This window comes from Lathamus discolor, chromosome Z, assembly GCF_037157495.1.
Source record: "Lathamus discolor isolate bLatDis1 chromosome Z, bLatDis1.hap1, whole genome shotgun sequence".
NCBI classification, from domain to species: Eukaryota; Metazoa; Chordata; class Aves; order Psittaciformes; family Psittacidae; genus Lathamus; species Lathamus discolor.
Window position 1 is genome coordinate 100,386,928 of NC_088909.1, and position 110,665 is coordinate 100,497,592.

A 110,665-nucleotide genomic window follows, 5' to 3' on the forward strand; every position below is an offset into this window, starting at 1 on the left:
CACAATATAGTGATCACTGCCAACCAAGATACTACAAAGCAGGTTTGCTGGGTTTGTGAGTAGAAGCAAGTCCAGCAGTGCCTCATTCCTGGTTGGAACATGTAACATTTCTATGAGGAAGCAGTCCTCTATACAGAATCACAGAATCCCAAGGGTTGAAAGGGACCTCGAAAGATCATCTAGTCCAACCCCCCTGCAAGAGCAGGGTAACCTACAGTACATCACACAGGAACTTGTCCAGGCGGGCCTTGAATATCTCCAGTGTAGGAGACTCCACAACCCCCCTGGGCAACCTGTTCCAGTGCTCTGTCACTCTTACAGTAAAGAAGTTCTTCCTGATGTTAACGTGGAACTTCCTATGTTCCAGTTTACACCCATTGCCCCTTGTCCTATCACTGGATATCACTGGAAAAAGCCTAGCTCCATCATCCTGACACCCACCCTTTACATATTTGTAAACATTGATGAGGTCACCCCTCAGTCTCCTCTTCTCCAAGCTAAAGAGACCCAGCTCCCTCAGCCTCTCCTCATAAGGGAGATGTTCCACTCCCTTAATCATCTTTGTGGCTCTGCGCTGGACTCCTTCAAGCAATTCCCTGTCCTTCTTGAACAGAGGGGCCCAGAACTGGACGCAATATTCCAGATGCGGCCTCACCAAGGCTGAGTAGAGGGGGAGGAGAACCTCTCTTGACCTACTAACCACTCCCTTTCTAATGCACCCTAAGATGCCATTTGCCTTCTTGGCCACAAGAGCACATTGCTGGCTCATGGTCATCCTCCTATCCACCAGGACCCCCAGGTCCCTTTCCCCTTCGCTACTTTCCAGCAGGTCACCCCCCAACCTGTACTGGTACATGGGGTTGTTCTTCCCCAGATGCAAGACTCTACACTTGCCCTTGTTAAATTTCATCAAGTTTCTCCCCGCCCAACTCTCCAGCCTGTCCAGGTCTCGCTGAATGGCAGCACAGTCCTCTGGTGTGTCAGCCACTCCTCCCAGTTTTGTGTCATCAGCAAACTTGCTGAGGGTGCACTCAGTTCCCTCATCCAGGTCATTGATGAAAATATTAAACAGCACCGGTCCCAGCACCGACCCCTGAGGAACTCCACTAGTCACAGACCTCCAGCTAGATTCTGCGCCATTGACCACAACTCTCTGCCTTCTTCCTTTCAACCAGTTCCTGATCCACCTCACTACTTGATCGTCAAGCCCACACTTCCTTAGCTTATCTATGAGGATGCTGTGGGAGACAGTATCAAATGCCTTACTGAAATCAAGAAAAAACACATCTACCGCTCTACCATCATCCCTCCACCTAGTCACTTCCTCATAGAAGGCTATAAGGTTGGTCATACATGACTTCCCCCTCATAAAACCATGTTGGCTGCTCTTAATGACCCCCTCATCCTTGATATGCCTAGTGATGGAGTCAAGAATAAGTTGTTCCATCACCTTTCCAGGGATGGAGGTAAGGCTGACCGGTCTATAATTACCCGGGTCCTCCTTTTTGCCCTTCTTATAGACTGGGGTGACATTTGCCATCCGCCAATCCTCAGGCACCTCTCCTGTCTCCCGCAACTTAGCAAAGATGATGGAGAGTGGCCTAGCAATGACCTCCGCCAGCTCCCTCAGCACCCGTGGGTGCATTCCATCCGGACCCATCGATTTACAGATGTCCAGTTTGCATAGCTGATCCCTAACCCAATCCTCATCTACCAAAGCAAACTCCTCCTTTGTCCTGACTCCTTCTGGGGCTATAGGAATCCGGGGCCCCCAGGGAGAGTCTGCAGGAGTAAAGACAGAGGCAAAGAAGGCATTCAGCACCTCTGCCTTCTTTATATCCTCTGTCTCCAGGGCACCCACCTCGTTCAGCAGCGGGCCTATATTGCCTCTTGTGTTAGTTTTATTTGCTATGTATTTGAAGAAGCCCTTTCTATTGTCCTTAACCCAACTAGCAAGATTAAGCTCCAAGGAGGCCTTAGCTGTCCTAATTGCCTCCCTACATCCTCTAACAACTGTCTTATATTCCTTCCAAGTGGCCAGCCCGTCCTTCCATAATCCATGGATTCTCCTTTTCCATTTGAGCAGCTCCTTGTTTAACCACGCCGGTCTCCTAGATCCCTTACTTGACTTCCTACTCATTGGGACGCTCCGATCCTGAGCTTGGAAGAAGCGGTCCTTGAATGCTGACCAACTATCTTGAGCCCCTTTACCGCCTAGTACCCTTTCCCATGAGACTTCCCTTAGCAGTTGATTGAAGAGGCCAAAGTTGGCCCTTCGGAAATCCAGAACTGTGGCTTTGCTAGGTAAACCGTCCAGGAATGTGATGGATGGCATGTTGGCTTCTCTGTTGTTCTTCCATCAGTTGTCTGGGTAGTTGAAATCACCCATCAGAACCAGGTTCTGTTGACCTGAAGCTTGCTTCAGTGACTCAAATGTTTCTCTGTTTGCCTTAGTGCCTCGGTCTGAACGTCAGTAGCAGATGCCTACTGTAAGATCAGCCTTGGAGATGACCCCTCTGATCTTGACAAAGAGGCATTCGATAGGGCTTCCACAGTCCCCATCATTGAATTCTATGCATTCAAGGTTCTCCTCAACAGGACTTAGGTTTTCCTGAACAGGGTGGGACTCCTCCTCTTCTTTTAACCCACATGTCTTTATGAATCAGCCTATAACTATCAGCCATGGTCCTCCTGCCATGTGAGTTGTGTCACCTTGTCTCAGTTATTCCCATGATATCATAACTTTCTGACTGGGCACAGAGCTCCAATTCCTCCTGTTTGTTCCCCACATTGCATGCATTGCTGTACATACATCTGAAGTAGTCGGTGTCCCACTTTCCATCTTGGAAGGCAGATAAGGAGCATTTGTCACTGCTCTGCTTGGCCTGACTTACTCCCCAGTTGGCTGCAACAGTGTGAGTGTTGGTGCTTTGGACCCTGCTCCAAAGTCCTTCAGTTTAAAGCCCATCTTACTGGGTTGGCCAGCCTGCTGCCAAAGGTTCTGTACAGGTGAATCCCATCCCTCCCTAACAGGCTCTAATTGTTGAATCATTCTGTTGTCATGAAGGCAATAACAAAGTCAGAAGGACTCATGCAGTAAGGCTACATGCTTTGCGGTGAGAGCAGAGTCCTGCAGTCCCTTTTCCACCCTCTTTCCTAATTCTCAGGTTCTTCTAAAGCAGGTGAAAGACTGCACAGACCAGAGGATGTTGCAGAGGGACCGGGCATAAAGGCATTCTGCTTACAAAGGCTGTAAGGGAACTGAAAAAGCTGGAGGAGTTCCAGGCAAGCACCAAGAAGGAAACACGAGCATCACTCCAGAAGAGGAAAATGGACCCAAGGGGGCAAAATGTGACAATCAAACCACATGCAAGTCTGCAGTGAGGCAAGCTGAAACGCAAAGCAGGTGGAAAGCATGCTAAATCCACAGATGCTGTTGGCAATGCTCTCCCTCAACATTCCTGGCAGGAAAACAAGGGAAGCAGCAGGAGGGGGCAGTCCCACCAACCCACTCCTATCCTTGGCCTGCTCACATCCCAGGCAGGGTGCCAGCACAGGGTGTTCAGCTCATCTGGGGTTATTTTGGGACTGTAGAGCTAAAGGACCAAGCTGCAAGCTGAGATTCCTGCAAATCCTTTGTCTGTCCAGGATGTGTGACTCACACGATCCCAGCACATTCCGTAAGTCACAAAATCCAATGGGCAGAGATTTGGGGCTGCAGCTGATGGATGTCCGTGTTCCTGTAAATCACACACTTTTCCCTAAGAGGAGTTTTGGATGTGCTGCTGCTCCCAGTGCTGAGCTGCAGGCACAGAGCAGCACTTCCTGCTTGCAGGAGCATGAAGCCAAGAGCCTGAGGGCTGCCTCAGAGCTGGGGAAACTGAGCTCTCATCCACCTTTTGGGAATGCAGAAGGGCCCCCAGCTTGTCCTCCTGTCACACTCACCCAGCATGGAGCAGGAAAGAGCCAGAGCCCTGCCATGCTTGGTGTTAGAGATTCACTTTGAGGATGCAGCATTCTATTTGGGCTGGAAAATGGGCTATTCTCTTCTTGGAATAACAGGGTGAGAGATCACCCTGTACCCACCACAGTGCTTTAGCCCAGCTTCCCCAGGACATACCCACAGACTGCACAAGGTTGGATTTGAAGTCAAAAATAGTTCATTTTATTAGTTTTTGGGGCACATCTTCCTTCAGGGCTGGTAGCAGCCCCCATGCTGGCACACACTGATAGTGCTCAGGGGCCTCAGGCTCTCCAAGTCTGAAGTAAGAAGGTTCCCCGTCCTCCTCTCAGGTCATCCTCTTGAAGGTGTTGCGTCCCACCCTGTGGGGAAGCAGAAGGCCACTAGTGCCCAGCCAGTGGAGGAGCAGGGGTCCCAGTGGGTCTGGGTGTGCTTGGCTCACCTTGTGGCTTTCCAGTCATTGTGTTGGGAGTCAACCTTCTCCCGCAGCATCCAGGAGGTCTGCAGAACCTCCTCGCTGCTGTCCTCACCAAAGCACTGGCCCACAAAGACAGCAGTGGAGTCTGAGGGTAAGCAGGGGCTGTCAGCATCCCAGCAGGACCCCAGCTGCTTATGGGGCTTCATGAGCATCAATGGGTTTCATGCTCAGGGAAAAAGGTGGGTCTCGGTATTTGCAGGGGAATGCTCTGGCAGTGACGCTGTTGAAGCAACTCTTGATGCCACCCAGCCCAAACATTGTTTTAGGAGGTCACCTGCTGCCTGCAGGCATTGTCCAGAGTGGGAACAGCTCAGGAAAGGACAGACTGGGGACAGGTGCAGGGACAAAGGGATAGGGATGGGCACTGGGACCTGCTTAAACTCCCTTCCTCATCCCACCTCCCCATCCAGGCGCAGCCACTGACCAGAAAACTTCCAGTTGACAGTGAATCCGAAGGTGCAAAGCCCATCCTCATCCAGGTGCTGGGAGCCAACAAGGGGGGATGGCTTGATGGGTTTCTGGGTGCTGGACACCGCAGTGTGGTACTCGCCTGAGAAGTTGCCGTGGTTGTCAACCTTGTCCACAAGCATCTTGGAGCCCAGGTCATTCTCCCACCAGCCAGTCAGGTCACATACCTACGGATGAGCAGATGTGTACCTGGGGGCTGCCAGCACACAGCCCCTTCCCCTGCCCACATACCCATGGAGTGCTGGACTCACTTTGCTTTTCCTTGTGGAGTGTTTCTGCCTTTGGTCCAGCCACCATTTGCTGTTGGTTGCCTTTGCCTCCTTCATGCTGGCCTTTTCCCCACCTGGGGTTTCATCTGCCTGGCAGAAGATCTTCAAAAAGAGGTAAAACACAGGGGCAGGCAGGTGAGATTTGCGACCCCAGGACACGCCTGCCTGTGCATGTGAGCATGTGTGCTCTGCACGGCACTGGTGCTTGGTGCGAACCCTCAGATTCATGCAGCCCCTGCAGCATCCCACTTGCAAGGCTCCAGCTCCAAACCCAGCCTGACCTCTCCACACCACACTTCCCCAGGAAGGCGCAAGAAGCCACCCCATCTGTGGACCCTGCCCCGGTTTCCTGCCTGTCAATGCCCATCCCTCCCGGGGACACAGACAGCCCCGGAGCATCCCCCGGCTCCCCTCGGCAGGACCTCCCGCTGGAGCAGGGGGTTCTCCCGCTGCCGGAGGGACCCTCCTGATCCCGGGCAGCCTCCCCGGGCCAGTGTCCCATCGTGTCCCGCAGCAGCTCCACCTGCATCCCTGCCGCGGCCAGCGCTGTCCCGGTGGGCACTGCGAGGGTGCAGAGCAGGCGGCGGCTCATCGTCGGCAGCAGCGAAACCGAATCCCGCCGTGCCGGGGCAGCCCGCCCCTTTTTATAGCACAACCAAGGCGCTGGCTTCCCGGAAAGCCTCGGCAGGAGGGACGGGGACGGGGACGGGGACGGGGATGGGGATGGGGATGGGGATGGGGATGGGGATGGGGATAGGGATAGGGATAGGGGTAGGGGTAGAGGTAGGGGTAGGGGTAGGGATAGGGATGTGGATGTGGATGGAGTTGAGGATGGGGATGGAGATGAGGATGGAGAAAGTGGGGATAGGGATGGGGATAGGGATAGGGGTGGGGATGGGGATGTGGATGGGGATGGGGATGGGGATGGAGATGAGGATGGAGAAAGTGGGGATAGGGAGGGGGATAGGGATAGGGGTGGGGATGGGGATGTGGGTGGAGTTGAGGATGGAGTTGAGGGTGGGGATGGAGATGAGGATGGAGAAAGTGGGGATAGGGATGGGGATAGGGATAGGGGTGGGGATGGGGACAGGGGTAGGGATGGGGATGTGGATGGAGTTGTGGATGGAGTTGAGGATGTAGTTGAGGGTGGGGATGGAGATGAGGATGGAGAAAGTGGGGATAGGGATGGAGATAGGGATAGGGGTGGGGATGGGGACAGGGGTAGGGATGGGGATGTGGATGTGGGTGGAGTTGAGGATGTAGTTGAGGGTGGGGATGGAGATGAGGATGAAGAAAGGGGTACAGGTAGGGATGGGGATAGGGATGGGGTTGGAGATGAGGGTGGGATCATGGATGGGGATAAGGAAAGGGGTGGGGATGGCGACGGGGATGGTGACAGGGATGGGGATGGGGATGGGGATGGGGATGGAGATGGGGATGGGGATGGGGATGGAGATGGAGGCAGAGATGGGGATGGGTAACAGAATGAGGATGGGGATGAAGGTGCAATGGGGACATGTAGGCTGCTATTACATGTCTATGGATAGGCTGTCTATAGACATGTAATAGCAGCCTCATGTTCACAAGCCCTCTTCCCCATGGGGAACTTCAACCACCCCAATAGCTGTTGAAGGGACAGCACAGCGCAACATATGCAATCCAGGAGGTTCCTGCAATGTGTTGCTGTTAACTTCCTTCTCCAAGTGATAAAGGAGACAACAAGGAGAGGTGCTATGATGGTCCTTCTCCTCACCAACAGAGTGGGGAAACAGAGAGGGGCTCATGGTGAATGTGAAGCCCAAGGGCAGCCTTGACTGCAGCGACCATGAACTGGTGGAGTTTAAGATCCTTAGAGCAGTGAGGAGGCTGCACAGCAAGCTTGATACCCTGGAACTCATGAGAGCAGACTTCATCCTGGGCTGCATCAAAGGAGTGTGTCCACCAGGTCGAGGGAGGTGATTCTGCCCCTCTACTCTGGTGAGATTCCACCTGGAGTCCTGCATTCAGCTATGGGGCCCTAGACACTAGAAGGATGTGGAGCTGCTGGAATGAATCCAGAGGAGGCCATAGAGATGCTGTGAGGGCTGGAGAAGCTCTGCCCTGGAGCCAGGCTGAGGGAGCTGGGCTGGGGCAGCCTGAAGAAGAGAAGGCTCCTGAAGGGGAGACCTGAGAGCAGCTCCAGTGCCTAAAGGGGCGACAGGAAACCTGGAGAGGGGCTTTGGACAAGGGCCTGTAGGGACAGGACAAAGGGAATGGCTTTAACCTGACACAGGGGAGATTGAGATGAGACATTAGGCAGAAGTTCTTCCCTGTGAGGGTGCTGAGGCGCTGGCACAGGGTGCCCAGAGAAGCTGTGGCTGCCCCATCCCTGGCAGTGCTCAAGGCCAGGTTGGACACAGGGGCTTGGAGCAACCTGCTCTAGTGGAAGGTGTCCCTGCCCATGGCAGGGGCTGGAACTGGATGAGCTTTAAGGTCCCTTCCAACCCAAACCTGCCTGATTCTATGTAGGACAGGTTGCCTCAGGTTGCCCACTGCTGTGGCCCAGCCTGAGGGTCCCTGGCCCTGTGTCTGATAGAGGTCTGGAGCTGGGCAGCCCTGGTTGCATGCCCCAGATGTGATGGCAGCAAACATCAGGGCAGGATGAGGCCAGGGCAGGCTGTTGCTGCAGGGGAGCAGGGCAGCTGCTGAAACATCAAAGACGGGGCCATATGGGAGGCAGGGCAAAGGTGTGGGACCTATGGGGCTGATGATAAGTGTGGCTTGGGAGCAGTGGTGTTGACACTGACAGTGTTGGCTTCCTGTAAACCTGTGGTTTTGCTTTCTGTTTCTGTTCAGTTTCGCAAGCAGGTTCTTTGCCTCATCCCTGATGCTGTATGCTGCCTTCTTCTGCATGCACAAGTCTGGGTGAGAGCAAGGGGCCCCAGTCCTCACAGCACAACATGGGTTCTTGCAGGGTAACAAAGAAAACACTCAATCAAGCCACAGAATTTTAGTTAGGCTAAAAAATGAAGCTAGACAAGAGGTAAAACCAGAATATTTTTGATCATACCTATTTCTATTCACATTCTTACCGTAAAAGCCTCATTTACAGGAAGGAAAATTTAATAAGCTTTTCTTTGGAATGCCGCATCGTAAACTGCATCTGTGCGCACGGAGTCATGTTATGAGCAGTCAGAAATGTATTTATAGAAAGCCTTTGTTCAGAATGGACAAGATCTTCTGTTCCATGTACTGCCCAGGACGTGACAGGGCTGAGAGCAGCCCCAGAGCTCAGCAGGGAATGAGGGAGAGGAGCAAAAGCTGAGGAAGGCTGGGGAAAGGCAGAAACACTATGAGAGGGAGAGGATGGTGGACAGGGCACCGCACTTCCCCAAGGCACTGTGTGCTTGCTGTCCCTGCGCCATCCATCAGTCTCTTCCCCCCAAGCAGCCCTGCATTCCTTAAGCAGCACCGTCCTTCGAGCCCTTCCTGCCTCTCCCAGCTCATCCCTGGGATGCTCAGGGGCACCCAAGCTGGGAGCCACGTGTTATGTATTGGGTAACTTGTGAGTTGGGAACTTCGTGAGCTAGTGAAGTGATAAATTAGTGAGTTCACGTGTTGGACCGGTCCGTGCAAAGGGCATTGTTTGATGTGTGTGCTTTCATTACCAATGAGCTGATAAAGCTTAACGTGCAGGTGATGTTGTCCTCTGAATCTGAGCTCCCAAAAGGAGCCTTATCGTGTTCCACCCTCTGGCTGGTCAGGCGACAACCAGATAGCGGGAAATGCAAGCATACGTGTATATACCCAGCATGGATCCCTCTAGGATCAGGCCTTAGACACCCAGTCTGCCCAGTAGCTACCCCTGGAGCCATGTGTCCTTCCTGTGGTCCCTCTAGAATCCAGCCTAGACTTTGGATCACTCCAAAACCCCACTATGGTCCCCTCTGTGGGAGCAGGCACCCGGCCCTCCCCTGTTACATGTACCCATGAACCCACACCCACACCAGCGGCTGGAAATGGAGTTCAATGGGGAGAGGAGGCAGACTGTGGTGCAGAGACGCAGGATGATGCCAGGTGAGGTGCTGGCTTTCCTGCGTGCAGCTTTCACCTTGACCCCAGCCATGGGGCATCCTGCTGGGATGGGGCTCCACACCAGGGGTGCTGCCTTGGGACACCCTTTGCAGGGCACCTGTAGATGCCCCACATGGGTGCATGGGCAAGAAGGCACCTGCAGTGGCCTGAGACCATGATCTGGAAGCAGGATGACCCAGCTTCTATCCTCCCCTTGTCCCCCAGTCCCACAAAACCCCTCCCTGCATTCCCCCTGCCACCACCTCACTCTGCTCATGGGCACAGGGTGGCTTCTTGCACCCAGGGACACACAGGGCACAGCTCTTTGCCAGGCACAGAGAGGTTTATTCAGCTCCATGTATGGGGGCAGCAAGCTTTGGGAAGTGATGCTGGGAAGCACTGGGAGGAAGCAGCACAGGGTGAGGGTGTGTTTCCAGCCAGGATACTGGGAGCAAACACGAGCCCAGCCCAGGACCAGGACAGTGGAGAGACTCAGGAATGCAGGTGGGACAGCAGGAAGCAAGCAGCTCCAATCTCCAGCCCCATCACTTGATGCGGGTGAAGATAGAGGTGCCAACCCTGCAGGAAGACATGTCAGCAGAGGGGAAGCAGGGCTGCAGGCTAGGGTTAGGGTTAGGGCTAGGGTTAGGGTTAGGGTTACAGTTAGGGTTAGGGTTAGGGCTAGGGTCAGCGTTAGGGTAAGGCTTAAGGCTAGGGTTAGGGTTAGGTTTAGGGTTAGGTTTAGGGGTAGGGTTAGGGTTACTGCTATGGTTAGGGTTTGGTTTAGGGTTTGGATCTGGGTCAGTGTTAGGGCTAGATTTAGGGCTACAGTTGGGTTTAGGATTAGGGTTAGTTTTAGAGTTAAGGCTAGTTTTAGGGTTATAGCTAGGGTTAGGTTTAGGGTTAGGGTTAAGGCTCAGGTTAGTGTTTGTGTTAGGGCTAGGGCTAGGGTTACGGTCAGTGTTATGTCTAGGGTTATGGTTAGGGGTATGGTCTGGGTTAAGTCTAGGGTTCATGTTAACTTTAGGTTTAGGTTTAGTGGTAGGGTTAGGTTCATTTTTTGGCTTGGTTTGGTTTATTCTAGTGTTAGTTTTAGGGCTAGGGTTAGGTTTAATTTTAGGGTTATTTTTATTGCAGGGACAGTGCTCACCTGGTTGCTCTCCATGAGTCCCTGCGGGATGGAACCTCTTCCCGCACAAGCCACGTTGTCTCCAGTGTCTCCTTCCCACGGCGGTCCACAAAGCACTGGCCCACGAATGCAGTGATAGAGTCTGGTGGGATTCAGTTGGTGTAGCGTGAGTTCAGGGTGTGTGCCCCAGACAGAGGAGCCTGATTCTGGCAGACAGGCAGACATACACCCCCCGCCCCTTGCACTGCACAAGACAGAGGGACCTCCATATTGCCTGGACAGATAGGTGGGCATTGTCCGTGCCATGTCCTTTGGACAGACAGACACCCCTGCCGTTCTCCAGACAGATGGACACCCCTGCCACCCTCCCAGATGACTCTCCTCCCAGCCACCCCAGGCAGACACCTCTCCCTGCACCAAGTCCCACGGCAGCAGTGTGAGCACTTGGCTGGTCCATGGCCACAGCCACGGTTTCTCTGGGTGCATGGGGGGTGTGTGGCGGCACCCCACTCCCAGCATGGGAAGGGGACGGCTGCCTGCCCCAGGACCCTGTGCTGGGTATCATCGTACCTGCGAACTGCCACTGCACGGTGAAGCCGAAGGTGGGCTGCCCCTTGCTACTGGAGTGCTGCAGGACCCCTTGCAGCGGTGACACCAGGATCTGCTTGTTGGTGGCTGCCACAGCAGTGTGGTAGGAGCCCGAGAAGGTTCCAGCTGCGTCCAGGGCCAAAAGGGTCATGTTGGAGCCCAGCTCGTTCCTCCACAAGCCCTGCAGGTTGCACTGGGGACCGAGGGGTGTGTGGCTGCCTTGGGCAGTGCCAAGCCACAGCTCACCCTCCAGCGTGCCTGAGCAGTGGGATGTGTGCCCCACATGCGTGGGGCTGGCACAGCCCGTCCACACTGCAGATGGGAGCAATGCGGACAGCACCTCCCCATCCCTTGGCAGGGCAGTGGGGTGCTGGGTATCCCCATAGGAGGGGTATGTGGCCAGCCAGAGCTGGCAGCCTCCTTGGTCATGTGTGCTGCACCATGACATGGCACGGCATGGCATGGCACAGCACACAGCAAGGGCAGGCAGCCTCTTGGACACAAACGCTCTATGCTCTGTGGCACAGCTTGGTATGGCACCGTGAAAGCATGCAACCCCCTCAAGGCATGCACACTGTGCCCCAGGGGTGGCAGAGCGTGGCACTGCACAGCACAGCACACGGTGGCAAAGTACAGTGTGGCACAGCACTACACAGCACGGCGCAGCACAGCATGGCACAGCACATGGTGGCAAAACACAGTCTGTCGCAGCACTGCATGGCACAGGACACGGTGGCAAAGCACAGCACATGGTGGCAAAGCACAGCGTGGCACTACACAGCACAGCACGGCATGCCATGGCACATCATGGCACAGCACGGCACAGCACCAGACAGCACAGTACAGCGCAGCAAGAGCAGGCAGCCCCTCGGCTGCTCGCGCTGCCCCTCAGGGATGGCACAGCAGGGCACGGCGCAGCAGGGCACGGCGCAGCACACGGTGCCAGAGTGCCACAGCACAGCGCGGCACGGCACGGCATGGCACGGCATCTCCCGCCACGGCACCAGGCAGCACAGCACCGCGCAGCAAGAGCAGGCAGCCCCCGGGCCGCGCACGCAGCAGCGGGGCACTGGGATGGCACAGCAGTGCAGGGCGCAGCAGCGCAGGGCGCAGCACGGCACGGCACAGTACAGCATGGCAGCGCGGAGCGCAGCCGTCCTGCAGGCACCCTGCGCGCTGAGCACGCCCGGCGCGGCGCTGCGCGGCGCGGCCCCCGGCTGCCCTTACCTTCCTGGCAACGGCGGAGCGCGGAGCGAGCAGCGCCAGGGCGAGCAGGAGGCAGCAGCCGCCGGTCCCCATGGCAGCAGCGGTGCTGGGGCTGCGAGCGCTGCCCACGCTGCGGCCCGCGCCCGCCCCGGCTCTTTTATGCCGGAGCGGGCAGCGGCCGCCCATGCCGGGCCCCCGGCCAAGGGCCACCGCGGTGGGACACGGGCCACCGGCCACCGCGGCGCAGCGAGCGGAGCCCCACGGAGCGCGGCGCGGTGGGGGGGCTGCGGCAAAGGCTCGGTACCCCCCGTGGCAGGGGGACACACTGGGCGCTGGTGGCAGAAGAGGTCATTGTCCCTCAGGGATGCCGTGGAGGGGGTGGTGGGATGTGGGTGCTGAGGCACAACACGACAACAGGTGGTGGGTGTTCACAGCAAAGCTTTATTGGGAGAAGCAATGGGGTTCAGGGGACACACAAACACTGCAGCGAGCTCAGGAACCCCCATCACCCTCACTCCTTCTTCGGGCGCAGGCGGATGAAGACATTGGTGCCAACCCTGTAGGACACAGAAGGAGGAGATGTAAGGGTGGGAATTGCAGACTTGCACAAGACAAGCCCACCCAGCCCTGTCTCCCCTAACAGCAGAAGCACTGTGGAGGGACCCTTGGGCACCATCCTCGGTCACCACCAGCAGCTCTGAGGGCACTGAGCACCATGAGGTGCACCGCTGCTGGGGTTGTGCAGGGGACCTGTGCAGGGCATGGTCTCACATGGTGGCTTTCCAGTCGTCCTTGATGCTGTCCACATTCGATCGCAGGAGCCACATCGTCTTCAAGACCTCCTTTCCCTCCTCATCCACGAAGCACTGGCCCGTGAACACAGTGACAGAATCTGCAGGGATGGGGCAGGAGGTGAAGGGAGCATGGACAAGGTGGCAGGTCAGTGCCCCGCACCCTGTCCCAGCACAGGGGGCAGGAGACCCGGGCTGTGCCTGCCCTCTTCAGACAGAGGGAATGGGGAGAGCAGGCAGGAGAGGTCTCGAGTAGAGATGGGCACACAGCAACCCCCCGGAGCATCCTCTGCGCCCTGGGACTGGGAGGTGACACCAGCCAAAGAGCTCCAGAGTCAAGGATGAGAAGAGGACAAGCGCTCTGCAGCCTGATCTCTGGCTGCATCAGTATTGGGGAGCATCAGGGACAGCACAGGGGATGTGAGAGCACAGGGGACACCAAAGGAGAAAGCAGGGCATCATCAGGGACACTGCTGTGAGGGCAGAAGAGCATCGTGGACATCACAGGAAGGGCAGGGGGCTCTGGGGACAGCGCGGTGGAGCTCTGAGGACACAGCAGGGGAGGTGGGGAAGGAGAAGCACCTGAAAAGCTCCAGTTGACGGTGAAGCCAAAGGTGGCCTGGCTGTTCTTGCCCGTGCGGTGCTGGGACCCCTGCAGCGGTGACACTTTGATCTCGTTGCCACTGGCTGTCACAGCCGTGTGGTAGGAGCCGAGGAATTCACCTTTCTCATTCACGGCCATGATGGTCATGTTGGAGCTCAGGTCATTGATCCAGCGCCCGGTCAACGTGCACTGGGGTGGAAGGGACCCATCAGTGGTGCTGCAGTGCAGCCCCTGCCCACCCTGCCCCTGCATCCCAGCCCTGCCATTACCTTTCTTGTGGAGAGGACCGGGGCCACCATGGCCAGGCTGAGCACGAGGAGGAAGGCGGTTGCGTGCACCATCTCTGCAGCAGCGGGCAGCGGGTGTACCTGGGGGTGTCCTCCTCGCAGAGCTCTGCTCAAGTGCCTGCTTCTCGCCTATTTATTGCTGCCGGGGCTGCGGTGGCAGCATCAGCGGCGGCGTTGTGCAATCTGGGTGTTCCCAAATTTGTAGTTCCCGGACAGATGAAAGTGTGTTTGCTGGCAGATATTCCCAGAAATGCCAGCTGAAGCAGTCCCTCCCTGCTCACACTGCCCTGGCACCTCATGGGGAAACCTTGGCTCTTGCAGCTCAGGGATCACCAAGACAGGGGAAACCACACCCGTATCCCTTTTGGACCCCTTCTTCCTCACCATTGCTGTGCCTGGGGTGCATAAAGGGTGCCGAGGAGCCCTACACCGGGGCACCCCAATATCACTGCAGCACACAGCCTCACCCTCCTCTTCCTCACCAGGCATCCTCGTGCAAACCCACCAGAAAGGCTCCTTTAAGGGCTTTGCTTTATCCTCCCCCAATACTGATGCAGCCAGAGATCAGGCTGCAGAGCACTTGTCCTCTTTTCACCCAAGGCTGGTATGTAGGTTTGCTGTTGTTTTTACAAACTGGCTTTTGTTGGAATTGCTTTATTTATGGAAAACAAGCATTCCCCAAATACCTTGGACATCACATTTTAATGATGACAAAGGTTGTATCGACGCAAGGATTCTTAAATAACTTTAAGTACATGTTTGTATATTTTCCCCTTACATTATAGTTGTTGCTGGCTGGAGAGGCTGTAATGGCTCTGTTCACATCAGAACTCTTCACCCCGTTCCTCAGTCATTTTCAAGGCAGCCTCCTGAAACATGTGTGTTTTAATTCCTCCAGGCATCACAGCAAAAGACTGTGGAGGATTCACCAGAAAATTCTCTTTTACCTAAAACGGAGACAGGGCAACTCTTTGCAACATCTCAGACATACTTCCCTAACTTTGCTTTCCCTTAACCTCACATTTGAGCCCCAGTTTGCTTCTGACAGCAATATTCACCACTACCCATGCTAGGGAGCATTGCATTTCTGCTGCTAGCACCTCAATGCTCCCCTCTCCTCTCTGCAGGAGCCACACAGCCCCATGGCACCCTTGCCTATGAGGGGTCCCTGACCAGAGAGCTGGCTGCCTGCGGGAAATTCCTGCCCCTCTGTTTGCTTCCCTCTGTCTCAGAAATGAACTGCTTGGCAAGGTATGTTTTTTCCCCTGTTTGCTTTGGCTGTGTTTTTGGCAACCAGGTGCTGCCTAGAGTGAGGCTGACGTTTGTGACAATGAGCTTGGTCAGTCTGGAAAGGTTGTGTGGGCAGGAGGGGCAGCCATCACCCTCTCACCATCACCCCCTCTCCTTCACACCCTTGCCATCACCCCTCTTCTTCACCCCATTGCAATCACCCCCTACCACCCCCTCTCCTTCACCCCTCTCCATCACCCCCTCTCTATCACCCCCTCTCCTTCACCCCCTTGCCATCACCCCCTCTCCATCACCCCCTCTCTTTCACTCCCTTGCCATACCCCCTCTCCTTCACCCCTCTCCACCACCCCCTCACCATCAACCCCTCTCTTTCACCCCCTTGCAATCATCCCGTATCACCCCCTCTCCTTCACCCCCCTCCAACACACCCTCTCTATCCCCCCCTCTTCATTATCTCCTCTCCTTCAAGCCCTCTCCAGCACTCTCTATCATCCCTTTGCCATTGCCTTGGTACAGGGAGCTCCCTGGGGCTACAGTGGCCATGGGGATGAGCAACACAAGGTCTCTGCACTCGCAACTGCTGCTGATAGCAACCCTCAGCTCATTTACAGGCAGAGGTTTTGTTTTTAGCATCACACAGACAGTACTCCTTCTGCTTTCGCATAAGCTTTATTTTTTCCAGTATTTAACAAACCCTGTCCCAGAAGCGTATCTTGAAAGCGCAGGCATCAGCTCAGAGCTCAAGGACATAGACTTCTTGACCAGCCTTGGAGGAGTCAAAACCAAAACAAGCAGATACCTCGGGTATCTCTGTGAGATTTGCACCCTCCAAAGGGCAGCCAGTGAGGCAGCTAGAGCCTGGAAATCATTGCTCTGGCTAAACCCTGAGATGCCATTCCTGAGCCTTGGCACAGCAGGGGAGTGGGCAAGGGGGAACGGGCAGGCAGGGAACAAGTCCAAAGCAGAAAGTGCTGAAGAAGTCAAAAGTTGGCAGGGCTTTGGTTTAAACCTGTGTGTGTCAGGGGTTTATGAATAATAAAGGTTAATGAATAATAAGAATAAAGGGTTAATGAACAATTAAACTTCCTGCACAAACTGTGATTGAGTCAGCCTTGAAAAATAGCGTTACGGGCAAATGTTAGTGAAAATCATATCTGTAACCAAGGATCTTGGTCACAGCCCATGGCTTTACCCATGCAGTCATTGCTGAAAGCTGAGCCTATTGGTATATTATTGCGTGTTACTGACGCAATACGGTCAAAAACAGGAGGAAAAGGCAGAAATACCCCTTGAACACAGCCTGAATGCCCCAACCTATGAAAGAAAGCCTGCAAGCAGCCTGTCCCTTGGGGTTAAGGAGCATTGCTGGTGGGTCGCACCAATCAAACCCAGCCTGGTCAGAGGCTGTGCTGGCTTTGGTACCTGGTTTTGTACGTTGACAGCTGGATTGGGACATCACCATGTGCCAACACAACACAGAAGGAAGTGGGCAGCTCAAGTGAGCTGCACCAAGTCCCGGGCCCCCTGTGTGTCCATCCATCCGTCCGTTCCTCCCCCCCCCCCCCCAGCCCAGTGACCCTAAGGGAGTGCTGCCATGGAAGGAGGACGTTGCCTGGTCCAGGGGGGCCGTATCCAGGAGAACCTGCCCTTTCCCGGATAACATTACTCCTGTGCCGAGGCGGATGCGGGAACACTCCCCTGCGGAGTGAAGAAAAGGACATTTATCACCTGATGGCAGCATGGGCCACCACAGTGGTGCCCTGCCTGTACCAGGGCCCAGGCAGGGCAAGAACAGGCACAGGGGTGAAGGACAGGCTGCCTCTCACCCCAACCGTCATGGCACTTATGATTCAGAGGGTGTTAGAGCAAACGGCTCTCCAGTGAGCAGAAACAGCTTGTAGCTAAACCTGGGTGCAGCGTGCCCTCCCCGCACCCACAAAACCAGGGAGGTGCAGCCTTCACAGGCTGACCTGGCACAGAAGTGAGGAAAACAAAGCAAGGTGCCCAGCCCGGGCAGGAGAGGAACATGACTTGGCCAAGGGCAGGCACACAGAGCCATTTCCACACAGCACGCTAAGCTCCTTGCCTTCCTCTGACAAGCAGGTAACACAGAAAAGGGCAAGGGGCAGGTCCTATGTCCCCTGCACTTCTTGCTCCTGTGAGCAGTCCCCAACAAGAGGCAGCCTGCTAACTGTTTGCCCTCTCCAACTGAGTGTTGGCTCTCCCTCTATCCCCAGCCCAGTAAGAAGAGAGGGAACAATGCAGGGTCTCCCTCCTCAGGCTGTCCCCTCGCCCTACCACAGAAGACACACACAAAAGAGACACAGCTGGACAAATTTATTAAGAACTTAAATGATTCATCCCCTAAAGTATGCTCCGCTGCCTGCCCTAGCGCTAGCAGGGAGGGCGGCCATGGTACCAGACCAGGTCCTACTGCTGCTGCTTGGGCTCGATTGTCACAGACTGTCACCACCCAGGAAGCCGAGGCTCCCCTGGGGACTGCATCTGCCCTGGGGCAGAGCCAGTCTTTATTTGTAGTGTCAGTAAAGTGATGAACAGCTACAGCATCCATGTGCCAGCATGCACCAGTCCCATCTCCTCACACACACACACGCGCTCACACATCCACACTCTTTGTTTTTCACTGGTTTTGCCCTACAGACCACCTTACCCAGCCCACTGACCGCAGGAGAGAGGGCTCCTTTGCAATGAGGCAAGGTACCAGCTCTGCTTGAGGATGGCTGGGGTGGGGGGGCCTGCAGGTTGTCAGAGCCCTGAGCAATGGGGAAAGGGAGGCACAGGCTCCAGCAGCGCCTCCTTATCCCACTCCTCTCCTTGCTGAGGAGTTGTTACCTGCACCTCTTGTCCCCACCTCAAGCTCAGAGTTGGTGGTTGGAAGACCCCTGAGGTGAAGGACATGTAGTGGAGGTAGGGAAGGAAGACAGCGATGTGAGTATTATCAGAGAGGAGGGAAGGGCCTCCCCCAGCCTTCCTGGTGAACCTGCTGCTCTGCCCAGTGCCACGGGGCTCAGGGGTGATTGGGGACCTGGGTGGGCTGTGTGGGTCCTGGTGCCTGGCTGGCTCTGCGCTCCAGCGCCAGCTGCATGCTCCAGATGCTAAGGGGACGCATGTAAGCCAGCGAGCGGTAGACTTTCTTCTCCCGATAGGCCTCTGGTGTCTGGAAAGCCATCCCCAACTGCTCCCAGACTGTTCGGTAGCAGCCTTCTGCTGTACGAAAGCCTTCTTCCACCAGCCCCTGCGGCAGAAGGAATATGAACACAGAGCACATCCACAGAGCACAAAGGAGATAGCATGTGCTAAGGAGCACAGCATCACCACTCACCTCCTGGATCATGGTGGCAGCCAAGGCATAGACCACACCGACCCACACCTCGTTGGACTGCACACTGGAGGTGTCGGGCTCCCCGCTGGGTTTCATGCCATTCACTGCTCCCATGGTGCCACCAGCAAAGCTCATGACGTTCTTCTCAAAGATGGTCCTGAGGGCACTGACAATGTGACTCTTGGGGAAGACCTGGGTGAACAGAGAGGGGGCTCTGGGCACAGTGTGCACACAGACCCCTCAGGCTGGGTCTGCAGGGAGCAGGGTGAAGCTTTCCATGATAAAGGGGTCAGCACTGCTCGCTGGGTGAACAGCCACCTCAGGAAAACAACAGGAGGAAATGAAAAGCCCTCTTTCCCCGAAAAGAGGGGAACAAGAGAAAAGACAGGAAAAGTACAGTTGCTCAATAGAAGAGATGTTGAACTTCATTCCACCTTCCTCCTGGGGAGGCTGACAGCTCGAACTAGTGTGCCTCAATCTACAGCCTCTCCACCTTCAGGCACTGGCCAAACTCCCCACATCTCTCAGGAGCTTGCTGTGGGGACCAGGCCAATCACACCATTCCCACCTTGGGGACTAAGCCCATCAGTTTAGGGTTACCACTACTCATTTCCCAGGCAATGACTGAGGTCCAGACTTTCTCCTGTTCTCTCAGCACACCTGCACCAGATACAAAAGGCACTGCAACACCTACAAGAGATGGGACACCAGCCAGAAGTGGTCAAAGAATAGTCAGGGATCATTGAGGCTGAAGGCACCTTCCTGCCAAAGGGAAAGACTAGGGTAAAGCCAGTCTGATGAGACCAGAATACATCCTGCAGCTGCAAAGTGAATGCTGTGGATACTGGTAGTTTTGTTTGAGTAAATGCTGGGAATTTTGGGGAAATAATGAAGAAAATTAAGAAATAAGCTTCAATTCAAGAAACAGAAAATTCCCCAACCAAACAGGGCTTAGGTTTGAATGATTTCAAAAGGACTCTATAATCCTTCCAATTTTGTAACCAGGCGGTGATGCAAGTGTTTGTGGTCTGGACCGAGGTGAGTTTTACATGAGAGGAGGAGACGAATCGCTCAGACTAAAACGCAGAGGATGCCTGATGGTTTTCTGTGTCCGGAAGGAGAGATCTGGAACTTTTGTTCCAAATGAAAGTTAAGTCTTGTGAAACATCAGTAGTGCTTGAAGGATAAACAGCCATTTCAGGCTATTATCACTAGGAAGTAAAAACCCTCACTTCCCGATAAGGGACTAATACCAAAACCAAGGCAGTTGTTCAACAAATTAAGGCCAAGAGCTCAAAACAATTATGAGAACAGACTGAAGTATCAAGCTGAGTAAGCTCTTGCCAAAAGAACAAAACAACCTTCACAGACTTTGACAAAACCAAAATCAGCTTGACCTAAGCACATAAACACCTGATAGCGAAACAAAAAGCAGCGGAACAGTAACACAGCCAGGACTGCATTAAATTAAAAGTCTCTGTGCACAACTGAATTTAAACACAGTTTCTGCACTGCTGTCATTACTGGCAGTAAAATGAGGAAGTGTCAGTGCAGCAAAAGTCACTTCCTTGGTGAGAAAAGGGAGGTTGAAGACTCGATGCTGAAACCAAAGGGCTGGCTCCACTCCTCTCCACCCCACATCCACTTAACAACAAGAAAGCTGTAACAAGAACATAATGAGAACATAACAAGAACATAATGAGAACATAACAAGAACATAATGAGAACATAACAAGAACTCTGTGGCGTGACCAAGAGAAAGAGCAAGGTCTCAGAGCTACTGTGACATCTGTCTGTAAGGCAGGGAAGAGCCAGGCAGCTCCAGGTCATCAGCACAGCCCAAGCACCTTTCTTGCCACTCTGGTGCTAGCAGAACCAGGGCGACCAAAAGATGTGATGACACAAGGCAGGAGCTTGCCAAGGGAGCCTGGGCAGTCCAACCACACAGCTTTGGCAGGCTCAAAAGAAGGGCAGCAAATCCATTGTACCTGTGCTAAAGTCCAGCATCAAACACAGCCATTTTCTCCCCTGTTGTGGCTCTGGAGGTAATCATAGAATGGTTATAGCTGGAAAGGACTAGTTGAGACTAGGTTATCCAAGTTCACTTGATCTTATTTCTTTCCACCTAAGCCCATGTGCTGCTGGGGAGCAAGAATCAGCAGAAGGGGTTGGTGTGAAGCAGCCATCTCTGGCAGAAACTGGCTTTTCTTATTTTGTATTTCATTAGAATTGTACACGCATCAAGAGTGTATTAATGAGGTTACGACCAGGAGCGTTGCCAGCCAGGCAGGGTATCAAAATACATAGGAAAAAAGCACTCGATAGCCATGGTAACAGAAGAGAGAGTAGTTTACCAGTCCCACCTCCGGTGAACCCAAAGCTCACCAGGCAGCAGAGAAACAGTGCCACCTTCAGTTAACAACAGTCTTGAGGCTGTGGAAAGGCAAAACGAGACCTTCGGACTTAAGCAAGTTCAATGTTTGCCCCAAGAGGGACTTTTGGGTATTACTGCATGGGCTCTGGGACAGATTCTGCCTGCAGCCGCAAGCACAGCCTCAATTCCCATACTCTAAGGGCCCGCACTGAGCTAAATGCACTTCCCAGCTCTGTTCCGGGTGCTGCAGCACCAGCAGCTGATCCTGCTATCCCATCAGACAAGAGGAGCCTTCAGCCAGTTCTCCTCTTGCAAATGAAGAGCAACAGACTTCAGGGACCCAAATGAGCCTTAGCTCCCTAGGATAATAATTTAGGAATCTAAACTGGGCAGCAAATAACAGAAAGGAAGCTTCATACACTTTTTCCTCCTGTTTTTAAACAAACAGACCCTTGCCAAGAGCAAACCCCACAGTGGGACCTTCCTTTCCATGAGCAGGTTTGGTTTAAGGCACGGTGCACCGATGTGTGCTTCGGTGGAGGCTGTTGGATACACACATCTGGATGGAGACCCCTGCACCAATCTGTAACGTATAACCCGCACCACATGCCAGCCCTGCTACTGCAGGTCTCATCTCATCCCAGCCAGGATGCCCCTTCTCTTACCTCAAATTCCCCTTGGTCCAGGCCACAAGCCCCAAGAAACCACTGCCCAGCACACTGGTCTGACATGATGCTGTTGGAAGTGTCACTCCCACTGCTGTCATAGTTGTAGTATTTTCCTGGGAAAGGCAGGAAGCAGTTTAAACTCAATAGTTTGGCACCACAGCTCATGTGTGCTGCCCCTACACTTCTCTTTGTGAGGCAGGAGAACATTTTTTTCCAGGAGTCCCGTTTTCCTTCCTTTTCCAGGCCATCATTCTTTCTCTGTTCCCTCCCTGGTACCTGCTCCTTCCCCTCCACTTGCAGGGATGGCATTTCCCCTGCTTCTCCTATCCCCTGCAAGGCTTTGTTACCCAAGAAGGAGTCACCCCCTTCCCAAGGGATGCATGGCCAGTGAATGTGGTTCCCCACCGGCAAGGGCTCACCATTCCAGAGCTTCCTCTCAAATGCCTCCTTGCCCTTGTTCAGGATGTCCATGTACTTCTGCCGGATCTTGGCATCCCCAAGCACCTCTGCCATCTTGCACATCATGCAGACTGCTGCCAGCCACAGCCCACCACAGTAGGCACTGCCAGAGCCAAAGGAGAGAACAATCAGCAACCTGTGCCACCCCATGGGCTGCACAGAGCTCCCACATTATATGGGGACCACAGTCCCAGCTCTGAGATACCTCCCCACCCCATAGGTCCCATCTCCAACCTTCCATCTAGCTCTGTTGCTCACCTGGCTCCATTTACCACCCATGCATCGTACGTCTGGTCAGCAAAGCCACCGTTTTCAATGAGCCCATCATCATCCATGTCAAACTTCAGCTCTGACTCCATCACAGCCTGCAGGAGAGGCAGGAGATTGTCACATAGCCTCTGAATCCTGGCAGCCCCTCAAGCTCTGCTCAGGAGCATCCATCCTCTCAGGATGCCGCATGGCACCCAAGGGAAGTGTGGAAGGGGGATGCCCCACGGTGCAATATCCTCCCCATACCTGGCAGACTGGCCACATGTCCTGCAGGTACATGGAGTCGCGTGTTAGGTAGAAGTCACGGTACACCTGCAGCACAAACTTCAGGTTGAGGTCCTTCCAGTCAGCCGTGTCGTGCATCAGGTAGGCATTGACACGCTGCCACGGCTCGTCACCTAAGCAGGGACAGAGCAGATGCAGCAGGGCAGTAAGCAATGAATGTCCCCTCGCCTGCTGAGGAGCAAGGTCCCAAGGGTGCTGTGATACATCAGCACTAAAATAACATGTTGCATCTTGTGCTGTCTCTGTCAAGAGCAGCCTTCTTGCTACTGCTCAGCTTCCACCCCATCTCTTGTATGAGCTCCATGCAGTGTGCTCTTCACCACCACCCCAAACCCCTCAAGCTTGTCATTCCCAAACTGTATTCCACGCACTACACCTCTTTTGCCCAGCTTGGGAGATAACTACCCCAAGAGAGCTGTGTGAGCAGCCCCACACCCCATCCGCTCCATCCATACCCCTCACCTGGGTCCCCAATGTCATGTGGCACCACATTCTTCAGCTTCACCTGGGCTGTCTGACCACACATCAAATACTGGCGGAGCTGGACATCCTCATTCATCACTGTGATAGCTGGAGGGGACACAGAGCAAGACATTACAAAGGCAGGAGGTGCTGCAGCAAGCTCCAAACACTGGGAGAGCCACCAGCACCAGCATGCCAGGCTGCTTTTTGGGGCTGCTTTTTTGCCCCCGGTCTCCCCACAGCATGTGACATACAACTGTCACCACCCCCTTCAGCAAGGTGGTGGCAGCACCCAGGGCTGGGAGGGAAGCCCAGTGGGTTCAGTCCTTTCATAGCCCAGCAAAGAGCTGTGCTCCTCCACTGGTTGGGCCACCACCAAGCAGCTTCCAAGACCACCCAAAGCATCGGGGTCTGTAAACATATCCACGGTTCTCCTCTGCAAGGGGCATGGAAATTGCTGGTAAGACCATGGATTCATCCCCATGTGCAGCAAGAAGGCATCCTACTGCTGGGCAGAGAGACACTGAGGCAGCAACACTGCAAGTTTGCCAGTGCTGGGCCCAGCACTTCACCTAGGAAGGAGCTGAAGGAGGATGCTGGATGCTGACTCCACAGCACAGATTTCTATGGCAGATGCAGCCCTAAATCCTCCATCTCCTTCCTAGGTGAAGACATCAGTCCGCACAAAGCCAGAGTTTTGTGGGTCACTCACCAATATCATACTGCAGGCTGATCTGCAGCTTGGGCCACAGCATGACGAGAGCAAAGGAGGCATAGAAGTGGACATCATAGGTGTTGTACATCCGGTACTCCTGACCTGGAAGGAGCAGGGAGATGGTGAGGGATGAGAGACCTGCCACAGGGAGAGGAAAGGAGGGGCAGGTCCTCCTTTCCACATGGCCCAGGAGGGTGGGCTCTTTCCCAGCACAGGCAGAGGATCCTGTTAGAAGAGGGGTTTTATTCCCTATACACAGTGGGTCTGGAGAAGACTTCATGCTGCATTCTACACGGCTTGGTCCTTCAAGGGGTTTTGCTGGAAGCAGTGCTGCCCTCTCCCTATCAGAGTGTGAAAAGCATTCCCACAGCATGTTAAGAACGCCTGGCGACACCAACAGGGAGAGAGGTGGAGTTGGGACCATCCATTGAGTCCCTGCAAGTTACCTTCCAAATAAGCAAACCTTCCGTACTCCCGCAGCACAGGGAGGAGGTGGGAGATGCCAGCCGCCGCCTGGCCCCGCAGGTCCTCGTCACAGCAGTCTGGGGGCAGTTCCACCCAGATGGTCCCCCCGTCCGTCACAAAATACAGCTCGTTGAAGAGGGCAGACTTGTACCAGGAAGGGAGCTGGCTGCAGGCAAGAGGGAAACTCAGACGCAGCGGATACGGGGGTGATGCTCCCGCTCTCACCCGTCCCAGTAGGGCACTGGGAAGGTGCTCTCATCCACCCTACCTGTTCTCCAGGATGGGATTCTGCCACGCTTCGATCTTCCTCTCCCATTCCTTGTAGTGCGTCAGGGCATAGTGTGAGAGAGCAGGAGCGGCATCGCCTCCACTGCCAAAAAAACGGGTGTAGCGCCTGCAAACAGGGGTTTGGTGAGTATGCCATGGGATCAGGCTGGGAAGAGCCCACCCCACCACAGGACAGGGGCTGGACTGTAGTGAACACCAGGATAATGTGACTGCTAGTGTGGGGGCAGTGGGGAACAGGGGCTGGGGAGAAGGTTCCCTCTGTGAGCTGGCAGGAAATGGGTGGCACAAAGCTCCCCAGGCAGCACTTAAACCCAGAGGCAGGAAGACGGAGGCTTTGGGACACAACCCACCCACCTGAGGTGCAGCTTCTCCTTGGAGCCGAAGTGAATGCAGGGCATGTCCCAAGCCAGGGCCATCTCCAGCGTCCTGTGTCCGCGGGCAGGCACTGTGCAGCTGGCGCACACAGCTGCTGCTGTCAGCTCCCCCTTCTCTGTCAGGCTGCTCTTACCTGACAGGAGAGAAACAGCAGTAAAAGGTATCCAAAAGCAATCAAGGAAGTCCTACGGAGGTGGGGTAACTGATGCTCCCATGCATTCCAATGGGAATGAGACTAGTGTGAGGAGTCCCTGCCCACGGCAGAGGGTTGGAACTAGATGATCTTAAGGTCCTTTCCAACCCTAACTATTCTATGCTTGCAGCCCAGAAAGCCAACCGTATCCTGGGCTGCACCAAAAGGAGCGTTACCAGCAGGTCAAAGGAGGTGATCCTGCCCCTCTACTCTGCTCTCGTGAGACCTCACCTGGAGCATTGTGTGCAGTTCTGGTGTCCTCAACATAAAAAGGACATGGAACTGCTGGAACAAGTCCAGAGGAGGCCACGAGGATGATCAGGGGACTGGAGCACCTCCCGTATGAAGACAGGCTGAGGAAGTTGGGGCTGTTCAGCCTGGAGAAGAGAAGGCTGCGTGGAGACCCCATAGCAGCCTTCCAGTATCTGAAGGGGGCCTATAGGGATGCTGGGGAGGGACTATTCGTCAGGGACTGTAGTGACAGGACAAAGGGTAATGGGTTAAAACTTAAAACAGGGGAAGTTTAGACTGGATATAAGGAGGAAGTTCTTTACTGTAAGGGTGGTGAGGCACTGGAATGGGCTGCCCAGGGAAGTTGTGAATGCTCCATCCCTGGCGGTGCTCAAGGCCAGGTTGGATGAAGCCTCGGATGAGATGGTTTTGTGTGAGGTGTCCCTGCCCATGGCAGGGGGGTTGGAACTACATGATCTTGAGGTCCTTTCCAACCCTAACTATTCTATGATTCTATGTTTGAACCCCCTTGCAACCTGGATGGTACATCCCCAGGGTCTCAAGGGATGACATTACTGCATAGAATAATAGAATAAACCAGGTTGGAAAAGCCCTTCATGGTGGTCAAGTCCAACTGTCCCCCCAGGCCTGAAAAATCCACCACTAAACCATGTCACTTAAGGGCCTCATCTACGTGCTTTTTGAACACTTCCAGGGATGGAGATGCGAGGTAACTGCTTTTTGCAAGCAGGAAAAAATACCTGCCATGGGCGGAGAGGTTAAAAGAAGTTAGTCATCAAAGCAGAGGAACAAATCAGGCAGGAAAAGCCATCAGGCATGAGTGGAAGGGACAGAGCATCCCATGACTTTGTAACTACACTGCACTCAGAGGCGCTGTGACTTTCTAGTGACAAGTCATCATTTCCAGGCTTTCTGCATGGTGCCTGGACTGTGCCTGTGTTTACAGAAAGCCCTGAGGCAGCTGGATAATTACACGCTGGCTCTGACATGTGTACCAGGTAAACTCATTATAGCAACAATTTTAACAGAAGCACAGATTCTTACTATGATAATGCTTGGCACGCATGATGGAAAACCACATTCCAATAGCCTGGAGAACTCCGAGTGCATCTAGGCAGGAAACTTAGTTTTCCGGAAATATTTATGTAAACATCCTATTTACATAATTTAGGCTTCAAGGAATCTCACAGAGGCCCAGCGCCAGCACCACTAGTTTGTCAGCTTTGTCCTTGTTCAAAAGCTGGCAGAGGCATTAGGCAAATGGTCACAATGAGAGGTTAGTAGCAAGGGCTGGGAGATGCCACCCTGCTTCAAGGCTTCCGCACAGGGAGTGAGCAGACAATGAAGAATGATGCAGAAGAATCAAGGGAATACCAGAGGCCTTCAAGGAGCTGATACAGAAACAAGAGGACAGCCAAGTGCTAGCAGCACCAAACCCAAAGGACTGCTAAATGCCTGTTAGAACAAATCTGACAGGGCCCAGCTTGCAGATGTGGCAATAGGAACTGAGGGAAGGCAGCCAGGCATCACCCTGGTTACTCAGCAGAAATATCAGCTCATGCAGACTACACTACACAGACTATCAAAACACCGGCATGTGCAACTAACATAGTCCCAGAGTGGTGCAAACAGCTTTGGGGAACCACAACAAGGGCAGCATGACAAGCTATGGGAAATCTGCACACAGCCTAAAGCTGGGAATGAGCGACAACGTAACCAAGAGCTTTTTGTGATAGCACTGAAGTGGATGGAGGGGAAAAATCCACCCTTGCTTGGGTTCCCTGTGATCAGTGTGGCCACCCGTTCCCCCTACTCCCCCTCCACCTAGCCCACAGAGGACAGAGAGACTCACCGGGGGGTGAATCCAGCCTGCCATCATGCAGGAGGTCCTGCCACACCTCTCTACCCAATCCCGCAGGATTGAATGCCGTGAGGTGTGTGACTCCTGTGCCAGCCTGTGGAAGAGAAGAGCATCATCAGGGAGTGGTACTTCTGAGGGGCAGATGTACATCTGTTCCCTCCAACAACACTGGGACACCACGCTCGCTCTCTACATGCTGCCCAGCAATGCTAACTCCAAATCTACCCACCCTACAAGCTTCACCTATAGTGAAGCTTTGGGCACTCTGTGCCAGTGTCTTAGCACCCTCACAGGGGAGAGCTTCTTCCTAATGTTCAGTCTTAAATCTTCCCTATGTCTCTCCTGGTACCCATCCACAAAGAGGGCGCCCTCAGGAACATCATGTCCCCACTCCTGCTCCAGTGGTCAAGCACTGAGGATGGGTGCCAAACCCAACCCATTGCACACCCATCCCTCACCAGCCCCCCCCACTTTCAGCAGGGCTGTACAACCCCCCCCAGTAGGAGCCACACCACCAGTGCAAGCCCTTTACCTTCTCCCGGGCAGAGATGGCGAGGGTGAAGGGGTTCAAACGCGTGCAGTGGTGCAGCAGGACACCAGCAACCCGCTCGCCCTCCTTCTCGAGGGCGAAGGGCTCGTTCCAGTGCCCTCCGCTCCTGTCCTGCTTCGCTCCCATGCCATTCTGCATGCTGAACATGATGGAGACATCCACGTCCTCGTCCCTTTCATTCTCCACTTCCCAGATGAAGACTCCCACTGGCAGGCTGGAGTCCTGGCAGGGACAGACAAGACAGTGAACAGGGCTGGTGCTCCATGGTTAGCTGCTGGAGCATCACTTCTCCCACTAGCAGGGAGACCACACGGGATACAGCAAGGAACAACTCAGTCTCAGAGCCCATTGTCAAGATGGGGAGCAGCAATAGGAACAGAAGAATGGCAGGGGCAGGATATACAAAACTCAAATCACAAGCTCTGAGCTAGCAAGCCCCACATGGGGCAATACACAGACAGAAAGCAGCGTTCAGTGCTCAGATAGCTGTCTCACCGCTCATTTGCTAAACAGGTTGATACAAGCTCACGTGCTTTGCTGGGGTAAGAGGAAGGTCAGGCATGTCAGCAGCACAGCTTCCCACCCTCGCCTGGGGCTGGGAATGAGCAGGAGTGTGGAGGCATCCCTTGCTGCCATCCCGAGCTCCCACATTGCTGTGGGGGTTCCTCCTGCCTGGGAGCACAGGGAAGTGCTGGGGAAGCTCAGCTGGGAAAGCCCTGCTAATAAGCAGCTCTTCCCTTGGGCACGGCAGGCAAAAGCCAGCTAAAGCACTCTCTGGAACACCCAGCTGACAAACCAACCCATGAGTACAGGCTGAGGGCTTCCCAAAGTGCTACCACCAGATCCTCTGGGCAGGAAGGTCACAGCTCTGGACCTGCCATTCCGGGTGGATGGGAGCTGGGATGGTCACAGGAAAAAAACCAAAGGCAGGAAACAGGCAGTACAAAGAGTCAAAGCACAGTTCAGAGGGGAAAGAGCAGCTGCCAGAGATAAGCGTTAAGGAAACAGGGATAACCCTTTCAACACCAAGTACTCCAGGAGGCAAAAAGCCCTCCAGGGATCCACCTGGCAGCTGGCACTAGAAGAGGGCCTTAGGGCAGAAGAGACCAGGCAGAAGGACCAGTATAGTCCTGCCTCTGCTGTGCCAGTCACAGAATGGTTTGGGTTGGAAGGGACCTCAAAGCTCACCCAGTTCCAGCCCCCTGCCACGGGCAGGAACACCTTCCACTAGAGCAGGTTGCTCCAAGCCCCTGTGTCCAGCCTGGCCTTGAACACTGCCAGGGATGGGGCAGCCACAGCTTCTCTGGGCACCCTGTGCCAGCGCCTCAGCACCCTCATAGTGAGCAGCTTCTTCCTAATGTCTAATCTTAAATCTTCCCTTTGTCAAGTTAAAGCCATTCTCCCTTGTCTTGTCACTGCATGCCCTTGTAAAACATCCCTCTTCAGATTTCTTGTAGCCACCTTTACAGACCGTAAGACTCTTTTAAGGCCCCCAGAGCCTTCTCTTCTCCAGGCTTTCCCATTCCCATGCAGGCAGCTCTGCCACATCCCAGCCAACCTGCTTCATGAAAGCCATGCTGCAGTAGTGCAGTAGTGACCCGGTGCTCCCATGGAACGGGTTGCAACCTGCATGGAGCCACCACCTCCTTACCTTATAGTCATGGGGGATGACGGGAGAGACCTGGCGGCAAGTGAGCACCACGTTTTGCCCCGGGAGCTCATAGACCATCCAGGCACGAGGGTACAGGGCATGGTAGAAGGCGTAGTGGCCACAGTACCCCCAGTTCCAGCCCTGTAGTGTGCTGGGTTTCTCTATGGACAAGACCTGCTGGTAAACCGTCTGCCCCCTGCAACGCAGGCACACCGTGAACTGGGGAGGAGAGATGCATGTGAAGGGGTTAGATGAGCTAGACAGCAGATGCCTCAACCACCCAACGCATCCCTTGCAGACCTTGCTGCAACTACCTGGTCAGCGATGACTGCCCCATAGTGATAAATGCCAGGGTTCAGCTGCCAGCGGCAGAACTCTCCCCGCCAGCCACGGGTGATGGTGCCTCCTCCGATCCCACCCAGCGGGCACCCTGCCAAAGACACCAGAAATCAGCACCCCCAATGCTCCCCATGCCGGGATCTGGCTCAAGGAACCCCACTTCCCACACCCCAAAAGCTCTTTGTCCCACTTCCCCGCCTCTAGTGCCATGATGGCCCCATGTGAATCCCTGCCCACCAAGCACTGCGCCAGTGCCCAAACTGGAGGCTGACCATAGATCTGCTGCAGAGGAACAGCACACAAGAGGTCAATGAAGGCAGGTTTCTTCTCTATGCGGGTCTTCTTGTACCACCACCTGAAGTACCTGTAAGGGAAAGGGAAGTATGAAAGGAGATGGAAGCATGCATCACTGTTCATTCAGTGTCACTGGGGAGGATGTGACCAGCATACGTTGCAGCTCTTGCACATCCCTCTTGTAGAGATGTACAACAGGAACCTGTGTCCCAGGGCACACGGGGTGGCAGCCCCTGCCATCCATCTGCATCATGTCAGCAGACATTAAGCAGGCAGAGCAAGGGCACAGCATGAAAACAGAGCACTCTCATACTCAAGAACAGGGCTCCCAGCCTTTTCATGAGGAAGTGGTAATGCACACAAGGACCACCACCTCCATACCGGGTAGGGCATGTCCTTGCTAAGGAAGGTCTGGGAGCAGAAACACAAGCCTAGGGAAGAGATATGCTGTTGCAGGGACATGAACCTTGGTCTTCCACTTCCACGTCCCCATGGTCACAGAGCACCCTGCCAGTGCCACATCCCTGGGTGCAGACGGCACGGGGCAGCCTTGCTCCAGAGGAGGCGATGCTGCCTGCCTGCAGACTCACCTCTGCTCACACCCCAGCTGTGCAGCCAGGCACTGCCCATCAGATAATTCCTCACCCAAAGGCCTGGGAATCCAGAAACACCCAGACAGGAGCACACCTGAGCCTGGGTGTGCCGGCACCACTGCGGGCAAGAGGAGCCAGGCTGGGCTCCGGCTCGGAGCTCGTAAAGGACTGGCTTTGGCTAATGAACCGCCCCAAGTTAAATCTTCCTCAGGGAGACAATTAGCATACGGAAAACAGCTACCAGACCAGATGAGGCTGATGTGCTTCCCACAGTGAACAGACAGGCAAGACCCACCCGGTGGCTACATGGCCCTTGGTGCCAAGCAGAGACATGGGAGCCCTACAACGGGCAATCTGTGCAGTGTCTCACCACCCTCATAGTGAAAAACTTCTTCCTAATGCCTAATGTAAATCTTCCCTCTGTCCGTTTAAAGCCATTCCCCCTTGTCCTGTCATTACCTGCCCTTGTAACACATCCCTCTCCATATTTCTTTTAGTCCCCTTCAGGTATCTGCAGGCACTGATGCCATAGTGTTGAGAGGGCAAAGTCACCCAAGTGGCAGCCTGCCCTATTCCAACGGCTGGTGGGATGCTGGTGATGGGTACAGGTGAGCACTAATTCCCCAGACACGTAGCCCCAGGAGCAAAGGTGAGAGGCTTTTCCACAACACCCCTCCTCCTCCACACTCTTCCGCAACCAAACACAACCGCACTTTGACTACATGGCCACTGCACGTTCATCTTTACTCATCAATATCAAAGGTCCCCAAACCCTTCCCTGGTGTTGTGGTTTAAACCGATCCACACAGCTCGTCCACTCACCCTCCCCCCCGAGCCTCCTCACTCCCGGAGGGATGGAGAGGAGAAACCCACGGGTTGAGATACCAGTTACTAAGAAGGCGCAAAACGGCTCCTGGTAAACCCAGGACACCTGGGTGATGTTTTCTGGGTTGCAGGCTGCTCTCCATTCCTACACCTCCACGTCTGTCTGTTTAAGGACATTTTGCCTGCAGAGGTCCAGGGCACCACGAGAACCAGCCTGTCCTGCACAACCAACCCTCAATCAGGGCCTGCACTATCTCTAAGCTACATCTGCTTGCAACTGCTCTTCTCCCAGCTGAGACAGCCCTGGCTTTAGGCTGCTGAGGCGAGGTTTTGGCAGCGTGCTCTCTCTCAAGGAAATTATTTCACTTCTTTGTCTTGTTAACCTAGAACCAGGGAACCAACCCAGCTGCTTCCCCAGCCGGTTTCTGGTGACAGGAAACAGGGTGCCCAGGCAGAACAGTTGCAGCGTGGCATCCCAGCTCCTTGCAAAGGAGGTGACAGAGGGTCTCAAAAAGCAGGCTTCCTATGAGCATGCAGCAGGAGAGGTTTGCGATTAACAGCCAGCCACTGCCTGAGCTGTTCTGCCATCTCAATAGCAAACTGTTCCCCCGCCAGCTCCTCGCAGAATCGTGCAAGCCAAGAAGAGAAAGGTGGCCGATGCCCAATCGTTGGCTGCTAACAGCTCTGCCAGGGCTGCAGAATAACCAGGAGAGAGTCTTCGTGTTCTGCAGCTCCCAAGCTCCCTGCCAAAGCTGGAGGGCATTTCTTTCCCTTCAAATTGGCAGTGGAACTAAAACATGTCTGTGCATTACCTAACTACTCGAGATCCGTGCCGTGACCCCCTGCCAGGGCACACCAGCCATATGCAGAAACCTGGAGCTTCCCTGCTAGGAGGGTTTGCTCCGCACAAGTCTTTGGAGCTGACAACCAAACTACCTCCTAAATTTGTTAGGGAAGAGGCAATAGTTCGACTTCTAGCTTCTTGCTTTTGAACCTTAAAACCTTTCTGCAGGGCTGGTACAAGCCACTTCCATTCTGGAACCCTAAAGCTGTTGCAGGGGCAATCACCCCCCTTTTCACTGCTCACCATACCAGAACTTCATGCTTTCCCACATGCTCAGCTCATCCCAACCTGCAGTGGCAGCTTTTCCAGCAGCATTTATCTCCCATGCATGACCCATGCTCTCCCTTCTCTTATGCCCAGGCTCACGCCACAATGTCTCAGGTCACCCCAAAGCAGTTCGCTACCTGCCCCCTTATCAGGCTTTGCAAGCAGCAGCTTCCAAGGACATCGAGCAGAGAGAGGGAAAAAGAAGCAGCTTAGAAAATGGAGGCAGGAGGCAGAGAGGCAGCACCAGGAAATAAATCACACCATCACCGGCCCCGCTGCTCACCGCGACGGGTGTGCAAACACCCCCAGCAGCCGGGCTGCCGCTCTGAAGGTTATCACGACACTGCCGTTTCCCACGCGTGTTTTTCCTGCTTACTTCCAGGTCACCCTAACGCAAAGCCGGGAGAACCCCCATTGCCAACCCCCCTGCAGAGCACGGCCTCTCAGAATGCTCCCAATTAACCTCGAGCTTAATCTCCATCTGCCGAGACGTGCCTTATGCCGGGAGCTGCGCACCGGGCACTGCTCGCGGTGATGCGGCACCGGCAGCGAGCCTCAGCGGGCAGAGATGGGGTAAAGCCGTATCCCAAGCCCTCCCAGCGCCTGCTCGGTTTTAGAGAGCCCTTAAGGACGCCTGGTTCTGTCTACATCACCGCTGGCGCCAGGGGAGCCGGCAGCCGCGCCGTACTCTGCCCTCTGTCCACCGGGCCAGCACCGCAGCACCCACGGGCTCCGCAAGGGCCCGCTCCCGATCCCCGTCTCCCCCCCGTACCGCAAGGCGAGTCCGACGTGCCGCAGGACGTCGCGGAACGACACATCGCCGGCTCCGTAGGGCTGCCGCAGCTCCCCGAAGCGGTGCGCCAGGCAGAGCCGCCAGCCGGCCGTCGCCACCCCGCGGCCCGGAGCCGTCCCCTCGTACAGCCGCTCCAGCGGGGCCGCCATCGCCTCCCCCTCGCATCGCCGCTCCAGCGGGGCCGGGGCCGCCATCGCCGTCCCCTCGCACCGTCGCTCCAACGGGGCCGCCGCCGCCATCACCACCCCCCGTGTTCCGTGCGAGCCCTCTTCACCGCGCACCGCCCGGTCCCGCCCCGGCCGCCCCGGCCCCGGCCCTCGCCCCGGCCCCGGCCCGCCCGCGCCCCCGGGGCACGGCGCCTCCGAGCGCGTCCGGAAAGCCGGCCCCGCCCCGCCGCCGGAGCGGCCGGCGATCCCCAGGGCGCCCGCCCGAGCGCTGCTGAGCGGCGCCCGAGACTTCCCGAGGGTTGCCGAGCGCTCTCCGAAAGCTGCCGAGCGAGCTCCGAACGGTGCCGATAAGGTCCCGAGCGCCGCCGAGTAGGTCGGAAGAGCTGAGGGGAAGCTGGGCCTGGAGCAGCGGCGGCGGCTCTGTGCGGGGCAGGGAGTGCGGCCGGAGCGGCCTGGGGCTGCGGGGAAGGTGCGGTGCGGTGCGGTATCGTGTCGTGCGGTGCTGTGCGGTGCTGTGCTGTGTCTCCGGCCCCTCAGGTTGGTGTTTACGTTCGTGCTTTTGCTGTCGGGGCCGCCCCTGAGCCGCCTGGGTTGAGGTGGCGGGGCTGTCCCGAACCCCCCTCAGTATGTACTGGCTGCCTTGGGTCTCTGTGGGGCTGAGGCGGGGGGTGGGTGAGGATGTGTATGGCCGGGGCTGTGCTTGGTTCCCGTGTGTGAGTGAAGAGCTGGGGCTGTCTCTGCCCTCCCCTCTGCCGTGTGTGTGAGGAGTGTGTGTGTGTGTGTGTATGTATGTATGTGTGTGTATGCGTGTGTATGTATGTATGCGTGTGTATGCGTGTGTGTGTGTATGTATGTGTGTGTGTGTATGTATGTATGTGTGTGTATGCGTGTGTGTGTGTATGTATGTGTGTGTATGTATGTATGTGTGTGTATGCGTGTGTGTATGTATGTATGTGTGTGTATGTATGTGTGTGTATGTATGTATGTGTGTGTATGCATGTGTGTATGTATGTATGTGTGTGTATGCGTGTGTGTGTATGTATGTGTGTATGTATGTATGTGTGTGTATGTATGTGTGTGTATGCGTGTGTGTGTATGTATGTGTGTATGTATGTATGTGTGTGTATGCATGTGTGTGTATGTATGTGTGTGTATGTGCGTGTGTGTATGCGTGTGTGTATGTGTGTGTGTGTATGTGTGTGTGTATGTATGTGTGTGTATGTATGTGTGTGTATGTATGTGTGTGTATGCGTGTGTGTATGTGTGTGTGTGTATGTGTGTGTGTATGTGTGTGTATGTGTGTGTGTATGTGTGTGTATGTGTGTGTATGTGTGTGTGTATGTATGTGTGTGTACGCGTGTGTGTATGCGTGTGTGTATGCGTGTATGTATGTGTGTGTATGTGTGTGTGTGTATGTATGTATGTGTGTGTATGCATGTGTATGCGTGTGTGTGTGTGTGTATGTATGCATGTGTGTGTATGTATGCATGTGTGTGTGTATGTGTGTGTGTGTATGTGTGTGTATGCATGTGTGTGTATGTATGCATGTGTGTGTGTGTATATGTGTGTGTATGCGTGTGTGTGTGTATGTATGCATGTGTGTGTGTGTGTGTATATGTGTGTGTATGCATGTGTGTGTGTGTGTATGTATGCGTGTGTGTGTGCCAGGCCAGAGCTGCCCCTGACCCCTCTGAGTGTCAGTGTGCTATACATGTTTAGAGCTGGGGCTCTCCCTGACCTCCCTGTGCGTGTGAGGAGGGGTAGTGGTGCATATGTGTGTATGTATGTGTGTGCCAGGCCAGAGCTGTCTCTCACCTCTGTACATGTCTGTGTTCTGTATGTGTTTAGAGTTGGGGCTCCCCTTGTGCACAAGGCCAGCCTGGCTGTTGCTGTCCCCCTCTGCTACGCTACCTAGCCCTGTCTCCATGCCCACTGTTCCTTTATTTCTTGGCAGGTGTGCAGCAGGGCTGTCCAAGCCATGATTGAAGTGTTGGCCAAGCTGGGCCGTGGGCCCGTGTTCCTGGCAGGGGAGGTGCTGGAGTGTGTGATCACTTTCACCAACCCGTTATCAGCCTCATCTACGTCTGCCAGCAGGTATGGCAGCCTGTGCCAGTGAGCCCTTCCATGCATGAAGCCTCTGTGGCAGAGCTGCCTGGGTGCTTCCAGAGGGGATGGCATTTCCTCCCTCCTGAGCAGCCAGATGTAGTCATGGCTGTGCTGTGGGACAATGATGCAAGCTCAGCCACTGGTGACTTCCCTGCCTGCAGTACTCCCTTAAGAGTGCTTTGTGCTATTGTTGTTTCAGGGCTGAAACTGAGGTAATTATTCTGGTTTTCTGCCCTCAAGAAAGAGACGAGAAAAAAAGCTATGCAGTTAAAGTTGCTTTTAACTGCTCTTCAGGTGAGCCCTCGGTGACAAGGTTACCAGCAGAAAATGAAGCCAAACAGGCTGCTAGAGTAGGATATCTAGTTACACCAGGGTGACAGTCTTACAGAGCAACATCCAGACGTCATGATTCCCTATGTTTATGGAAGGTGTTCTCTCTGTCCAGCATTGTGCTGGCACATCAGTGCGATGCCTGCCTCCAGAGCTGGCAGGCAAAGGGGCAAGCACTGCCCATAGTCAGAAAAAGGCAGCCTTCTGTGGCAGCATTTTCTGTGGCCCAGCATTTGACTGCTGCATCTCTCCTTATCATTGCTGTACCTGAAAGAGGTGTTGAGGAAACGTGACAGTAAGGAAGCTTCCTATATTGGCTCACAGTGGGTGACTCCACATCATAAGTAGTCACCCAAAGCATCCATGTCTGCTGAGTGTGTGGCCTTGTCTGGTTCTCCCAGGGGTGGAGAGTGCTTTCTCATCTTGAGCTGTCCCTGGAAACCGTCCATTCGCAGACCTGTCAGGTTCAGCATCTTTTCATCACCCGCACACATTTCACACGTAATTGTTTTGGTGGGCCTGCTTCCAGTGCTTGCAGCCTCAGCAGCAGCAAAGCGGTGTCTTGTATTACTGCCGTAGGGCTTCTTTGTTTATTGCCTTCCTTAACTTTTCATCTTCTTATTCCCGGTTCACCTTGCGTGCTGAATTCAGCTTTCACATTCATACCTTTCCAGAGTTTTGTCTTGTATGGTGGCAGTGCTGTTTTGACTAGTTCTGACACATGTGGGACTGCAAGTGGAGCAGTTTTGGAGGTTCACAGTGCAGTTACAGAAGCTTTATTTGGGAACTTCAGGTGTGTCCTGATCTGCAGAAAACTGCCACTTGGAAAGTCTTTAAAATAAAGAAGCAGGCAACCAAAACCGACAAGACCTGTCAAAGTCATACAAGTGTCAACAGCAAATGCCAATTTACACAATGTGGGTTGCGTAAAGGCAGGAACCAGACAAAAGCACAGTCGCTGCAAAAGGCAGATAGACCTGTCAGGGACTAGAAGCTTTCGGGGCTGTCAGAAGCTGTGGTGGGGGTGGTGGAACCGAGAAGCATGCATTTCAAGTGTAGGGACAGAACTAAAGGACAATCAGTAAATGCCAGGAAGTTAATCTGGTGGTGGTATACAAGAAACAAAGCTCTTCTGCCCAAAGGTTGTGTGAAGCATGGCCCTTGTGGGCTACAGGAGCCGCAGGGGGAGGTGAGAGAGGAGGGAAGTGACCTCAGCACCAGCACAGGATCCTTCCGCACCCTGTCTGCTAGAGCAGACTTTGATAGGAAAGGACATGCAAATTTTGTCTGGCTGGCTGGTTAGTTTGTTGTCAGGCAATACTGAGGGGTGGGGCGAGGGAAAGGGTCAAAAGACAGTGTTTGAATTTGAAGGTAATGTAATCATGCTGAGCCTGTAGAATCATAGAATGGTTTGGGTCGGAAGGGACCTTAAAGCTCATCCAGTTCCAACCCCCTGTCATGGATATAGACACCTTCCACTAGAACAGGTTGTTCCAAGCCCCTTCCAACCTGGCCTTGAACACAGCCACAGCTTCTCTGGGCAACCTGTGCCAATGTCTCAGCACCCTCATAGTGAGCAGCTTCTTCCTAATGTCTGATCTAAATCTCCCCTCTGTCACCTTAAAGCCATTCCCCTTGTCCTGTGCCTACATAACCTTGTAGCCTGTAGTCCCTCTCCAGATTTCTTGTAGCTCCGATTTAGGTACTGGAACACTGTTAAAAGGTCTCCTCGGAGCCTTCTCTTCTCCAGGCTGAACCAGCCCAGCTCTCTTAGCCTGTCTCTAGAGCAGAGCTGCTCCAGCCCTCGCAGCATCTTCATGGACCATATATAAAATATGTATAAATGTATATATTCATGGCCCTTATATAAAATCAGTGAATATTGTCTCTTAAGAGAGATTTTTTTTTCTCTGTTCCCATATACATTTCCAGATGCCTTACAACCTTATGGCAGCCTTTACGGAACAGCCATGCTGGTGCTTTTGAAGATACAGGATGACAGTTGTAGGGTTAGAGGTAACTGGGTAGAGTAACCAACACGTGTTTGTGTAGAGGCAGCCAGCACATACAGGAGATCACATAGCACATTGTTAGTCAGCTGAAACAAATGCAGCACGCCTCTCCCTCTGGTTTGTCTGGACGTTTAACTGCTCTGATGTGTCACATTGAGAGATACCCGTGTGCCACAAAAAATCCCTGTGCCACCTAGAAGTGGTGTCAGTGCTTACTAATCAGGTAATGGTGTTAGAAAACACCAGAGGAACCATACATTGGCTAATTGAAATAAAAATTCTGCTGCTATTGAAATAAAATAGATGAGTGTTTTCAAAACTGAGAGGTATCAGTCCTGCCATGGGAAATATCTTGTGGAATTGCTGGTGTCATAGCAAGGTTCAAGACATGACACTGTTTTTCATGCCATTTTTTGTGGCTGAACAGAAAAGGGGCAAAATGACACCTTTACCTCCACTATAGCCGTCAGCAAGTCCCTTGCATCAGGAGGAGAAAATAGGTCCTTATGAAGGACCCAGAAGTGTCCTCCTCTGGCCTGACAAAAACAGAAGTCGATGTTCTTGAGGGGTACGGTGCTGTGGAGAGGGAGCGTGTCTCTGCCCTGCCTGCCCCGGGGAGTGTCGAGCTTGTGGCAGTGGGTACTGTGGGCAGGGGCAGCTGACCCTAGGTTGCAAGTAGTTGTTGCTTTTGAATTTGCCCACTTCCCTCATGGTTGTGTTATTACCAGAATGCCTCAGAGTACTGCTCTGTGTGTCACTTCTGGCTTGGGATTCAGTTCTTTGTGGCTAAAAGCCCTCTGCCAGGCCTGCCCTGTGCATGATGAGTAGAGGTGTTCTCTCAAGAGTGCAGTCTGTGGCAGGTCCCAAGCTGTGGGTGATGAGAAAGATGACTCGGTGAGTAAGGCTTGGGACCGGATCTTGGGATGCTTGACCTCAGCATATTTGCTGGAGGATCCCTGCGAGTTTCTGCACAAGTCACTTCACCTCTGTCCCCATGGAAGGGGTGGCTGCTCACCTGCACTGATGGCTGTCTTCTGCCACATATATACAGTGGACTTCTCAGGGCCGGGGTGTCTGTGCTGTGCTCAAGTGTTGTGGATCAGGCTGCAAATATTGCTGCTAAACAAGAGCCTTCAGGCCCAAAGCCAGGCTTTGGATGAAACTTCTGTCAGCAAATGGAACGGAAGTGGCTTTGTGTTAGCACCCCATCTTAAGATTGCTCCAAGGCTTGTTTGGAGTGGGGCTGTGAGAGTGGCTTCAGTGACAGTGAAGCAAGTCCTTTCTCCCAGGCTATCAGTCCCACATGGAGCTGAGCAGAAAGACCTGCTCTTCACTCAGTTCATGCTTGCTGTAATCCAGGTTTAAAGCACAAACATGAATGTTGCTCTTCTCTGTTCCCAGTGAGATGCTGGCGTGGGCCAGCGCCCAGATCCACTGCCAGTTTCATGCCAGCGAGAACCGGGTGGCACTCCCTCCCTCTGATGGCAGCAAGCACGACGTGCAGGCAGAGAATGAGACAGTCTTTGTGCCCAACAGAGGTGAGTGCCACTTCTGTAACCCTCTGTAGGGATGGCGAGAGCACAGGAAGCAGGAATCTAACGGTCTGTAACGTGTCTCTTGAGAGCAGAATGCATAGAAGTGAATGGGCAGTCTGTGTTGTTTTCCATGTGTAATTCCCTGGCGATGGCTGCTGCAGGATCTTGCTAGTACTGGGATCAAAGTGGCAATAGCTTGAAGCAAAAGCTTGGAGGGTTGTCTGTCCAGCTGTTCTGGGAATGTCTAATGATCTGACTGGGGCTTTAGGTGTTTTCCTCCTCAGCCCTCTTCTCCCCATTCCTCATCTGGCTGTCCTGGTCACAGCCCGAGGCTGGGCAGCTTTAATGTGCTTTTTCTCTTCCAGGAGAGCGGGGTCAGTGTATCCTGTCCACACCACCAAAGATTCTCTTCTGCGACTTGCGATTGGACCCCGGGGAGTCAAAGTCCTGTGAGTCCTGCCTTCTCTTCCCCTGCTTGACCCTGGTGAGCCCCACTCTCAAAGCTGGCTCTGCAGACCTGAGTGCTCGAGTGGCAGACCGTGGTGCTTCCTAAACCAAGGTGCTTTGGTGGGAGTGTGAGCGCTGAAGAACAGCATGCTGCAACACCCATAGTCTGTTCTCCATCATATGAACACTGCATACAGCAACATGTCCCTCCATCCTGCTCCTGGCCTTTGCTGCAGGTCCATTGTGTAGCTGTTGGGCATAAAACGTTTTGAAATACGTGGCTGCAGCTGAAGGGACGTTTACACACACCCGTGCTTCCCTGCCTTTATTTCTTCAGCCACACTGGAGTGTTCTTGGAATATAGGCTCTGGAAAGTCTGTGCTTCCTCTTCAGGTTGTGACTGGCTTGGAGACTGCAGTCTTCTGCTGCTCGTAGTTTTTCTGCTGTAAAAGTGAGCACTTCTCTGCTCAAAGCTCTCCATGTCTTCAAAGCCCTCCAGTGATGTCCTTCCAGTGGGTCCCCTTTAAGCTCTCCTTCATTACTGCTTTCCCTTTTGCTGTTTAAAGAAATTTTCATCCTTTTCACAAGGAGCTTGCAGCCACTCATTTTTGTTGTTCCAGGCAACCGCTTCTACCTGAGCAGACAGTGGTGAAAATACAAGTATTTGTTCTTGTCTCTTGGTCAGTGACTGCATGACCCAGAGTGTCAGTTCATGTGGCATCTCCTTTGCATTCCAGCAGCAGTGTAATGGTTGGGCACTGCAGGCTGCACATGGAGAGCTGCCTCAGGTTGTCCTAGGGATCTGCTGCCTCAGCCATCCCTAGGGAATGGTTGATGGAGACATCTCAAGTCACAGAGCAAAGGGAGCAGAGAGGCAGTGCCTGTGGTAGAGGGTTTCCGCTGGAGCATTGAGCTCTGGGGAGCAAAGCTGCAAGTGGGACCAAGAAGCTGCAGCCTGTGACATGCTGGTGTTGAAGCTGGATTCTCCTGCCTTTCTGGGCTTGAAGGGCCCTGACTGGAGGGAAAGGTGAACAGGGTGAAAGCAGTCAGGCTTGGGTAGGTGGTGAGTGGGGTTGGGCAGTGCTGTCTGGGGCTGTGTCTCCTAAACTACAAAGCAGATTGAGCAGGTTTAGTTACTCACTTACTCTTGTATAGCAGCATGCTGGGGAAAGGAGCTGGCCCTGCCACTTTGCAGACAAGGTCTGCTGTGCTTTCTTAAAGTGGCTGTGCCAGGGAGGAGAAGAAAGGTGGCAAATACCTCAGCTGGCCTGAGGCTCACTGGGATTCTCCTGTGCTCCTTGCTGCTGCCAGTGTGGGGCTGGAGCACCCATTCCCCAGGCGCAGGGGGAAGCCTCTTTTCCTGGTGCATCTCAGGCTGGCTCACCAGTGTTCTGGGAGAGCAGATTGGTGACTACAGTCCCACCTCCAGGTGGCTGGGCTGGATTGAGAGTCTTTCCTTGTGTGCTGGATTTGCAGGCAAAAACTGTTCAGCCCCAAGTAAGCTGGTGATACTCTGTGCTTTCCTGTGTGACACTGGCACAAGCAGCCTGCATCTGCCTTGTACTTGGATGCCTCTCCATAGAAAGGACACAAACTCTTCAACACTTTGAGCTTTGTTGGCTGTATGTTACAGCGTTTCCCCTTGGCTGTGTGATGCTGCAGTGTGTGGCACTGGGCTTTTCAGCGCTGAAACCCCCGTATCACAGCCCTGGCTCTGCCAGGCTGCTCACACCAATCCCGTCAGCCTGTGGAGCTGTTCCTCTCACGCGAGACGGCATCTGGCACGCCTGCACAGCATTCCTGGGGGCTCCTGCCAGCTCCGTGGAGGCAGAGTTAAGGCCGTGTGGGTGTGTATCTTAATTCTTCATTTCCTGTTTTTCAGAAGTTTTGACTTTTGCTGCGCAGTTTGCAAAGGCAAAAAATAAAAAATAGTAAAACCAACCCAAGAAATCCTAATTCTGCTTCAGCAAAGCACTATGTTATTAAACTGTAGCCAGAGCTGGCACATACAGCTGAGGTCAGGCCGTCGCTTGATAAAAGACCTTATTTTCAGTTGCTGACCAGCTTATTCCCCAGTATCTTCCCCTTGTTATAGTGCCTGTATATTGAAGTTGACTCATCTGCCATCCCTTTGACACAATGCCCAGGCTGAGCTCTTTAGATATGTCACCATCAAACGTTTTCTGAAGCCTTCAATTTCTGTGGCTGTTTACTGCCTCCTCTCTGGTTTTGTAATACCTTTAAATATTTAGTAGATCACAGAGAGGAGAGGAAATGGAAGCAGCTGGGAGCCCAGCCAGAGGGTACAGTGGGTGGGTAGGGAAGGCATCCATAGCTTCAGGAATGTGCTTCCTTCTGGGATATGCACAGAAGTTGGGACTTCCTGAGTCTTGGCATTCCTGTACCAGGTAGCGAGCCACTCATCCTCCTCAGGCAGCGGTGGTCTCTGCTCAGATTATCCTCACTGGGCATGAAGGTCTTTGTGAGCACTATTTTAGGCTTGGTACAGGGGGTTAAAAGCAGTCTGCTTCTTTCCTGGGACATATTTTGATTTTCCTCCCTGTCAGGACAGTTGTTGGCTTGGTCTGCACCCCGGTCCGGCGGGACAGGCTTGTGTTTTAAGGTGTGACAGCCTGTGGATGCTACATGCTAGCATGGGCTTTTTTCTTCCTTCCAGTCCTGTTATTTTACATCTAGAAGTTGTATTTTAAAATGTAACCGTAGCTTTTAATCTAAGCCTCAATGTTTAGGATGTGCCAGAGGTGGGGAAGGATCTGTGGTTTCACAGCAGGATGCTGCCCTTCCTCTGGCAGGGTGTATCTGTGTTATGGTGGGCAAGCCGGAGAGGTGGAGACTTCCCACAGTTCACTGTTTGCGCCTTTCTTATTACACAGTGTGTGGTTTGGGAAAGCTGCAGAAGTGTTCACGCTGTGTCGAGAAACGTTGGGGTTTGTTTGGTGGCCAAGGGGCTTTGAGGGGGCTGAATGTGGTCTAAGCCAAGCCCCAGCATCACAGAGGTCTTGGAGACAGAGTGTTTGTGGTCCAAGTCATCAGTCTGTCAAGTGGGATGTACCACAACTTGTTGTGAAGGTCTCTTGATTTGTTTCTTGGCCGTTTAGATCTAGTGCTTCAGAGGAAAACACAGGAAGAAGCTAATTTTTGTTGCTGAGTTTGGGGTTTGTGTAAAGCCAGTATCAAAAGATGCATGAGGTATTGATCAGCACCTCTCTGCTGCATGGAGCAGAGCCCTGAGAAGGCTGCAGCATGTGACCGCGTTTGGGGAAGCAGTGTGCGAAGGAAGTGCGCAGAGACAAATTCAGGTTGAACTCGTGATGAGCAAGTTTAGCTCTCATGTGTTTGAGTTCCTGGATTTTACATCTTTCACATTCTTTTGAGGCAGAAGACTTGCTTTGTGTGGTTGTATGTGCTGGAAGCAACATCTGGATGGCGGTGCTTGTGATGTGAGGAGCAGTGCACTGGTGCAGGGAAGGCAGGGAAGTGCTTGGCATGCTGTTGGAAAGAGGAGACAACAGAAAGCACCAGGCACTGTCCGTAGTTCAGCACCACTGCTGATGCTAACCTTTGGTGCAGGGAGCCTGTGAGTAACAGTTCCGGAAGCTTTCTTTTGCCCTTGGAAAGCAACCTTTCAGTCTTCTCTGTGCTCCTTGCAGATTCATACTGCGAGACGCTGCCCATAGACGGGCCTCCCTCTTTCCGGGGACAGTCGGTGAAGTACGTGTACAAGCTGACCATCGGCTGCCAGCGTGTCAACTCCCCTATCAAGCTCCTGCGGGTACCCTTCCGCGTCCTCGTGCTGCATGGTAAGGCCATGTGCTGCCCTGCCTGCAGGCACAGGTCTGGCTGCACCCTGTCCTTCTAACACTCTCGCCTTCTCCCCAGGGCTCAAGGATTATCAGTTCCCACAGGATGAGGCTGTTGCACCCTCAAACCCCTTCCTGGAGGCAGAGGAGGGCTTGAAGAAAGACTCTCGCTTGGCAGACCTGGCAACAGAGCTGCTCATGGTGGCCACCTCCCGGCGCAGCCTGCGTAGGTCATATCCCCTTCTTGAACCTGCTGTCCTAACCTGGGCGTGAAGCACAGCTCAGGGCTTGCTGCAAAACTCCCGCTGGCAAAGCAAAGCCCTGACTGGGGCTTTGGAGCAGCTCCATCAGGTCCTGCCTGGGTCACAGTTTCTTCCCTGGCTCTTCCCAGCCATTCACAGACTGTTCCTACTTCAGCTAAAGAGACCCTTTTCCCAGCGTATTGCAGCTGCTGCAGGCATTTCCCAATGGGAATGCTGCCTCCAGGGTCTGTTCTTCACACCCAAACAGGAAGCGGGGTTCACATCTGCTGTGCTCTGTGATTAACCCAGAACAGTGTATGAAGTAGATCCTTTTCCTACCCGAACTCTTTTCTTGTCCTCTTCTTGCTCCACAGACCTTTATAACATCAGCAACACTCGTGGCAAGGTGGGGACGTTCTGCATCTTTAAGACTGTGTATAAGATCGGAGAGGATGTCATTGGGACCTTCAGCTTCTCAGAAGGAGACATCCCGTGTCTGCAGGTCAGTGCTGCCTTTGGGTTCACTGTGGGGAGAGGCAGGAAGGAAATGAAGAAGGGATTGGGGTGGCACTGGGCTGTTGTGGGGTTTCTAGTGGGACCCAGCTGAGGTCCCCTTGGGATGTAAGGAGGAAAAGGGCTCCAGTTCTGAGGTTGTTTGGGAAATGGAGGTCCTGGGGCTTTGCACTGGGGCTGTGTGAGGTTGTGAGAGCGAGCGCCCTTCGGTGAAGGACTTGAGGGTGTTGATCGATGAGAAAATGAGCATGAGCTGGCTTCAGTGTGCGCTTGAGCCCAGAAAGCCAACCGTATCCTGGGCTGCATCAAAAGGAGCGTGACCAGCAGGTCGAAGGAGGTGATCCTGCCCCTCTACTCTGCTCTCGTGGGACCTCGCTTGGAGTATTGTGTGCAGTTCTGGTGTCCTCAACATTGAAAGAACATGGATATAAGGAGGAAATTCTTTCCTGTTAGGGTGGTGAGACACTGGAATCCGTTGCCCAGGGAGGTTGTGAGTGCTCCATCCCTGGCGGTGTTCAAGGCCAGGCTGAATGAAGCCTTGGGTGGGATGATTTAGTGTGAGGTGTCCCTGCCCATGGCAGGGGGGTTGGAACTACATGATCTTGAGGTCCTTTCCAACCCGAACTATTCTATGATTCTATGGAGCTGTTGGAACAAGTCCAGAGGAGGCTACGAGGATGATCAGGGGATTGGAACACCTCCCGTATGAAGACAGGCTGAGGAAGTTGGGGCTGTTCAGGCTGGAGAAGAGAAGGCTGCGTGGAGACCTCAGAGCAGCCTTCCAGTACCTGAAGGGGGCCTATAGGGATGCTGGGGAGGGACTCTTCATTAGGGACTGTAGTGAGAGGACAAGGGGTAACAGGTTCAAAGTGAAACAGGGGAAGTTCAGGTTAGATACAAGGCAGAAGTCCTTTACTGTGAGGGTGCTGAGGCTGGGGGTTAGGACTGCATGATCTTAAGGTCCTTTCCAAACCAAATTATTCTATGATTCTGTGATTGCCCTGCAGTTCTCAGTGAGCCTGCAGACGGAGGAGAGCATCCAGGAGGAGTTCCAGCGCCGGCGCGGGCAGCCCGTGTCCTTCAGCACACACGCCCGCCATCAGGAGGCCTGCCTGCACACAGCCCAGAGCAGCTTCAGCCTGCCCATCCCGCTCAGCTCTACCCCAGGATTCACCACCAACATTGGTTAGTGGCACCAGGGAAGGGACCCCCTCTTGCTTGTCCCCATAGGAGGACTGTGCCCTGTGGGAAGGAGCGGGTTTATTTGCGTGTCCCCTTGCCAGGACACAGCACTGAGGCAGCTGCTGTCCCTGTCCCTTGTGGTGTTGGCTGCTGACCCCCTGTCTTGTCCACAGTGTCCCTGAAGTGGAGGCTGCACTTTGAGTTTGTGACCTCCGGTGAGTCGGCGGGGAACTGCTTGGTTCGTGGGAGCCAGTCAGAGGCCATCACCTGGACTGGGGTGGAGCAGATGGAAGTGGACACTTTCAGCTGGGATTTGCCCATCAAAGTCCTTCCCACCAACCCAATCCTGGCTTCCTATGTATCTCAGTTCTCCAGCACTAATTCCATCACCATCTGAAGTAGGGAGAGCTGGTGCTGGAGCCTGTGGTGCTAAAGCATTTGCTGCCAGTGGGAATGGCAGGCAGGACTGTCACCAGCGTGCTGCAGGACGCACATCCCAATGTCCCCTTCATCTGCAGTCACCAGGCAAGTCTGTCCTGCTTGCAGGTGGAGGAGCACTGTGCTTGCTGCGGTATCCTGTGCTGCAGCCCTTGGCTGGGAGCTGGATCCTCTCTGCCTGGGTGAAGGTGCAAGTCCCAGCACTCACCAAAAAGAAATCTGCTGCCCAGAGAACAGCCTGACGTGCCTTTGCCCCATGAGGGGCTTCCAAGAGGGAAAGACCTAGCCCAGGGAAAGGAGAAGGGAGCTTTTCCAGTGAAGCCCCATACCAGCCTCATGTGAAGGCTGTGCCCCTCATGAGGGACCCCTCAAGCAGAGGTCTGTCCGCATGGACTGGGTGTGATCCTGCTTTCCTGCCCCAGCACACATCCTGCCTCTTGCATGGGGTGTCCTGTACGCACAACCCTATCCTCACCCACCGAAGGCAGGTCCTGGCAGGCTGGCTCTGTGCCGCCAGCATGTGCTGGTGTCCTGTGTCCCTGTGGCCATATGCTGTGGCAGCACCACAGTGATGATCCACAGCAAGCTGTTCTCTGCTCACGCTCCTGGGTGTGAAGGAGTCCTGCTGGTCTCGGGATCCTTAGGGAGCTGGAGTGAATGTGTGCTGTGCTCTGGAGGTCTCCCTGCTCGACCCCCAGCTCCCCATTTCTACCAAACCCTTCCATAGTTTTTCTTTATTAATGAAAGTCTAATAAAAACCCGGATGTGCAAAACTCATCCTTCCCAAGAGCCTTGTTCCAGTTCTGTTTCCGGTGGTGGATACAGGCCACCTTGCACAACAGTCAAAAGGCTGGAGATGTCCTCTTTGTTTAATACCTTTATTGCAAGAACAGAAACATCTACACAAGGCTCTGCGCAGCACAAGGCATGGCACCAGGAGGGGCAGGCTCCCAGGATGGCCAGCTCCATCCTGGCACATGTGGATTAACTTCAGCTCGCTGAAACCTGACAGGGCACTCTGCAGCAGGGCATGGGGCCTCCCCTGGAGACATTTAGTGGTTCTCCTGCTCTGCCACCTGCTCTGGGCTGGCTCCGTTGCAGTGTTGCCCAGGGCTGGCCTGCAGTGCTGGGGATCCCCTCCAGCCCGGGAGCTGTGGGAGCAGGGGTGTTAGTGGTTCCAGAGGTGGGTTGTGCCCCTCGTGCTCTGGGGCAAAGAAGGGGATGGCTGAGGTGTGTGGGTCCTGCATACACAGTGCTCCCCAGTGAGCTCCCAGTGGCTGCTGTGCAGGGGGACAGAGGTCTGGGAGGGAGGAACGAGCTGCTTAGCTTGAGGCTAAATGCAGGAGTACAGCACAAGGCCGTGTTTGGTCCTGTAGCCCTTTCTTTAGTAGCTGAAGGTTTCCTGCCCACCTGAGGAGATGCCATAGGATCTACCTTCCCATGGTATGCAGAGCATCTCTCAGGGAGGGGACCCTGTTTCTGTTCAGGGAGCTGAAGGCAGAAGCAAAGCTGTACCGTGGCAGCGCTAGGGTGTAAATGTTAACTCAGTACCATAGTGTGTGCATAGTGGTTTCCCTTGAAGGTGGCAGCAGTGATTTCTCTACAGGACGGGGCAGGTCTGGAGCATGCGGGAGGTGTGGAGGGTGATGGCAGGGGGGCACAGGGTGCTGCTGAGCCTTTATCTGCTCAGCCTTGCACCCAGCACCTTGTTGATGAGCGGCTCAGGGGTGCCGGGTGAGCCCCACTCATGCTCCAGGCTCTTCACACAGGGCAGGCTGGGGTTGGCCTTCTGCACCACCGAGATCTGGCACGTCTGTGAGTCATAGTGGGCTTCACACCAGTCAGGGAAGTCAATGGGGTGCTGGGTACTGCAGGAGAAGGCACTGTCAGCTCCACCATAGCTCCTGGGTATCTCATTGTGCTGCGACACCCCTGACCCCCCTCACACCACCACCCTCAGCACTTAAATGGGTTCCTGCCCACCCGTGCCCCTTGTTCCCCAGGGCCTGGCACCCCACATTTACACCCACAAGGTGCCATGGCAGGGCATGAGACCGCAGTATCCCACCCCAGCACCCTTGGTCCCCTCACTCACGTCTCGCAGCAGCCCACGCCGACGGGGTGCAGGCAGGTACAGAGCAGGCAGTTGGTGCTCAGCCACGACTCCCCGAGGGAGAACTGCTTCCCCTCGTACTCACAGGGAGCTGCAAAGGAAGCGGTGGTGATGAGCGCACGTGGGCCTGCACTGGGGTGTGTGGAGCCCTTCTCAGCACCCCTTGTGCCCTGAAGGAGGGGCAGGGGGATGCCATGACCTCCTACCCACCCTGTGGTACAGAAGACACTTGATGACCTCTCCGTCACCCTGCAGGTATGGGATACCCTGCAGGTATTGAGGGTGGTGCTTCAACCCATCATCCCCATACCATGCCCTGCAGCTCTCCCCGCTACCCTGGCAGCCTAGGGCAGAGGCAAGCGGCTCTTGCTTCCCAGGAGAGGCCATATCCAGCATCCCTTGGGATCTGAGCATCAAGGCAGCCCTGGAAGGCAGCCCTCCTCCGTTTGCTGCACACTCAGCCCCAGCCGGGCTCCTGCCAGGAGCAATCCATGGCCCAGCGAGCTGTTTCTCAGCCAGAGCCCTGGGGAGCTGTTGCGTGGTTTATAGACTGCTCCTTCCACTCGTCACTGGCCCATGATCACGCTCCGGAGCTCATCACAGTCCCTCCTGTGCTTCACAGAGCCCCGCTGCCCCCGGGGAAGCAGAGGCCTCCTCTTCCCATCAGGTTCTTCCCTTCTCACCTCTCTGCTTACCTTTAGCTTGGAAGTAACATTTGGCCTGGGAGCCCGGCAGCTGGAGGAGGAGGGAGAGCAGCAGGCAAAGCCAAGCACACCCCATCTTCTGTGATCGCATGGCCATGGTCAGCGTTGAGCTCGTCTTCGCCGAGGTTGCCTTGCTTCTCTATTGCCTTTGCTTCTTCCCTTCTCGCTCTCTCTGAGCGCCTTTTTAATGCTCTTCTCCTGATCCCAACAAGAGATATTTATAAAGTTCAGCTTTACGACCCTGGCCACCAGCTGTGCCCCACTGGAAAAGTTGTAAAACTCATTTCCTGATTTGAAAGGCATGAAAACAAGAGGTAGGATCAAGATTTTTAACAAGCTGTGAAAAGCTGATTCATGCCCTCCAGAAATGTCTCCAGTTGGAAGCCCTGGTGGGTGCAAGGCTCCACAGCGAGGGGAGATCCAAGGGACCCTGGTGGGGTTGCCCTCGGCAGCCTGGTGAGCACAGGAGATCCTGGACCCTGACCAGGGTAGCCCCAGGCTCCCCTCTGGTAGCACTGATCTCTGACCCTTCACAGCAGCCAAGGATTCGGGAGCATCCCATTGTGTAGGGACGAGAGCAGCACAGGTGTCTTGTCAGCAAACAGTGTGGGATGCAATGGCACCATCCTTGGTGAGGATGGAGATGTTCATGCGCAGCTCCTGGGTACCAAAACATGGTGGTTTCACCCCATCCTAAGCTGCAGCTATGCCAGGCTCATGGCCACTCATGGGTTGGGGGTGACAATGAGGTTTTTGGCCAAGATCAGGCAGTACAGTGATTGCTGGTGAGGAAGGTGGTACATGAGGCATGGCCAAGGGCGCATCTGAGCAGTACTCATGAAAGTGGGGCCATGCCTCTGTACATGCAGCACTCACAAGATGCTAGAGCTGAGCAGCCCCTTTCAGAGGCTGGAAACCAGCCCCAGCAGAAACAGGGGATAGGAGGGATAAAAACAGAGACCAAGGTGTATTTGGTCAACAATGAGAGAGAGCCGAAGGGCTTGGCTGGAAGCAAGCAGCCCTGTGAAGATGCCACACAACCCGGGGACATGCCCATGGTCCTCACAGACCCTTACCCAGAGGTGCTGCCTCTGGTGGGCTGAAGTGACAAGGCTGCTATCAGCTGTCAAAGGGAAGGGATGGATGAGACAGAGCAGGTCGGAGCCCTGGAGAGCTACCGGCAAAGGGCTGAATTGCCAAGAGAAACCACAGCCCTTGTCAGAAGTGCTGCCGGCAGCAGGAAGCGGGCCCAGCCGGTGAGGAGGTGGTGTCAGTAGTGATGGCATATGTGGGTCATCTTCCCTGCGTTAAGCTCCCTCTGTTCTGAGGGGCTGGGGTAGGTTTACACCCTGACGCGTGAGGCTGAATATCCCTTCCAGAATTTGTGTTGGCACCCGCTATTATAGCAGGGTATTTTTTTCATCCCCATAAATGCCCAATCCCTCCTTGAATCCTGCTAAATTTTGGCCTCAGCGTTTTCCTGTGGCAGCCTAATTAAGCACGGAGTGAAAAAGTGAAAAAGAATTGCTTCCTTTTATCCGCTTTGGATTCGCCACCTTTGGCTTTGAAGGCAGTCGCTTCGCGCTGGTCCTCTGGGCCCCCTCGCCATCCTCTTGCATTCCCATCCTGCATCTTACTCTTTAGCCTCTAAAGGACCATCCCCAGGTTTGTACCGTTTTACCCTCTGAGGGTTACCCCAATGCTCTCATAGTGCCCTGGGTGGTGTTGTGTCCCTCCTGGTGGGGTGCCTGGCTGGCAGTGAGGATGGGATCAGTCAGAGAAGGCTGATAATAAATCAGAGAAGCTCAGAGCACTCATGAGCAATCTGCTGGATACAAGGACATACACTGAGATGGTGAAGTGTACAGTGACAAATCAAAGTCACCCTTTTGTGCGGAGCTGTTACTATATAAGGAGGATAAAAGCGTTTGTCGTCAGAGCGGTAAATGAGTATTCCTATTGTGTGTTTGGAAAGAGAAGTCAGGCACGCTGGTAACCACAATGAAATCATCCATCACGGTTTCATCACCGAGTGCGGCAAACACCAAACAAAAGCGGTGGGTTTCATTTGGAGGCTGCATGGTCTGGCTGGGGTTCCAGAACAGCGCTGGGAATCTGGGGATAGAGCATCGTGCTGCTGTGTGGAGGGACACTGTCCCTGCTCCATAGCGTAGGCATTCCTGGGTTCTCTGTAGCCGTTCTGGTTTCCCAAAGAGAGGATAAAGTCTACCAGCCCGTATCATTAGCACCGTTTGCTGGGTAAATGCAGATGAGGAGGAAAGGGGTCAGGACACTCCTTGGCACACTGCAGAGGGACGTGTAGTGTGAACCACCCTCCACACTGTGGCTGTGGGCTGGGGATGGGGCTGCTGGCCCCACACAGCTCTTCCCCCTCCAGGCCTCACTCCTTCCCCTTTCTCCTTGTATCCCTGGGCACACTTCTGGCCCCATGTGGGGACCAGAGCAGGAGAGGGCTTGTAGCTTGGGAAGCAGCAGCTGGAGTTGGGCTCGGTGCTCCAGAGCTCAATTCTGGTACCCAAAGGATGCTGATACCCCCTATCTGCCCTAGCAAGTGCATCCCAGGGGAAGTTTTGCCCCACAGAGAGAAAGGGGGAGCTGGTTTTGGTGCTCACAACATGGGGAGACAGCTGAAACCCAGGGAAGAGCCACAGAAGAGATGTAGGGGCTGGAAAGGGTACCTCACTGTAGGCTCAGCCACTTCATCATTCGTAGGCCAACAGCAGGGACTGGCTGCATGTCCAGGAACGCTGCTGGGGAGCAGTCACCATCCTTCAGCACCCCCAGACCCTGCAGAAGGTCACATCCATGTCTCAGCATCCCCACAGCATGAGAGCTGCTCCTGCCTGGCTTGGCTTCTGGATCGCAGCTCTGCCCAAGAGGAGCTGGGCGCTGCACCCATCAAGGGCACAGCATTGCCCTCCTCTCCCAGCAAACGCTGGGTCCTTCTGCTGCTCAGCCCCCGGTTCCAGAGGACGGCACGCTGTGTATGGGCATACATGAGCACCCAAACTGGGTGCTGGGAAGGGGTGAGAGCAGCTCACCCCATCCCCGCGGGAGGCACAGCGGTAATAAAGGATGCTGGACAAGTTGCCATCAGCAGGATCCAGGAGTGTTATAAAACCTGAATCTCCTGAGCCTTCAGCTGGGATTGCAGCTGCAGAGCAGGAAGCAAACAGGATCCCGGCTGGCATTGTGAAAGCAAACACCATAAATCCGAGGAAGTGCTGCGATTGCTGTTTTAGGCACAGGGGAGCTTGGCTCCTGCTCCCCACAAGTGCTTTATTTTCTCTCTAAACAGAGAATAAAACCCCAACAAACCCAACCCCAACTTATCGCTCAGCTGAGCTGCCCTGGCGCTGCCTCGGGCCCAGGGTGGCTGCAGGATGTGGGTCACTTGCTCAGTGCCTCAAAGATGCTTTGAGCTCCAGAGACCCCAGGGCAGGGTGCAGGCAGATGAGATGCCAGCTTTAGGCTATGTTCTCTTACCTGTGAGCACTCCCTGCTCACTGCAATGGCCAGACCCCAGGGAGAGGCAAGCAGGGGGGCAGAGAGAGATGGGCAACCGGGAGCTGGGAAGGGGGGGACAAAAAGCATGGCAACCAGCTCACTCCATCCTTCGTCCTGTAGCTGATAAGCCAGATGGGATAGCTCCCAGAGGCTGGAAGTAGAGCTGGGGTCAGAACCAACCCCACCAGGGCTAAGGCAATGGGGCTGCTGCTCCATGGAGGAGACAAACGCAGAGGGGACAGGATGAAAACCTCGATGTCACTTTGCTCTGCTGCCCGCTGGATGGAGCTCGGTGACACTCGAGGAGCCTGGGAGGCCTGCTGGCATGTCCTGCGTCTCCCATGGGAGTCCCTGGCCTCGGCACACACACCCTGACCCTGCCTGAAGGGAGGAGCTGTTTCCACCGCATGGGATGGGCACAGGGTTTTGCAGGGGGTCCGCAAGCCTGGCTTGGATGGTGTCTGTGGGGCTGCTGCTGTGGGAGGGGGTCTGTTACAGGATGGTGTCTGGGTCCCCAGATGTGGGATGGGCTCTGTTATGGGACGATGTCTGTGGGTCCCCAGCCATGTAGCTCCCAACCTGTGGCATGGGGTCTGTTATGGGATGGTGTCTGTAGGTCCCTACGGTGGTATAGGGTCTGTTATGGGATGGTGTCCGTAGGTCCCAAGCTGTGGGAAGGTGTCTGTTATGGGGTGATGTCTGTGGGTCCCTAGCATGGGATAGGGTCTGTTATGGGATGGTGTCTAGAGTCCCAAGCCATGGGATGGGGTCTGTTATGGGATGGGGACTGTAGCATGTGCTTTGCCCACCCCATTTTGGGTCTGTCCTCTGCACAGCTGGTGCTCAGGTAGAGTTCCATGGTTCAAGCAGCCTGACGCCATGGCTCCGTCAGGCTCCCTTTCCCTCTTGTGCTCTCACACAGCCTCATCTCTTGCTCTCCCCCATGCTGCATCCCTTTCCATCACCCTTGTGCTGTTAATCCCTGCTCTGTGCCACGCCAGATTTTGGCAGCGGCGTGTGAGCCACGCATCCCCGCTGCCCTCATCCCTGCCAGTGCACTGGCACCCCAGCACCCCGGTACCCCAGCACAGAGGGTTGCCCAGGGGGGTTGTGGAGTCTCCTACACTGGAGATATTCAAGGCCCGCCTGGACAAGTTCCTGTGTGATGTACTGTAGGTTACCCTGCTCTTGCAGGGGGGTTGGACTAGATGATCTTTTTAGGTCCCTTCCAACCCTTGGGATTCTGTGATTCTGGGATTCTGTGATTCTGTGAGGGGTGCTGCATGCATCCCATGGCTCTGCCTGGGCTCTCCTCAAGGAAACGTGCGGAGTGTTTAGGAAAACAGGCCTTGGCACCCGCCGTCCACCCCGAAAACACGAAAACATCCGTGCGGGCAGCGAGCGCGAGAGGCGGCACTCCATAAATCCCCCGGAGCAGGTGCTTTGTAGTCGGCACAAGGAAATGAGCACATTATTCAGCTCGGCTTAAACCCTGAAATGCTTCCTGTCCTGTGAGTCAGAAATAACCCCGGGAGATCATTCCTGGGCCACGCAGGAGCTGCTCCGGCCAAAACAGTGCCGTGGGAGACCCGGGGGCCTGAGGACCTGCCCGGGGGGTCAGGCACAACGTGATGGAGGTGGCTTTGCCTTGGCAGCAGCACTGATCACATCCTATGGGATGTGCTGGGGAGCCCCTGGGGAGTCCCAGGCCTGTCCCGGGCACCATGACTCAGTGGGATGCAGGGACTGGGAGAGCCCCAGTAGGCACTGGGGCTCCCTGGTTCCTGGATGAATCCCACAGATCTTCCCCAGCCTCCTAGGATCAGGAATGCAGATCCTCCCTTGCACCCTGCATCATTCTGGGGCATCATAGGCATCCATGGCAGTACCCTGGGGTGCTGCTGTGCTTTAGGAGCGCCCTACAGGAAAAATCATGGATGGTGGTGGCTTCATGGTGGAAGAGACTAAATGGGCAGGGGACAGGGACTGCTCATGCCCAGCGTAGGGGTTCTGGAGCAGATGGAGGGGAATGCAATGCAGCAGGTACCCCAGTTCATCAGCGGCAGGGTTCTCCTAAAGGGGGTAATGGTTGACATGTCCTGACCCACTGCCCTGCAAGGACACTCGTAGGGTCCCACTGTGGGTCTGGGGCATGGAGAGACGTGGGGCTCTCCCCATGGGCACACTGGGTCAGCCCCTGCCCTGGACCAGGGAGATGATACAGCTGTGGCATCACCCACATTATTCCCTTTAAGATGTTTGCCTCTGCTCCATTTTTGCTGCTATTGGCACATGAACCCCAGAGACAAACAAGGAGCCCTTCAGGTTTCCCAGACACCAGAAGCACAGGAAGCCCCTATGTACAAAGGCTCCCCTTTGTGCTTGCACCCATCCCTTTGTGTTTCGTGACCACCATGGCCAAAGCCATCCCAACCTTCTGGAGATGTTCCTCTTCCATTTAGGTCTGCGTGGCTCCTCCAGCATTGGGAATGAAGAGGCCAGCAGCACCCTGGCTCCTGCTTGGATGGAGATGAGGACCCTCAGTGACGCCTTCTCCATCCCTGCCTTCTTCCTGTGCCCCCTTCACAACCCATTGACAGCCCGCAGCCTCCAGCAGGATGGTGTTGCTGATGCTCGATCTCTCCATGACCCAGTGCCATACGTGCCCGGGCACTGCCTCCTTCCCCTGGCCCTGCTGGAGCTGACCGTGCTGCAGGCACTCCCTCGTGGTGCCTGCGAGCTCTTCACAGCCACCTCCCGGAGCTGGCAGGTTCCTGGCCCTGCTCGCTGTGCAGAGATGAGGGCGTTTTCAGGGCCCTGCAGCCTGTGAGCGCGGGGTCTGCACCTGAGGAGGTGCAGAAACAGTTCTTAGCCATGAAACAGTCACCAGCTTTGGTCTGGACGGAAAACAAGACGGGAACACCATGGGCATGAGCTCCCCAGGGCAGGTGGGCGCGGGTGTACCCTTGGTGCAGTGCAAGGACCACCATAGACCACCGTGGGCTTGCATAGACAACCACAGTCCATCATAGATCACTCCATAGACTGCCATGGACCACCACAATCTGCCACGGACAGCCATGGACTGTCATGGACCTTGGACTGTCATGGACCTTGGACTGTCATGGACCGCCACAATCCACTGCAGACCATCATCAAAGTCTATGGACTGCTGTAGACCACAATAGGTCACCTTGGACTATCATTGGCCATCACAGTCCACTGTAGACCACTGTGTAACTCTGTGAACTCCCATGGACCACCACAGGTCACCATATTTAAGCATAGACCATATGGATCTCCATGGACTGCCATGGACCACCACAAACTGTCATGGACCGCCATGGATGGCCATAGAACGCCATGGACCACTATAGACTACCATGGATCACCACAGCTCACCACAGACGACCATGGATCTCCATAGACTATGATAGACCATCACATCCACCATAGACCATCATGGACCTCCATGGGCTGCCACAGACCACCATGAATCACCACAGACTTCCATGGACCACCACAGACTGACTGCCAGCAGGATCAGGGTGCTGGGCACAGGCCTGTGGAAGGAAAACTTGTCAGACATAGGATGCCAAGTGCAGAGACTAAAACTGAGTGTGGGTCCAGTGGATGGGGGGTGAGATGGAGTGACAGAAACCCCAAAGCATGGTGAGCCCCAGCCCCATGTGCCCCAGGGAGCAGTCTGAGGGCACGACAATCCCCACAACACCCCATGCCCCCCTCGGTTCCTCTCCCGCTGTGTGCACCCGTGTGGGGATGCCCTGCTCTGACCAGGGACGCAGAGCAGGGCCGGTTGCCCCGTGTGCCCTGCGGGTGTCCGGGCACAGCCCCGTGGGTTGTGGCCGGTGCCGCCGGCTGCAGGAGCGCACAGTGCGCGGTGCGGGCACCGGGCCCCCTCTGCTGGCACGAACTCGCAAACACGGGGTGCCCGGGACACCCCATCGCGCCTGCAGCGGGTCCCTCGGGCTGCCCCACTCCTTTCTGCACCTCATCTCCTCTCGGTTTCCAACGAGCCTCCGCATCCTGCATCCTGCATCCGAGAGCATCACCCCGGCAAGAAGGCACCGGCCCGGGGGGTCGGGCACGGCTGCGGGCTCCGTGCGCAGTGAGCCCCCGGCAGCAGACGCTGTGGTCCCCGATGGGTCTGCCACTGACCCACGGTGCCCGGCCCCACGTCCCACGGGGAAGCTCTTCCAGAGCCTTCCCCCTTCTCCCTTCTCTTTGCTGTTACTCGCTGCCGGTTGGATTTCACCGTCCTTCGGCTCAGGCACCGCCTCCGGCTCCGTGCAGCGACCGGACCGGGGTATTTATAGCCCGCAACACAATCCCCAGCGCGGGTTGTGCCGGTATTGATGAACCGGGCTCGGTGACCCTGCGGAGGGAAGGACATGTCACTCCTGGCGGGGACACCTGCAGTGGCACAGCCGCGATTACAGCAGCCCCAAATGCGGGGCGACCCTGGGGTGCCATTTCCTCCGCTGTGGGGCCATGTCCTCCGCTGTGGGGCCCTCCCCCAAACCACAGGAGGGAACAGGGCCCCCCCCGGTACCCCCTCTTTGACACAGCATCCCTCATGCATCCCATCCCCACGGGACTTTGCAGGGCCGGCGGTACCAGCCAGAACTGGGGGTTCCCGTGTAGCTATTGGGCTCCCCAGCACCCCACACACTCATGCAGCTTCCCCTAGCTGTGAGCAGTGGGGCAGGGTCAGACAGCACACCCCCCCCCTGCACACTCCCCACACGCACCCCCTGCCTCCCGATGGGAGCAGGCGGCAGGCTGGGAATGTGAGGAATGCACCGCAGGCATGCTGCCCCTGCCCAGCTCCCCCCGCCCCACCGGCCCCCTCTGCAAGCCCAGGGCACCTCTGTGCCCCCCCCCCCCGGCAGACGCAGCCCCCCATAGCTACCATCACCTCACATCCTTCTCCATGTAGTCGGGATGCCGCGGCCCCACAGCATCCTGCCCCATAGCCATTACCCCCTAGAGCACTCCCCTGGGCTTCACGGGCTGCCCCATGGTCCCTCCCTTCCCTATTTTCCTCCCAAGGCCTGTGACCCATAGCACAGCGGTTAGAGCCTTAAATCCCGCAGTGGTGACATGCCCCCTGCCTCCAGTCCCCCCCGGCTTGGGCAGCAGGGACACCAAACCCTTCTGGCACCCTCTGCTGCTGGGGGACATCCTGCGTGTCAAGGGCATCAGGATCCCCACGGCATCCTGCTTCTCCGGGCCTGACTCCCCAGTTGCCACCCTGCATCCCGAATCCCCAGGGATCTCCCCAACCTTCCTGCCTGTCCCGGATGGGGATACCAACACCCAGGGCACCGGATGTCCCCACAGAGGGGGCACCCAGATCCCGGCATCCCCTCCCCAGAGCCCCACTCTCCCTGTACGCCACAGCTCAAGCCCTCCCCGAAATCCCTGTTGGGGTCACCCCTCTCAGCTGTGCACCTCCTCACACCACCGGTGGAACGCCCCCCAGGGCACCCCTTTGCCAAGGCCCCGTCACATACACCCCCTTTACTCCATCGCCTGCTGCAGCCCTTGGTGGACATCCCCAAAATGGGGGGCATCACTCCCCAGTTCCCGTCCTAAAACCCGGATACCCGCTCCCGAACTGGTCCTTGCTGGACGACCCCGGAGTTAAGTCCCCTTCCACAGTCCGCGCACTGCGGACACTCCGAAGCCCCCTCCCCACCACCCTTCTGTAGAGCCTCAGCACCTCCTCCTCAACCCCACACAACTGCGGGCCTCCGCACCTGAGACCCCCCTCAGTAACCTCGTTCCTCGGGGACCCGCATCACCGCTCCCCATCCCCTCCACCGGCGACCCCCCCCCCCCGGCCCCTTTTCCTCCCCAGCCGGTGCCCCCCATCCCGCTAACCCCTCCCCTGGGGACACCGCCCCCCCGTGTCCCCCCGCCCCGCGGTGCCGCCCATCCCCGTGCCGTCCGGCCGGGCGGGGCCCGGCGGCAGAGGGCGCTGGCCGGCCCGGGGCGGTGCCGCCGGGGTCGGGGGGGGAAGGAGGGAGCAGGCGGCGGGCGCAGGAGCCGCGGGCGGCGGAGCAGGCAGCGCGGCCCATGGCTCCGCTGCTGCCGCTGCTGCCGGCGGCGCTGCTGCTGCTGCCGCCGCTGCTGCCCGCGTCGCTGCCGGTGGGAGCTGGACCGGGACCGGGAGCGGGGCGGCGGGCGGCGACCCCCGACGGGGCGGCTGCGGCGGCCAACTTGACGGTGGCGGTGGTGCTACCGGAGCGCAACGTGAGCTACGCGTGGGCTTGGCCGCGAGTGGGGCCGGCGCTGAGCCTGGCGCTGGAGGCGCTGGAGCGGGGCGAGCCGCCGCTGCTGCCGCGGCCCTTCTCGGTGCGCGTCGAGTTCATGAGCTCGGAGCTGGAGGGCGCTTGCTCCGAGTACGTGGCACCGCTCAACGCCGTCGACCTGAAGCTTTACCACGACCCCGACGTCCTCTTCGGGCCGGGCTGCGTGTACCCGGCCGCGTCCGTGGGGCGCTTCGCGTCGCACTGGAGGCTGCCGCTCATCACCGGCGGGGCGGTGGCGGCCGGCTTCAGCCGCAAACGGGAGCACTACAGCACGACGGTGCGTACCGGGCCCTCGGCCCCTAAACTGGGCGCCTTCGTCTCTCACCTCCACGCTCACTTCAACTGGAGCGCCCGCGCCGTCCTCCTCTACGTGGACCGCAAGACCGACGACAGACCCTACTACTTTACCGTCGAGGGTGTGTACCAGGAGCTGCAGGACGGCAGCAACCTCACCGTGCGCCACCACATCTACTCCCCCGACGAGGGCGGCCCCGACACCGCCGTGCACTTCATCAAAGCCAACGGGCGCGGTGCGTGGGGCTGTGGGGAGGGGGGCGGCGTGGGGGGGACCCCACTCGGGATAAGGCTGAGAGCCTGGCGGGGGGGGGGGGTCCCCGCAGGGGAACTGCGCAAGGATCGGCGGGGGGGGGGGGGGAGGTAGGCGAAATCGTCCCTGGGGCACAGCGAGGGGCTGAGGATGTGGTGGGAGCTGTGTGGGGCGCAGCTGGGAGGTGGGGATGCGGGGGGACTGGTGTGGGGCACAGTGGGGGGATAAGGGTGCGATGGGACCCGTGTGAGGCACAGAGGGGAGATGAGGGTGTGATGCAACCCGTGTGAGGCACGGGTGGGGATAGGGATGTGGTGGAACCCGTGTGGAGCACAGCGGGGGGATAAGGGTGCGATGGGACCCATGTGGGGCACAGTGGGGGGACAGGGGTGCGGTGTGGCACACGTAAGGTACAGCAACGGGCTGGGGGTGCAGTGGGACCTGCCTGGGGTGCAGCGAAAGGATGTGGTGCTGTGGAGCACGTGGGGGGTACAGCAAGGGGTTGAGGGTATAGTGGGACCCATCTGGGGTACACCAAAGTGATGGGAACACAATGGACCTGTGCAGGATACAGCGAGGGACTGAGAGCACCCTGGGGGACAGAAAGGGGTCAAAGGGGCAGTGGGACCCATCTGGGGTGTAGCAAGCGGGTAGGGGGCCACTGAGATCAGTGTAGGGCACAGCAAAGGGCTATGAGGGCAGTGAGATCCTTGTGGGGCACAGGGAGGGGATAGGGACGCAGCAGGATCCACGTGTGGTGCAGCAACAGGCTAAGGAGACAGTGGCACCTTTGTGGGGCACCGTCAGGGTCTGAGGACACAGTGGGACCTGTGTGGGGCACAGCAAGGGGCTGACGACGTGAAGGGACCTATATAGGGTGCAGAAGGGAGTGGCAGAGTGAGACCCTTGTGGGGCACAGAAAGGGTCTGGGGGCACAGTGGGACCTATGTGGGGCACAAAGAAGGGCTGAGAGTGCAGAGGGACCCATGTGGGACGTGAGGATGGGCTTAGGGCGCAGTGGGACCCCTGTGGGGCACAGGCAGGGTGGGCAAAGCAGTGAGGGGTGGGCATATTTTGTCACAGTGTGGCTGGGGGAGCAGCAGGATCTCCATGGGGACATGGGTGCAGAGGTGGGGCAAGGCAGGACCCGAGACCCCGGGGCCACCCCAGTGCCAACTGGGGAACCCAGGGGAGGGTGGGAGCCATGGGGTCCCGCTCCCTACCCCATTACCCAGTCACTCTGTGCTGTGTGAGGACCCTGCCCTATGTGGGGCATGCGATGTGAAGGGTGCTGGGGCCCCCTTACCCTCTGTGTTAGCAGGACCAGGGCGTCCCACGGGCAGGCAGGACCCAGCCACCTCCTCAGAGGCTGAAGGTGATGGTGTGGACGTGGCCGCCTGAAGGGCAGTGCTGGCCATGGTTACGTGCCTGGGGCCGAGGTGGCCGTGCCGTGCCCATGCAGAGCCCCCCAGCCTGGCACCCACACTGTGCCCGTCCCCTCTGTGCCTCACAGATGGGGCTGGGCATGGCCCCACCCTGCTGATGGATGGGTGCATCAATCCATGGCCTGTTGAGAGCCCCAGGGGGGCAGCTATATTGGGAGCGGGAGGAAATGGAGGGGCTTACGGAGGCAGCTGGAAAGCAAGGGCAGCCTGATGCTCCTTCATTATTGATGAGCAGGGTATTGATCCCGGAGCCAGCCACTCTGCGATGCTTCTTAATGGATCCTGAGATGCTGTGTCATTAAGAAGGACATTGAGCTGGGATGAGTGGAGCCAGATGAGCCAGTGGGAGACATGGTTAAGGCTGGGAGCTGTGGCTGGGGCGCTCTGGGGTGCTAGACCGGGTTCCCCACGTCTGAGCATCCCATGGTGGGCTGCGGGAGATGAGCAGCTTGTGGCTGCCCCTCATTCACTTGGCTGAGGGACTGGGATGGAAGTTGCCTACATGCACCGTCACCAGCCGTGGAGCCGTGTGGGATGGGGGCAAAGGATCGTGCAGGGAAAAAGGCTGAAATCAGTGCTTCCCATGAATGTTTCCGGCTTGGTGCTGTAAATCACCCTTATGGGAATCGACCCCTCCTGGTGCAGGCAGAGGGTTGTGGCTGATGGGGAAGGAGGCCATGTGTGGGCAAAGACCTGGGCTGCGGGGGAGTCTGGTTACCCAGAGTTGGGGCAGGAGGTGGGGCTGGGTGCTTGGCCCCATGGGGTGGGTGCTCAGGGCTGCGATGCTGATGTTGGGTGCTTTCCTAACCTGGGATGCGGGGCAGGGAGTGGGGACCTGCAAGAGTGACCTAGGGGTGCCCACCTCTGTGCTGTGTAGCATGGAGGGGGAAGCAGGAGCTTTGGTCACAACCACATCCGTGTCCAATGACACAGCATTCATCCCTCTTGGCATCACCTTCCTTCTCCCATGGGTGGGCACGAGTTTGGAAACCTTTTCCTGGGGGAAGCCATTTCCTTGCCCCACTGTGTGTCCCCGATGATGCCGGTCCCTGATGTTCTATAGAGCAGGCACAGGGGGATGTGGGTACATGGCGCTTCCCATTGCCCCTCTCAGCGGTGCCTGTGCGACGTGCAGGGGCCCACGTCCCTCCTGCCACTTGTAAAAGCACTGATATAATTAGAGCTGTGGCTGAGGGAATTACCAGAGCATCTGCTTGCAGAGCCCAGGTCCCTGCCTGGGGGATGGCTGGGTGCTGCCGTTGAGAGGGGAGTGCGTGCGGTCCTCACTCCTGCAGTCCCTGTGGGCATAGGGCAGATGCTGGGCTGTGGCCCTGTGCTGATGGGGCTGCTCATAACTGGTACTAGCTACATAAACCCAGGATTTACCCTCTCTTTAGGGTTATCTTCCACCACGCAGGGGTCAGGCAGCGCCTCGCCACTCCATGTGCACCCTCATGGTCCTGCCCATCCCCATGCATCATGGGCACCCCTTAAACAGATGCCTGTGGGCTGCCTGCACCCCAGCCTCACAGGACCCAATTCCCCTTGTCCTTGGTGACGCTGGGGCTGCCTTTGGCCATTCCCAGTCCCTGCAGGGTGTATGAGCAGGCAGGGATGCAGCTGCCGGTGTCACCGAGAGCCTCAACCATTGACCCTTCCCTTCTGTGTGGCTCCTGAAACCTGTCCCCGGGGACCCGCGCCGGCGCCAGCTCCCCCCTCGCTCGGTGGCCTCTGACCGGGCGGGTTTGTGCCGCCGCCACCATGGCTGGGGCTGCCTGCCCCGGGTGCCCACCAGCTGCCACCGGCTGCTGCGGCTCCACGGCCTTCCCCAGTGCCTGCGATGGGATGTGGAGAGTCCCGGGCTGTGTCCCCATGGGGGGACCCTCGTCCTCTGGTGATGGGATGATGCTGAGGTGCCCATCCCGGCTGGGAGACGTGGGGACGGCACAGTGCTGGCTGCAGGACCAGCCAAGTGTGCAAGCCGGGAGTGTTTATTTGAAGCACTGCAGCACTCACAGGGAAGCCATTTCAGACCCTGGAACGGGGTTTTTGCTCATGCACAGCCCGAGCTGCTGCGATTTAACTCTCCCCCATGCCCAGGAGCATCTCCCCACCTCACCATGGGTTTCCCATGCCCATGGTGGCTGTGCTGGGTTCCTTCTCCCACCCCAGCCCCCGTGGGTGACCGACCTGCCAGCACTGCTGCCTGCATGGCCGGGTGCCCTCCAGCAGCAGGGACCCCATCCCGTGGCGTGGGGCTCCCCCGCTGTCCCCAGCCCCCGTGGTGCTCCAGCCCTATGGAGTAGGGCTGTGCGCCGGGGCCAGCGCCCGAGCGTGACATTCCTCCCGCACCCGCCGCCGCCGCCTCCTCCGTTGCTCAATCCCGGATTCCCAGCCAGGATGGCTGGAGCGGGGGCCCTGGTTTTCCGGGGGGAGGGAGGAGGCAGTGGCAGGATCCTCCGCAAAGGGCAGGGAGGGCCCCTGCTCGGGGGGGTTCCGGACACTCTGCGGCGCCCGTCCCCGCAGCCCGAGGTGCCCCGTGCCAGCCCCACGCCGCCCGTGTGCAGCACACGGGTGGGCATCGCGCCGGGGCTGTTTGAGCCCCCAGCAGTGGATGGGGACGGGGTGGGGGGCAGGCGGCCGGGGCCCGGGCACCCCCTTGCCGTGTGGGTCACGGCAGTGAGATGCTCTGTTTCCAATTAGCGCCGCGGCCGCCAAAGGTGCTGGAATCCGGGAACCTGCGCATTCCTGCCGCGCGGCTGGCCGGCCACAAACCCAAACATGGGCTTGTCCTGTTGCTCAGACCGTGCTCCCCAGGGGCCTCCGGCGCCTCTCCGCCCCCCCCCACCCCACCCCGGGCCCCTGAGTGGGGCTGGCAGGGAGCAGATGGGGAGGTGATGCCAAGGGGAGGCATCCCCCGGGTGGCCTTTGGTGGAGCAGGATGTCAGGGGTCTGTGTGGGGGGTGTCTGCCTCATGTTTTGCAGCAATGGCTCCTTCTGTTCTCCTTCCCCCCTTCAGCATAAGGTGGCTGATGAGGCAGCAGTAGGTCAGGGCCTGCAAGGGTGATGGGTCTGAGGCCGTGGGGTGTGTGGCATGAGAAGGTGGTGAGCCAAATACTGCCCCATCTGCCTGCTCCGTCCTTGCCACGGGCACTGAGTGTACCTCCAGGGTTGCTCTGCCCTGTTGCTACAGGGGAAAGCATCCCACCCCATAGGAGCATCCCACCCCATGGGAGAGCATCGTGCCCCATATCTGCCCCAGGATGGGGTGGCATCACGCCCCTGACACCCCACCTCTCTCCGGCAGTGGTGTACCTGTGCGGGCCACCAGAGATGCTGCGGCAGATCATGCAGCTGGCGCAGCAGGAGAACCTCACCAATGGTGACTACGTCTTCTTCTACCTGGATGTCTTCGGGGAGAGCCTGCGGGGCGACTCTGCCCGCGACGCCTTCAAGCCCTGGCAGCAGAGCCCAGGACAGGACTCAGGGCTGCGGGAGGCTTTCCAGGTGAGCGGCACGCACCAGCCTGGGGACAGGGACCCCTCCTCCCGGTCGTGGTGTGTGAACCGGGTGCTGTGCTCGGTTGCAGATGGTGCTGGTGATCACCTACTATGAGCCCCAGAACCCGGAGTACCAGCAGTTCCAAACCCAGCTCATCCTGCGGGCTAAGCAGAAGTTCGGGGTGCAACTCAACTACTCCCTGGTGAGTGAGTCCTGCTGTGTGATGGGGCGGTGGGATCCTCTGCATGGGGCTGTGGTACATCACCAGGATGCAGAGGGTGGGATACGGATATGGGCAATGCAGGAAGGGCCAACCCAGATGGGAACAGCCACAGGCACTGCCTCCCACTGTCATTTAGTTATAGATGCCCCATCCCTGGCAGTGTTCAAGGCCAGGCTGGACGGGGCTTGGAGCAACCTGCTCCAGTGGAAGGTGTCCCTGCCCGTGGCAGGGGGTTGGAACTGGATGAGCTTTAAAGACCTTTCCAACCCAAACCATTCTATGATCTCTGCAATGTGCATGTTGACCCTGGTGTGGAGTTATGGAGCGGGTGCATGGCCCTGGTGTGGGGGTCCTGGGTCTGGGGGGCTCCTGTGTGCATATGGGTATGGTGAGGTTCTCCTGTCAGATGAACCTGGTGGCCGGGTGCTTCTATGACGGGATGCTGCTGTACGCCATGGTGCTGAACGAGACCCTGCGGGAGGGCGGCTCCAAGAAGAACGCCACGCACATCATCGAGAAGATGAGGGACCGCAAGTTCCAGGGTAACGGTGGCGCAGGGGCACACAGGCTGCGGGTACCACCGGGCTCTTGTAGTCCTTGTCTCACCTTGGCTCTTGCTTGTCCCGCAGGGGTGACAGGGCTGGTGAGCATGGACAGCAACAATGACCGGGACACTGACTTCAACCTATGGGCCATGGGCGACCCCAAGACCGGGCAGTATGAGGTGGGGACCACACCGGGATCCTGCGGGATGCTGAGATGCTGGGGACATGGCGGGTCTTAGCTCTCTCTGCCATAGGTCGTGGGGCACTACTCAGGTGTGGAGAAGCAGATCCACTGGCTGGGACGACCTATCCCCTGGGTGAAGGGTGCTCCCCCCTTGGACAACCCACCCTGTGTCTTCGATGTGGATGACCCCTCCTGTGATAAAAGTGGGTGTCAACATCCCTCAGTCCCCAGCACCCTTCCGTGTGCATGCAGGGCAGCTGGGCCATGCTGATATCCCCTCCTGCCTGCAGCCCCACTGTCCATGCTGGCCATCGTGGCTTTGGGGACCGGCCTCACCTTCGTCATGTTTGGCATCTCCAGCTTCCTCATATTCAGGTCAGTCGGGGCTGGGGGACCCTTTGCTTGGGTCCCAGGCACCTCTCAGCCTGGTTGGGAGCAGGCAGGTCCCTGACCCCCCTGTGTGCCTACAGGAAGCTGATGCTGGAGAAGGAGCTTGCCAGCATGCTGTGGAGGATCCGCTGGGATGAGCTGCAGTTTGGGAGCCCCGAGCGGTACCACAAGACAGCGGGCAGCCGGCTCACCCTGTCCCTGGTGAGAGCTGCAGCCCTGGGGCACCTCTCCTCCTCCCTGTGCCCCTGTGCTGCTCTTCCTCCCTGTGCAACGCTCCTCCCTTTATCCCATACACAGCCCTCTGTTGCCTTCAGAGCCACAGCCCCATTGCATCTACCCCTTACACTGTCCTCCATCTCTACATAGCTCTCCATCCCCTATAGAGCCACACTCTATCCATCCCCTCCATGACCCTGCATCCCTGCAGAGCCACTCCTGATCCATCCCTTCCATGACTTTGAATCCCTGCAGAGCCACTCTTGATGCATCCCCTACATAGCTCCGAATCCCCTACAGAGCATGATACCGCATCAAACCCCTACGGAGTCTTCCATCCCCTATATGACCACACCTTATCCATTCCCTACATCTCCTGCAGCACACCATACCTCATCCTGCTGTCTTCACCCTCCCTATAGAGCATGCAGAGCTTGTCCTGCACCATCCCTTGCATGCCCCTGGGTGTCCCTGCCCTGCTTTATTGGTGCCTGTCACCCCCCCACCCCAGCATCCCCATCGCTAACCCCCTCCCTCCTCACAGCGTGGCTCCAGCTACGGCTCCCTCATGACCAGCCATGGCAAGTACCAGATCTTCGCCAACACCGGCCACTTTAAGGTCAGTGCAGCAGGCCCGGAACTGACCCACCCCCTCTAAACCCTTCCCAACCCTATTGGGGTTCTCCCCCATGGCTGTACCGCTGCCCCGCCAGATGCTGGCACTTTCCATCCCTCCCCAAACCCTGCCTCTTCCTCCCATCCCGGTACCCCAGGGCAACGTGGTGGCCATCAAGCACATCAACAAGAAGCGCATCGAGCTGACGCGGCAGGTGCTCTTTGAGCTGAAACATGTAGGTTTGGGGTCTGGGCTGGGGTGGGCGCCCTGCTTGGGTCCTGGCTGGGGGGGGGCGGCGCTGGTGGGAGCAGCAGCCTGTCCCATCTGACCTCAAGCCCGTCTGGGCTCTGCTTCCATGTGCAGATGCGGGACATCCAGTTCAACCACCTTACCCGCTTCATTGGGGCATGCATTGACCCCCCCAACATCTGCATTGTCACTGAGTACTGCCCGCGGGGCAGCCTGCAGGTAGGGGAAACTGGGGGGCACTGGGTGACACTGCTGGTGAGCTGGGTGGGCTGGGCACTGGGGACAGGGCTCTGGGTACTGGTGGCCATGCAAGCCCCTTGAGACTCGCAGCACAAGTGCCCAAACAGAAGTCAGAGATGGAGGGGAGGGGATTGGTGCTGCAGAGCCCCCCTGCAGATGGGCGCTCGTGGGGCTGGTAGCAGTGCCACCATCCCACTGAACTGGGGTCCACTCAATGTGCTGTCCCAGGATGTCCTGGAGAATGAGAGCATCAACCTGGACTGGATGTTCCGCCACTCCCTCATCAATGACATCGTCAAGGTACTCAAGCAAGGGGCATAAGGGCTGAGGGATGCACCTGAGGGGTGCCGGCTTCACCTTGTCCATCCATCCCAGGGCATGGCCTTCCTGCACAACAGCATCATCGGCCACCACGGCAGCCTCAAGTCATCCAACTGCGTGGTGGACAGCCGCTTCGTGCTGAAGATCACCGACTATGGGCTGGCCAGCTTCCGCTCGCCCTGCGACGGCGAGGACACGCATGCCCTCTATGCCAGTGAGTGGCTGCTCATGGGGACCAGGGGGGTGGGGTGGCCCTGTCTCACCACTCCATGGCTGTGTCCCACCAGAGAAGCTGTGGACAGCCCCGGAGCTGCTGCAGAAGGGGCGCCTGCCCACCCCAGGCATGCAGAAAGCTGATGTCTACAGCTTCGGCATCATCGTGCAGGAGGTCGCGCTGCGCAACGGCCCCTTCTACATCGAGGGCATGGACCTGAGCCCCAAAGGTGAGGATGGGGGGAAGGTGTGGGTTGGTCCCATCCCTACTGGGGTGGTCGCAGCGCTCACTGTTGGCTACCCCCTGCAGAGATCGTGCAGAAGGTGCGTAACAGCCAGAAGCCGTTCTTCCGGCCCTCCATCGACATCGGGGTGCACAGTGAGGAGCTGGCGGTGCTGATGGAGCGCTGCTGGGCGCAGGACCCGGCCGAGCGCCCCGACTTCAGCCAGATCAAGATCTTCATCCGTAGATTCAACAAGTGGGTGGCTGGTGAATGGGGAGGGTGGCCCTGGTGGGGAGCAGGGATGGCCATGGGGGCTGCGGCTGGGGGCTTTCCACGGTGCCACTGACTGTACCCCGGCAGGGAGGGCAGCACCAGCATCCTGGACAACCTGCTGTCGCGCATGGAGCAGTATGCCAACAACCTGGAGAAGCTGGTGGAGGAGCGGACGCAGGCCTACCTGGAGGAGAAGCGCAAGGCAGAGAACCTCCTCTACCAGATTCTGCCCCAGTGAGAGGGGGGGAGATGGGAGTGTGCGGGTCTGGGGGTTGGTGTGGGGTCAGCATGCGTCCACTGCTGGGATGCATGGGGATGGATGCAAGGGGTGCGGAGCGAATGGGGTTGTGGTGGGAGCTCACTGTCGTCACCTGCTGTCATTGCCAGCTCTGTGGCGGAGCAGCTGAAGCGTGGGGAGACAGTGCGGGCTGAGGCTTTTGACAGTGTCACCATCTACTTCAGTGACATTGTGGGCTTCACTGCCCTCTCGGCAGAGAGCACCCCCATGCAGGTGAGAGCAGGGCTTGGGGGGCAGCCCTGGCATGGGGGCTCATACCCTGGCAGTGCCACTGCTGGGGCAGGGGGGGACATGCCTGCTCCCAGCCCCACAAGCATCCTTGCTTCACCAGGTTGTGACGCTGCTGAACGATCTCTACACATGCTTCGATGCCATCATCGACAACTTTGACGTCTATAAGGTGAGGGGGTGCCAGCAAGCTCAGCCCCCCAGGTGAGGCAGGCAGTGAGGAGCCTGGGGTATACCTGCTGCCCTTGACCCCGCAGGTGGAGACTATTGGGGATGCCTACATGGTGGTGTCGGGGCTGCCGGTGCGCAACGGGAAGCTGCACGCCCGTGAGATCGTCCGCATGGCCCTGGCCCTGCTTGAGGCTGTCAAAACCTTCAAGATCCGGCACCGTCCCAATGACCAGCTGCGGCTGCGCATTGGCGTGCACACCGGTGAGTGCCGGCGCCGCGGCCGGGGGGCACCCATCTGCCCGGCAGCAGCCACGAGCATCCCTGTGCCCGCAGGTCCTGTGTGTGCTGGGGTGGTGGGATTGAAGATGCCACGGTACTGCCTGTTTGGGGATACAGTGAACACCGCATCTCGCATGGAGTCCAACGGACAGGGTGAGCCATGGGGAGGGCAGATGCGGTTCAGTGCCGCATGTCATGCCCTGCTTCCAGACCCAGTCATATTTCTTTTTGTCCCTCTGTGCCAACCAGCCCTGAAGATCCACGTATCATCCACTACCAAGGAGGTCCTGGATGAATTTGGCTGCTTCGAGCTGGAGCTGCGTGGGGATGTGGAGATGAAGGTGAGGGCAAGGGGACAGTGGTGGGGTGACTGCACTTCCTGCCACTGGGTGGGTGGGTTGGGGCTGGGACCCCTTGTGCCCCTCGGTGCTGGGGATGGTACCCAAGGGCCAAGCACTGGAGGTGGGGAGGGTCTCACGATCCCCTTCATCCCCAGGGCAAGGGCAAGATGCGGACATACTGGCTGCTGGGTGAGAGGAAAGAGCCCGTCTGATCCTGGTGGCAGTGGCAGAGCCCCAGCCCTGATGGGGCAGCCAACAATTCCCGGTGCCTGGACCCCCGGGGTGCACTGGCACCCTCCATCACTGTAGCCCCTATACACACACTGCAGCCCCCCTGCTTCCGCAGGGCTTGGGCACAGGGGGCCAGCAGCCACGGCATTGCCTGGCCCCCTCCATTGGCACCAGCAAAGACCAGTTCCCCCTGCAGCCTCTGCTGCTATCCAGCCCGGGGGACCCTATATCCCTGCTTTCTTTTCCCTCTGCCCTATGGCTCAGCTGGCTCTGAGCCTCTCCCGGGGCCTGGCTGCCCCGCAGGCACTTTGCCATCTCTTTTCAATACCTGGCCCCCCCCGGCAGAAGTTTTGCCCATGTCCCCCCCTACCCGGGGAGGGGGATACAGGGGCTCCTGCTGGGTCTGATCCCTTGGCCAGGGCATGCTTCAATGCTGCGGCTCCCCCCCTCCTTTCCCCAGTCTTCCCCTCCCCTGTATATAACCCCACCGGGTCATGTAAATACCTCCCCCCCTCTCCCCCCCCAGGTGTAAATATAGGAGTCGCTGCAAACTATTTTGTGGAAATACAAACTTCCCCAAATCCCTCTGTGCCTCGACCTCTGCTTCGCTCTGCCAAGCATGGGGGGGGACGGGGACGGGGACGGGGACGGGACACCCCCCAGCATGGAGCTGAGCCTGGGATGGGGATGGATGCAGGGAGCATCCCGGGGGGGCCGGGCAGGGCGGCTGCGGCTGTGGAGGGCTCCGGGCGGTGCTGGGAGGGCAGGGCCGGTGCGGCGAGGTTTGCTTTGGCCTGAGGGCTGCAGTGCGTTCCGCTGAGCTCATGCTCTGGAAGCGCCGCCGCCGCCTCTTACTGGAACCCACCTGTGCCTGGGGATTGGGATGGGGACCGTGTGTCACCCACTGGGGGCACTGGGAGAGGGCACGTCCCAGGGGACGGCGCTGTGCCAGGGGCTCTCCCTCTCTGCACAAGGGCCGCAGCGTGTTTTGGGGTACCAGTGATGTCCAGAAGGGATGGAGGGTGTCCCAGTGCCTGCACTGCGTGGCCCCACGGGATGCTAGGGACACGGTGCTCCCCCTCCAAACACCCAGCCTGAGGACAACCCTGGGGCAGAAAGGAGGCTGAGAACACCCGTACCCCAATGTATTTATTGCTTGTGGGACTGTAGCCGGCTGGTCAGTGGGGCGCAGGGCGGGGGCTGGTCTAGGGACTCGGTGATGGGAGTGGAGAAGGATGCGTCCTTCCGAAAGGGGCTGTCCCTGCTGCGGATGCTGGTGACACCCTGGAGGGGGGGAAAGCGGAGAGGTCCCCATCAGCAGCCGAGCCCTCTGGGTGCTGGCAGGGAAGGGTGCCGGGGGGCTTACAGTGAGGCTGCGGGCTTGCTCCAGCCAGAAGCTGCAGGGCTGCTCCGTGACGTAGTCATGGGGCTGCAAGTGGAAGCCATATGTCAGTGGACAGGGGTATGGCACCAGGAGGAAAAGGGGGCCTTGCAGGCTCACTGGGGGCTGCCACAAGGTTGGGGGGGGCTGTCCCCTGCCTGTACCTGGGAGGGGGGCAATGGTGTGGACAGGCAACCCTTGGGTTGGTAGTCCTGGTGCGTGACAGACATCGACTCCATGGGCATCCGGGGGGGAGAGATCTTCTTCAGCATCTCTTCCCTGCAGCAGAACTGCAACCCTCAGTGCTGGGGTCGTCTGTCGTGTCCCCCCCCCCCCCGCAGGGTCCCCTCCTCTGGAGCATGGCCATGCACTTAGGAATGCAGACTCACCTGTATTTGTGGTAGAGCATGGCCTTCAGCATGGCCTCACGCTGCCCTGTGGGGGGAAAAGGTGCCATCAGCCCCACAGCTTTGACCCCCTTGCTGACTCCTGGGGGTCACAGTGCTCAGCCTCACCTTGTCCCAGCATCAGGATGCTGTGTGGAGGGCGGTAGGTGTCCATGGTGGTGCTGTTGTTGGGCCCAGGGAGGTGATGGTGGTACAGCAGCTTGGGGTGGCCATGCCGGTGGATGAAGCCCTCACTGCCCTGCTCCTGCCCTTGCACGATATCCAGATGGTTCGTGGCTCTCTGTAGAGTGATGGTGGAAGCTGCGGGAAGGGGGCAGGAGCCCACCCTGCAGTGCCTGCTCTTGGCTTTTAGGCTTTTGGTAATCCACTGGGGACTCAGTGCAGGGTTGGGAGGTGAGGTTATCACCCCCCTCCTGCTGAGCAGCTGCAGTCTGGGGCACTGCCCCATACCTGAGGCTGTGCCATGCAGGCAGATGCCTGACAGGACCTGGGAGCAATCCCAGAGGCATGAGCTGCAAAAAGACGGGGAGGAGGGAGCGGTCCTTCAAGCCAGCTCCCTGGAAAAGCAGGATCCGGGGCATCTGTGGCTTGGGCCCCTGATGTAGGACAAGTGCTCTTACGGCACTGGAGCAAACTATGGGGTCCCCAGGCTGTGGCACAGCTTAGCCCACGTCCCCCCAAGCAGGCAACCCCACATCCCAGCAGCAAGCTCCCTGCTTTCCTCCCACAGCCCCACCATCGCTCCCCACGTTCCTGCCCATGCCTTTTGTGCTATTGAATTTCATCCCCTTTCCATCCCGCTGGGCTCAAGGTCGTCCAGGGAGTTCCGGCTTGGGCAAGGGAAGCTATTTAAAGAGAGGGGGCTGCCCAGGGTCAGGGAGCTTCATGTGATCAGCACGTGGGATGCGATGAGGAGGACATTTCCCCCCATGGCCCCCCATGGTGAGGAGTTACCTCCTCCTGCCAGTTGTGGATCAAGCAGCGTCCCCGGGGCACCAGCCTGGGGGGCTGCTCTGCAGGCACCTGCAGCACCACGGTGGAGGGCACCTCACAGGCAGAAGCCCCATAGCTCCCCGGGCAGGGCGGCAGCTTGACTGCACAGAGATCCGTGTCAGCCTCAGCGGGTGGCACTGTGCTGGGCACGGCTGGCAGGGCCTCGGCAGGCACCTCGGTCGTGGCTGTCAGTGCATCACATGGCGGCTCCTCCGTGGGCACCTCAGGCAGGAGGACATCGCTCTGGGCCGCATCCGTGCACGGTGGCCTCTCCTCAGGGTGCATACGGCTTGGCAGAGCCACCCTGCGAGTGAGGGCAGTGCCTGAGGGAAGGCGGTGGGGTGCATCCTTCAGCCTCCCTGCCCTCTCTCCAGCCCCCCACCAGCACGGTCAGGACCCTGAGGCCGGGTGCCCCGCAGTGTCATCCCCACCCCGGGGCGGGGACACAAGGGGCTCTTCTCCCTTTGGGCTCAGAAGCAGTGCTCGCACTCAGAAAGGTCCCCCCTCCATAACTCCCCTCTCCCCCGTCCAATGTCCCAGCCCAGGCTCAGCCCCTCAGTATGTCCCATTCCGCTCCACGTGTCTCCTCCCAGGGCTCTGCAGCTCCCAGCCCAAGCTCTACCGCTACCTCCTCCCCAGGAGCGACCCCCCAAGCCGTACCCCAGACCCCCCAACTTCCTACCCCCCATCCCCATAGTGCTCCATAGCGCCCCCGGGACCCCTGCCCTCCAAGCGCCTCAGCCGGGGGTCACCCCGCGTCCCTTCACCCACCCGTGGGGCGCCCCGTCCATGGCGCCTGCGCCGAGGGGAGCTGCTCCGTCTCCATGGAGACCGTAAACATGGGCCGCTCCGCAAGCTGATTGGTGGCGCTGGGTGAACGCGCGTCTTCTATTGGCGGAGAGCAAGGAGAAGGCGGGGTCAAAGCGTAGCGGCTATGTATATAAAAGAGGCGTGGTCTTGTGCGAGGGAGGCGTGGCCGGGGCAAGGGGGCGTGGCCAGGGCAGAGGCGTGCAGGCGCTTGGCAGTACCGGGGTCTGTCCCCGCTATGGGTCCGTGTCCCCCTCTCCCGCACGGCCCCGGACCTGGACCTGCCCAGAGGCTCTCCCAGTGGAAGCCGGGTGGGCACCATGCCCGTGCTGGCACAGCTCAGCCCCAGCGGGGGGGGCCGAGCCCCGCACTGGGGACACGCTGCTCCCCATGGCTCGATCCGAGTGATCCCCCAACACCGTTCAGGCACACATATGCTACCCAGGGTGATGGGGCGGGATGTGCCAGGCGCCTGGCTGGACGCAGTGGGTGCCCCCCGACGGCGCGGGGCAGGTCCCCTCGCCACCAGCCCTCGCCGGGCCCCCATTCTTCAGGCAGAAGAAGGGCCCTTTGATAGCGCACGCCGGGCTCCGGCACGAGGGCTGTTATTCCAGCGCTCTGCGGTGTGTGCCGACGGGGCCGCCGCACGCCTGGCCATGGGGCCTCTGTTTTTCCTGGCCGGGGATGTGCCCGGCCCTTCTGGCCTCGGACAGCCGGGGCCCCCGAGGGGGACCGCTCCTCCCTGCGGGCGCTCGGCGCTGGGCCAAGCAGGGGCTGCTGCGAGCCCATCTGCAGCGCAGCTGCGGGGAGGAGGCAGAGACATGCCTGGAACTCAGGCTCCAACGGAGGGGCCCCCCACAGAGGGACTGGATCAGGGTCTGACGCCATGGAGGTCAGGGTGCCCCGAGGACTGGGGGGTTCGCTGGGAGGGTGGAGCGCTGCTGGTCATGTCCTGGGCTGGGCTGAGTTGCACCAGGGCTCCAGCTCATGCTGGACGGGGTGTCCTGCCCCAGCTTCCACTCCAGGGTGCTCATCCCAGCAGCATCCCTGGATTCCACACCCTGGGGGAGGCGGAACCCTGGCCAGACAGCACGGGTGACTATAGGCCGACAAAGGCGCCCCAGCACAGTGTGGGACAGGGACACAACAATGGCAGCCTGGGGGTGTGCGCTCACTCTAGGGTGGTATAGGGGGCATGGCTGCGGGGCTGCACCCTGGCAGGCAGCATCACCGTGGGGCAGCAGCGCTGCAGCTGCTGGAGCACATCTGGCTGCCTCTCCTGGCTGACACATCCCCCATCACCCCCCCCCCCCCGCCCCCCGCTTGGCTCTTTTGGGAACTTGCGTCATTTGTGATAGTCTTCGTTCAGCTGAGGAATGAAAACAGCCGCTGCTCCCCTGCCCCCCGGCCCCATGGGGCTGTGACCCCTCTGCTGCCTGGGGGATGACAAAATAAACCCTGCGCAGGAGGAAACGTGGCTGCAGGCGTCCGGACCCTGACCTCGTGTGCAGGCTCTTGCCCTCCGCCCCATCCTGGGGGATTGCTCTGGGTGGGCTTGGCAGGACGATGCACTGTGGGTCCTTGGCCTCTGGAGTTCCCCCCCACCAGGAACCCCAGCTCCTCTTTGGGGCTCCCACCTCCCTAATGAACCCCAGCTCTTCTTTTAAGTCCCCACCCCCCACGGACACCCACCCCTTCTCCCAGGTTCCCACCTTCCCAAGGACCCGCATCCCCTCTTGGGGAACCCACCTCCCCATGGACACCCACTTTCTCTTTGGGGAGCCTATCTGTCTTTGGTGTCCCCATCCTCCCAGGAACACCCACCTCCTCTTTGGGGTCCCCATCTCCCCAGTGAACCCCAGCTTCTCTTTGGGGTCCCTAGGGATCCCCATCCTTTCTATGCGGTCCCCACCTCACCAGGGGCACTCATCCCCTCTTTGGGGTCCCCACCTCCCCAGTGAACCCCAGCTTCTCTTTGGGGTCCCCAGGGACCCCCATCCTTTCTATGCGGTCCCCACCTCCCCAGGGACACTCATCCCCTCTTTGGGGTCCCCACCTCCCCAGTGAACCCCAGCTCCTCTTTGGGGTCCCCACCTCCCCAGAAGCACCCATCTTCTTTTTGGGGTCCCCAGTCCCAGGAACCCCCACCCCCTGGTCTACCCATCCCCAAGGCAGGGCTGTCCCATGTCCATGACCATCCTCATCCTGCCCTGCAGCTCGAGCACGTCCCGGCCGCACGCATCATCACCATCATCATCCAACATCTTCAAGGCTCATTTGCACCCTGAAAACATTCCCGTGCTATACTGGGCTGTGTGGAAGCGCCACGGTTCTCCAGGGGCCCCACCTCTGGCGCCGTGCAGAACAGAGCCACCATTCACGCCACAGTGCTGCGGTCCCTGCGCGGTTGGCACCGGTGCCAGGTGGGACGTGCGCCGCCACAGCACCGGCACCGACACTAAATATAGCCCCGGAGCGCGGCGCATGGGAGGCACCGGGCTCGGAGCACGCGTATGCAGCGGTGGCGGCGGGGACACGTGTGTGCGGGGCATGTGTGTAAACAGAGGTGTGCATGTGCGCAGTGCTGCCCGCAGCACGGGGTGCGATGTAGTGTGTTTTGTACAGCGGTGAGTGCACAAGGGATGGGGATGTGCAGGGCAGTGCGGGCACAAAGGGTCTTGAGCGCGCAACGCTTTTGCACAGGGGTCTGGGGGATGCAACACTCGCATTGTGGTGCATGCACGAGGGGCTGGTGTGCAGCACTTGCACAAGGGTGCATTCACAAGGGCCTGGTGTGTACAGCACAATGCAAGCACAAGGGGTCTGGGGTGTGCAACACTGATTTGCACATTGGTGTGTGCACAATGGTTGGAGATGTGCAGCACAACGGAGCCACAAAGGGTCTTGAGTGTGCAAAGCAGGCACAGGGGGTTGGGATGCAGAACACTGCTTTTCATAGTTGTGCATGCACAGGGTTCTGGAGTGTGCAGTACTTGCACACGGGTGCATGCACAAGGGGTCAGGGGTGTACAGCACAATGCAGGCACAGGGGGTCTTGAGTGCAACGCTTTTGCACAGGGGTCTGGGGTATGCAACACTTGCATTGTGGTGCATGCATGAGGGGCTGGTGTGCAGCACTTGCACAGAGGTGCAGGCACAATGGGTCTGGGCTGTACAGCACGATGCAGGCTCAGGGCTCTGGGGCTTGCAACACTGTTTTGCACAGCAGTGTGCACAGGGCTCTGCTGTGCACAGCGAAACAGCACAGGGTGTCTGGGGTGCGCAGTGCCACGTGTTTTGCAGTGCTGCAAGCACAGGGGGTCTGGGGTAAGGCGCGCAGTGAGTTTTGCATTGTGGTGCACAAAGGGGCCACCCAGAGGCAGGGTGAGGGGCACGCAGGGGTGCTGGGGCTGTGTTGTGGCAGTGGGGCTGGGTGGGCAGCCCAGGGCACAGGGTGCTGCTGGGATGTTCCCCAACTTGGGAACCCCGACCCCCCAACACCACGATGGACACGTAGTCTGTGGGATGTGGGCACCCCCCAAAAACCTCCTTCTCCAAATGGGGGGTCCCAGAGCATCTCCAGTGTGGGCAGGCTGGGATGTGGGCTGCTCAGACACCCCCTCCAATAAGCAAGGCACCCAGTTCCACCCGTGTCCCTGTTACTGTGACGCTTGAGAGCCATCCTGACAGAGAGCCAACGAAGCCACCACCAAGGAGATGCTTTATTGGGGAGCAGCAGAGAGTGAGGGTGCGGGGGCTCAGCCAGGGGGCCACCCTAGCTGCCGCCCCCCCAGCACATGGATGTGTAGATGGTAGACAGACTGAGCGCCATGCTTCCCGTCATTGATCACTGTGGGGAGAAGGACAGAGGCTCAGGACACCCCCTTGGACACCCCCAGCCCCTGGGACCCCCAACTCACCAAGGCGGTACCCATCAGCCAGCCCCTCCGCCTGCGCCGTGCGAGCAGCCACCACCAGCAAGTGCCCCAGGAGCTGCGGTGGGGAGGGGGCAGCATGAGGGTCAGCACTGCATGTGTGCCTGTCCTTCCGTGTCCCCCCCCGTGTCCACAGGGACACCCCCGGCCTCACCTCGGTGTCCTGGGGACCCACACGGCTGATCCGGGGGATGGGGTGCTTGGGGATCACCAGGAAGTGGACGGGCGCTTGGGGGGCCACATCGCGGAAGACCAAGCACTGTCGGGGGGGGGAAGCAGGGTGAGCCCCGTTCCCATGGATGCTGCACCCTTGCTCCATGGGGACACTGCCGGGGCTCCCCGCTACCTTGTCGTCCTCATACAGGATGGTGGCGGGCACGCTGCGGGCGATGATCTTGCTGAAGATGGTGGGCTGTCCCCCCGCATCCTCGCCAGCCGCCGCCGCCCGATGCGCCTTGTCCACCTCCCCACCCCGACCGCCGGACGCGTAGCGCTGCACAGGGGGGACACCGGACGGGTTACGGGGGGGACCGGAGCTTCGGCCGGGGCACGGCGATACGGGAGGGGACGGAACCGGGGGGCAGGTCACAGGATGCCCATGGGGCCTACAGCCCGGGGTGGGACGGGGAAATGGACGGGACGGGCCCAACCAGGGGGTGTCGCGGGATGCTCACGGGAGGACCGGACCCGCGTCAGGGGGGGCATCCGTTGGGGACGGAAGGGGGGGGGGGTCACGGGGCACCGGATCCGCTGCTGGGAGGGGAACGAAGTTTGGGGGGCCCGAACGGGCGGGGAACAGGCGTGCAATGGTGCCCCACGGGTAGGTATGGGGGTGACGGGAGGTGCGCGGTGGGGTGATCAGGAGTGCGCATGGGGGTCACAGGGGGTGCAGGGCGGGGTAACGGGGGTGCGCGCATGGGTGACACCCGTGGGGGAGCGCACACGGAGCTGCCACCCCCGGGGTCTGTGTGTGTGTGCGCTGCGAGCAGCGTTGGAACGGAGCGCACGTTCGGGCCCGGCCGCACCCCGCTGCCCCCCAGCCCCTGCCCGTCCGGTCCCCCCGCGCACCTGCCCCGCACGCAGCGCGCCCCGCACCAGGCCCCGCGCCAGCAGCGCCGCCATGGCCGCCGCGCAGGCCCCGCTCCGCCGCCCCATTGCGTCCCGCTCCCGTCACTCACGCCCCTAATCCCGCCCCCTTCCCAGCGCCTTAAAGGGCCCGCACACACGTGCGGCACCGCCGGGCCCGCTGCGGGTGTCCAAGGCACGATCGCACCCGACGCAAGGGGCCCCCCCTGCCCCTCCAAGATCAAGGACGTGCGAAGGCGAACGGGTGCGGCCCGTGTTTATTGCGGCTCAGAAGCCCATGCGCGGCCGCTTGCGGCGAGGCTGGGAAGCGGAGGAGAGCTGGCTCTGTGAGGACGGGATGCAGGTCTGGCTGGCCTGGCTACCGGGGGGCTCAGGGGAGGCGGCGAGCGGCTCGTCCCACACCCCGAGGTAGACCCGCAGCGTCCTGCGCCGCTCCTTGGGGATGCCGCGGGAGCGCAGGCTCTGCGAGGAGAGCAGCCCGTCCTCCGGCGTTGCCGGGGGGCTGGCGGGTGGCAGCGGCGGCGGGGTGCCCTCCCGAGGCAGCCCGGGGGTGGGCGGCAGGAGGCCGGAGTCGCTCAGCTCGGACTGGTAGGTAAGGGACGAGGTGAAGCTGGCCGAGAGGCTGCACCGGCCCCGGGCTCGCTTCTGCCGCCGCCGCTGCTCCCGCAGCGCACTCTGCCTCTGCGCCAGCTTGAAGCTCGTCCTCTCCTCCCACCACTGGCCCCAATCACCGGACCAAGCCGCGGTTAGACGGGTGCTCAGGGGGTCGGGATCTCCCTCCAGCTCCAGAGGCTGCGGCGGGGTGGGGGTCTGGAGGTCCCTGGGGTCCCAGCGCTGGATGCGGCCCCCCTCTCGCATAGCTTGGCACAGCCGCTGGCGTGCCTGTTGCTGCAGGGCGCTGGGTGCTGCCGGTGCCTCCAGCTCTTTGCGGATGAACAGGAGCTTCTGGCTGAGGGTAGGGCGGCAGGCGCGCGGGGGGTGCTCCCTGCGGCCCTTGAACAGGGCCCTCAGCCAGCGGCGGTACAGCAGGGCAGTGGCTGGGCTGGGCACCGCTGGGGAGGGCACTGCGCTGGCACAGGGCGCCTGTGGCAGTTCATCATCATCCTGGGCTGTTGGAGCGTTCAACACCTCCTCTTCCTCCTCCTCCTCCTCATTGAAAATCACTTCCAGATTGGACAAGTAGAAGGTTTTCTCTTCCTCCTTGCTGCCCAAGCCTGGTGGGCTGCTGACTGGAGACTCGAAGAGAGGGGAAGAGCCGAGGGCTGTTGTGGCCTCATCCACTGCGGTTGGTGCAGGGGGCTGTGCTGCCTTGTGAGTCAGCCTCTGGCAGAAGACATCCCCAGCCTCAGAGAGCTGGAAAACCAGCAGGGACTCCTGTGGTCCATCCTTCTGCACTGTGGCAGCCAGACCTGTGGCGACAGGGGACACTGCCTTGGGGCCTGGCCAGCAGCATGGGCTGCCTCCAGCCCACATGGGCACACTCACTGCTGGCTCCTGCCCCCCATGTCCTTTTCTCAGTCATTAATCTCTTGTGCAGGGTTGTTCAGGGCTTTGCTTTTGCTTTTTCAACCACCACCTGCCCAGGGTTACACTTACCCGCTCCAGCCCACATCCCTCCCCACCAGGAAGAACACCCCAGGTCGGCACAGGGCCCTCACCAGCAGCCGGGGCGCTGAGGCGGTGCTGGAGCATGTGGTGTCGGTGCGGGAGCTGTGCAGGCAGGTGCTGCAGGCAGCCAGCGATGCTGTGCAGCTTCTGTGGAGGCCCTGCTAGCTGGCAGACTGACTGGCTGCCCCCTGTGGAACAACACATCATAAAATGGCCAGTGAGTACAGGGGTGACAGCTTGAACCAGCAGTGAAGATGCTGGGACATGGGCACATAAGCACCACAGCAACCCCCAAGCCCCATCTCTCACCCCGGTATTGCAGCAGTAACAGCTCCTGGGTGCAGGATGTACCAAGCAGCACTTTATGGCTCCTCTCAGACCCCCCTGGTATCAGGTGGGCAAAGAGAGGGGGGTCCTTCATCATGTGTGCCCACTTCAGTACAGGCACCAGTGGCAACCGCTCGTCCAGCACGTACACAGAGAACTAGAATGGGAGGCATGACTTAGGGGGGCACACACTAATATGCTGTGGCAGTCCCCCGTGCCTGGGGTGTCCCCCTGAGGTGTGATGGGACTCACCTGGGTGGAGACAAGGTGCTGGGAAGGATGAGCCTTGCCCAGGTACATAGGCAGCACCACACGCTCACCACGCTGGCAGCTGGCTTCCTCACCCACCTTGAACAAGTCAAACTGGCACCTCTCGGGGACCTGCGGCAGCAGAGTGGGGTCTGTCAGCAGCCCACGCTGGGGAGCCCTCACCCCTTCCATCACCAGCCCTATGCCCTGTGCTCACCCGGGTGTCCAGGCATTGCAGGCCAGTGCGGTCGGCACAGCTCAGCACACGCGGGTGGGCAGTGAAGTCACTCCAGCGCCAGGGTGAGTGTTCCCGGAAAAACATGGTCTGGGGGTCGTGTCGGAGCTGCTGTAGCCTGTGGGCAGAAGACAGTGATGGCAGAGGGCAGAGCCCCTCTTGCTTGGGACGCTCTCCCCTCTGAGACCAGGAGTCTGCACGAGCCCCCTTCCCAGCCCTTAACGCTCCCTCTCACCCTGTCTCGACGCTCCAGAGGTAGACAGATCCGCTCTGGGTGCAGACAGCCAGTTCCCCAGGGAGGTGAGGACTGTGGGATGGTGTGAATGGCATTACCACAGGGGTGAGAGCATGTCCTGTGGCAGAGAGGGCTGCAGAGGTGGCAGAGCCCCTCCTTGCAGAGCTCCTTTCCCTCCTTGCCTACCTGACAGTGAGACAGGAGGCAGGCACACTGGTGCGGACCACCTGCAGCGGGGTGGGAGCTGCTCCCGTCCTGCCTGACACCCTCCAAACACCACAGTGATAGTCTGAGCGGACACCAACGAAATCTGGAATGGGACATGTGAGATTGCAGCATCCTGGGGGCTCCCTGCCACGCCTCTACCTCATGCTCTGCCTGAGGTTTGGATCATGGGTCTGGCTCACCTTCCCCATCCACCCGTGCAGCAGCTATTTGCCGTATGTGCCCGTTGAGCTCAAACCATGCTGGGGAGCCCTGGGCACGGGGTAGCTCCTTCAGCACCATGTCCTGGAAATCTGGGGTGCCAGCTAAGGCAGTGCAACACAACCCTCCCCCTTGCTACCCCAGGGACACATGTGAAAGGATACAGAGGTGGTTCATGGCCTGCCCTCTAGGGTACACCAGGCGGCCCACGCGTGCCCCAGTGTCTTCAGGGGGCAGCCAGGCCAGTGCCCCCCCTGTAGGGCTGTCATCGAAGAGCAGGCTGGACCACCGAAGCAGCAGCTCCTCATGCACACAGTCTGCCAGCACCACCAGCGGCACCTCGAACAGCCAGTCCCGGCAGAGGTGGGAGAACCAGCGCAGGCGGGAGATGAGATGCTTCTGGGGGCAGCCGCTGCGGGTGACACAGTGTCAGTGGGGGAGAGAGCAGGACACCCCCAGACCTTGCCAGAGCATGGGATATAGAACTCACAGCAGACTTCCAGTATCAGAATGGGGACTACAAGGAAGCTGGAGAGGGACTCTTCATCAGGGACTGTAGTGATAGGACAAGGGGTGATGGGTTCAAACTGAAACAGGGGAAGTTTAGACTGGATATAAGGAGGAAATTCTTTCCTGTGAAGGTGCTGAGGCGCTGGCACAGGGTGCCCAGAGAAGCTGTGGCTGCCCCATCCCTGGCAGTGTTCAAGGCCAGGATGGACAGGGCTTGGAGCAACCTGGTCTAGTGGAAGGTGTCCCTGCCCATGGCAGGGGGGGTGGAAGTGATGATCTTAAGGTCCTTTCCCACCCAAACCATTCTGTGATTCTGATGCTTACCGCCTGGATTCCAGACGCTCAATTTCCTCCATCAAGGCTGTCATCCGGATGGTGCTTTCCCGGGCCGGTCTCTGTGGGCACAGAGGTTTGGGCTGGCAGCTGCATGAGGAGTGTGTGTGGAAACAGAGGTTTTCCCAGTGGATGGACACTGACCCTCAGGGTGGAGTCACCCAAGTAGAAGTTCTTGTGCAGCAGTTGCCCCAGGGAGCCAAATGCATCTTCTGGGTGATCCACAAAGAAATGGCTCAGCTGTCACGGAAGTACAGAGAGGGGTTAGGATGCGCAGGGATCCCACGCCGTCCCCCCAGATCCTCGCAGGACATGGTGCCCCAGGCCCTACCTGCTTGGCGAAGTCCAGTGTGGCTCTGGACCTGCCTTCCCGGAGCTTCCTGTGCAGCATGCTGCGGTACAGGATGTCCTGAGGGGCGACTGAGGGGACCCAGAAGCCTGTGGGGAGAGGGAAGGGGCCGGTACTGGCACAACGCTGCAGCATGGGGGGAGAAATGGCTCACCCGTTCCAACTCCCTCCCGTGCAAAATATCCCCGGGGGGAGCCGCTAAAGCCCCCGGGTGGGATACCGAGCCGCGCGTGTGGAGGTGGAACGGGATGTGCCCCCCGCTGCCCAGGCAGCGCACCCCTCCCGTGGCCCTCACTCGTGTTAGGAGGCAGGCAGGGCACGGCGGCGACGTCGGCGGGGTCCCAGCTCTCGCCCGTCCCGCCGCGGCGGGGCACGAACGCCGGCTCGGCCTGCAGGAGGAGGCGGCGGGGGGTGAGGGCGTCCGCGGCGCGACCCGAACCCCACCGGCACCGAGCAGGGCGGGCTGCGCCGCGGCCTCACCTGCGGGCGGCCTGCACCGGCCGCCAGCACCGGCCCGAGCTCACCCCAGCCTGCGGCCGGAGCGAGGCCCGTCTCCTGCCGGGGCGGGCCGGCTCCGAAGTGCGAGGGGAAGAGAGCGGCCGGGAACTCCATTGCCCCGGGGGGGGAGCGCTGGTAGCGGGGGAGGCCTGAGCCGGCAGATCCCGACCCACGGAGCTGCCGCCGCCGGTCCGCACGGTACCAGCGCCACCGGCGGAAGTGGCATCATCACCGCGCCGCGCTGCTGTCGGCTGCACCAATCAGCACCCGGAAAGAGAAAGGGAGCAGAGCGGCGCCGGCGGCATCGGCGCTCGGAGCGTTACCGCCCCCTGGCGGCCGGAGGAAGAAAATGCGCGGCCCCGGTGGGACCGGGACGGGCGCAGGGAGGATGGTGCCGCACCGGGACCGGCGCTGGCGCTGCGGAGCCGTCGGTGCGGGGTGCCCCAGCCCCCCCGCGGGCACGCACACCGGCCGGTGCCGCTCACGGGTCTGTCCCGGTGTGGGGGGGGGCAGCCGCTGCCGGTCCCCTTCGCACTGGTGGGTCCCGACGGGGGCACGGGGCTGTCGGGATAGACCCCTGGGGTTGGCCGGTCCTCTACAGCACCGGGGGGGGGTTTCGTGGAGGGGAGAGGGATGGGAGTGACCCGAAGTGGGGCTGTGCACGCCGTGGGTCACTCGCCTTGGCTAAGGGGGACGGTGATGTCAGGGGAGGATGAGGCTGCTGTCAGGGGAGTTTGGGAAGCGCGATGAGGCCGGTTCAGGTCAGGATGCTCCCATCCCCGCAGGCAGAGCCCCTCTCACAGACACCTCCTCTGTAAGAACGATGATATCATTTATTATAGTAAGGTTGTAGCCACTGCTAGGAAACCGCCCGACCCACATCACAGCCTCACAAGTAGCCCCCTCAGCCCCATAGGTAGCTGTTGCTGCCTCCCGTCCACTCTCCACAAGTTGCCCTGTTTGCCCCCCGCATTGTAGCTCACTTGACCCCCGTGTCCCAGCCCCACAGCCCCTTTCAGCTGTGTCCTGTGATCCCACGCCCACCTACAACTGGGCCCTGTGTCCTGGACCTCAGGTTTTGCCCCGTTCCCCAGCTGTTATTCCTGTCCTCAGCCTCAGCGCATACCCAAACTCCCTTGTCCCTCTCCTTTCAGTCCCTTATCCCTGTCCCCAGCCTGTTTCCTTCTCCCCAGCCCTATATCCCTGTTCCCATTCATTGTCCCTTCCCCAGCCCACTATCCCTGTTCCCATTCATTGTCGCTGACCTCAGCCTCACATCCCTGTCCCCATTCATTGTCTCTGTCCCCAGCTCCCTATCACTGTCCCCAGCCCCATATCCCTGTTCCCATTATCCCCCTTCCCAGCCCAATGTTCTTCTCCCCAACCCCCTGTCCCTGTCCCCACTCATTGCTCCTGTCCCCAGCCCCATACCCCTCTTCCTTCTTCTTGTCTCTGTCCCCAGGCTCTTATCGCTGTTCCTACTCATTGTCCCTGTCCCGAGCCCCGTATCCCTGCCGCCATTCACTATCCCCATCCTAACCCTAAGTCCTTCTTCCCAGCCCCGTATCCCTGTCCCCATGCATTGTCCCTGTCCTCAGCCCCGTATCTCTGTCCCTAACCCCACGTCCCTGTTCCCTTTCATTGTCCCCCCCCAGCCCCATATCCGTACCCCCATACATTATCCTCCTCCTACTCCCATGTCCTTCTCCCCAGCCCCATATTCCTGTCCCCATTCACGGTGCCTGTCCCCAGCTCCCTATCTCTGTCCCCAGCCCCATATCCTTGTCCCCATTCATTGTCCCTCCCCCAGCCTCATTGTCCCTGTCCCCGCTGCCCCGACCAGCGGCATGATGGGGGTGGGGGGGGGGTGGGGGGCGGAACGTGGGTGGTCGCTCCGGGAGAGGGGGGTGGGGGGTGGGGGGTGGAGGGGGTGGGGCGGGGCCCTGCCTCTGTCGAGTGACGCTCATGGGGGCCAATGGTGGCGGGAGGGGGCGGGGCGGGGCGGGTGACGTCATGGCCGCCGGTGAGCGGCGGGGCTGCTGTGGGCGCGCGCCCCGCGGCAGCCGTGGCGGCGGCATGGTCCGGTCCGGCGGCGGGCGGCGGCTGCAGCCCGCGCTGCTCCTCCTCCTCCTCCTGCAGCTCCTCCTCCCGCCGGCCCCCGCCGGTGAGGCCCGCGGCCGGGAGGGGGGCTGGGGGGGGCACCGGGGCACCGGGGGGTGGGGGGAGGTATGGGACGGCTGAAGGTGCGCGCGGTGGGGTGCTTGGTGCTCGGGTGGTGGGGCAGGGGGGCGAGCTTGTGATGAGAATGGTGGGGTACGGGAGGGGTGGGATGTGTGGGGTGCACGCAGTGGGGCTGGGGGCGGGGAGTGGGGTGCAGCTGGCTCCAGGGAGTGTGGGATGTGCGTGCGGTGGGACATGGTGGCTAGGTGCAAGGAGGGAGGGATGGGGTGCACATGGAGTGGGGATTGGGGCACGTAAGCAACAGGGCACGGAGGTGAGCCTGGTTGTGTGTGGAGCGTGTGTGAGATGGGGCAGGAGGTGGGGGTACGTGGGTCAGGGATGTGGAGCGAGAGGGCACGATGTGGGTGCGATGGGACACAGAAGTGCGTGTGCAGTGGGGTGTTTGCATAAAGGGGCATGAGGATGCATGTGCAGAGGGTACCCGACCCCAATGCAATGGGGGAGTGAGGATGTGCATGGTGTGGGGCACGACGACAAGCATGTTGTAGCGCTTGGGGTGCCCGAGCGGTGGGGCATGGAGATAAGTGTGCGGTGGGGCACAGAGGTGTGCGTGCCAGCAGGACGCAGGCAGTACACATGCTGCGGAACAGCCAGGGCATGGTTCATGTGCGTGAGACGTGGGCCCGGGGGACTGCAGGTGGAGGGCAGAGAACTGTGTGCTTGCGGTGGGGCAGCGGGGACGGACAGAGAGGGGGTTGTGCGCGTAGCAAAGTTGAGGGGGATTTCTCTGGTGGAACTATACAAGGGTGAGGGTGCTGTGGGGCACGGGGAGCTGGCTTGGTGAAGGGCATGTGAAGGGGTACCCAGGGGATTGTAGGGGGCATCCCCGGGAGGGGGGGACACAGCTGGATGGGGGCCGCCGGTGCCGCAGGTCGGGGGTCGCCGTGGGGCAGCGGGGGGGTGGTGTGTGGCATCCGCGGGAGCTGTCCGCGGTGCTGAGCACCCGACCCGGAGCTGTCCGGGGTGCTGAACGCCCCACGCCCAGAGCGGCCCGCGGTGCTGACCCCCCCGACCCTGAGCTGCCCTCGGCGCTAATCGCCCCGACACGGAGCTGTCCGCGGTGCTGACCGTTCGCGCCCGGAGCTGTCCGCGGTCCTGACCGCTTGACCCAGAGCTGTCAGCGGTGCTGACTGCCGGTCGCGACCTGCGATTGTGGTCCAGCGGCTTCCACACCGCCAGAAGGGCGCTTGCTATCTTCCTTCTTCCCCCTTCCATAGCTAGGAATTTCCTCTCCATCCTCCAGCAACCGTCCCGTGCTCTGGTCATGCGGCTGCTGGGCTTCAGATTGACCTGCAGCTGCCTCCTCACTGTTTGCCCTGTGCAAGTGGGCTTGGAGGAAACTGCAGGGGCTGGGAAGCTCCGAGTGGTTCCCCCTGTGCCACCTCCTGCAGTTGTGTTCAACACCCCATGTCCCCTTGGGTCCTCTGGCAGGTCACTGTCTGCACGTGGGGAGGGGAGCTGTGGAGTGTCTTGTTGGTTCATGGTGGGGAAATTGGGATCGGGTGCTCTTGCATTGAGACAGGTACTTCATGCCTGGCTTGTGTTGTCTGGAAGCGAAGGGGAGGGGGAGCTGCCTTTGTTCCAGGCAAGGGAGCAGATGCATGTCAGTGTACAGCCGGCTGGGGCTGCACACACACAGGAAAAACACATGTGCACGCGAGCACATGCAGGCACTCCCAGCCAGGTTCATGCTGTGCAAACCAGCCCTTCTCTGCTATCCCACTCCCTGCTGGACAACTCCTTCTTGGCACATGCCTTCTCCCAGCCCATCCTCTGTTGGCATCCCACTTGCTGGCAGCTTGTGCGGAGGTGCATTTCGTCCTTGGTGCATCTCTGGGGAATAATGCATGGGTCTCCCAGGCACTGGAGAAGTGTGGCAATGGTAGGGTGAAGTTGCATCTGCTCTCTGGAGACCAGGTCTCCCTTGCCTCTACTTTGGCAAGGAAGCCGCTGCCCCTCTGCCGCTGTGGTCCCGTGAAACCCTTGAAATCAAGCTGTCAGGCAGTTGGGCAAGGGGAGGTGGTCCCAGTGAGTGCTGTGGGCTTGCAGGAAGCGTCTTGCAGGCATGGGGCTGTGCTCAGCAACGCGCACCCATGCTTGTGGGCGTGCACGCCTCCACATCGCCGCGCACGCAGACAGCACCCACGTGTGCATATGTGCACACATATGTGCACCATTCCTCCTCCACAAACCATGGGAGAGCTGGGAGGCTGTGCAGGAAGTACACTGCTCGCTCCTTCTTCTCATAGCTCTAGGGTAGGACTCTGTGGTTTATGATAGGCTCTGTTCTGATCCTCCTTGGCAGCAGAGAAGAAGGAGAAATCTGTGTCCCTGTGGGAGCTGACCTCTTGGTCAGGGCTGGAGGTATGGGGAACAGCCCTTTATTACAGGTTAAATGCAGGGAGCAGATCCTCACTGAAGAGGACAATGAGTAGAAAGAGGTGGGCTGCACCTAGGTTGAGTGTGAGCAGCCAACACCAAAGGTTCCTCAGGCTCCAGAAGATGAGTGTCCACAGCTTGGGGAACTGGGCTTGAGGCAATGCTGAATCAGGCGTGATGAAAACTGTGCCAGGGCTGGAGATGCAGCTGGGCACAGCTGACATCAGCCCTAAGAACTCACTGAAATGGCACACCGCCATCCATTCCTGCATCCTGGTTTTGGGACATGTTCAGAACCTGGTTTGGGAGATATGGTGCTCCTCCCTTCCCCTAGTTCTCCACCCTGCTGAGAGTCTGTTGGGTTTCCTCTACAGATGGGCTCTTTGTGACTGACTACTTCACCCGCACGCCACGCAAGCTGAGCCCCTTCCGCTCCTTTGCCAGCATTGAGCTCTTCCACTTCCACATCCCTGAGGACACAGTCATTGCTGTCTGGAACCTCATCACCTTCAAGGAGCAGGGTGGCACCTTTGGGGATCAATGCCCAGACCGTAGCATCACCGTGTGAGTAAGCAGCCTGCTCTGTTTTCTTCCTGCCTGCCTCTGCTTGCCCTGCTGTCCTCTGCCAGGCTTTTCCCTGGAGCCTGCCAGCCCTTGTCTGCTTCTTACTTGCATGTGCACACATATGTATATATATACACATGCGCATAGATGCAGAGGAGTACTCATGCATGCACAAACACATGCGCGCTCACTCCCCATGATTCATCTTCCACTCTTGCAGGCTCCCCTCCTTTGTGAACCCCATACATGAACAGTTTTGTTAAACACCCACCCGAGGAAGCTCACAGTCTCCAGCAAAGTCATAGAATCAACTAGGCTGGAAAAGACTTAGTTGGTTCTACAAGAGGATCAAGTTCAATCATTACCCCAGGACTGCCAAGTCCACCACTAAACCATGTCACTAAGGCCCTTATCTACATGGTCTCAGCTTACAAATGGCCTCCCGTGTTGACTTTGAGCTTCCTAATAGCATGAAAGATAGACCCCTGACATGAAGGGCATGCTTGCCTTGCTGTGCTGCCCAACCTGCACCCTGCTAACTGCTGTCTCTCCTGCAGGTACTTCCGCTCAGGGGCTCCCTCCGTCATTAACCCACTGCACACGCACTTCCCCAGGGACACAGCCGTCCCTGGCTCCTTTGCACTGACCCTCACCTGGACCCTACCCAACCGCACCACGGGGGTCTTCAATGTCACCAGCCCACTGCCTGGGGACTGGTTCCTGGCTGCTCATCTGCCCAAAGATGAGGGCAAGATCTCTGTCAAGGTGAAGGGCTTTGGGGGGAGCACGGGGTGACAGGTCTCACTTTAGGGCTCTGCTGGGGTCTGGCTGTTCTGGGCTGGCAGTGCCCAGGGCAGATGTCCCAAGTGGGGACAGTGCCCCAAGCCCCCTTCCCCTGCTGATTGTTCTGCTGGTGCAGGGACTCTACGAGGAGTGCCAGTATCTCTTCCAGCCACAGCTTATCGTGCAGCGCCTGGTGAACATCGCTGTGCTGTACCCCGGTTATGTCACTGAGCAGAGCATGGCTCCCCACAACCGCTCCTGCCTCTACAAGTGAGTGGAAGAGGGTCTCCTATGGAAGGGGCACCCCCAGGTTGGGTTGCTGAGGGTGCTCCATCCCCTCTGCCTGGCCTCCCCAGCCCCGCTGGTCCATGCTGGAGGGCAGGACCTGACACTGTTGTCCTGCAGGGTGTTTGTGCCAAGCTACACATCACGAGTGCTAGTGGAGGTGCTGCGGTGCCGTGGGGCTGAGGGCTGCCCACTCTGGCTGCGTGTGAGGGCCAAAGCTCCCCCTCTGCACAACTCCACAGCACTGGACTGCCGGGAGCATGATCCCTGCCAGCTGGCACTGGACCTGCCCTTCTGGCAGCACTGGTACTATGTGCTAGTGGAGAAACACCCTGGGGTGCCAGGCACCATCTCCTTCCAGGTCACCGTGCAGCTCACAGGTACATGGGAAATTGTGGGCAGGGGTCGTGGTCTTGTATCTGCTTGGGTGATTGGTGTGGGGGTAAAGGATCTGGCCCCAGCTGGGCACAGGGTTATACACAGCCCTGCTGGGATGAGGACCCTGGGAGGTGTTGGGGCTGGGTTCCACATGGAAACGTGTGGTGGGCAAGAAGGGGGGGGTGAGAACTAAGGAAGGGCTGGAGGAGCTGTGCAGTGCCTGGGCTGACAGCTCTTTCCCCCACAGACTGTTCCCAACCCAGCCTGGCCCGGCCACCCTTCCTGCCCTCCAGTGCTTCCATGAACATGCCCCACTCCTTCGGCTCTGCGGGCGGGATGGCACTGGGGGACAGCCCTCCACCCACCAGCCCCAACGGCACAAAGCACCCGGTCCCCATCACCTCACCCGCCAGCGAGCGGTGCTGGCCCATCCGCCCCACGCTGCGCAATGAGCTGGACACCTTCTCCGTCCACTTCTACATCTTCTTTGGACCCAACGTGTCGGTGCCGCCCGACCGCCCTGCTGTCTTCGTCATCAACCTCCTGCCAGTGCTGGACAGTGGTGGGGTGCTCAACCTGGAGCTGCGGCTCAATGTGGTGAGATGGCCATGCTGCGCCCTGGATGGGGCAGGGCAGCTTGAGACGGGGACAGGCTGGGAGATGGGTGATGTCAAGGCTGCAGTGGGGCATGGAATGGGATTTGGGGTGCTCGTGGTTTATGGGTTTGAGAGCTCTTGGGTGCAGAAGCACAGATGAGAGTGCTCAGAAGCAGGGTGATAGCTTGAATTTGGGGTGTTCTTGGGTGGTGGCAGTGGGTTAGGGCACTGATAGGTTGTGTGCTATTATGTGGGAGATGTCAGAGCAGAGGACATCCCCCATAGCCCATGGTTTAGGGCTATCTCCTCCACTGCTCTCAGAGCTCCCTGCGTGGTGAGAATGTGACGGTGTTTGGGTGTCTGAACCATGAAGTCCCACTGACGTCCAGTGACAACACCTCAGTGACCTGTGAGACAGGTAGGCTGGACTGTGCACGTTCATCCTGCCATGGATGTGGGGGTCTCTTGCCCTCCATATGTCCGGCAAGAGACTGGGTGGGAGATGGCAGAAACTATGGGAGCATCTGACCCTGGGGTGCTCTGTCCCTGTCCCAGCAATGCCCATGGGGAAGGACAGGCTCTGCCCTGCTCACATGGAGCTCTCTTGGTCCACAGAGTCCCTGGCAGGCTTCCTGCTCTCTGTCAATGCCACAGCCAGCCTCAGCCGCCTGCGGATCCCCTACCCCCAGACAGGCAGCTGGTACCTGAGCCTGCGCTCGCTCTGTGCCACGGAGCATGGGTAAGAGCCACTGCCTGTCCCCCCCCTGCACACCCAGAGGGGGTGTCTTACCCATGATCTTCTTCCATGCATGCATATGCGCTGTGGGTCCATAGGGGTGCCTGTCACCTGCACTGCATGTCACCGCTCACGTGTGTGCACATGGCTTTGGGGGCTGTGTGTCACCGTGTGAGTGCCTGTGTGGGCACGGATGGCTCTATCTTGTGCCTGTCTGACCATCTGTGGTCCCCGCGGCTCTTCCCTCTGTCTTGCGGTTAGGAAGCGCCTGTCAGCTTGTGAACGCCGTGCATCTGTTGGTGCCTGCCCGTCCCCAGCAGTGCCCATCTGTACCCATGCATGGGAGGGGACTGGGTTGTCACTGTGAGGATGAGGCTTGGCTGTGCTGGCTGCTGCCCCCCTGCTCTTCTCAGCATCTCCAAGGACGGGTTCTGTGTCTGGGGTACGACACCATGCTCCTGGCATGGGTGTCTGCCTGAGAACCCTGTGGAGAAGAGTGGCTGTTGTGCACTTGTGTCTGTACATACTAGAATAATGTGGGGTCTGTGCCACGCAGATGGTTCTGTGTGCATGTTCAGTGAATGCATGCACACAGCGTAGGGTTTTGATGCATGTGGATGGTGTTGCGTGCACATTTGGTGCATGCATGCAGACAGCATTGCATGCGTATTTGGATGCATACGTGCAGACAGCCCTGTGTGTGAGTTCAGGTTTCTGCAAGCAGACAGGGCTGTGTGTGTTCTATGTGCACAGTGTGCAGATTTGACTGTATGAGCACACGCGTGGACAGACACACATGCAGGTGCATCCCACGCATGTGTGCAGACAGCACTGTGTGCATGCTTGTTCACGTTGGGGTGCCCATGTGTGTGCAGGCAGTAGTCGGTGTGTGTTGTTGGGATGTGGGATGTCTGTGCTCCTGCGTGCTGGAGCTGCGGAGGTGCTGGAACTGCCCACAGCCCTGTGCATGGGCAGCGCGGGCAGTGGGGTGCCTGCTCTGACTCTTCTGCTATGCTCGTAGTTCATGCTGAGTTACCAGTTGCATTTGGTCCTTCTCATAGTGACATAGTGACAGGCAGGCACTGCAGGGCATGCTGTTTGCACAGCAAAATACAAATGAAATAGGAGCCAGCTGAGTGTGTTGATAAAGAAAAGTGGGTCTAAGCATGACCATGTTCCTCCTGCTTGCCCAGCTTGGTACGCAGGATAGAATCACAGAATGGTTTGGGTTGGAAGGGACCTTAAAGCTCACCCAGTTCCAACCCCTGCCACGGGCAGGGACACCTTCCACTGGAGCAGGTTGCTCCGAGCCCCTGTGTCCAACCTGGCCTTGAACACTGCCAGGGATGGGGCAGCCACAGCTTCTCTGGGCACCCTGTGCCAGCGCCTCAGCACCCTCACAGGTTCACCAAAGCAGCTCATTTCCCTTCGTGTCCCATCATCTGCCAAGCCTGGGTGCAATGGTTGCCTCTGGAGGAGGCAGGAGCTTCTCAGGGGGTGCAGGGTGAGGGCTGACCCCCTTCTCCTGCACTGCAGGTTTGAGCCCTGCACCAATGTGACAGCCGAGGTGTACCTGCGCACCTACCTCTCGCCCTGCATCAACGACTGTGGCATCTATGGCCAGTGCAAGCTGCTGCGCACCAACAACTACCTGTACGCTGCCTGCGAGTGCAAAGCTGGTGAGAGCTGCCCCGGGCACCCATAGTGCCCATTGCCCCCCATCAGTGCCCCCACACCAGCTCTCCACAGGGCACTGGGAAGAGGCTTCCCTGCTCCCTCCCCAGCCCCTGCAAGTGCTGCAGGGCTGAAAGCAGCTCTCCCTGGCCACAGGCTGGAATGGCTGGGGCTGCACAGACAACTCCGAGGCTTTCTCCTACGGCTTCCAGCTGCTCTCCACGCTGTTGCTGTGCCTCAGCAATGTCATGTTCGTGCCTCCCGTGGCCATCGCTGTCCGCAGCCACTACCTCCTGGAAGCTGCCGTCTACATCTTCACCATGTTCTTCTCCACTGTGAGCGTGCGGTGGGGGTGGCTGTGGGGACAGGCAAGGGCTGGGGTTGTATGGGACAGCTCTCACACCCTTTCCCCTCTACACCAGTTTTACCATGCCTGTGACCAGCCCGGCATCGTGGTGTTCTGCATCATGGAGTACGACGTGCTGCAGTTCTGTGACTTCCTGGGCTCCCTCATGTCTGTCTGGGTCACCGTCATCGCCATGGCCCGGCTCCAGCCCGTGGTCAAGCAGGCTAGTGTGGGGACCGGTAGCGCGAGGTGGGCTGGAGGGGACCCATCCTGATGGGTGCCCTGCTGCCCCACAGGTGCTGTACCTGCTGGGGGCCATGCTGCTCTCCATGGCTCTGCAGATGGACCGCCATGGGCTCTGGAACCTGCTAGGGCCCAGCCTTTTCGCCTTGGGGATCATGGCTGTCGCATGGGTAAGGAGACACTGCCCCTGCCCTCTCATGTCCCCACGCTGGCTGTGCTCAGCATCCCGCCCAGATGTCCAGCCCCACTCCCTTGCCAGCATCAATCCCTCCCTGAACTCCACTCCTTGAGCACTGGGGGATGTGGCACAGTGGCCGTGCCTATCCCTCTCCCAGCCCTCCCTTTGTCCACTGCAGACAGCCCGCACAATCCGGCGCCGACACTGCTACCCACCGACCTGGAAGCGCTGGGCGTTCTACCTGTGCCCGGGAGCGCTGATCGCGGCGGCCGCCGTGCTGCTCTATGCCTTCGTGGAGACGGAGGAGAACTACTTCTACATCCACAGCATCTGGCACCTGCTCATCGCCGGCAGCGTCGGCTTCTTGCTGCCGCCCCGTGCCAAGCCCAGCAGGCGCCTGGGGCCGCTGCCCCGGCGCAAGGGCTGCGGGTACCAGCTCTGTGTCAATGAACAGGAGGAGCTGGGGCTGGTTGACCCGGCTGTGGCCTCCATCAACAGCATTTGTACCAGCTGATGGTGACGGCACCTGGACTCCTGCACGGACAGCAGCCCTGCGGGGCCTGGCACCCGCTCTCTTTCCCAGCCACCCCTTCCCAGGAGCACCAGGACTCCTCCGGGAGGGCACAGAGCCGTTCGTGCCATCCTTTTATTGCAATTACAGCCTGGTTGAACTTGTCTCCAGGAGTTGTTGTGGCTCAGTCTGGTGCAGAGCTGGGGTGACTTGAGGTTGAGCTGGGGCCGTGCTCCTCTCTCTGGATGTGGCTGGTTGCAGAGTGAGGAATGGCAGTGGTCTCCGGCTCTCGCTCATGGGGTCTGTAGCAAGAGCTGCTACTCTGCTGTAGGGCTGACACAGCACTGGCATAGAGCAAGGTGGCCAGCAAGAGGCAGGGGGCCAGTAGCTCAGCGCTTTGGCTCCCTGCAGGCCAGGCTGCAGAGCAGGGATGACTTTGCCGTGGCACTGTGCTCTCACAGGATGGCTGCAATGCCTGACCCATGGCAGCCGTGCTATGCCAGGGCTGCTGGGGTCCTCCTGAAGCTGGCAGGACCTTGGGGAGCCCATAGCCCTGGGGGTGACCGCCACTGGGGAGTGGTGGTAGTGCTGCTTGCCACGTCAATGCATGGGTCTGTGAGCACTGTGCCTGCAAGGACCACATCCTCAGGAGCCCACAACTGCTTGGTGACAACCGACTGCCTGGAGCAGCCTCCCTTGGTGCCCCACACATGAGTGCACCCACCCAGGAGCAGTGAGTGGAGCAGTGATTCTGTGTCCCCATTGTTGCCACCAGCTATGAGCAGCTGCCCCGTCCCTGCAGGGCACTGAGCATTGGTGGGAAGGGTATTGTGTGGACTGTACCTGCTCATGGGCTGGGAGAACCCTGTTTCAGCTCCTGTCCTTCATCCCACCCCATGGCTCAGCACCCACTGGAGCCAGTGGTGCCTGTGGTGTGGCAGCAAACACCCAGACTTTGTGTGCCGCTCAAGAACAGGGCATTTCCACCCTGCTCCTGCAGCTCAGCACAGGGAAGATGGACCAGAGAGGAGATGGGAAACCCTGCTGCCCCTTCTTACACGGTACCCGGGGAAGAGCCCGGCGCAGGGAGACTTAGTGGATGCCTAACAGGATTAGCAACTGCGAGCGGGCAGGCAGCTATGTAATGGGATTGCAGTCTAATTAAAACTGCTGCCTGGGAGCTGGGCTGCTGCTGACTGCAGCGGGGTAGGCTTGGGGGGCTGCAGGAGTGGCAGGGATGGGGTGTGCAGAGCAGAAGGAGGGGTGAGCCAGGGAGGGCCATGCTAATGGTAGTGGATTCAGGGCTTTGCCGCTTGCCTCTGACCTTTTGGGGGGTGGTAGCCATAGGGATCCAGCCTGGCTTGGAGGTGTTCTGGGCAGCCTAGGGGGGACAGACAGGAGCCCTGTTTGCTGTGCAAGGAGGCTGGGGGACTTGAATCTGCCACTGTTCCTCCCCCTAAGAGCTCACCCTGCAGCCCTTCCTGTGCCATGCAGAATGCCCTCTCTGGTCCAGCCAGGCGGCTGATTAAGGATTAATTTTTTAATTAAAACCATTACTCACTTCACCAGCTCCAATTGCATCCCTCCTCCCCCACCTCTCACAGCAGCAGCAGCCCACAGAGAACCAGGAGCTCAGCTTTGGCCTTCCCACCAGCAGCATGCGTTGCACACGGAGCTTGGGGGTCATGCTGCGCTGGGGTAGGCACACGCCAGTTCCCTAGAGATGTCAGGGCTCCATGCAGCATCCTTACCTCTCCCTCATCCCCTTGCTCACTGCTGCAGGGCCGCTTGCTGTGTTGGTGTAGACCCTACAGTAATAGAACCTAGCAAGCACACTGTGGGATGTGCACTCACCTTGCAAGCAGCTGCGCAGCCCTTGGGCTGCCCCATGGCAGACACCATGGGGTGGCACATGCAGGTATGGACCCCCGAGGTGTCCTGGCAGAGATCGGCAGGGGGTTTAGCAGGCAGAGCTGCCCAGGGAAGCCTGGAGAAGCCACTCATGGGCTCTGGTGGACTCTGCTCCAGGCTGCCGCGTGGCTCAGCACTCCTCACGTTAATTAAACCTGAGGCTGCATTTCTCATCTCAAGGACAGGCCAAGCAGCCAACCATGCTCCCGGGAAGGGAGCTCGGCCAGGCAGCACTGGAGGGGATTCAGGCACTCTGTGCCAGCCCATCTCATCCCTTGGGGCCTGCTGTAGGCTGCCCGCTGAGAGCTGGGGCTCCCCATACTCACTTCAACCCCAGCCCTGGTGGGGCAGAAACCATCCCCCTGCCCAGGAGCCTGCAGAGCTTGGGGGGCATCGTGGTGGGGTGCGAGTACAGGACATGGAGCCTGCTGCACCGACAGGTTTGCGCTCGGTGCTCATGGCACCAGGCATGGTAAAGCTGGTCTCTCCTGTGGGACACCCTGTACAGAGTGTGTGGCACGTTGTGTCCCACCAAGCCTGACTGGGACACCCCATGGGAGATTCTGCATCCCCTCAGCCACCTCCTCTTCATTGCAGGGTTGGAAGTACCGACCTGTCCATCCCTATGGGGCTGGGTGAGCTTTGATGGTTCACTCCCGTGGTCTCCAGCCTCAGCCCCATGGGGATGTGCTTGGGGTGAAGAATGGGCTCTGGCTTTCCCCCCCTGCTCACAGAGAGCTGGGATCTCTGTGACTCCCTCCCCCTCAGTGTAAACAACCTTCCGATGCTCCATCCCTGCCTCCACCAGGCACAGCAATCACATAACCATGGCAACAGTGTCCCTATTACAACCAGGTACATCTGACATCTCCATGGCAACCGACTCCCCGAACAGCCGGTGGAGAGCTTTGCTTCCTCTGTTCTGGGGAGCGATGGGGGTGTTTGGGCCCTGTGAGGGCAGGTGGCTGCAGGGACATGGGGATAGATACAGCTGAGAAGGGCTATGAGCTGATGCCTGGGGCAGCACAAGCTTTTGTGGCCTCTGTCCTGCCAGGGAGGCTGTGGGGGACACAGGTCGTGCAGGAGAAGGGGATGGTCCTGGGGACAGCATCACCCCCAGCTCCGTCTCCTGCATCCCAGCCCTGGAATGTCAGTGCCATTAGGCCTGGAGCATTCCTGTGCTCCCAGGAAATGCACATCCCAAAAGCCAGGACCATGTTTCCTTTCACAACCTCATCCCACCTCTAACTCCCACTGCAGGGATGCTCTGCCCGTTGCCGCACCCTGCCCTCCCTGTGGGGTTGCTGGACCCACTTGCCTGCTCATGTCTGTGGGGCCAGGCTCACAGGGCAGTGGCCCTGATGCAGTCTGTCCTTGCAGACAGCAACAGCACGCCATGCAACTTTAATGTGCCAGGCCTGAATTATTGAGCCCTGCAGCGGGCTGTGTGCGTGCGGGCAGGACACAGCATCCTCCTCCTCTCCCTGCCCGTGCACACCCCAGCAGGCAGCCTGGGGGTTGGTGAGAGAGGTGCCAGCCCTGGGGGTCTATCTGGGTGCAGGAGGCTGCTCTGCTCTTTACTAGCCCAAGGGGCTGTGAGGTTTGGGTGGCAGGGTGGCTGTTGGTGCCATCAGCTTCGTCACTTTGGGGTTGGTGGTCCATGAGCATGCTCTTTGCAGGTTGCAGGGACAGGTGTGTACATGTCCTGCTCTGTCCCCACCACAGGATGCTTCCTCCCTGCATCCTTAATGAAACCCTATGGCCAGAGGCAGCAGATCCCCTACTACTGCCCTGGTCTTCACCCCTCCTGTTTGCTGTGATGCCAGGTCCCAGTGAGACAAACCCCTTCTACCACAGTCAGTGTAAATCCCGCAGTGGGAGCAGCCAGAACTTGCCCCCTGGCCGGGCAGGGCTGTGTCTGTGCTGCTCTGGGGATGACGAAAACCTGGGAGAACAGCCCGGCTGCTCTCTTCTTTAGCAATTTGCCTGCTGCAGCCTCCAGCCACTCGATGATTTTCTCATCAGAGCAGCAAGCCTCGACCGCCCTCCCCGTGCAGACCCATCCATCACCCATGGTTGGCATCACTGCACAGATCACAGGCGCTGGAGCTGCCTGCCCTGCTCTGTCCCTGCCATCCCTCAGACCCCAGACAGTGTCCCCACTATGGTCAGCCTCGGGGGAGCAGCTCTGAGCATGCAAAGGGACCGCGTTTCTCCTGCATGAAGGCACATAGAGCCTGCTTGCACACCACTCTTCTTCCCCACTCCTAGCACTGTGTTTCACACTCCCCACTGCCTTCCCCAGCCCTCATCTCATGTCAGAGACCCCTCAAGGCTTCAGCCACAGCCTGCACATTATTGGGTGAGGGCCAGATAGGAGCCAGGCTCCCACAAGCAGGAGATACAGCTACAGACAGAGCAAGAATAGCCCCACTGCATGCTCCTGCATTGCTTCTGCCATGGGGCACCTCCCCAGGTGCCTGCTTCAGGGCAGCACCGTGCCATGGGTACCTGTCCTGTGCAACTGGGACAGAGCTGAGCATGACAAAAGCCAGCCCAGAGCAGGAACAAGGAGCTCAGAGGTAGACCCAGGGCATGAGGAACCAACATTGCCCAGCAGCATCCTGTGTCACAAGACCTGGAGATGTGGGAAAGCGGCAGGGCATGCCTGGTTTTGCACCATGGTATTGGTACCAGGAGCATGGAGATGAGGGGCAAATGGCTTAGTTGTACCCACAGGGACTTAAGCATTGCGGGGGGACAAAGAGCAACTGCTAAGGTCTCATGGCTGGGGGTGAGCAGTGAATAGGGAAGGGGAAGGAGACCATGCAAATGTGGTGGCGATGCAAAGCATCACGATTTTTAGCTGCTGGTAATTTGTTTCTTGGAGAGGCTAGGGCAGGAACTCGAAGGGGGGGCTGGACTGGGGACTTTATCCCTGGCAATTTAGAAGAGGGTTGTTGAAGAGCTGTTCTGCCAAGCGGAAAAGCCACTTGAGTCGTGCTTAACTTCATCAAGAGAACTGCATAGAAATCAGGGAGCCTGCTAAAAGAAATTAATAGAGCAGCCAGGAGGGCAGAGCGCCTGCAGACAGCATGAGAATTGCTCAGAGCAGCATGCTGGAGACTTCCAGTAAATGAGCACGTCCTTTAATGAGATTTGCAGAGCCAGCGTGGCCAAGGAGAGAAGCGGGTGGATGGGTGGGAAAGGTCATTCCTCAAGGAAGGAAAGCTGTGTCAAAATGGAGAGCACTGGAAAGGGGATGAAGCTACATGGAAAAAAAAAAACAAACCCAAACCAACAGAGCAAAACAACACCCAAAAAGTCTTTGGGGAAGATCTTGGCCACAGCATAAAACTAAATAATTTTGCAATGCCAACTCTGTGGCATTGCTGTAGCAGTGAGACTTTGGGGGTGTGCTGTGACCTGGACCTACCTCCTTCAAATGAGTCTTGGTGTAGGACCTGCGTGTCCTGCAAGGCTTCGCCTGCTATGCGAGGTTGGCAAAGTCAAGCTTTTCTCCCGGGGCAGACACCCGGGACCCATTTAGCAGCACAGAGGGATGCTGCTGGAGGAACAGCCTTGGTGTGCTGTGGCTGGCGAGCAGGGGAAGGATGTCCTGCGGGCTGCAACTGCTAGAACAAAGTCTGCAAGTACAAAGTGCAGCTGTGCTGGCTGTGGTAGGAAATTAAGGCAGTTACTCTCGTGAGAAATCAGCCTCGCACCAACAGAAATCAAACTGCTATGCCAAATGCAATCCTGGATAAATTTATCTTAAGAAGCCAGCCTGCAGAGGAAGATAAAACCATGTTAGCGGAGGCTGAGAACATTTTCCATGGGATGCAAAGCCACTGTTCCCTTTATGGCTTGCAGATTAAAGTTTTCTCATAAAAACCGCTTCGCCCCACTCAAATACCACCGCTAAAATTTCCCTGGAGAGAGCCAAGTGCTAAGCAATACGTTGTTATGTATGAATTGTGCTCTCGGCGGAAGCTGTATTAAAAAATCACGTTGAACCTTCCTGTTGGAGTGTGAGTGGTGCCTACACAGAGGGGTATATGATGGTTTATTCTAACTTCAGATAAAGATGCTTCCCCACCTCCAGGGATAGAAAGGGCTCCATATTCCAAGGAGGCTAAAATTAAATGGACTTGGAACAAGCGCAACCCAGAGGCTCCTGGCTCAGCAGTAGGTCCTGTTGGGCTCCATGCAGCAAGTCCTCCTGAGGAGCTTTGCCCCACTGCTCAGCCGCAGTCAGTAGATCTCCTTCCAGCACAGCTACAAATCCTGGGTGAGCCCATGAGGATTGTTGTTCTAATTAACTAATGAAGGCATCTGCTGTGGGGAAGATGAGCTGGAGGCTTCCTCCCTGCTTGGGGGGGACCCAGAACAACACCCAGTGTCTCTCAAGGGACACCATAAGCTTTAGTACACCCCGAGGCTCAGGGGTTGTGATGAAGAAGTGTCAAGGGCTCCCAGGCAATACACATCTCCCTGCACCCTGCCTTCAACCCAAATTTGGTCTCAGGCCCCTGGTGTGCTCCAGTTTAGGGCTGCCTTCGAAAACCCACCCAACCCCATTCTCTGCCTGATGGGTCCAAAGGCAGCTCGTCTGCACTCATCCCTGAGCTCCACTTCTGTTCCATCCTGTCTGCTGCGATGTGGAGGCTGTTTTTCTGTTTCCAGGAAATCACATGAGAGAAATTAACTTCTGATGAGGGTGAATCTGTGCAAGAGCTCCGGAGCCACAGCCAGGCGCAGTGCAGGGAGGATCCACTTCAAAGGGGGGAGATGCTTCATTAGGGAAAGTGAAATAAGGCTTTTGACATCAAGATAATCATCTTGATACACTTCAAAGTAACTTCCTCCCCTTGTCCTTAAATGCCCTCTCCCTCTTCGCTCAAATCTGGAGTTATACTTCTGCCTAATCAGTCCTGCGCCATATCCCAGATGGGTGGGTGATTGGAAGGGAGAGATGCTGGGTGTTGCTCTGCAGCGTGTGACACCTTCAGGGCATGACCATGAACTCAAATAGTCCATCACTCCCTTCTCGCCCACCTATGCTAAGAGTTGCTGGTGAAAGCGACTCCATTTCTATTGAAAAACGTAATGGGTTACACAGTGCAATGGAGAATTGCCCAAGGGCCAGTTGGGGTATCTGCATGCCTGGAGGTGTCCATCCCTCCAGATACCCTGCTGGTAGAGGCTGCAGACCCATCTCTGGCAGCAGGTTGGGCATTCAGCATCCTAGGAGAAAGCTCTGGGGTGCGAATGCCAACCACTTGCACAGGGAGAGGCATGAGGAGGTGGAAGTGGTGTGTGCGTGGGGTTATAGTGAGAGTCACACTTGCACTCATGGCAAACCTCTCCTTCAGCATTTGGAGTTGATGAGAAGGATTTCACAAGGCTCAGGTCCTGGGCGACTGCACTTAATGCCAACACCTTGTGCTTTTGCCAAGTCCGGGGGCTTTAGCAGCATTGAGAGATGTTTGTTTAGCTTAAATAAGTAAGTTTTAAATAGTTTGAGTCATTTAGTGTAGATACAGGAGTTTTTGCTGCAGCTTTTGGGGGCGTGTGGCTTGATCAGTGTAAAAAGCACACAGCAGTGGGATCAAGTCCTTCTTAGGAATACAATCCTTTATACATAAACTGTTAACCAAGTCTGGGACTAAGATTGGATCCAGTTGCACCTCAGCTCCTCTTGAGGGGAGTTTAGAAAGCAAGGATGTCTGAACCTTGAGACCCAGTGGAAGGGTCTCCCTGACAGTTATTTTTGCTGGTAATGGGGAATATACCCCACACAAAGAAGGGGGCACCCTCGGCCGAGGCAGTACAAAATTGAAAGAGAATTTCTGGTACATCAGATCTATCCCAAAAGCACACAGATATTTTGTGTTGAGAAGAGTGGCCAATTATAACTAGAGATGGGACCCTGGCAGAACAGTGGCCACCACAAGAGTTCTTTCAGACAGCACAGACTTACCTTTCTATGACATCGGCTAGAGGATAGGTTCCTGGGATACACGGATTACTGGTCTGTTTGGCATGTTTGGGGTGTGGGGGGGAAATGCACAAGTCAGGGGTGCAGGGTGAAAGAGGCATTGCCAAAGGTAACGCTCGCAGTAGCTGAGCCTATTGGCCTGGACAAAGCTCCAGGTAATCATAGAATCAGAGACTGATTCTGGAAAAGACCTTCAATTGCCTTGTTCCAACCCTCTGCCGTGGGCAGGGATGCCTCACACTAGACCGTGTCGCCCACTGTGCCAGTGCCTCACCACCCTCACAGTAGAGAATTCCTTCCTTATATCTAACCTGAACTTCCCCTGTTTCAGTTTGAAACCATCACCCCTTGTCCTGTCACTGCAGTTCCTGATGAAGAGCTCCTCTCCAGCATCCCTGTAGGTCCCCCTCAGATACTGGAAGGCTGCTATGAGGTCTCCACGCAGCCTTCTCTTCTCCAGGCTGAACAGCCCCAACTTCCTCAGACTGTCTTCAACTTCACTTGTCCTACCTAATTTTCCATCTCTGTCTTCCAGTTCTGTTCTGCTGGCTGATGGACTCTACTCTATGGCTTCTAATGTACTGCCTAATCCCACTGCCATGACACTGGGGCAGTGGACAGGGCTTCACCTGTAGTGCATCTTCTTACTAACCCACGTTGGAATCCTAGCGACTTGGCTCTGTGGGGAATTAAAAATGCCAAGACTGAGGAAGGATGCTGGGAAATGTGCAGAATTATTTTCCAACATGTCCACTGGGCACAATCCCAGCTGGGAGGGAATTATTCCAACCAGATGAGAGAGATAAAATAACTAATAAGGATGCTGAATTGGAGGTAACAGAAACCCAAGGCCAGCAAATGATCCCAATTGGGACTCTAATAATGTAGGGAATTGAGGCATTTGTCAGACAAGGCTCCAGAATTCTGTAGAAGCTGTCAGAGCATTTGGGGAATGAGGAATGAACTGGACTAAAGTACAAGAATGCAGGCAGAGACCCAACGAGCATCCTAGCGGTTTCTGGGGATGGCTCTGGCAAGCTTTGGGAAAATATGGAGGAATGACACCACGGAATTTTAATGGTGCACTTGCAATTAACATCTTTGTGGATGAAGCATCCCCCGATATACGGAAATACTAAAAAGAACACATGCCTGGGTGTCAGTGAGAGAATTTGCAGAAGATTTTTAGTGTGTTTGTACATGATGGGGGCGAGGAAAGGCAAAAAGCTAAGCAGATTAAAGAAAGGAAAAACCCAAAAGAACAGGAGGTAACTTTACTGGTTGTGCCTTTAGAAAGGAACTTACAAGTGAAAGACTTGGGCCTCAGAGGGAGAAGCCCAGATACGAGGTCTGAACTAAGACCCGGACATAGCGAAAGAGGATTCAGGGAGGGAATACTGGAAGGGAGTGTTATTACTGTAAGAATTTAGGACGTATAAAGCAATGATGTCCACTCTGGCCATGAGAAAGGGCAGAAGGGAAGGACCCAGGAGAATTCGCCAGGAAGAATTGCAACCACAATGAGTAGAGGATAAGAACCTGTGGATTTTTTGGGGACAACTAGAAAAGTTAGATATTTTTAATACATGGGTAATTCAATTGGACCCACAGGGCCATACTGTAGGTGAAGTTGAAGGGTGTGAGGCTGAATTCTTGGTAGATACAGGAGACACATTATCCTTTCCCAATTTTACCCCAGGAGCCTCTAGGACTACAGAGAGAGTTTTAATATATAGACTCACAGGACAAAAGGAGCAGAATTTGACTAAGCCCTCATTAGTAATAATAGGAAATGAGTATATGGCAGCAATTTGTATTAGCAGAGGACTCCCCACAGTGCCTGCTAGGGAGAGGTTTCTTGCAGGCTCTGGATGTTGAATTACATTTGTCACCTGAAGAGGTGGACTTAATAATTATGGGGATGAGTGTGATCACCAAAAGCTTACAAAATGAACCAAAAATATCTGGAGTGTTGAAATCAGTACCAACAAAGCTGTGCAGTAAAACTAGCACTGAGGTGGCATTGCTAGTTTAGCCCAACCTGTAAACATGGAAACAAATGGAGGAAACATAATTTTATTCCCCAAGAAGCTGAGAAGAGCATTCAAAAGCAAATAAAATGGTATTTAGTCCAAGGCTTTTTGAAAGAGGTGTCACTATATAATACTCCTATAGTCCCTCTAAAAAGAATAGACTAGAAGACCATAAGGATACAGAATGCTGTTTCGTGCAGGATCTGGGGTAATTAACCAGCAAGCAATGACTCCTCATCCAGTGGTGCCTGATCCCTCTACCATACTTCTGCAAATACCACATTGTGCAAGATACTTTACTGTGATTGGTCTAATTTCTGCCTTTTTTAGTGTCCTTTTAGATGAGGACAGCCAACTTTTGTTTGCCTTTACGTGGAAAGGACAACAATTAACCTGGATGTGTCTCCCATAAGGGTTTGCAAGGTCTCATATATATATATGGCAGCTCGCATATAAGTTTTGCAAATACTGAGAGATTATTTGAAAGACATAAAACCACTGGGTGAATCAGCTCTTGTACAAGACGTAGATGTTGATAGCAAGTAAAGATGAAGATGCCTATGTAAAAGATATTATACATCTATGCACTGCCTTAGCGGAGAAAGGTCATCACACATTTCCCTCCAAACTCTACCTGTGCTGAAGGAAGTTAAATATTTAGGGTCTATCCTAAGGGAAGAACAGTGAAGAACAGACCCAGAAAGAATGGAAGCTTCTGCATTCAATTACAAAGGAACAATTGTGAAGGGATTTTGTCGACCGTGGATTCCTGGGTTACAAGAATGACAGAATTCTTATGAAGCAAAGAGAAATGAGGAGGTGGAACCTATTGCATGGGGTTTGGGAAGAGAACAAGCTTTTAAAGTGATAAAAGGGGCTTTGCCATCAGCTCCCACTCTTAGGCTCCCAAATTATACAAAGGCTTTTAGTGTATATGTGCATGAACAAAAAGGAATAGCCAGTGGATTGATAACACAGAAATCAGGACTGCTCCAGAGACCAACTGCATACTACTCTGTGCAGCTAGATCTGGTTACAACAGGAGCACCAGCCTATGTTAAATCAGTGGCAGCAGTGGCCACAATGTTAGAGAAAAGCTGCCCCCTCATTCTGAGACACCCTCTAGCAGTTTACATCCCACACGAGGTGCAAATATTGTTAAGACAATATGCAGCCCAAGCCTTATCAACACAACAGGCACACAGATACAGATTGATCCTTTTAATGGCAGATAATGTAATTCTGAAAAGATGTAATACCTTGGGTCCATCAACCCTGATGCCTTTACCTGAAAATGAAGAAGAACAGTGCAAGCAGGTAATGAACACTTCAAATAAACCATGAGTAGATTTAACCAATGTTCCTTTGCAGAATCCAGACCTAACTCTATTTGCAGGCGGCTCTATTACCTGTGTGGACGACAGACTGGATATGCAGTGGCCAGCCAAGGACATGTAATAGATGCTGAACCTCTCCCAGCAATGATGAGTGCACAAGGAACAGAACTGGAGCTTTAATGTGTGCAATACATCTGGGAAAAGATAAACAAGTCAATATTTGTAGAGAGTCTTGGTATGCTTTGAGGTATGTCATGCAATCGGAATGCTATGGAAAGGACAAGAGTTGATCACATTACCAGGGAAGGGACTATCCAAAGGAGAATAAATATATAACTTGGAATCAATCCAACTACCTAAAGAAATTGCTGCCATACAGTGCCCAGCCGATACCAAGGACACTATGGGAATTAGTGGAGGATATGATCTAGCTGATGGAGCCATGGAGGCTGCAGCCCAATAACCTCTGAGGAAATGCATGGTTTCAATTCCAACAATAGGCGAAAGTAAATGGACCGCAAAACAACTGTTGAGCAGAAGAAAAGGAACAGTGGAAGAAACAGGAAGCAAACAAAGATGGTGATGGAAGTTGGACAATTGGAGGGATACCTATGCTAGCAAAGGGATATGTAATTACTGTGTGTAGATGGTTCCACTACAAGACTCGTAGGGAAGCAGAGGTCATAGCTAACTCATAGAGTCATAGAGCGGTTTGGGGTGGAAGGGACATCAAAGCTCATCCAGTTCCAACCCCCTGCCACGGGCAGGGACACCTTCCAGTGGAGCAGGTTGCTCCAAGCCCCGTGTAACCTGGCCTGCCAGGGATGGGGCAGCCACAGCTTCTCTGGGCACCCTGTGCCAGCGCCTCAGCACCCTCACAGGGAAGAGCTTCTGCCTAATGTCTCATCTCAATCTTCCCCCTGTCAGGTTAAAGCCATTCTCCTTGTCCTGTCCCTACAGACCCTTGTAAAAGGTCACTCTCCAGACTTCCCATAGTCCCCTTTAGGCACTGGAGCTGCTCTCAGGTCTCCCCTTCAGGAGCCTTCTCTTCTCCAGGCTGCCCCAGCCCAGCTCTCTCAGCCTGGCTCCAGGGCAGAGCTGCTCCAGCCCTCGCAGCATCTCCATGGCCTCCTCTGGACTTGCACCCAGTCCCAGATCCCTCTGGGCACAGGACTGGAGAGGGAGTCTCAGGAGGGCAGAGCAGAGGGGCAGAAGCGCTTCCCTCAACCTGCTGGTCGCGCTCCTTTTGATGCAGCCCAGCGCACAGCTGACCTGGGCTGCGAGCACACACTGCTGGGTTGTTTGGAGCTTTGTATCGACCAGCACCCCCAGCTCCTCCTCTTCAGGGCTGCTCTCACTCCATGAATGAAATGGAATGTTTTAACGCTGTCCCAACCCTAGTGACTACTACGGGATAGTTAAGTATAAAATAAAAGAGAATGGTGGTCAATTCTGGCCATGTTGTAACTGTTACTGATGGAATAGTTCCCTTGTACGTGAAACTGTTGAGAATGATTGCATGATTTGAAAGATTTTGCGAAGCTTGTTCACATATTAGCAGGGATGCTTAATAAAAACAAAGGGAAGACTATTGAAAGATGTTATTTAGCTTAAATAAGTAGGTTTAAAATAGACTGATAGTTACTTTTTTTGTGGTTCAGTGTGTTATTGGCTTAGCTTTACTTGCTTATCTAGATTTGCTGAAACATTGGGCAATAAGCTGTGGACTTTCACCTGGATATGCTTTTGGCTGGCATGGAGTAAGTTTTCTTAGTGATAAGGTGGTACAGTGCTGTGTTTTGTGTTTAGTGTGAGAATAACGCTGATAGCACACTGTATAGGACTTTTTAATGGCCTGTGCTTTGCTAATGAGCAGGTGCACAAGAACTGCAAACCACTTACAGCTATCTTCATAGCTCCCTGTCTTCATAAGGAAGCCACCACGTTAGCAGAAGCTGCAGCTCAACAAGATAAGAACATCCTGCTGCCTGCCAGTGTGGGGATGGAGAAAGGATCCAAGAGGTGTTAGAAGTCCCCAGACCGAAAAATCCCCATTGAAATAAAAGGTGCGCGAGGTGTGGGTGTATAAATCATAAGGGTATAACTGCTCAGGGATCTCTTTGTTGGGGTCCCACTCTGCAGGCACCCAGCTGGAGCAGCCCCTTGTGCCACACCACACTCAGTTATTAAACTGCTTTTTGCTGGAACTGAGCATCTGAGGCTCTGCTGTGGGAAACCTTTGGGAAGCCCGAAGGAGGAGTGAATCCTCTCCCAAGAGTGAGTGTGAGTGAGGGGAGAAGGGGACTGGTGCAGTGGAAAAGCCGCAGGGCTGAGCATCAGGAGCAGGGAAACAAAGAACACACTGGAGAGAGCTGGGGCTGTTTAGCCTGGAGAAGAGGAGGCTGCATGGGGACCTCATAGCAGCCTTCCAGTACCTGAAGGGGGGCTATAGTGGTGCTGGTGAGGGACTCTTCATCAGGGACTGTAGTGACAGGACAAGGGGTAACGGGTTAAAACTTAAACAGGGGAAGTTCAGGTTAGATATAAGGAAGAAGTTCTTTCCTGTGAGAGTGCTGAGGCATTGGAATGGGTTGCCCAGAGAAGCTGTGGCTGCCCCATCCCTGGCAGTGTTCAAGGCCAAGTTGGACAGGGCTTGGAGTAACCTGCTCTAGTGGAAGGTGTCCCTGCCCATGACAGAGAGTTGGAACTGGGTGATATCAAGGTCCCTTCATACCCAAACCATTCTGTGATTCCATGACACAGGTGCTCTCAGGGTCGTTGTTGGGATCACATTCCTATTGCCTTTGCTTTGCAGGATGGGACGAGGATCAAGGGGCATACAGCGTCACATCTAGGACATGGTGTGCCAGCAGTGGCTGGGAACAGGGTAATGGGGCAAAGGGGTCACTGCCTGCTCCGCTGGCAATCCTATTATTCCAGTTCCTACAGACAGGCTCTGGGCTGGACAGGCCATGTGGGAAGGAGAGGGTCAAGAGTGGTGCAGCTTTGCCTTGCTCCGGAGCGGGATAAATCCAGGGAGGAATCCCACTCACACTACCTCAGGGGTCTGTTTTAGCTGCCCTGGGGTCTGCATGGCTGTCAGGGTACAGGGAGACTGCTCAATGTGCTGCAGCTGCACTGTTGCAGGCAGTTGTCTGGGACAGAGGGGAAAGGAGCTGTATCTGTCCCCATCCTGGCTGCCTCGAGCAGGACCCTCACGCTCCCTGGACCACCAGTCAGCAGCATTGAAATGTGCTGGGATCTGCTGCTTTCACTTCCATTTCAAGCCTGGACCCTTTACATGTCCCAAAAGGAGCCTGCTTTCCTCTCCCCAGGCTTACCCCATGTTCTGGTTGTCGCTCTCCTGTTCACCTTCAAGCACGGGCCCATTCCTTGTATCTGGAGAGGGAGGGATCCCACCAGGCACAGGGGTCATTTCAGATGGACACCGCAGCAATGGGGGGGTCTCGCTCAGACCCTTCCCCACTGCACCCACTTGGTGCCAACCCCAGTTCCCTTGCTGAAACCGCTTGGTGCCTGCATCCTAGGGATTGGGACTTGCTGGAAAGGGGCTGGGGTCCCACTGTGCCCCACTGTCTCCCAGACATCCCCCTGTGACCAAGTGTTTGGGGGCACATTTGGGCAGGGAAGGGGGCAGTGTGAGTGCCAGAGGGTGTCTTTGGAAGAACACCCCCTACCAGCCCAGCTGCCCACTACAAACACCACTGCTCCGGTTATGGAGCAGCTCCCTATTGGTTTCACCCCTTTGGTACTGAGGGCTGACACTGTGCTCTGGGGGGCAGCCCAGGGGGTGGCGATGCCCCAACCCTGGGTCAGACTGGAGCGGACTACGTGGTGCACCACACTGCACCCCACTGCATCCCACTGCACAACAGTGCACCCTCACTGTACACCAGTGCACATCACTGCACTTCCAAATTACCCCTCTGCTCCCACACTGCACTCTGCTTCACCCGCACTTCATCCCCACTGCACCCAGCTGCACCCCACTGTACCTCCACATCACCCTTGCATCCCACTGCACCCTGCTGCACCCCCGTGTCACCCATTGCATCCCACTCCACCCTCACTGCAACCCCATTGTAACCCCCACTAAACCCCAATTCACCCTACCTCACCCCACTACATTCCACTGCACAGCACTGCACCTCACTCCACCCCCTCTGTACCACCACTGCTTCCCTCTGTACCTCCTCTGCTCTTCACTGCACTCCCACTGCATCCTACTGCACCCCACTGCACCACACTGTACCCCCACTGCATCCCCTTGCACCCTCACTGTAACCCCCACTACACACCACTGCGTGCTGCTGCACCCTGCTGCACCACACTGCACTCCGCTACACTCTCACTGCATCCCCACTGCATACTGTCTCTATCCCCACTGCATCCCACTACACCCTGCTGCACCCACACGTCATCCCCTGCATTCCACTGCACCTCCACTGCGCACCTACTTCACCCCCACTGCATCCTACTGCACCCCTACTGCATCCCAACTGCATCCCCACTCCAACCCACTCCACACACCTGAGCCCCCACTGCACTCCCACCCCACCCCAGTGCATCCCACTGCACACCACTGCAACCCCAGTGCAACCCCAGTGCAACCCCACTGCACTCCAACTGAACTCCACTGCAGTTCCTCTGCACCCTTTGCATCCCCACTGAAAAACACTGCACCCTGCTGCACCCCTTGTGCACAGCACTCTATGTGCACTGCAGCCCAACCGCACTCCACTGCACCCTTATTGCATCCACACTGCATATCCATTCCACCCCACTGCACCATACTGCACCCCACATTCCCCATCACAAAACCTACCCTTCCTGGTCCCTGGTTCTGCAGGCTGCTGTCTTCCACTGCACCCCCAATGCCACCCCAAGCTCTGCAACCCCCTCTGCACCCCACACTCCTGCAGCCAGCCTCCTGCTGCACCGCATCCTAGGGCACCCTCCCCAAGATCCCCTTCCTGCCCCTCTCTCTGTGGGGAAACAGCCTGCCCCACGGCCCCAGCACCCCCAGGGCTCAGGGAATGGGTGCCATGGAGTCCTGTGAGGGCTGTAGGGACAAGGCTGAAGCCTCCAGTGGGGAGCACAGCAGGATGGCAGGGAAGCAAGGATGGTGTCTCGGCCTGGTTGGAACACATACGTGACTCAGACCTGGCCAGAATCAATAGACATGTTGCCTGGTCGGAATGAAGGCACAAAGGAGGCCAGATCCTGAAACTCTTTATCAAACCCAAGTGTTTATTCCTGGAGAGATCAATGCAGGGAGAGAGGAGAGGGGGAGAGAGAGAGATAAGATAAGAGGAGCTGCAAGCAGATAGGCACCACTCATAGATCCAGGGGCATCTCATTGGTCATTACCCAGGGTGTTGCAGCAGTGGGAGCTCACCCTCTGAGCCTGTTCGTGTTCTTTGGGGTGATACCCGTAACTGCATGCGAAGGGTACAGAGGCATCACTGTAGTAACGATGGGTGTGCTTTAGTGAATGCACGGCTCCAAAGCTGGGGCTCTGTGAGGGTCCTCTGTGTGGCTGCTGTCCCTCAGTGTGCTCGCTATCTGACCCCATCCTTTGAGTCAGCACTTTTCACAGCCCTGTGG

At 57.3% G+C, this 110,665-nt stretch overlaps 12 protein-coding genes across 16 annotated transcripts; 3 read left to right on the top strand and 9 right to left on the bottom strand.

Annotated features, from left to right (window-relative positions):
• Positions 1-4,142: 4,142 nt before the first annotated feature.
• LOC136004950 (avidin-like) lies at positions 4,143-5,807 on the bottom strand. Its single transcript, XM_065661972.1, has 5 exons — positions 5,700-5,807; positions 5,159-5,278; positions 4,864-5,074; positions 4,404-4,524; positions 4,143-4,323 (listed from the first exon to the last, which is right to left on the bottom strand). Exons 1-5 carry the CDS (start codon positions 5,766-5,768, stop codon positions 4,290-4,292), a joined length of 555 nt encoding a protein of 184 aa, XP_065518044.1. The 5' UTR covers positions 5,769-5,807; the 3' UTR covers positions 4,143-4,289.
• A 3,746-nt stretch (positions 5,808-9,553) lies between these two features.
• Positions 9,554-12,353, bottom strand: LOC136004899 (avidin-like). Its single transcript, XM_065661859.1, has 4 exons — positions 12,174-12,353; positions 10,929-11,139; positions 10,380-10,500; positions 9,554-9,808 (listed from the first exon to the last, which is right to left on the bottom strand). Exons 1-4 carry the CDS (start codon positions 12,336-12,338, stop codon positions 9,775-9,777), a joined length of 531 nt encoding a protein of 176 aa, XP_065517931.1. The 5' UTR covers positions 12,339-12,353; the 3' UTR covers positions 9,554-9,774.
• A 220-nt stretch (positions 12,354-12,573) lies between these two features.
• On the bottom strand, positions 12,574-13,945 carry LOC136004900 (avidin-like). The gene is made up of 4 exons (XM_065661860.1): positions 13,817-13,945; positions 13,526-13,736; positions 12,924-13,044; positions 12,574-12,709 (listed from the first exon to the last, which is right to left on the bottom strand). Exons 1-4 carry the CDS (start codon positions 13,886-13,888, stop codon positions 12,664-12,666), a joined length of 450 nt encoding a protein of 149 aa, XP_065517932.1. The 5' UTR covers positions 13,889-13,945; the 3' UTR covers positions 12,574-12,663.
• Positions 13,946-17,407: 3,462 nt separating this feature from the next.
• GBA2 (glucosylceramidase beta 2) lies at positions 17,408-33,556 on the bottom strand. The gene is made up of 17 exons (XM_065661110.1): positions 33,231-33,556; positions 29,908-29,999; positions 29,611-29,726; positions 29,297-29,515; positions 27,628-27,867; positions 27,087-27,189; positions 24,769-24,922; positions 24,395-24,520; positions 24,108-24,292; positions 23,659-23,763; positions 22,947-23,054; positions 22,446-22,597; positions 22,188-22,294; positions 21,890-22,032; positions 21,468-21,583; positions 18,429-18,620; positions 17,408-18,341 (listed from the first exon to the last, which is right to left on the bottom strand). Exons 1-17 carry the CDS (start codon positions 33,488-33,490, stop codon positions 18,114-18,116), a joined length of 2,646 nt encoding a protein of 881 aa, XP_065517182.1. The 5' UTR covers positions 33,491-33,556; the 3' UTR covers positions 17,408-18,113.
• Positions 33,557-33,711: 155 nt separating this feature from the next.
• On the top strand, positions 33,712-46,821 carry RGP1 (RGP1 homolog, RAB6A GEF complex partner 1). The gene is made up of 9 exons (XM_065661111.1): positions 33,712-33,955; positions 35,373-35,512; positions 39,268-39,404; positions 39,767-39,850; positions 43,520-43,669; positions 43,749-43,895; positions 44,286-44,413; positions 45,432-45,609; positions 45,780-46,821. The coding sequence occupies exons 2-9, from the start codon at positions 35,397-35,399 to the stop codon at positions 46,001-46,003; spliced, it is 1,164 nt and encodes a 387-aa protein (XP_065517183.1). The 5' UTR covers positions 33,712-33,955; positions 35,373-35,396; the 3' UTR covers positions 46,004-46,821.
• Positions 46,822-47,606: 785 nt separating this feature from the next.
• MSMP (microseminoprotein, prostate associated) lies at positions 47,607-48,997 on the bottom strand. Its single transcript, XM_065663161.1, has 3 exons — positions 48,853-48,997; positions 48,140-48,248; positions 47,607-47,912 (listed from the first exon to the last, which is right to left on the bottom strand). The coding sequence occupies exons 1-3, from the start codon at positions 48,956-48,958 to the stop codon at positions 47,723-47,725; spliced, it is 405 nt and encodes a 134-aa protein (XP_065519233.1). The 5' UTR covers positions 48,959-48,997; the 3' UTR covers positions 47,607-47,722.
• A 9,443-nt stretch (positions 48,998-58,440) lies between these two features.
• NPR2 (natriuretic peptide receptor 2) lies at positions 58,441-70,047 on the top strand. The gene is made up of 21 exons (XM_065662470.1): positions 58,441-59,257; positions 64,027-64,226; positions 64,309-64,422; positions 64,850-64,985; positions 65,073-65,167; positions 65,243-65,375; positions 65,463-65,547; positions 65,643-65,763; positions 66,323-66,397; positions 66,552-66,629; positions 66,758-66,862; positions 67,112-67,183; positions 67,259-67,418; positions 67,492-67,647; positions 67,728-67,896; positions 68,002-68,148; positions 68,302-68,425; positions 68,544-68,612; positions 68,698-69,043; positions 69,140-69,231; positions 69,387-70,047. Exons 1-21 carry the CDS (start codon positions 58,492-58,494, stop codon positions 69,441-69,443), a joined length of 3,300 nt encoding a protein of 1,099 aa, XP_065518542.1. The 5' UTR covers positions 58,441-58,491; the 3' UTR covers positions 69,444-70,047.
• Positions 70,048-70,608: 561 nt separating this feature from the next.
• On the bottom strand, positions 70,609-71,119 carry LOC136005821 (sperm-associated antigen 8-like). The gene is made up of 3 exons (XM_065663669.1): positions 71,008-71,119; positions 70,829-70,891; positions 70,609-70,746 (listed from the first exon to the last, which is right to left on the bottom strand). Exons 1-3 carry the CDS (start codon positions 71,113-71,115, stop codon positions 70,612-70,614), a joined length of 306 nt encoding a protein of 101 aa, XP_065519741.1. The 5' UTR covers positions 71,116-71,119; the 3' UTR covers positions 70,609-70,611.
• Positions 71,120-71,228: 109 nt separating this feature from the next.
• LOC136005988 (uncharacterized) lies at positions 71,229-73,372 on the bottom strand. The gene is made up of 5 exons (XM_065663880.1): positions 73,272-73,372; positions 73,015-73,131; positions 72,205-72,547; positions 71,359-71,530; positions 71,229-71,278 (listed from the first exon to the last, which is right to left on the bottom strand). Exons 1-5 carry the CDS (start codon positions 73,370-73,372, stop codon positions 71,229-71,231), a joined length of 783 nt encoding a protein of 260 aa, XP_065519952.1.
• A 3,380-nt stretch (positions 73,373-76,752) lies between these two features.
• HINT2 (histidine triad nucleotide binding protein 2) lies at positions 76,753-78,125 on the bottom strand. Its single transcript, XM_065662212.1, has 5 exons — positions 78,054-78,125; positions 77,332-77,478; positions 77,140-77,244; positions 76,971-77,043; positions 76,753-76,900 (listed from the first exon to the last, which is right to left on the bottom strand). The coding sequence occupies exons 1-5, from the start codon at positions 78,105-78,107 to the stop codon at positions 76,809-76,811; spliced, it is 471 nt and encodes a 156-aa protein (XP_065518284.1). The 5' UTR covers positions 78,108-78,125; the 3' UTR covers positions 76,753-76,808.
• A 178-nt stretch (positions 78,126-78,303) lies between these two features.
• TAF1C (TATA-box binding protein associated factor, RNA polymerase I subunit C) lies at positions 78,304-83,081 on the bottom strand. Of its 3 annotated transcripts, XM_065662205.1 has the most exons (15): positions 82,930-83,081; positions 82,824-82,889; positions 82,639-82,732; positions 82,326-82,432; positions 82,139-82,234; positions 81,986-82,056; positions 81,316-81,563; positions 81,133-81,243; positions 80,912-81,035; positions 80,726-80,797; positions 80,473-80,608; positions 80,259-80,387; positions 79,989-80,163; positions 79,730-79,867; positions 78,304-79,480 (listed from the first exon to the last, which is right to left on the bottom strand). In XM_065662205.1, exons 1-15 carry the CDS (start codon positions 83,068-83,070, stop codon positions 78,339-78,341), a joined length of 2,850 nt encoding a protein of 949 aa, XP_065518277.1. In that variant the 5' UTR covers positions 83,071-83,081; the 3' UTR covers positions 78,304-78,338. The 3 variants fall into 3 exon arrangements, with proteins under 3 accessions (XP_065518277.1, XP_065518278.1, XP_065518279.1); XM_065662206.1 differs by having other exon boundaries at positions 82,824-83,046; XM_065662207.1 differs by lacking the exons at positions 82,639-82,732; positions 82,930-83,081 and having other exon boundaries at positions 82,824-82,911.
• Positions 83,082-84,876: 1,795 nt separating this feature from the next.
• TMEM8B (transmembrane protein 8B) lies at positions 84,877-93,921 on the top strand. Of its 3 annotated transcripts, none has more exons than XM_065662209.1 (13): positions 84,877-85,005; positions 87,836-88,025; positions 88,583-88,790; positions 88,945-89,078; positions 89,214-89,473; positions 89,719-90,068; positions 90,389-90,485; positions 90,683-90,806; positions 92,340-92,482; positions 92,634-92,812; positions 92,900-93,046; positions 93,120-93,236; positions 93,402-93,921. In XM_065662209.1, exons 1-13 carry the CDS (start codon positions 84,918-84,920, stop codon positions 93,756-93,758), a joined length of 2,394 nt encoding a protein of 797 aa, XP_065518281.1. In that variant the 5' UTR covers positions 84,877-84,917; the 3' UTR covers positions 93,759-93,921. The 3 variants fall into 3 exon arrangements, with proteins under 3 accessions (XP_065518281.1, XP_065518282.1, XP_065518283.1); XM_065662210.1 differs by having other exon boundaries at positions 93,423-93,921; XM_065662211.1 differs by having other exon boundaries at positions 93,427-93,581.
• Positions 93,922-110,665: the final 16,744 nt, after the last annotated feature.

Bases quoted from the DNA above. Each gene is read 5' to 3' on its own strand.
- LOC136004950 (XM_065661972.1), bottom strand. From the start codon at position 5,768: ATGAGCCGCCGCCTGCTCTGCACCCTCGCAGTGCCCACCGGGACAGCG. The intron at 5,279-5,699 runs GTGGAGCTGCTG...CTCTTTTTGAAG, and splicing joins TGGCCGCGGCAGGGATGCAG to ATCTTCTGCCAGGCAGATGA. The intron at 4,324-4,403 runs GTGAGCCAAGCA...GCTTCCCCACAG, and splicing joins AATGACTGGAAAGCCACAAG to GGTGGGACGCAACACCTTCA.
- LOC136004899 (XM_065661859.1), bottom strand. From the start codon at position 12,338: ATGGGCGGCCGCTGCCCGCTCCGGCATAAAAGAGCCGGGGCGGGCGCG. The intron at 10,501-10,928 runs GTACGATGATAC...GAATCCCACCAG, and splicing joins CGTGCAGTGGCAGTTCGCAG to ACTCTATCACTGCATTCGTG. The intron at 9,809-10,379 runs GTGAGCACTGTC...GTCTTCCTGCAG, and splicing joins GACTCATGGAGAGCAACCAG to GGTTGGCACCTCTATCTTCA.
- LOC136004900 (XM_065661860.1), bottom strand. From the start codon at position 13,888: ATGGTGCACGCAACCGCCTTCCTCCTCGTGCTCAGCCTGGCCATGGTG. The intron at 13,737-13,816 runs GTAATGGCAGGG...CTTCCACCCCAG, and splicing joins CGGTCCTCTCCACAAGAAAG to TGCACGTTGACCGGGCGCTG. The intron at 13,045-13,525 runs GTGCTTCTCCTT...CCATCCCTGCAG, and splicing joins CGTCAACTGGAGCTTTTCAG to ATTCTGTCACTGTGTTCACG.
- GBA2 (XM_065661110.1), bottom strand. From the start codon at position 33,490: ATGGCGGCGGCGGCCCCGTTGGAGCGACGGTGCGAGGGGACGGCGATG. The intron at 23,055-23,658 runs GTGAGTGACCCA...TGTCCCCTCCAG, and splicing joins CAGCCTGCAGTATGATATTG to CTATCACAGTGATGAATGAG. The intron at 18,621-21,467 runs GTAAGAGAAGGG...CTGTTCACCCAG, and splicing joins TGGACCAAGGGGAATTTGAG to GTCTTCCCCAAGAGTCACAT.
- RGP1 (XM_065661111.1), top strand. From the start codon at position 35,397: ATGATTGAAGTGTTGGCCAAGCTGGGCCGTGGGCCCGTGTTCCTGGCA. The intron at 39,851-43,519 runs GTGAGTCCTGCC...TGCTCCTTGCAG, and splicing joins CCCCGGGGAGTCAAAGTCCT to ATTCATACTGCGAGACGCTG. The intron at 43,670-43,748 runs GTAAGGCCATGT...CCTTCTCCCCAG, and splicing joins CCGCGTCCTCGTGCTGCATG to GGCTCAAGGATTATCAGTTC.
- MSMP (XM_065663161.1), bottom strand. From the start codon at position 48,958: ATGGCCATGCGATCACAGAAGATGGGGTGTGCTTGGCTTTGCCTGCTG. The intron at 48,249-48,852 runs GTAAGCAGAGAG...CTTCCTTTGCAG, and splicing joins ATGTTACTTCCAAGCTAAAG to CTCCCTGTGAGTACGAGGGG. The intron at 47,913-48,139 runs GTGAGTGAGGGG...CTTCTCCTGCAG, and splicing joins GGCGTGGGCTGCTGCGAGAC to TACCCAGCACCCCATTGACT.
- NPR2 (XM_065662470.1), top strand. From the start codon at position 58,492: ATGGCTCCGCTGCTGCCGCTGCTGCCGGCGGCGCTGCTGCTGCTGCCG. The intron at 59,258-64,026 runs GTGCGTGGGGCT...TCTCTCCGGCAG, and splicing joins CATCAAAGCCAACGGGCGCG to TGGTGTACCTGTGCGGGCCA. The intron at 64,423-64,849 runs GTGAGTGAGTCC...TTCTCCTGTCAG, and splicing joins TGCAACTCAACTACTCCCTG to ATGAACCTGGTGGCCGGGTG.
- LOC136005821 (XM_065663669.1), bottom strand. From the start codon at position 71,115: ATGCTGAAGAAGATCTCTCCCCCCCGGATGCCCATGGAGTCGATGTCT. The intron at 70,892-71,007 runs GTACAGGCAGGG...TTCCACTTGCAG, and splicing joins CACCATTGCCCCCCTCCCAG to CCCCATGACTACGTCACGGA. The intron at 70,747-70,828 runs GTAAGCCCCCCG...CCCCCCCTCCAG, and splicing joins AGCAAGCCCGCAGCCTCACT to GGTGTCACCAGCATCCGCAG.
- LOC136005988 (XM_065663880.1), bottom strand. From the start codon at position 73,372: ATGGTGCCCACCCGGCTTCCACTGGGAGAGCCTCTGGGCAGGTCCAGG. The intron at 72,548-73,014 runs GTGGGTGAAGGG...CCTCACTCGCAG, and splicing joins ATGGACGGGGCGCCCCACGG to GGTGGCTCTGCCAAGCCGTA. The intron at 71,531-72,204 runs GTAACTCCTCAC...ATCACTCTACAG, and splicing joins TCCACAACTGGCAGGAGGAG to AGAGCCACGAACCATCTGGA.
- HINT2 (XM_065662212.1), bottom strand. From the start codon at position 78,107: ATGGCGGCGCTGCTGGCGCGGGGCCTGGTGCGGGGCGCGCTGCGTGCG. The intron at 77,479-78,053 runs GTGCGCGGGGGG...CCCCCTGTGCAG, and splicing joins GCGCGCTGCGTGCGGGGCAG to CGCTACGCGTCCGGCGGTCG. The intron at 77,245-77,331 runs GTAGCGGGGAGC...CCCCCCCGACAG, and splicing joins TCCTGTATGAGGACGACAAG to TGCTTGGTCTTCCGCGATGT.
- TAF1C (XM_065662205.1), bottom strand. From the start codon at position 83,070: ATGATGCCACTTCCGCCGGTGGCGCTGGTACCGTGCGGACCGGCGGCG. The intron at 81,036-81,132 runs GTGAGCCAGACC...GTCCCATTCCAG, and splicing joins TGCACGGGTGGATGGGGAAG to ATTTCGTTGGTGTCCGCTCA. The intron at 80,609-80,725 runs GTGAGAGGGAGC...TTCTGCCCACAG, and splicing joins CTCTGGAGCGTCGAGACAGG to GCTACAGCAGCTCCGACACG.
- TMEM8B (XM_065662209.1), top strand. From the start codon at position 84,918: ATGGTCCGGTCCGGCGGCGGGCGGCGGCTGCAGCCCGCGCTGCTCCTC. The intron at 85,006-87,835 runs GTGAGGCCCGCG...TTTCCTCTACAG, and splicing joins CCTCCCGCCGGCCCCCGCCG to ATGGGCTCTTTGTGACTGAC. The intron at 90,486-90,682 runs GTAGGCTGGACT...CTTGGTCCACAG, and splicing joins CTCAGTGACCTGTGAGACAG to AGTCCCTGGCAGGCTTCCTG.